Source organism: Balaenoptera physalus (genome assembly GCF_965194825.1).
Source record: "Balaenoptera physalus genome assembly, chromosome: 2".
Classification (NCBI taxonomy): Eukaryota; Metazoa; Chordata; class Mammalia; order Artiodactyla; family Balaenopteridae; genus Balaenoptera; species Balaenoptera physalus.
The window spans coordinates 26,219,267-26,362,844 of NC_138883.1; the positions used below are offsets into that span (position 1 = coordinate 26,219,267).

Below are 143,578 nucleotides of genomic sequence, written 5' to 3' on the forward strand. Positions count from 1 at the left end.
TACTGAGCCTGCACTCTAGAGCACACGAGCCACAACTCCTGAGCCTGTGTGCTACAACTACTGAAGCCCACGCACATAGAGCCCATGCTCCACAACAAGAGAAGCCCCCTCAATGAGAAGCCCGTGCACTGCAATGAAGAGTAGCCCCTGCTCGCTGCAACTAGAGAAAGCCCACGCGCACCAACGAAGACCCAATGCAGCCAAACAAACAAACAAACAAACAAAAAAACAGAAAAACAACTAAATGAAGTGGAGATAGGCAACCTTCCAGAAAAAGAATTCAGAATAATGATAGTGAAGATGATCCAGGACCTCAGAAAAAGAATGGAGGCAAAGATTGAGAAGATGCAAGAAATGTTTAACAAAGACCTAGAAGAATTAAAGAACAAACAAACAGAGATGAACAATACAATAACTGAAATGAAAAATACACTAGAAGGAATCAATAGCAGAATAACTGAGGCAGAAGAAAGAATAAATGACCTGGAAAACAGAACGGTGGATTTCACTGCTGTGGAACAGAATAAAGAAAAAAGAATGAAAAGAAATGATGACAGCCTAAGAGACCTCTGGGATAACATTAAATGCAACAACATTCTCATTATAGGGGTCCCAGAAGGAGAAGAGAGAGAGAAAGGACCCAAGAAAATATTTGAAGAGATTATAGTCGAAAATTTCCCTAACATGGGAAAGGAAATAGCCACCCAAGTCCAGGAAGCACAGAGAGTCCCGTACAGGATAAACCCAAGGAGAAACACGCCGAGACACATAGTAATCAAATTGGCAAAAATTAAAGACAAAGAAAAATTATTGAAGGCAGCAAGGGAAAAACGACAAATAACATACAAGGAAACTCCCATAAGGTTAACAGCTGATTTCTCAGCAGAAACTCTACAAGCCGGAAGGGAGTGGCATGATATACTTAAAGTGATGAAAGGGAAGAACGTACAACCAAGATTACTCTACCCGGCAAGGATCTCATTCAGATTCGATGGAGAAATCAAAAGCTTTACGGACAAGCAAAAGCTAAGAGAATTCAGCACCACCGAACCAGCTCTACAACAAATGCTAAAGGAACTTCTGTAAGTGGGAAACACAAGAGAAGAAAAGGACCTACAAAAACAAACCCAGAACAATTAACAAAATGGTAATAGGAACATACATATCGATAATTACCTTAAATGTAAATGGATTAAATGCTCCAACCAAAAGACACAGCCTTGCTGAATGGATACAAAAACAAGACCCATATATATGCTGTCTACAAGAGACCCACTTCAGAGCTAGGGACACATACAGACTGAAAGTGAGGGGATGGAAAAAGATATTCCATGCAAATGGAAATCAAAAGAAAGCTGGAGTAGCAATTCTCATATCAGACAAAATAGACTTTAAAACAAAGACTATTACAAGAGACAAAGACGGACACTACATAATGATCAAGGGATCAATCCAAGAAGAAGATATAACAATTATAAATATATATGCACCCAACATAGGAGCACCTCAATACATAAGGCAACTGCTAACAGCTATAAAAGAGGAACTTGACAGTAACACAATAATAGTGGGGGACTTTAACACCTCACTTACACCAATGGACATATCATCCAAACAGAAAATTAATAAGGAAACACAAGCTTTAAATGACACAATAGACCAGATAGATTTAATTGATATTTATAGGACACTCCATCCAAAAACAGCACATTACACTTTCTTCTCAAGTGCGCACGGAACATTCTCCAGGATAGATCACATCTTGGGTCACAAATCAAGCGGAGTTGGAGGAATCAGACTCCCTGACTTCAGACTATACTACAAAGCTACAGTAATCAAGACAATATGGTACTGGCACAAAAACAGAAACATAGATCAATGGAACAGGATAGAAAGCCCAGAGATAAACCCATGCACCTATGGTCAACTAACCTATGACAAAGGAGGCAAGGATATACAATAGAGAAAAGACAGTCTCTTCAATAGGTGGTGCTGGGAAAACTGGACAGCTACATGTAAAAGAATGAAATTAGAACACTCCTTAACACCATACACAAAAATAAACTCAAAATGGATTAGAGACCTAAATGTAAGACCGGACACTATAAAACTGTTAGAGGAAAACATAGGAAGAACACTCTTTGACATAAATCACAGCAAGATCTTTTTTGATACACCTCCTAGAGTAATGGAAATAAAAACAAAAATAAACAAATGGGACCTAATGAAACTTCAAAGCTTTTGCACAGCAAAGGAAACCATAAACAAGACGAAAACACAACCCACAGAATGGGAGAAAATATTTGCAAACGAATCAACGGACAAAGGATTAATCTCCAAAATATATAAACAGCTCATGCAGCTCAATATTAAAAAAACAAACAACCCAATCCAAAAATGAGCAGAAGACCTAAATAGACATTTCTCCAAAGAAGACATACAGACGGCCAAGAAGCACATGAAAAGCTGCTCAACATCACTAATTATTAGAGAAATGCAAATCAAAACTACAATGAGGTGTCACCTCACACCAGTTAGAATGGGCATCATCAGAAAATCTACAAACAACAAATGCTGGAGAGGGTGTGGAGAAAAGGGAACCCTCTTGCACTGTTGGTGGGAATGTAAATTGATACAGCCACTATGGAGAACAGTATGGAGGTTCCTTAAAAAACTAAAAATAGAATTACCATATGACCCAGCAATCCCACTACTGGGCATATACCCAGAGAAAACCATAATTCAAAAAGACACATGCACCCCAATATTCATTGCAGCACTATTTACAATAGCCAGGTCACGGAAGCAACCTAAATGCCCATCGACAGACGAATGGATAAAGAAGTTGTGGTACATATATACAACGGAATATTACTCAGCCATAAAAAGGAACAAAACTGGGTCATTTGTAGAGACGTGGATGGATCTAGAGACTGTCATACAGAGTGAAGTAAGTCAGAAAGAGAAAAATATCGTATATTAACACATATATGTGGAACCTAGAAAAATGGTACAGGTGAACTGGTTTGCAGGGTAGAAAGTGAGACACAGATGTAGAGAACAAACATGGACACCAAGGGGGGAAAGTGGCAGGGGGTGGGGGTGGTGGTGTGATGAATTGGGAGATTGGGATTGACATGTATACACTGATGTGTATAAAATGGATGACTAATAAGAACCTGCTCTATAAAAAAATAAATAAAATTAAATTAAAAAAAATAAAAACATTTGCAAGTGTTAAGGGAACCATCATTTTACAAAACCTAGTCTCTAGATAAGTGCCTTGATTTGGAACTTGGACTTCTGGGTACTTATTGGGACAACATGGAAGGACATACAAGGAAGGTTTATTTAAGCCATATCAAGGAAGTGATTTGACTTTGGAGCCTCCTTAGGTAAAGTTAACGTTTGTGTACTAGTTTCTAAGAGGCTTCCCAACCTTCAGATTGCCCCTGGAGCCTCTGCCTCACCTCTGGCCAGGGCAAGAGCGCTGTTGCCTGAAGGCATACACTGCCTCTATAGCTAAGGGGACAGAATGGGAAGGCCACAATACTGACTCTCTCCTTCTTCCTCCTTTCAGCCTTTCAGTGTTATGATGTACCCAGCTGGTCCCGGATCTGGTGACTCCGCAGAGGGCTTCCCCGAACAACGGAGGCTCCAGCCACAAATTGGAAATCACACAGCTCATACACTGGGTACTGAAACTGGGAATATTAAGTGGTCCCTCCTTCTTTACAGCGGCAGAAGATTGAGACTGGGAAATGAGAGGAGAGAACTAAAGAGGTCTGGGTAGCACAGAGTTGATAGAAGAACTGGCCTTCTTTTAGTGACATATATTTTGTTCAGTCAACAAAGGTTTATTTGGTCCCTACTATGTGCCTGACACTGTCATAGACACTGGAGAGAAGAGATACCTCAAGGAAAACCAACCACCAACCAGACTTGGTCCCGTTGCCCTTGTGGAGGGTTCACCTCCTCCCCTTTTTGGCTCCCTTATCAATGGGACACCCCTTTTTTCCAGATTAGGGGGAAAAGGGCCCATTTGGAACAGGATGAGGAAGGAGATAAAATCCACTTATTGAGTGTGGACTCAATGTTTGACCTAAATCTGAGCTGGGGAAGAGAGTTAGGAAGAGGAGAAAAATGGGAAAGAGTTTGCTCTCTCCAGTCTGGGCTAAGCCGGTCAAGATCATAGAAGTCAGAGCTGGGTGAGGCGTTAGACAAGGTCCAGCACCTCATTTTACAGATGAGGGAACTGAGGGGCGGAAGGGTTACGTGGTGGACCCAAGGTGGAACCGTAGTGAGGCGGCAGAAGTGGGAATAAAACTGTGGACTTTAAATAATACTATGGCGCCTCCAGGAGGGGTTTAATTTCAAATCCCGGCGCTTCTGCCTCAGCTGAGAGCCAGGCCCGGCCCGCTCCGTTGCCTTGGGAACTGGCTGCCCTGCCCAGCGGCGCCCGCTTGGTCCTGCGCTCCCAATAAAGTTGTTGTTCAAGCGCAGTGGTATCATGTGAGCCGTCCCGGGGGCGGATCCGGGGGTGGGGCGAGCCGGCCCGGGGGCGATCCGGGGGCGGGGCCGAACGGAGGGAGACCCGGCGGGCGGCCGCGAGGAAGGGAGGCGGGCACTGGAGCAGGCGCGGGAGCTGGTGCAGGCGGCCGGCCATGATCGCGTCGTGCCTGTGTTACGTGCTGCTGCCGGCCGTGCGCCTTTTCCGCGCCCTCTCAGGTACCGGCCTCGCGTCCTGACGGGCGGGTGCCAGGCCCGGGCCTGCTTCGGCGGGGCCCCGCGGGGCCTGGGGCGGCGTGCGTCGCGGCCGGCTTCACGACCACCTTCCCCCGGCAGTGCCAAGGTGTGGGGAGGCGGCCCTCGGCCCCGCCGTGCCCGTCCTGGACTAAACGAGGCCCGGGCCTGGCCGGCGAGCCTCGTGGGCGGCCCCCTCCTCTCGCCTGTGACCTGGAGGCGTCGGGCCACAGTTAACGTGGAGGGGGCTGGGGGAGGGGCCAGAGCTGCCCTTCTCTGGCCCCGGGGTTGTGGAGACGTTTCGGGTCCCGCTGAGTCACTTCCCTGGGGGTCGGGGAGGGTTGGCCGCTCGGGGCCGAGGCGAATGTCCGAATTCTCTGTGGACAGGGGCCAATCGGCCCTGAGGGCGGATCTGTGGACTGAAGACCTAGACGTACCTGTTTTCCCCTGGGTCAACTCCACACTCACCTTTCCCAGCCGCCTCTCAGCGGAGTCTGGTTGAAAAAAAGGATGCTCAGAATCCAGAGACACATTGAAACCTCAGCTTTGAAGCAATGTCCCGTGCGTTTAGAGATGTAGTGGGGTGGAGGCAATGCCCAGCGGGTACTTAGAGAAGAGTTATTGTATAACTTTGCCGTGATCTGCCTGCGCTCCCCATTCCTGGTCTTTGACGTTCCCGAGGCTCTTATGAGACCATCAGTTCCTCTGGGAGATCCCACAGAACCCCCAGACTTTTCTCTGGCATTTTAGGGGGCAGGACAGACCAAGAAGGACTTTTAGAAATAAGAGGTCCAACTGTGTGCATTCTGTGCTTTTCCTTTCTGGAACTTTACACAATATGTGTGTGTGTGTGTTTGTGTAATTTCTGTTCCTATATATTTCATATAAATCATTTAATGTATGTATGTGTATGTTTGTATCTGCCACTAGAATGTGGGCTCCAGGAGGGCAGGGCCATGTCTGTTTTGCTCACTGTATCTAGTGCTAGCATACTGCCCAGCATGCAGTAGGCACTCAATTCGGGAATGTCTTTTGTGTACATACTTCTCAGAAATGAGGAACTCCACAGAAGTCATTGTTTTCAGAGAACTAATGCATATTCTTCTAGCCATGTTGCTGTCATTTCTGGAGCTCTGCCAGTGTCCATAATGGCAGCCATAGTGACATATACTAGTCCAGAGGTTTCCAGACCAGTAGTCAGAGTTTTAGGTATCTCAGAGGAAGGGCCGCCTCCCCCCACCCGCTTGCACACACCTATTAAAGTAGTCCCATTTGTATTTGTACATTTGGTTTCTGCAGATTTTCTTTTAATAAAAGAATTCTGCTGCTGAAAAACAAACCACCACCACCAACCAAAACCTGCTGAGTTTGAAAACTAATAACCTCACACATATAAATCAAAGAACTTCTGCCATCCGCTATACACAGAGGATGTTTCAAAGGGCAGGGAATTAAGTTCCTGAGACTAAGGCCAGCAACCCAGCCCATGGGTTTAGAGCAGGGTTTCCCAGTCTGAGTACTGTTGACGTCGGGGCCTGGGTAGTTCGTGTGGAGGTGTCTCTTGCGCTGTAGGATAGTCAGCCGTATCTTCATCCTATAACCACTAGATGCCAGTAGCATCCCCACAGTTGTGACAACCACTGTGTCTCCAGACAATGCAGAAATGTTCCCTGAGGGCAAAATCACCCCTGGTTGAAAAACCACTGGTTTGAGGGACGTAAATCCACATAGACCATAAATAAGATAGTGTCTTTCAGCGTTTGAACCATTTTGAAGTTTTTCTTGCCTTTTAAAAAAAAATGGAGCTGATAAAATAAATCTCTGGTGATTGAGGGTCATCATCATACATGTCACTTGTCCTATGCTATAAATAAGTGACTTAGTGTGCGTTGGTGGGGGGAGGTTTTGTTTGCACCAAAATACTGTGCTTGGATTTTGGGGGCTCTAATTTTATAGTTTTTCCCATCTGCTTTTTGCCTGTTGGCTGTCGCTGTGGCTGCCGTAGCAGAGAGGTGGCAGCTGTCTATTGCTGTCAGTTGTTGGCACCTTCTGATTTACAGCCGCTAGAGTACTATGGAATGGGAAAGCTGATAATGAAGTCTGTGAAGATTTATAAGGAGAATAAATAGATTTGAGAAGAGGACCCAGGGCCTTTGCTAAGAGAGAGATTGTACAGATTTTGAGACACCCTTTTTGTCTACTTAAGGCCTTTTTCTTTTAGAATGTATTCATAGATTAGTGGATTTATAGAACTAGAAAAGCCCTTGGGGATTATCTAGTTCAAACTTCCCTTGTCCTCATTTTACAGTCAAGAGTGAGTCCATCTCACTAGGGGCATTGTCCAAGGTCACATAGCTTTGTTAATTTCAGTGCTAGGCCATAACCCGCAGTTCTGACTCATGGTCAAGTGCTGGTTCCAGTGTAATGTAGCTCTTAGAACCAGAGAGTTGATGTTAATAGGAGTCTTAACCTCCAGATAAAAGGAGTGTGGTTGTATGTGACCATCTCTGTCCTAGATTATGTGGGATAGCCATTCTTTCATTCACACACTGAATATTTATCAGATCCCTACCATATGAATTAGTTAATACTTGTAAAGCATTCAGAACAGTGCCTGGCACATAGTAAGCACTTCGCTCTGATGATGATGATGTTGCAGGCACTAAAATGGACAGGCTCAGTGATGGTACAGTGATGAGCAAGGTGGATATGATTCTTGCTTGTATGGGACTTATTAGAAGTTGGGAGAAGAGCGTGGGTTGGGTGATGCTGTCATCTTATAACATGGTATTTTGGCTTTCTTCTTAGATGCTTTCTTCACATGTCGAAAAAATGCCCTCCTGGCGAAGAGCTCGTCCCCCCAGGTAGACGGCGACTTTGCCATGGCCCCTCGGGGCCCCGACCAGGAAGAGTGTGAGGGCCTGCTGCAGCAGTGGCAAGAAGAAGGGTCAAGCCAGGCACTCTCGACAGCGAGCGAGGGTCTGCTTGTAGATAAGGGAGTAGCGCAGAGCAGCCTGGCGCTCCTAATGGATCATCCTGGAGAACACGATGCTGCTGCAGAAGACAAGTGGTCCAGCAGGCAGCTGAGTGACCTGCGGGCAGCAGAGAACCTGGAGGAGCCTTTCCCCGAGGTGCTAGGAGAGGAGCCACTGCCAGAGGTCGAGGGCCCAATGTGGGCAGCAGTCCCGGTGCAGACCGGCCCCCAGTATGCAGACTGTACTGTCCTCTCAGTGGGTGCCCTGGCTGCAGAGCAGTGGGAAGAGGACCCCGCAGTGGTGGCCTGGAGCATAGCACCGGAGCCTGTGCCCCAGGAAGAGGCTCCCATCTGGCCCTTTGAGGGCCTGGGGCAGTTGCAGTCTCCCCCAGTGGAAATCCCATATCATGGTGAGTCTGACAACGGGCTGAGTGAGCTGGGGCAGCAGGTTGTCTCGGATGTGCGCGCAGTCACTGCTAAAGCTCTCGTGTGTGGAGCTCTGCTGCTGCATTCTGCTTTTCTGAGACTCCTGCAGTGGCAGATCCAGAGGGGCGTTAGAGAGCATTTCATCCAGCCCCGTGGCCTTTCAGATGAAGTGATCACGGCACAGAGAGGTAGCAGGACATGCCTAAAGTCACATAGCTAGGTAGTGGCAGAACTGAAAGCAGACCATTGTTCTGATTCTCTACATTATTGGTTCTCTGGAGGTGACCTGGGGTAGGGGTGGAGAGCTCTCAGGGCTCCACTCTCTGCCTCAACCAGGATAACTCCATTTTTATCTGTGTTATATATCGGGCTTCCATTAAACTTTGGAGAATGAGTGCTGTGGCTCACATAGGTTTGAAATCCACTCTGCAGCTCCCTGCTCGAGGGCACGTGGGAGACACATTATGGTTTCTGGCTCCATAGGCATTTTCAGGTTTAGAGGTCAGAAAACACCCAAGGCTGAGATTACTCTAGAAATGTCTTTAATCTCAGATGACTAGTAAGCACATTCATCTGAGTGATTCCCCAGAGACCCATGGATTTATCAGAAGTGAGAAATTGTCGGCCATATTTAGTGAACTTGTACTAGGTGCCAGGTACTATGCTAGGTACTAGGGATACAGTGATGAACAGGCCAAGATTATCTCTGGCTTTGTGGAGCTTATTGTCTCGTCTGAGAATGTCCTTAGAATGTTGTTCAGATCACCACAGAAAGGGATGAATGACAGAGAAAATGAAAAAAGGAACTCGTCACAGTATCATGGAGTCAGGAGTGGAGATGGTGGGCCCTGTGAATAACATGGACTTACCATGGACCTCTTCTTCCCAACACCTTTGCAGAAATCTTGTGGCGAGAATGGGAGGATTTCTCCACTCAGCCAGATGCTCAGGGCCTGGAGGCAGGGGATGGCCCTCAGTTCCAGTTCACTCTGATGTCCTATAACATCCTGGCTCAGGACCTGATGCAGCAGAGCTCAGAGCTCTATCTGCATTGCCATCCAGACATCCTCAGTTGGAACTACCGCTTTGCGAATCTCATGCAGGAATTCCAGCACTGGGATCCTGATGTGAGTGAAGATGGGGAGATGTGCCATCCTGCATTTGCTCTGGACCCTGGCTGTTTCCCAATGCTCTTAGAAAATGAATTGAACCCCATAGTTGTTCATATGACTGGCATCCTGCCTAGGACTGGTGCTTGCCTGCCTGGTGTAATGAGTTTGGGGCAGATGCTAAGAAGACTCTCCGTGGGTACACGCTTTCCAGCACCTTTGTGCAGGGAGGGAGACTTGAGGGATTGAAGGAGCCGGAAAATCCAGCACATGTATCTGATCTCAGCTTAACTCTGGGCCTGTTCTTGCTGGTAGTGGCTATCAGGGAAGAGTCAGCACCCAGGGGAGGTTTCAGTGTGACCCAGCCTGAGACCCACAGCAGCTTCCCGTGTGGCTTCAGTGCCTGCTCCTGGGGTGGGAGTCGTACTCCAGCGCCCTCCATTACTCTGGAGTGATTGGATTCCTTGTCATTTTCCCAGATCTTGTGTCTCCAGGAAGTCCAGGAAGATCATTACTGGGAGCAGCTGGAGCCCTCTCTGAGAATGATGGGTAATGCCACTCCCTGGCATGTTTGTCAGTCTTTCTTCCTACAGCCCTGTCTGCTCTCTCCTGAATGCACTGTATCTTTCTTTCATCTCAGTAAACCCTCAGTCTCATCTGTGAGCTAGCTCCTTTGTGTGGGTGAGAAGGAGAGTCCTGAAGTTTTAAAGCAATTCTGACATATATTGCCACTTAATGCTTGAAGTAACCAACCCTGTGAGGCTGAATATTATTATCCCCATTTTACAATGTGGAAACTGAGGTTCAGAAAATTTGTGTGACTAGCTCAAGGTCACAAAGCTATAAATATAAAACTCATAGGTTGTGGAGCCTGGACTCCAGCTTGTCTGACCCTAGAGTCCATGCTTTTCCTGTCAGGTTATTGCTTCATACCCTTCTGTCCCTCCTTCCCCTTCTAGCCACTCAGTCGTCTGGTTACAACTGTAAGGGAGCCTCTGCAGAACCAAGGAATTGGCAAGGGCAAGGACTCCCCTTATTGAACAGCAGGAGCAATGCATTAGGCACACATGCCTGGGCTACTGCCACTGGGTAGCGGGCCCCTAACCCATCTTCCAGGACTCTGACCCATCTCCTTGGTGGGGTGTTCCTTGCAGGCTTTACCTGTTTCTACAAGAGGAGGACCGGGTGTAAGACAGATGGCTGTGCCGTCTGCTACAAGCCCATGCGATTCCGTCTGCTCTGCGCCAGCCCCGTGGAGTACTTTCGGCCTGGCTTGGAGCTCCTCAATCGGGACAATGTGGGCTTAGTGTTGCTGCTGCAGCCACTAGTCCCAGAAGGCCTGGGGCCAGTCTCAGTGGCCCCCTTATGTGTGGCAAATACTCACATCCTGTACAACCCACGTCGGGGCGATATCAAGCTAGCCCAGATGGCCATTTTCTTGGCTGAAGTGGACAAGGTGGCCAGGTTGTCAGATGGCAGCCACTGCCCCATCATCTTGTGTGGGGACCTGAATTCTGTCCCTGATTCACCTCTTTACAACTTCATCAGGGATGGAGAACTCCAGTACCATGGGATGCCGGCCTGGAAGGTGAAATGGGAGAGGCCACTGTGGGGTTGGCTTAGGGAGAGATTTTGGTGTTGGCATCTGGTGTTGCTTCTGTGGCAGGGACCTCAGTTACACCTGTTCTGGCTTCCTCTGGCTTTTTCTTGTTCTACTGATATCTGGTACCCAAGCCTGGAAGTTAGGAGCTTGTGAGTGCCTTTGGTATATTGGAATCCTTTCAGTTTTTATCATTAATTTATGTTTAGTTCACAAGTACATAAGTATATACGTAAGTGCATGTCAGTACACAAGTACATCCCTTTAAGGATTCAGACATTTTAAAATAAGACCAAAGCCGCCTTTATTACCTACATTTCCCATGTCTCCACTTAGAGTCAAGTAATAACTGTTCAAAGTTTGGTTGTGTTCTTCCAGGTCATTTTCTATGCATTTGCTGTACTATCTAAGCTGTTGTGATGATGTAATCATAATCTACATTTATTAAGCACTTACTGTGTGCCAGGTGCTATTTTAAGCACTTTACATGTATTAACTCATTAATTTTCACAGTTTCTATCATTGCTTCCATTTTATAAATGAAAAAGCTAAGGTGTAGAGAAGTTAGGTAATTTGCTTACTCTAGTTTTTGCAGGTAGTGAGTGGTGGAGCCAGGATTTGTAACCAGGTAGTCTGGCCCCAGAGCTCTTGCCCTGCAATACTATGCTGTGATTGCTTCTAACAGCTGGTATATAATGTACTGTGTGTGTTTATAAATGTGATATATTGTTTATATTTCATTTTGTAGCTTGTTTTTTTTCACTCAACAATGTACATATGTATCTATCTCATTCCTTTTAACTGCTGAATGTTTATAACCTAGGTATCTTATAGTTTTATTGTAGTTTATGTAGCCCTACTGAGGAGCATTCAGCTTGTGCTGATTTCTTTACATGTCACTTAATCTCCTTGTTCCTCTCTTTTGCCCCTGCTGATCCAATTTGTTGCTTAACTTTTGGCAAGGCACAGGGGAGAAAAGACATAAAATGACTGAATTATTGTTGAGCACTTCGGGCTTTTATTTTAATGAGGTTACTCAAGTGCCAGCGATGTCCTGGTTGCCACATGCGCAGAGAAAGGCATTATCCTGCCAGGAAGCTGCTATAATCAAGGGGCTCAGGGAATGGGAATAAGAATTTACTAAGTGCCTACCATGTGACAGCTGCCGTTAAGCATAGTGATTAAGAGCACTCATTTTGAAGCCAGATAGTCCTGCGTTCAGATCCCTGCTCTGCCACCTTGGGCAAGTTACTTCACTTCCGTAAGCCCCATTTACCTCGTCATACACTGGGGATATAATGGGACCTACTTTAGAGGGGTTTTTTTGGTGGATTACATAAAATAATGCACACAGTGTTTTCTAGTTCCTGCCTCAAAGGAAGCAGTCAGTAATTGGTAGTAGTTATTGTTACCAAGATTCTTAATTGTATGTGGTATTATTTTCCCATTCAATAGTAGAGCATATTGAACCCAAGAGAGTTAACTAACTTGCCCAAAGTCACACAGTTAGTAAATGGCCATTAAATTGAAGGTGTGTTTTACTTCTGATGGCATACTGAAAATGTATGTCCATTAGGGGCAGAGAGATTGTGTCTATCACTGCTCTCTCCCCAGCGCTTAGCTAGTGTTTTACACATAGTTGGCATTCAAATATTTGTTGTTGTTAAATGAAATAAAGGGGATTTTGCTACACACGTTGGAGATATGCAGATGACTGATGTTGCCGAATGTTTCCCCTACTACGTTCTGTCCGTTCCCAGGCTGCTCATTGGCTTTGACCGAGGATGGTGACATAGATACGGTAAAGTGCTTTGGTGAATTTCCCATTTGGTTTGACCCCGTGGTTTCCCAGTAATAGGCTTAAGATGCTAGACTTTGATCCAGAAGATCCAAAGATCAGGATAAACCTTTTCCCACTGCAAATTAAAACCCCTGAAAGTTGACATTCCCTGGGCAGAGTAGTGTAGATTTTTCTGAGCTGAAATTTAGGGGACCATATGTTCATATAGTTCTGTTCTCTTTGACTCGCATACCTCACTCTCTTAACCCCTTATTCCTGTCTCATGGACATTTCAGCGTTTCTAGTAAAAAAAATAAAATAATGGTTTTAAATAGCTCCTTATTTTTAACTTTCCCCTGAGACTTATGTGTTTTGCTTGTGTTACGTGCATAGTATGTGACTGTGTGTCTTTGTGTGTGTGTATGTTTGTCTGCATGTCCCAAAACATGGGCTATTTCCTTTTTCCATCTCAGATTCCTTATTCCCATCTGCTCTTTCATTGCAGGTATCTGGACAGGAAGACTTCTCCCATCAGCTTTATCAGAGGAAGCTGCAGGCCCCGCTATGGCCCAGCTCCCTGGGCATCACTGATTGCTGTCAGTATGTCACCTTCTGTCACCCCAAGAGATCAGGTGAGCACATGCCACATTCTTGGTTGGTTGTCCCTCCATGCCCATTTTAGGAGAAAGCTGGCACCTCAGTGACAAGAGAAAGTGTAATTCCCTCAATTCTCTTAGCACGTTCCTTTGTTTTTTTCATTGTCCTCCTCATGGTCACCCAATGAAATGGACAACTTTAAATCATAGCCATTGGAAAATCTCCTTGTCTTCAGAGTCAGACTTCCTCTGTGTCCCTACTTGTAAGCTTCTTGGTATTAAGGAAGTCTCAGCATGTGGCTCCTCTTCCTGTCTTTCACTGTATGGCTTTTCCTGGTTTACAGAGAGACGTAAGTATAGCCGAGACTTCCTGCTACGTTTCCGCTTCTGCAGCATCGCCTGTCAGCGACCTGTAGGACTGGTTCTTATGGAAGGAGTGACAGATACTAAGCCAGGTAATGTGAACTAAGCTTGTTCCCTAACTTGTTCCAACTAAGCTTGGTTTTCTTTCCTCTTCACCTCGGATATTTGTCAGTTATGTGGTTTCTTAGTCTTTTCTAGGCATAATTCTTAGAGATCAGCTTCTGGTAATAAGTATGCTTAGAAGGAAGGTCAGTGGAGTTCACTGGCCATGTGCAATGTGTTGAGAACATGGACCAGGAATCAAGACACCTGGGTTCTAACTAGCTCTGAGACCTTGAGTAAGCCACAAGCTTTTTAGTATTAAGTTGCTAATAACTAGCATGTATACAGCATGTTTAAGAGAGAAAATACACTTGATGGGGCTTTGAAAATCATAAGGTGACAGCACTTCTGGTTGTAATAACAAGTTACTCCTACTGAGAACTTCCAGATTGTAAGTAGCAGAGTATGCTTGATGTTTTCCCCTTCTTGTCTCTGAAAACACTCCAAAGCAACAAGGAGAATGAAAAAGAGAAATGCAAACTCCATCTTTGAGAAAGCTAGGAGACCTGAAGATATTTGAAATCATGAACCGCAGCACAGGTGGAATGGTTGCAGGAAGCACTGGAGGCCATGCAGGGGTGCTGGAGCAGGTATGGAGAGACAGGTCTGTGGGGCCACGTGGATCTCCGAAAGAACCAGCAGGGTGCCTCTCTCCAGGGTGAGGAGCGTACCCTGAGGCACGAAATCAGAATCCCTTGTTTCATCAACAAGAATAGGATGCACAGGTTGTGAAAGGATATTGTCTGAACCTCTTTTGGTCCAAAGAGGCAGTAGAGGAAAGACTGATCAAGGAATCAAGCCAAATTTGCATGAAGCAGTCTGTTTAAGTGGTGGGGGGAGGTGTAATACTTAAACTGCATATTTCTTTTGGCTAGGGGGAAGTAAAGATGAACAGGACTCACACACAACCCTGCGTCATAAGGAAAATGCCTGTTACTTGGAATGCACACCCAGGTCTTCGCTTATATAAGCTTTGTACCAATAGCTTGTACATAAAAACCTCAACTAATTCCAAGCTGGGGTGCCCAAAAGGAGCCAGCGTGAGATCTGTACTAAAATACTATAAGAAAAAAAGGTGGAAGAACAGGAAAAATAAAAGGCAGATAAAGAATACTTCGAAGATAAAAATTGTTGCCATGGAGCATATGAAAATTATGATTATTTTCCCATGAATAAAAAAAATTAAGCAATTGTCTTTATAACATGAGAGTGCAAAAATAAAATAATTGCTTTTATAAAATAAGTTCAAGCACATGGCAAGACATCAGTAGATGAAATGTAAACTGCAGAGCTCAGGAAAGAAGTGGAATAAAAAATTTAAGAATCACATAATGAATACAAAATTAGAAGCAGTCCAAGAGAGAATAGGCACTGCTGAAAACAAGGCAAGAGGCAGAGGCCAGGAAGGATAAAAAGCACTAGAAAGAAAATGACAGTAGTGGAAGTTAAAGAGATTCAACATACACATAGTTCGAGTTCACAAAGAAGAAACCCAGTATAATAGCACAAAGGGAATATTTAAAGGTATGATTCAAGGAAGATTTTCCCAAAATCAAGAGATCTGACTCTCCACATTGAGAAGGATATACCATTTCTCAGTAAAAAATGACATAGGAGAGTCAACAGTAAGACATCCTAGTGAAGTTAACAGAAGTCAAAGATAAAAGAATCCTTTAGGCAGAACCAAAAAAATTGGGCTATTTTTAAAGGTAAAAATAATCAGGTAGGCTTCAGATTTCTTAACATTAACATTCGACTCTGGAACACAGGAGAGCAAGGTTTCAAAGAAAGACGGTATGGTCAAAAATTTTATACTCAACCCAAAGCCTTTCATGAAGAAACTGCTAGAAGAATAACTTAAGACAACCAAGCAATGACTGAAAAAACTATAGTAAAAGGACTGGTGGTAAGCAGTGAATTCATTTTTTTCTTGAAGGAATTTAACTTGAATTGGCATTTTGCACAGAGCAGTGAACATTTCAATGGCTTGGTTTTGTTTTTTTTTTAATTGCAAAGCTAATGTATTATTATAACTGTGGTGATAGCAATAATAATAGTGGTGGCCACCATGCATAGAGCGACTGGCGTGTGCTAGGAACTGGGGTAAGTGCTTGGATCAGTTGGGCTCAGGCAGGGAAGCAGTGGCTCAATGTTTTAAGAATACAAAATCCTAAAGTTAAACAGTAGTAGGATCCCACATAGGTAATTCCATGTTAAGAATAGGTTATTTTTAGAAAATCAGTACTGTACTTGAAACATAAAATAAGCATTTCAATTTAATAACAAAATAAGAACCTTTAAAATACACTGACAATCACTTTGTAAGTAGAATCATTATATGGGGGAAAATATCCAGTTCACTCACAGTGCCCAGTAATAGCAGTATTTTCAAAATTGAGATTAAATTTGGGTAAACACACCCATCCTCCACATACTGTGAACGTACCCTTCCGTTTGTTTAGTATCCCCACCCAGGGCCGAATAGGGTCCTGATGAATCTCTTTTAAGGACTCCAAATCTAAAAACCTACCACCAGTTTTAGACCATGAGTAGAAAGACTTAAGTGTAGTACAAGGAGATCATAGTGTGTGATCTTTTTTTCTAGAGGATTTGTTTAGATGTACTAACAAATAATATTTCCAGTCCAATACCAGAGTCATCCAACTCAACTGTAGACATTCAAACTTGCCAAGTTGACTGTGACACTGACTTTAATGGGAAGCATCTGAGTTGCCAAAGGAGCTACAGTGCTAGGGAGTGATGGTCTAACTTTCCAACAAGTTGATGTTGCATTGTGCTGGAGTGTTCTACATCACACAAGTTGTATAATAAAAAAAAATTGTGATTCTCACTCTCCCCAACTCCCTTTGTGAAGGAATAATTCATAAGATGGGAATCTAAATTTTAAGTCCCCCTCTTGTAAATATTTTTAATTATTAGTGGTTTATTCTTTCCAGTGTGGTTCTTAAAGACACTGAAAGGGGTTACTCTGTTTTCTTTTTGATGAGCACTTGCACATTTCCATTTATCTCCGGAGCTTCAGGTCTTTTAACATGTAAAAATAAACCATGTGCCCAATTAAGTGCATTCTAGGAAAAAACAGTTGCTAATAAATGACTTCCGTAAACTATTATTAACAAACTGACCAGATGGCCACAGAGGAAAGGCTATCTGATCAGTTTTTGAACCAGGAAAGTTCTGAATCCAGCTCCTCCACTGGCCCATCCCTGCACAACTTATTATCCTCTTCCCAAGTACTTGCAGAAGAACTTACTTGCTTGGCTGCTGCCAGCGCTGAATGGTCCAGGAAGATGTTGCAGCTCAGGTAGAGGCAGTTGTGGCCCATGTGCTCATGTGGCCTGGTGGGACAGGCAGAGGCCTTGAGTTGCATGTAACTGCTGGAGCAGTGCCGTTTGTACATCGTGCTGCATGGGTAGAACCTGGTGTTGAGAGAAGCAGTTTTCTTTCTTTCTTTTTTGTTTTTCTTTTCATGTACTAAAAGAAGACTTGATTTTTTTTATCCTCACACTAATATGAAAATTTGCAAAGTGTAAATGTCTAGTTTGGAAATCAGTCCATTGTCTTGCAGGTTCCAGCATTGCTAATGAGAAGTCTGCTGCCATTTTGATTCTTGATCCTTTCTTTGTATATCACCTATTTTGCCTCTCTGAGACTTTCTGGTTCTTATCTCTAATCCCTTGATTTCTGAAATCTCATGATGGTTTACCCTACTCAGGGTGTTGGTTTCATTCATTGTTTTGGATACTCCAGGGCCCTTTCAAATGGAAACTAATTTATTTCGAGTCACATAATTTTGCTGGTAATATTTCTTCAATAATTTCCTTTTTTTGCTTTCTCTTTTTGGAATTACTGTTAATTGGATATTAGAATCTACCATCTGTGAGATGCTCTCAGTTTGTTCATTCCTTCTAGTGATTTTAAATTTCTGCCATTATATTTTTAATTTCCAAATCTCTTTTTAAAAGTTCCTTCTTTTTTATACCATTGTTTTTGGGGTTTTTTTTAATGAATGCAATATTGCCTTTCTACTACTGAGGATGATAATTTTTAAAATTCCATCTGTTCCTTCCAAGGTTCTTTTATTTTTTTTTTTTTAATTTTATTTATGGCTGTGTTGTGTCTTCGTTTCTGTGCGAGGGCTTTCTCCAGCTGTGGCAAGCGGGGGCCACTCTTCATCACGGTGCGCGGGCCTCTCACTATCGCGGCCTCTCCTGCTGCGGAGCACAGGCTCCAGATGCGCAGGCCCAGTAATTGTGGCTCACGGGCCCAGTCGCTCCGCGGCACGTAGGATCCTCCCAGACCAGGGCTCGAACCCGTGTCCCCTGCATTGGCAGGCAGACTCTCAACCACTGCGCCACCAGGGAAGCCCTCAAGGTTCTTTTAATTAAGAGTTAGTTTCTTCCTACCCCACTATTTGTTTGTTCCCAAAGATTCCATCAGGTGTCCATTCACATTTAGGAATGAGACATGAAAACCTAATGGCTCTGTGTAAGGGATGGCTCTAGTTGACTGGTGAGTTCATTGTGCCAGTTTTGATTTTCACCTCCCACCTCTTTTCTGGAGTAATGGTACCTCTGATTCCTGACCTCTTATATGATTCAGAAGCCTAAATTAGTTTGCCTCTTGCTGGAGAGAAAACCATTTTCAATATCCTGCTGGTCACTGTGATTTTTCTGATTCAAAATGAAGATATTAGTGTTAGGAACATTTATGTTCCAAATAACATCACATCAATCATCACAAAGTGAAACTGCAGTATTTAACAAGGAATAATAGTCAGAAAATAACTAATGGTTGAAGGTTTTAATTCATCTTTCTCAGTTCACAATAGTTCAAGTAGATAAAAAATAACTAAGAATATAGAAGACTTAAATAACATGTTGTATGGTAAATCTGATGGATACATATCAAACTCTGAACACTGAAAGCAGAGCAAAGACATCTTTTAAAATATCCACAGGAAATTCCTGAGAATTGGCCATATATTAGACTACCACAAAAAAAATCAGTAAATTTCAAACAGTAGAAATAGTATAGCCAACTTTCCGTGATCACACGTGCATTAAAAATAGAAGTTAAAAGAATGCTATCATCTGGACATTTAAAAAATTTCAAACAACTTTTGGGTCAAAGATGAAATTTAAACTGAAACTGCAGAGTGTGTAGAAAATAACAATAATGAAAATACCATATATTTGTGGTATATAGCTAAAATAGCATTCAGTGAAAAATTCATAGAATTATATAGAATATCTTGAATCAGAGAATTATACTGATAAAAGATTAAATTAAGTAAATTAAGTATCCCCCAAGTTAGAAAAGAGAACAAGCTGAGAGAAAGCAGAAGATGAAAATGAAAATAATTTAGAGAACAGAAAAACAGTAGGACTAATAAGCTCTAAAAATCAGTTGGTTTTTTGGGTAAAAAACAGCTGTCAGATTAGCTAACCTATTATCTAACCTATTTAAGGGGGCAGGGCAGGAGCAAGTAAAAGTATTCAGATGCAGAAGAATTAAGAGGATTATAAGGGGGTTCTTTTCTCAACTGAGTGCAAAAGAAATTGAAAACTTAGATGGCCTATGTTAATTTTAGAAAATGTAATTTACTAAAACTGATTGTGAAAGAGAGACATAACATAAATAGATTACCACAGGGTGAAAAAATAGCGAAAGTTCTCAGAGATACAGTCCCACAAAAACACCATGTTCATGTTGATAGGAGAACATCATCAAACCTTTAAAGAACTTGTAATTCCATTACTGTTTAAATTGTTAAAGAGCACAGCAGAAGGGGGCCAAGTTATTTTTACAAAAGAAGTATTTGACACCAACACCTGACAACAGTTACACAGGAAAAGAAAACTACAGAACTTAATATTGTCCACTTATGAATATTGATGCAAAAAATGTACATAGAACATCAGGAAACAGAATCTAACATCACAGTGAAAGAGCAATATACTATGGCCAAATGGAGTTTATCAAAAATATGAAGGTAGTTCAGTATTGGGAAATCTATTAATGTATTTATCATGCTAATAAATATATGAAATCTATTAAAATATAGAAATGCATGTCATCCTGTAGATGTCAGAGACAGTTGTTAAAATTTAACATCTATTCCAGATTCTTTTAAAAAGAACCTTCTTAAGGAAAAAATAGATAGTTCCTTATACTCTTAAAATACATTTATCTTGGGCTTCCCTGGTGGCACAGTGGTTGAGAATCTGCCTGCCAATGCAGGGGACACGGGTTCGAGCCCTGGTCTGGGAAGATCCCACATGCCGCGGAGCAACTAGGCCCGTGAGCCACAATTACTGAGCCTGCGCTCTACAGCCCGAGAGTTGCAACTACGGAGCCCACGTGCCGCAACTACTGAGCCCACGTGCCACAACTACTGAGCCTGCACTCTAGAGCCCGCGAGCCACAACTACTGAAGCCCGTGCGCCTAGATCCCCTGCTCCACAACAAGAGAAGCCACCGCAATGAGAAGCCCGTGCACCGCAACGAAGAGTAATCCCTGCTCATCGCAACTAGAGAAAGCCCACGCACAGCAATGGAGACCCTACGCAGCCAAAAATAAATAAATAAATAAATAAATTTATTTTTAAAAATTTGAGTTTGAAAGATTGCAAGATACAAGACTGATATACAAAAATTGCATCTCTATACACTAGCAATGAACAATCCAAAAATGAAATTCAGAAAATACTTCCATTTATAAAAGTAACAAAAGGAATTTTAAATAGTTACAAATAAATTTAACAAAACAAGTATAAGACGCACTGAAAGCTATAAAACATGGAAAGAAATTAAAGATCTAAATAAATGGGAAAACTTCCATGTTCACTGATCGTAAGGTAATACTGTTAAAACGGCAACACTTCCCAAACTGATCTACAGATCTGTAAATTCCTATCAAAATCCCAACTAACTTTTTTGCACAAATTGACATGGTGATCCTAAAATCCACACAGAAATATATAAGAGACCCAGAATAGCCAAAATAATCTTGAAAAACAACAATGAAGTTACAAGATTTACAATTCATTTCAAACTTATACAAAGCTAAAATAATCAAGGCAGAGTGGTACTGGCCTAAGGATAGGCATATAGATGAATGGAATAGAACCGAGAGTCCAGAAACCCATACGTCCACTGTTGATTTTTTACAAGGGGAGGGGTAAAGGGAAAATAACTGCTAATGAATATGGGATTCCTTTTGGGGGTGATGAAGATGTTGTAAAATTAGATTGTGATGATGGTTCCACAACTCTGAATATACTAAAAGCCACTGATCTGTACACTTTAAATGGGTGAATTTTATGGTATGTGAATTCCACCTCAATAAAGTTATTTTTAAAAAAAGGTAAGAGAATGTTATGGACTTCATGCCAATAAATTTGTTAATTTATATGAAATGAAATATTCCTACATTTTCCCTGTTAAATTGTTCCACGACCAGGGCTCGAACCCGTGTCCCCTGCATTGGCAGGCAGATTCTTAACCACTGCACCACCAGGGAAGTCCCTCAAACTCATTTATTAGTTCTAATAGTTTTTTAGTGCATTTCTTAGGATTTTCTATATATAAGATCATGTCATCTTGCAAATGGAAACAGTATTACTTTTTTCCATTCCAATTTGGATGCGTTTTATTTCTTCCATAATTGTCCTGGCTAGAACTCTCATTACAGTGTTGAGTGGTGACGGCGAATATTCTTGTCTTATTCCTGATCGTAGGGGTAAAGTTTTCAGTCTTTTAGCATTGAGTATGATGTTAGCCATGAGGTTTTTTGGTTTGTTTTTTGTTTGTGTTTTGTGGATTCCCTTCACCAGATTGAGGAAGTTAAATTGAGGAAGTTCTCTTTTATTCCTAGTTTTTTAAGTGGTGTGGGTTTTTTTTTTGGTCATAAAGGAGTGCTGTATTTTAGTATATTCAGTTGCCACAACTAGAGAAAAAATATCTGATTTTGTCAGATATTTTTTCTGTGACTATTCAGATAATCATGTGGTTTTTGTTCTTCAGTATTCTATTAATATGATGTATTATATTAATTGATTTTCAGATGTTAAACCAACCTTACATTTTTAGGATAAATCGTATTTGGTCATAGTATATAGTCATTTTTCTATTTTGCTGGATTTAGTTTGCCAGTATATTGTTCTGAGACTCGTTTTCCAACATGGGGGAGGAGGAGTTTCCCCCAAAGCCAACAAACAATTCAACTCAATTCTGACACTGTCTCCCCAGCGATAGCATCAGATTCCACAGGTTAAGGGCTCAGTTCTACAAGACCCACCCCTCCAACACTTAAGGTGCCTCTCAAAAGACCAGGTTGTTCCCTGTGCTTCTTCTGACCAACTGGCTATAAATCAGAGGTTCCCACTATCCCCTCCTTCCTTGGGTTAGATTAATTTGCTAGAGTGGTTCACAGAACTTAGAGAAACATTTCACTTGCTAGATCATTAGTTTATTATGAAAGGATATAACTCAGGAACAGCTGTACAGAAGAGGTGCATAGGGCAAGGTATGTAGGAAGGGATGTGGAGCTTCCATGCCCTCTCTGGGTGCACCATTCTCCCTCGAATCTCCATAAGTTCACCAACCTGGAAGCTTTCCAAACCCTGTCCTTTTTGGGTTTTATGAAGGCTTCATACATGGGCATGATTTATTAAATCCTTAGTCATTGGTGATTGATTCCACCTCCAACCTCTCTCTGCTCCCTAGAGGTCACAGGGTGGGACTGAAATTTCCTCTAATCACATGGTTGGTTCCATTGACAACCAGCCCCCAACCTTAGGTATTTTCCACAATTGCCTCATGAACATAACAAAAGGCACCTTGCTCACTCTCAACACTCAGGAAATTCTAAGGGTTTGGGGAGCTTTGAACCAGCAACTGTGGACTAAGGCTGTATATGAAAACTGACTATATATGAGAAATATATATTTGGTCATCTGAATGACCAAATATACATTTCTTATAAATCACAGAACTGTAATTGTTGAGGCATTTTGCATCTACATTCATAGGCAATATTAGTCTGTAGTTTTCATTCTTTGTGATGTTTTTGTCTAGTTTTGATATCAGAGTAATACCTCGTAGTATGAGTTGGGAAGTGTTCCCTCTTTTATATTTTGGAAGTATTTGTGAAGGATTCATATTACTTTTTTTTTTTTTTTAATGTTTAGCAGAATTCACTAGTAAAGCTATATGAGCCTGGGCTTTTCTTTGTGAGAATTTTTAAATTGCTAATTCAGTCTCTTTAATTGTTATAGAACTATTCAGATTTTCTTCTTTTTCTTGAGTCAGTTTGTGTAGTTTTTGTCTTTTTAGGAATTTGTCCATTTTACCTAAGTCATCTAATTTGTTGGTATACAATTATTTATTGTATCCCTAAAATTTTTTTATTTCTTAAGGTTGGTGTTGATGGCCCCCTCTTTCATTCCTGGTTTTAGTAATTTGAGTTTTCTCTTTTTTTCTTGGTCAGTCTAGCTAAGGGTTTGTCAATTTTGTTGATCCTTGTTATCCTTTTTCTTAGTTTGGGTTGTTATAACAAAGCACCACAGCCTGAGTAGTTTATAAACAACAGAAATTTATTTCTCACAGTTCTGGAGGCTGGAAGTTCGAGGTCAGGGCGCCAGCATGGTCCAGTTTCGGTGAGGACCGTCCTCTGGGTTGCTGATTGCCAACTTACTGTTGCATCCATACATGGCAGAAAGGACAGCCCTCTGGGATCCCTTTTATAAGGGCATTAATCCTGTTCATGAGGGCTTCACCCTCAAGGCCAAATTACCTCCTAAAGGCCCCACCTCCTAATGCCATCACACTGGGGGTTATGGTTTCAACATATTTTGGGGAGAGACAAACATTCAGTTCATAATACCTATTAATGTCAGTAAGATCTGTAATAATAGTCCCTCTTTCTCTCCTGATATTGGTAATGTGTGTCTTTTTTCTTTGTGTATGTGTGTGTACATGTATAGGTGTGTATAAGTATGGATACCTGTGTGTGCATACATATGTATACGCATACATACACAGCTACATATATGCACACAATGGATGGTGGGTGATAGAAAATCTCTGGAGGAATACACCAGGAATTTGTTAACATTGGTTGCCTCTGGAGAGAGGAATTGAGTGGCAAGGTCCCAGAGTGGGAGGGAGCCTTTTCACTGATATTTTTCTCTACATTTTGATTTGTGTACCATGTGACTGTATTACCTATTCTAAAGAATGAATTTAAATTTTTTAAAAAGTTGCTGAGCCAGGGAAGAGATGTCTGTGTTAGAGACCTCTGTCTGTCTGCTTCCTGAGGTTCTTGACTTTGGTCCATTGTTTTCTTCCTCTCCTCACCTTTTCTCTTTCCCTTTTCCCTTCTGGAACAATCCAGTCAAGGATCTGAGTGGGATTTCAGGGTGCAAGGTTCTAACCCTGCTTCACTGTCTGTGAGTGATAAAACCCTTTCTCTCCGGTCTTCTACAGAGCGACCTGCTGGCTGGGTCGAGTCTGTCGTTGAGGAAGACATATCTGAGCCTGAGCCTGACTTCCCCAGGTAATCTTCTTCCAGTTCCCTTCTGCTTGCATTCCAGCCCCATCGAGGTGTATTAGAGAGATTCCTGTTGGCTTTCCTGGGGCTGATTTGGGGGAACACATTTTGCTGAGCTCTCTCTTCCTTTTATGTGTGCTAAGATTATGGAGGCACATACTGGTGTGCAGAGGCCAGAGGTGACCCACCTAGGTTCTTGCAGATGAAAAGCCCCTGCCCTTTTCATTTGGGAGTAAGGCCTCACAGAAGAGCTTGCTGACCCATGGACAAGGGTACATTAGGTATACTTCACCAGGTAGCAAGAGGAGAGTGGGGGGTGAGGAATGTCAGCAGGACTGTGTATAAATGTGTCTGTTTCTAGGCTAATTTTAGCTAAGACTGTCAGCCTCTTAATTAGCATGGGAAGGCATTTGCTGAGGTTGAGTTATTTGGGATCATCCCTTAAAAAACTTGATAAAACCCACAGAGAAGTGACCTTGGGGAAAGTTCAGTAATGTTTGTTGACTGACATCTTCCCCTCCATCCCCGAAGGACTGTAGGCACCATCCAGCACTGCCTCCACCTGACCTCGGTGTATACTCATTTCCTGCCCCAGCATGGCCGCCCAGAGGTCACCACAATGCCCTTGGGTCTTGGAATGACAGTAGATTACATCTTCTTCTCAGCTGCTGAGTCCTGCGAGAATGGGAACAGAACTGGTAAGCTTAGTGGATCCTGGATTCCTAGAAGCCACCCCTAAGAGTCCCTGGGAACTGATGGTAGGTCAGGCATTTGATCACATGGCTTGGGCTGCTGGGACCTGACCAGCAAAGGAGCAGATCTCATACCTACCTGACACTGGTCATCCTCATCATACTTGCCTTAGGCCATTTGCCCGCCTTCTCTTTTTATCCTTGTAGCATTAGAAAGATGTGGGCAGAACAAGCCGTCCCTCCATTTTAAAAATGAAAATAGAGCACCAGGAGGTGCTCTGTTGGATTTGTTCAGTGGCAGCTGGTTAGTAAGGGACTTGGTTAGGTTAGAAACCCTATTTCCTGTCTTCTCACCCCTCACAATAGTCACAGTATAGCAGTCTATCAGCCCCATGCCTGTTTTGTTTAAAGCATGTCTTTTAAAATGTTTGGATTTTCTGTTGAGAAATCAAATTTTATATAGCAAATCTGGGCTTCGGCTTCTCTTGAAATCAGAAGATCTTGTAATGCTGGGCTTGGACGTGCACTCTAGTTTGCCGCAGTCCCACCGAAGCCACCCGACTTCGTTCATTGACATATCATGGCATATCTGAGAAAATGAGACCTCCGCCAGAGGCGGCAGGAGGTGAGGGAGGATAGGGCCGCCGAGGAGATGCAGCCTCCTAAGGTGTAGCTCCCATGGGGCCCCCCGACCCCGTGCAGTTTGGCTGTGGCTGCCTTACCCACCAGCCTCCGCTTTGTGCTCCAGATCGCAGGCTTTGTCGGGATGGAACTCTGAAGCTCCTGGGCCGGCTCTCCCTCCTCTCTGAAGAGATTCTCTGGGCTGCCAATGGCTTACCCAACCCCTTCTGCTCTTCAGACCACCTCTGCCTACTGGCCAGCTTCGGGATGGAAGTCACCGTCCCATGATGGTCTCCCAGGGGAAGAGAGCTTCTCTTCCAGAAGAGCCACCTGGATCAGAGACTGTGGAAATATCCCATGCTTCTGGAAACTTAGATCCAAGAAACTTACGTCCCCTCCCCTCCCCTCCTTGTTCCCTTTTTCCCATGGCTAGATTTCCTCCAGGCCTGTCCACATTCTCTGCCTGTGGTCCCTGCCCCGCCCCAGCCTCTTCCTAAACCTGTGCCACATACTGGGTGGCCCTGGGAGAGGCAGAAGGGGGGGTTCCCCCTTCCTTCCATGTATCCAGCGCTTCCCCTTGATTTTTAATTACCAGGGTTGCGGGAGCTATTGATCTCATTGGTTATTTGTCTTCAGGCCGTTTCTTGGTGGGGTGCCTTCTGACCTGACCTTCTCCCTGCCTGAGACCCCTGGGCCCAGCCCTCTTGCCAGACACACCCACGTGAGGTGTGTGTCGTAGGTGCATCCTCTCGGGGTGGGACTGCTTTGCGCAGCCCTGCCTGTCTCTGACTAGCCCGCTTTCCACACTGGGGCTGTCAGCCTAGGGGCAGGTGGAGGGCGTGACCGGGTAGCTGTGTGCTGCAGGCACATGGGCACCTGGCTGCCAGCGGTAGGAGCGTGGGCCCGTCTCTCCTTTTATCGTCTGTGTTTCTTTAGGTGTCCATCCTGCCAACCAGGGCATCCTCATCATCCGGGCTCTGGTAACAAGTGGGCCCCATGAGCTGGAGCAGCGGATCCAGGGATGCCCTCGACCCAGAGCTCCCCACAGGCCTGGCATGCTTCCTCTAGGGCTCATCCCTTTCCCTAGGCTGCCCTGTGGGAGGCCAAAGTTTGAAGCCCTGTGTGGGGTCAGTGGGCAGGGGTAGTGGATTGAGGTGCCAAACTCTTTAGGCATGAGGAGGAAGAACTGTCAGGGAACTCTTACCTCACTGGAGGACTGCGGCGAGGGTGGGAGTCCCAGGGGGGAGAGAGCCGGCAGGTTCTGCAGCTGCCTCAGCCAGGACGCAAGACCTCAGGGACTTGTTCCCTTCCCTCTGCACAGCTAAGCTGCAGTTCTCTGTTCCTCTCCTCCCACTGCTTTCTACTCTTTGCTGCCTCCCCCATCCCCTTCCTTTTTTCCCCTAGAAAAGCCTGGTATTTAGCTCAGGCCAGACCTTCTCAGCAGAAAGGTGGCCCTGGGCAAAACTGGCCCAAGAACTGGAGGTGGCGGTGCTCCACTTCCGGCAAGGCCTTGGCTGCTCATGGCCTCTGCTTTCCCTCTCCTGGTGCAGGAGCACCCTGGCCCCTTCAGGGGGCGCTCCCTTGCCCACATGAGTCACCTGCATGCCCGAATCCTGCATTGCTGGGTGTAGCTGCTGGCCCTGCAGACTTGACTTGCTGTTGGCCCACTTGGCCTCCAGAATGGGACTGAAGGATATAGCTGAGAGGCTGGAGTTAGGGACAGTTAGCTAGAGGTTAATGTTTTCTCCTTTTTTTTTTTGAGAGCCAAAGACCCAGCTTGAATAATTCTGCTGCTCCGTTCATGGTTATAAGCTTTCCATGCCTAGGTTCTTGGGAATTTATCTATTCATGTATATTTTTAAACATTGTTTCCTGGGTACTGGGCATGTGCCTGTCTGAGCCCCAGGCCTATCTGTCCACACTCCACCATCCACTCCATTTGTCTCTCCCTGGGCATCTCCTGAGATGGTCTCAAGACAGTGCCCTATTGGTTTGTAGGACTAGGGCCCATCACTTTTTTTCTGCCAGGAAATGTAGTTTAAAAATGGCTAAAGATGGCAGAGGGCAGAAGCTTGATAGATGATCTTCTCCTTGTTTTCTTATTTGTTTCTGTTTTGGAAATGAAAAGCGGTTTTAAATGGTCATTTGAACTCTCTTTTCCAAATAAAGGTTTGCCTTTCCCCCCTACTGTTGGTTATTTTATTAGGATCCTGAAAGGTATGGGGGAGGGAAGGCCTGGGGAATGAGGTGGGCAGAGAGGAAGAGACTGATCCTGGGGTGGGGCCTCAAACCTGAGATCTAGACCAGAGAAAAGGGTTATCATCTCCCTCTGGTAACTGAGCAGTTGCCCACTACTCTGAGGCCTGGGAGGAACGGCTTGAGTGCAGCCTCCTGCCCCGACTTTCGTGGGGTGCAGCTCTCTTCTCCATCCTCGCCAAGCTAGAGGAGAATACTGCTTTCAGCTGCTCTCGTTCTTATTCCAACTGCTGCCCCTGTACCTCCCGTACCTCCGCCTAGTCCAAGCAGAGGAGGGTCTGTGGCGAAAGCAGGATGAGAAGTTTTCCTGGTCAAAGCTATGGCAGCTGCATGAGGCATGATGCACATGGCAGATGCCTCTTGCCGCGCTTCTATTTTTGATCATCTCTTCTGTATTCGGGAGCCAGGGCTGAGCTGTGAGCCACCTGTTGCTGGCAAGGTTTCTCATCTTTCCCGGGCCTCACTGTGCTGGGACTTCGTCTTCCTCCGGCCTCCCTGTGCAGCAGGTCCACCAGCCCCTGTGCCCGTGGGAAGAAGCCCTGAGACAGGTGTGGTTTTCTGCCTTACCTGAACAGAATCCCAGACCCCACACCTCTGAATCAGTACCTGAGAATCTGGGTTATTTAAAGCTACCTGGGTACCAGTTGAACCACCTGGGTTGGGATTTAGCCACGGATTAGGAACACCACTTGTCATCTTGGCCTGGTCACTTGGTGATTGTGGGTAAGTTAACCCCTCCCTATGTTGCATGTATCTTGGTGAAATAGAAATTAAAGTAATATTCTTTTCCGTGTGTGAGGAATTTTCAGATCTGAAATTACGTTATTTGAAGGGATGCTAAGAATCCCAGAGTATTATTGGTAATTACAGTAATTGGTAATTACTGGTAACAGTTGGAATTGAGGGTGGGTAGTTCTCCCTAGTCAGCCTGGACAGTTGGCCCTGGGGGCTTGTAATTACTTTAGAGCTCCTAAGCTTTGAGGTACGTCCCCAGAGACCCCTTTCCTGGCCTGGAGGGCTTCCCCCCCCCCCCCATAAGGTGAGTCACGTAGCATCTGCACGGCACTTTGATTCACAGTTTCCAGAGTGCTTCCACTTCCATGATCAGTAGACAGTTGCACTACAAGGTGGCAGTTCAGGTGTGCATATCTTACCTTTATATCCAAGGAAATAGAGATCCCAAAGAGGTAAACTGAGAATCTCCTTTATTTCTTGCCACCCAACTCCTCAGAACACAGCCTTTCCTGGGAGTAGAAGAGACAGGTTGTCTTGTAAGGCAGATACATGGGGCTGGGCCTGGGAGAAGGGAAATGACCAACCAGCCCTCTGCTGGCTTGTTTTTAAACCCTGTTTTTTCTCCCCAGTTCTTGCCGTGGTGTAGCTACTGGACTAGAGGATTGTTTTCTGATTGGTTACATAAGGCAAAGCATGGCTTCCCGTCTTCTGGGAGCAGGAGGGGCCCACCTCCTCTAGTTTCCACCCGGGGAGAGAGGGCAAAACAAAACTGTCCCAGGCAAGGGCCAGCCAGACGAGAACGTGGTAGGGTGATCTCTGCCAGGTTAGGAGAATGTGACCTTAATTGGGAACTCTGCCTTCTGCCCCATCCCTAGTCAGTTCCTGTGCCCATAAGGCCAGAGGCCTCACACAGCTGCGGAGAGACGAGTGGAGTCTCCACACTCAACATTCTTGGAGGTTTTGTCTTTCCCATGACCAAGTCCTTTCTGGCTGGGGGTTGGAGGGAGTGCACATTCCCATGTGGGCTGCTCAGAGTGCTGTCCCTCAGCCCACCTGAGGTGGCCCATCTCCAACCACCCGCCAGGCCTCAGCGGGTCCCTCACCCCCTTGGCAAACACTATAAGGGTTACCAGGCAGCCTGCATGTGGCCCAGTCGGCTTGGTCTTTGGTATGACCAGCACTTCCTGTCACCACTGCCCTCCACAGTCGTGGTCAGGATGTCAGATCCTGGCAGATGTGGGTGCAGAGCTTCAATCTCTTCATGTCCAGGCCTCTGAGAAGTGCCACCTGCATTTAAAGGTCCGACCCACTTTAGTCATGTGCCTAAACTAGACAGGCACATGCTGTGAGCTTGCAAGAAAGGGAGCAGAAGGAAACGCGGTAATCCACACAGCAAGTTGGGTTCTGGTTCTCTTGGGCGTCCACAATTGGCACTTACCTCTGCGTCAATTCTAAGAAAGTGGCCAAGCAGTGTCCACGGTGAGCCTGGTTGACTCATACAGACTCACCACAGTACTTAACCCAGCCCTCCTTTCACGAGAGCACTCCAGGGCCCTACTGTGTATGAGCCCAGCTCATTGAAGTCCATCCACAAGGCCCTTTACTTGGTACTTTAGCTGAACTTGAATGTGTAAATTTCAACACTGCCTTTGTGTAAAGGTGTATAATCCAAGTTACTCACAAACTCTGGTTTATTGAAAGGCTCTTTTTTGTTATCGTTTAAGCTGGATTTAAATGAACCTGTAATTAACATAACTGCCTCTTTTTAATGGCGTACAGTCTAAGATGTTCATGGATTCCAACAGACCACCCCTCCTCTTCCCAGTGGCCACGCCTCACCACCACGCTACTGAAAGTGAGGGACTCCTGCTGTGCTAAACGACACTTCTAGTTAGGACCTTATGGGGATTGGCTGGGATAAGAAGTAGGAAATATACTCCCTCCTCTTATAAGTCTAGGTTTTACTCTCAAACTGAATGAAAGGAGACCAGAGAAACAGAGAGGAAGGGTTAAAGGTGAAAAATGCTGTGGGGTCTAAAAGATATTTCTGTGCAGGTCTGGTTGTAATTGTTTGGACTTGCCTTAAAGCATTGGGAAGAGGTCCAGAGCTGGAGGGACAATGTAGAGGAAGAAGGGTGGAACCAGCGGTGTTTTCCAAAGCTGTGGCTTTAACCACCATAGATTCTGCACTGGCAACTGTGATGAGAAGGGACTGCAGATCCCTGTTGCTATGGTTTCCTGAAATAGCCTCAGCTCCCAGGAGAACACCCCGCCTTCCTCTTCTGTTCCCGATGGACTGCTGGGGACTAGGGTAGGAAGAGCAGGGCTCTGGAACACATCCTGCGCCTCTGGGGGCTGAACTGGCTGTGTGAGGGAGAAGGGGTTCATTTACAGCCAGCAGGAAAGACCTCCCAGATTAGGATTAACACGAGCTGAGTGGCTTCAGCAGGCTGAGGGTGACTGTCTGGGACCCCAGAAGTTTTATCATGACTGCAGGGGCTGCAAAGTGTCCTGTTGCCTTGTCTGGGGCTCTCCTCACCTCCGGGCAGGTTCTCTCCGGAGCTGCCGAGGCTGACCCTGGTGGGTGGGGCAGCTCCAGCCTCAGCTCCCAGAGGGAAGAAGACAAGGTTTACAAACTGGGGCTTCCTCCCAGCCCACACAGCTGAGCTGGGGAGACTTTATTCATTTCAAGGAAAAAGTGAGAACAGGAATGAGACGAAGTGTAAAAGTCAGAGGGGGAGGGGCAACACTGATATGAGAAGAAGAGGGGGAACAAAGTCCAGTACAACATGGCAGCCAACACAGAGCTCGAGGGAGGGGCCTTCCACCATCACTAGGCCCCAGGCCAAGCGCACCCGATTTCTTCTCTCATCAGACTTGAAGAAAAAGGGAAACTTGGAACTCTGGAGCGCCAAGATGGGGCGAGCGGGGTCAATACTGATGGACTTGGAGCTAGCACCGCGGCAGCCCTGCCTGGCCGGGGTCAGACCTCCCCTCCCACCCTACGCTCCCCCAGAGGACCTCCCTGCCCTTCACACTGGTTTCTCAGTGGAACAAGGGAAGTGGGGATTTCAACACGGCCCGCTTCTGGCACACAGAACGCGGTCGATATGCCGGGCCCAGCTCACACCTCCCTGTACTCGGAGGCTGGGGGGCGGTGCCTGGGGAAGCCGCTGTAGCTAAGCCGAAAACCACCCAGGCAGGAGACCCAGGCGCGCACGGGCACACAGGCCTCTGGGCGCCACCAGCCAGAATTAGACCCCGTCCCTGGGCCGGTAAGTCCAGTCGAAGCTGGAAGCGGTGGGGGGCAAAAGATGACAGAGTGGGCCAGAAACCAGACATGGCCAACCTCCAGGCTCTTTCTGCTGCTCAGAACCCTGGCCCTAGGCTTCATCATCGCACCTGGGGGCTGGGGGCGCCGCTCTCCCCACTTGGCCACGCCCAGGAAGGATGGGGTGGCTGGCGAGATGGGCGAGGGGACCATGACTACTGAGGCCACGGGAGGGAGAGGACTGGCAGGTCGGTGGGTGGGGAGGCTTGAAACCCAATTTCCCAGTGTTCTGACCCGGCACCCAGCACAGAGCACAGGCAGCCAGGCCTTGGGGAGCAATCACTGCCCCCCCTTGCCGACACCCCCATCATCAAGCAGCTTTCTCTGCTCTCCCCTTGACCCCTCCCCAGCCAGCAGCCCCTACCCCTGAGGAACCCACGCTGAGAGCTGGAAGGCAGTCCTGAGTCGGGAGGAGCGAGGCCTGGTCCCTCACAGGAATTGAGATGAGGTGATACTGAGGATGGTGACTAAGGCCCTAAAGTCCCTGCCTCTGCCTCCCCAGAAACTCTGCAGCCAGGCCAGCCCTGGGGAGCAGAGCCTGTGTAAACACGCCCAGGAGGGGAGGAGGGGTTGCTACATATGTGAAACAGTTAAATTAAAAAGCACCGCTGTATCCTGTGGGTGTCCACAGGCCCGAGGTCTGAGCGAGGAAGGGGGAGTGCTAGGGGGTTATCAGCTGTGGGTGGTCGGCTCCCTCCCTGGAAGACAGCAGTAGGGGTTGGGGCTTCGTCCTGATTCCTTCTCCCCAAAGGGCTCGGGAAGGAGCCAGAGGGTCAGAGCACCCTGCTGGGCTCCCATACCAGGAGCGGCTCCCTCACGTCTCACCCTCAAGCCCTGTGGTCCACAGGGGCATCTGGGGTGTCTGCCAATGAGCGGCCTGCACGAGGCACCCACATCCAGACCCACAAAAGTCCTCACTTTCAGCCTCACGCCTCCCAAACGGATCCATCTCTGCCTCAGGTGAATGTGTGAACGTGGGGACCCACCACCCCTCTCCCTGAAAACTGGGATGGGATGGGATGGTGAGTTAGAGCTCATAGTGGTCCTCGGATTGGTCTGGCTGGGGTGTAGCCCGGGGGACAGGTTAGGCACCTTCCCAGGGCCCAGTGACCCATGAGAAACCCAGGGGACTGAGCAGCCGTCTTCCCTGTTGGGCCTGGCTCTGGGCCAAGAGCTGCTGGTGTGAAGAGCTGCCAGCCTGGTGCCTTCCCTGGCGGGCACTTGCATCAGCAAACGCATCCTGTCTCCCTCTCTCCCTTTCTTTGCTTCTCAGGCACAATCCATCTCCCTGGCAGGCTGAGAATTGCACTATTTCTATTCCACTCCACCCCCTCTGGTGTCTCAGCAACCGCAGGGAGTTACTGGTGTGTCTCTGGTCTGCAGCGAGAGCGAACATGAACGTGGGGTAGCTGCCCACTCTGAGCAGCCTCTGCAGCGAGGACGCTGCCCTGGCCCGGCCTGCTCTGGGAGGCCTACAACTTTTCATGCTTTCCACCTCAAAGTACCCTGGTGGACCTCTCCACAGCCCAAGCCCTCTCTACTTCAGAGATTACAAACCAGCATTCTTTTTCACGTTGGGCTTTACAATTTTCTGAACTGACTGCCAACATTTAAAAATCAGCATATTTCACATAAAAATTCAGAGTTCTGGCCTCTCAACAAAAAAAATCAGGCAATCTGATACTGCAGGGCCTGCGCTCAGAATGGCTGAGCAACAGTGGCTGCTTTAATGGGGTATGTTTTCTTTAATTTGCCACAATCCCCACCCAGCCCTGCAGCCCTCCTTTTAGTCATCTGCCTGGCCCCACAGGCATTTGAGTTTACAACTCTGGCTCTGGTCCTCCCTCTTCCAGGCCCCCAGCCCTGCTGCAGCCTTACTGCCAGCTGCCCCTGGCTGAATCATAGCCTCTCAGTATTAAGAAACCTTAATGGTCATCTCATCCAGTTATCCTTCCGTAACCTAAATCCTTTCTATAGCTTTCAAGATGACAAGCAGCCATCTAGTCTTTGCTTGAATACCTCCAGCAATAGGGAACTCACTACTCCCCAAGGCCGTCTGATTCTAAACTCTCCCCCACATTCTTTTCTCACTTACATTCCCCAGTTCTCGGGCCCTGCCTCTCCTTAGTGGCCGCACTGCCCCCTTGACCTACACCTCTTTGTTACTTGGGCCTCCAGAACCTTCCCGCAGGCCCTCCAACCTCTCTCCACAACCTCTCACTTGCCCGCCAGGTATCTCACACCTGCCAGGCAGGCTGTGCAGACTCCAGCAGCTCAGGTTCTTCCCTGATGAGCGGCCTCACGCAACAGGCCTGATCATCACTGGGCCCTCCACACCTACCCAGGCTGCTGAATGAGGGGAGGTAGGGCTGGGACACAGGCAGCCTGATCTGGTCTTCATTTCCCCAGCAAGGGCTAAGGTAATAGGAAGGGGGAGCAGTCCCTGGGGACTACCTACCAGGGGGACAGACCTGGGCCTGAGTGTCCCACCCCACCGCCAGCCATGGTTCCTGGACCCACCAGGTCTATTCAGTCCCCACAGTCATGCTGAGCCCAGTGCATCTCTGGGCCCTTGGCAGAGCCCAGCCCCTCTGCAGGGAGGCCCCGGCTTCAGCAACAGGCAGAGCTGGGCTGAGCAAGCAGGCCAGGTAGGGGTCCGGGAACCCTTCCCCCAGCGGTTCTCTCCTGGGCTCTCGTCCAGCCCTTCCCAGCACGGGCCCTGCCACGAGGCAATGTCAGCCCGCACAGCACTGTCCATGGGGCTGCAGGGGCCTGAGGACCCGCCTAAGCCACAGGCTCTGGCTCTTGGGGCAGATGTGTCCTGTGCTAAGCTCCTGATATGGGCCATACAGCCCTTTCTCAGGGTGGTTCCTACCCTGCTTTCCTTTCCCTGGGTGAAGATTCTGCCAGGGCAGACAGGACTGGAGAAACATCCCTCCCCCCGTCCTGCCAGAGGCCTAGCAGAGCTGGGAGGTTTCCCATAGATGGAATGGACCCAAATCCCAGAGAGACCTTGGGGCAGGGGTACCAGCAGAGCCAGCAACCCCTCCTCACCCAGCCCTGTGGCACTTAGATCCTCTAAGCACTGGCCTTCCAGCCACTGGCAGATCCATTCGTTTTAAGTTTTTTCCCAAATACCTTAAATTTCAGTTGCCGAGTTAAAAACTCAAAATTAAACTCTTCACTGCCTCGTGGTCCAAAGTCAGGGGGCTTGGCCCAGCGGGAGGGGCAGCATCTTGGGTGGCTGAGCTGGGACACGCTCTTCCTGCTGCCCCTCACTCTGCCCCCATCATCAGCCCCAACTTCCCCAGGAGCGAGGCCGGTTCTGGCAGGCAGATCCTGGCCCCCAGAAGTGGGTGCGGCTGGGGCACTGCCGCCTGCCTCACACCCGGATCTGGTACCCATTGAGGTCTGGCATGGCTTTGGGCTCCGAAGGCTTCTTCTCACCAGAAGGCCTGCAGGGAGGAGAGAGCAGAGGAGGGGGAAGGGGTGAGTGGCCCATCAGGGAGGTGCGGGAGCAGGGAGCAAGGGGTGGCTGCACCTGCTGGCTCCCCACCTCCCCAGTCCCCAAGGTGTCCCAAAGGAATCGGTAGAGCCCCTGCGGAAGTGTGTTTCTGGAGCGCCCACACGCCTTGCTGTCCTGAGTGTGGTCCCTGCACTCTCTTGCGGGGTACTGCTTTTCACAGAGGTCAGCAGTTAAGTAAGAAAGTAATAGTGTAATGCGTCAGTCTCTGTGAGGGGGATCTGTTCTCTCTGAAAGCCTCCTAGGTCAAAGTGAAGGATGCTGGATATTGGAGGCCAGCTTGGCGCCCCTTACACCAGAGAGGTGCTTCCAGAATGACAACGACATTTAAAGCAAGAGCCAGGCTGACGTGTAGGAGACAAATCTGATGAGGCAGCCTGGTGTCTTAACGGGATGTTTCTGCCGTCTAGTTACAGGCAGAAACCACAGACTCACAGGGGCAAAAGTTACGTTCAAAGCCAGCCACCAGCCGCCATCTGACGTCAAACATTTTCCAGTGATATTCCTGGAAGGACTCACCGTAGGCAGGGACCCGCCCCTTCTACCCTCCCTCCCATAGAGCCCATTCTGCTGCTGGCCTCCAGCCTTCCCTGTGGGTCTCCGGCTTGGCATCTGGGCCCTGCATAGGATGACCAGTGGGCCAGTGATGTCATCTTCTCTCGAGAAATGGGATTGCATTGCTGCCATATCAACACACAAACACACCATCCCGAGTTCCCTCCAGCAGAGGCAAAAAAGTGAAAGGTGAGAAAGAGAAGAGGTGGGGGAAGAACAGAGGGATCTGGAAGATGAGAGGGAAGGAAAACGCCTTTTGCTGCCTCCCCAGCCCCCCACCCAAGGCGAAACCCTTTTCTCACCGCCTTTCACTGCGGCTGTTCCTGCGATGGGGGCTACACTGGCCCCGCTGTGGGGAGGACACATCCTTCTTGCGGTCCTTGGTGGGGGAGGGAGGGCCGGTCCCTTTGCCAATCTTGGTGGGGAGGAAGAAACAAAGACTCATTCCAGGACTGCCCCAGAGCCCGTCCTGCCCGGCAGGAGCCACAAGCCCCAAAGCTGCCCCGGGCAGGGCCCAGGAATCCTCGAGTCACGCTCTGCCCTGTCTCAGGGCCTTCCCGAACCTGTTTCCCAGGCACTAAAACTGCCAGGGCAGTGGTTCCACAGCAGGGCTGCCTAATCTCCGTTGGCCCCCGAAATTGCAAGGATATGGGTGGAAGTTACTGAGGGTTCATGGTGGCCCTTGAGAAAAGGGCCATTTACCCATGCCCGGTAGATGTGCCGGCTGGGGAAACAGCCCATGTCTGAGCTTTGGGCTGGGATCCTACCAGACCCAAGGGTGACACTGGTTATCTCGAGTCAATCAGAAGTTCAGACTAGCAGCTATATCTGATTAAGAAAAAAATAAGAAAAGCAAGCGAATTTACGCAGCACTGTCCGTTTGAACTGAATCTTCAAAACTTGGGGTATACTGGAGGGGTACTGGAAGGGGGCAAATAACATGGGAAGTGCATAGCACCAAACAGATTGGGAAACAGCACTAAAAACTAAGTAATAGTACCTCCAACTCTAAATCCAACCTGCTCCCCTGAAGATGCAGTAACCCTCCAGCACCTGGGTACCCAGAGCTCTGCAGGGGAAGAACAGGGGAGGACCAGCTCAGGAGGGGAAGAGGGCAGCCCCTGAAAGCGGCAGGGTCAACTATAGCCCACCTTCCGCCCTGGGGAAGGCACTGTTGCCCCACGGTCTTGGCCTAGGGGCTGGCTGGCGGGACAGGGCAGCCTTAGCTCTGCCGCATCCCCGCCGGGACACCTGAAAGCACCTGTGATGTGCCTGGGTTCCCCATCTGGAGACTGAGCCCCAGTTCCATCTGCCTCCCACGGCCCGCGAGCAAGTCTCTGGGCTGCCCGCACCTCAGTTCCTTACCCTGAAAAGGGAGTACCCACCGCCGCCCGCTGCCCTGCCGGCGTTTTGGGGAGCAGCAGTGGATGTGAAAGTGCCACAGTCATGGCTGCGGCCCCAGGCTACCCGGAGGAGCAGAGCACAGGACTGCATGACTGGGCAATGGGGAGGGGCTGGCAGGCCCCAGAGGAGGCACCCCCATACAGGGGAAACCAGGGAGAGGCCAAGATTTCGCTCACCTGTAAGGCTCTGGGGGCCAACCCCTCAGCAGCTCAGCCCAACTACTTCTGGGTCCAGCAGCCCCTCCCCCTCCTCCAAGACCCCTGCTCAGTGGGTGTGGGAAGTGGGAGGAGGAACCACCCCCCCTCGTCTCCCCGCAGTCTGCATCTCCTCCTTTTTCTGACTTCCTCCTGGTCCTTCACTGGGGCTAGGGGTCAAGAGTCAGGATGCACAGAGGTGATCGCAGCTGCTGCCCAGCCCACACTACCATTCCCTCCAGACAGGCCCTGATTTCCCTCGTCCTTACTCACAGCCCCCTCCACCTGGCCTGTGGCACCCCTGCCCTCCTCCACGTGCCCAAACCCGGCTCGTCTGCTGCCCCCTCCAGAGCCTCCCCTGGCCTGCTCACCTGAGGGGACTGCCTCATCGATAACGACCTTTGTGCAAAGCCCGGAAACTTCTCCCCCTCATCTCCCTTAATCCTGGCACCACCTCTGCTGGGACGGGGGCGGGGGGACAGGGGAGGAGGGAGGGGGCTTCCCTGGAAGAGCGACCCCCTAGGAAGCAGCAGCCCTTCCGTCTCCACCCCTGCCGACCCCTGGACGCTCACGCCCCTGGACGCTCGCGGGCGGGGCGGCCGCACACACGGACCTTGAGCCGCATGTCGCGGGCGTGCCGCTCCAGCTCCTTGCGGAAGTCCTCGCGGCCCAGCCTCTCCACGTCCAGGACCGAGTGCTTCCACTCGATCTGCTCCACGCTGTGCGGGTCGTGGGACACGCACTGGCCCAGCTTCACCTTCTTCAACACGTGCCAGCAGCGGCTGTAGGCGGCCTCGTAGTCCAGCACGAGCTCGCTGAGCGTGCGGAAGGCCGGCGGCTTGTACATCAGGTCCTCGCGCCGGCTCATGCCCAGCGCCCCGTAGCGGCCGCCGAAGTTCACCCCCAGCACGATGTGGCGGAAGTAGTTCCCTGAGAAGTAGGTCTTGAAGCTGATGGGGAAGCGTTCCAGGGTAGGCATGCTGTTGGTGAGGTAACTGGCCGCGCCGCCCCAGCTAAGGAAAGAGCCAGGGAGAGGCCCGAGGGCCAGCGCGCAGGGGCGGAACGGGGACGGCCTCCACCCCAACCTGGGAGAGGCTAAGTGAGCGGCCCTGCACCCCAGCTCCTGAGTGCAGGCAACAGGTCTTGCTCATCTCCACTTCCTGTCGTCAGGGTTGGGCCTGGCATAAGTAGGTGCTCAATAAACTCAATCTCTATGGGTCAGGGCACTCAGTGATTACCGGCTGCTGCTATGACGTCAAGCAGGGCTCACCAAATAACACCTTAAGAGTGAGGCCGGCACTCCAAACTGCAGGGCCCTCCAGAGTCCTGGGCTGAAGGAAGGGTAAGAGGGCCCTCTGCCCACCACCCCATCTCCCTCTCTCCTCCTGTCAGTCACACAGCCCTCCTCACCTCTGCCTTGCCTCTCACATGGTCTTTCTCTCACACACACTTCCTCACAGATGCACTGACAATCCTGTTCTCTCTCTCTCCACCCCCCACGCACAGACATACTGCCTGTTGCTCTTCAAATAAAACCAAGCTTGCCCCCGTGGCCTGGGAGGCCGAGAGCCTGGTCCAGCGGCCCACTGCAACCTCCACAGGGGACCTTCTGCACCAGCTCTTTCCTCTAGCTGTTCCCCTCCACCCCCCGCTGCAGCTGCCAGCTCCTCCAACCTCCCTTTCTAAAGCAAGTCTGCTCTACGTATTTTCCCCACGGCCCATCACCACAATCTGTAACTATTTTTCTTATTTCTTGGTTTACTTGTTTATTTTTTGTCTCCCCGGCTAGAATGTAATCTTCTGAGAATGGGGACCTTGTCTGTCATGTTCTTTGCTGTATCTCTGGGGCCCAGCACAGAGGTGGGCACATAAGAGTCACACAAAACTCTTCTTGAACAAAGGGTAGAATGAGATAAACAGGATAAAAGCTTGGAGGAGAGACCACGGAGACACTGCATCCAGTGTCCTACGTGCACCCGCTCATTCAACTGTCCTAACAAACTTGCAGGATGGGATTGCCATCGTCCCCTTCTGCAGAGAAGGACTCCAAGGCTCAGAGATGTTAAGGAACTTGTTCAGCGTCACACAATGAGGATGCGGCAGAGCTAGGATTCAGGTCCAGGTTGGCCTGACCCCGAAGTCTGTTCTCTCAGTCACCACGATGCTTACGGAGCCCGACTCCTTGCAAGCAAGTGACTGGGGACACAGATGAGCAAGGTGCAGGCTCAGTGTGCAGCGAGGATGAGGCCCAGGGACAAACCCAATACAGCGCTCACCATGTGTGTAGGAGGGACCCGTGGTGGTCCTGTGGGGACAACGGGGAGGGGTCCCCCCAGATGTGGGCTGCTCCTGTTTTCTTCCCGCCTACGTACGAGCCAGCAGGTAACCCCTGAAAAGCCTGCAGGACCACGTGATCCCGTCTGGACCAGCTTCTCTGTGTGCTCAGGGGGAGGGGAGCCGCGTCTCCCTCTTACGACGGGGTGGGAACCTCCACTTTCGTGTGTGGCTCTGAAGGGGTTGCTGGCAGCAGCCTGGAGTTCTTGGGCTGGCCTCACACTCGTCCCAGCAAAGAACCCTTTGGACAGGGCCATGCTCGTGGGGCTCTTTGGTCCACAGAGGACTGCCACAGTAGGGTTAGCCCTGAGGACCCCTCAGGGAGGGGGACCGGGGGGCACCCCTTCAGTCTCTTCACATAGTTTAAGGCAGGTGTGCCTACGGGGGTGGGGAGCGTCCCCCTCAGATCACAGTAGTCCTCCTCAAAGAAGCTGTGCTCCTGGCCTTTGACCGTCATCTTCGCGTCCGTGACCCGCCCTAGCGAGTGGACTCCTCCGAACCATTAGGCACCTGCCGCCTTGCCCTGCTCGGCACAGAGCCAGGTGCCTGCACCAGGGGTGGCAAACAGAATATTTAAAAGCCTTGGTAGGTACAGGAAAGAGGGTGATGTGAGGGGTGGGCAGAGATAATGGATTGAGATTGGCCTTCAATTGGTAAAACTGAGTGATGGGCACATGGGTTCCATTATATTAATCTATGTTTATACAAGGTTAAGATTTTCTGTAACAAAACAAAACAGGGTAGGGCTCAGGCAGGGTCCACTTATGACAGAGAACTGGCCATAAACACCTGTCTCCTTACTTTGCTCTAACTGGGGATATTAGGGGGCTTATACATCCCACTTAGCTACTCTGGTAACCCAGCTATAGGTCCCAGTTCTACCCTTTGGGTGGGGGAGACTGAGAAACCCTGTTTGCTTTTTTTTTTAAATAGGCAGTTTTATATCAAAGATCCCATCCATCATCTCCACAAATTAACATGTCCTGGAAATGCCAACATTTGGGCATCCAACCTGCTTCTTCCAGACTCTGGTTCTGGGAAATAGCACAACAGCCTTATGAAACAATGTGCCCTGATTTGTGGTTCGGAGAACAGGGTCACTGCGTCCACGACTCAAAAAAGCTGCCCAGTAAGCCTCGGAAGTTAGCAACTGAGGTACAAGGGACTGAGTCCCCCTCAAGCTCGTTCACTCTGGACCAAGTTCATGACTGCTGGGAGAGGGAGCTGGGAGGGCCCTGGAGCTCACTCAGCCCTCCCTTTCCAGAGGACGAAGCTGTCCCAGAGGTGCTGAGCACGTGCCTACCCCCACCTAGGGCTCTCAGAGGAAGGATACATTCCCAGGATCACGGCTTCCAGGCATTTGATTGGCAGAGCCTCTTTGGTCATTTCCTTGGCCAGGTCCATCAGCCTGGGGGGAAGGGAGGCAGAGTCATAAGGACAGAGGCTCCTTCCAGTGAAGGAGTAACACGAGGTAGACTAGAGATGCTAGATGGACAAAGACTCCCCTCCCTTCCAAGCTGCCTCAGCTCAGGCCCAGCACCTCCCTCTCCTTCCCCTCACATCCTTCCTGAGCCTAAGGGGGTGGGAGAAGAGGCAACCACTGAAGATAAGGAAAGAGGCCTCTTCCCCCTCCCCTCAGGCTCTGCTCCAAGACCTCTGGAGGGGAGCATGAATGGGGGGCATGCAGTGGTAGGCAGATCTTTGACAGCCGCTGGGCTAGGGGCCCTCTGTGAAGATGGTGCTTGGGGGGCCCATGGGAAAGCATGCCAAGGATGCTGGAGATCTTGGCCTTGATCTTGATCTTGTCTCTTCCACAGCACAGTGGACACCCCTGACCCAACTATGACTTCTCTGAAGAGTTTGTAATTGATTGTAACTGCTACCCCGCAGCTGGCCAGCTGCCTGGGGCCTGGACATGGGATCTCAAGAAGTTAGCTGCCCAGTGACTCCCCTGCCTGCTCTTGAACTTGGAATTCAGGCCACTTTAACATAGACTATTCCTGAAGACGGGTTCCTCCCTCCTCACCGAATGCTGCCCCCTGGGCCTGGGAATGCAGCCTGGCCACTGGCTTTGCTGGGGAGGGTGCTGGACTCCTCCATCCCATGAGGCTGGAGCTGGGCCCACACACACAGCGGCCACAGGACAACAAGAGCAAAGCTTTGGGGTTAGGAAGGCTGCACTCCCCCCAGGGGTTTGGAGAGGGGGTAATTAATGAGCTAATAAACCATTTAAAGCATTTTTTACAAGGCAGTGAACATGGGCAGATTATATGTGGAGCAAGACGTAAAATTCACATTAATTTTAAAAGCACAGGGTTTTAGACGCCTGGACAGCTTTGGGCTGGGCCCCCAGACCCAGCTGTGGCATTCAGTCTCCACTCTGCTCTGCCCTAAGGGTTTCTTCGGGGTGGATCCAGTCAGGGGTCAACACTTGGGGTGTAGAATGGGAAGTGAGAGATGCAGCGTTCTCCCCAGTGGGGTCCCTGTTGCTCAGACACTGGGCCTTGTACTAAATGATCAGAAGAGAGTCCAGTAAGGCCACTGGGGTGATACGCAGGTCCCTGCCCGGGGGGGAGTGCACAGGCAGCTCCAGGGAATGGAGAGAAGGCGGAGGGCTCTCCCCTGCGAGGCCCACCTCTCTCAAAAAGAAGACAAGGCTCACACCCAGACATCTACCTGGGACTGCCCTCTGTCATCACCAGGCTGGGGGGCTGCCATCACCCTCCTGGCTCAGCATGGATGTCAGGGTTCCTCATCCTCAAGGGAGCCCCGGCTGCCCGTCTCGGCCAGAGTCCCCTCTTTAGGATGTCCTAAGGAGGGCCCCACAGTGGTACTTGCCCTGCTGGCGGGCTCCCCTGGGAAGAGTCCCTGCCTGCCTCAGAAGCTTCCACCCACAGGTGCCCGAGGGGCTCCAACTGGACCAGGCGCTGTTACTTTGGTGCAGAGGGAGGAGGCACTCCCCACACTTACCCTGTCAGAGGTCTGCTCTTCTTAATTTCAAAGAACTGCGTCCCTGTGTGATTGTACCTGTGGGTGCTGGTTAAGGGTTTCCTGGCTTGACCTGGAAGAGGCGTGTCCCTCTGCCCTCATCCAGACCCTGGGGATCCAGCACTCCCAGGGGTGCAGGCTGGGTAAGGACCCCACAAAATGCTTCTGTAAGGCACCTGGGAGGATGCCCAAGACCTGACTGTCTGAAGGGAGAAGGGGACGCAGCACGCTGCTTCTCCTTGCCCCACAGGGCCCCTCTGCGTCCTTCTCTCTCATCCTCTGCTCCCACCCTTGCTCTCCTAGGGAGGGAGCCGTGGGGCAGGCAGCCAGGCAGGCCAGCGCTGGGAAAGAGGCTGAGCCCTGGGCAGCTCTCTGCAGTGCCTCATATTCCAACCAGTGAGAAGCAGCACGAACTGAGAGAAGGCTGGGGTGGGATTCCTGCACGACTAAGTTGCTGAGTACTGCTCCCAAGCCAACCGCCTCCTTCTCCGGGCCCCAACTGCCCCCGGACCCCCCACGGCAAAGGAAGGGCTGGACCCAGTTTTCAGTCACCAGCCTGGCTTTTCTTCTGCTCAGGACCCGCAACTGGTGCTTGGTCCTGCCATCTCTGACCGGCTCTGCAGCTAGGAGGGCGGGGGAGAGCCTAGGTCGCATAGCTCCAGGCAGGGCACAGGGGTGGAGGGGCCCAACTCAGGGACACTGAGGAATCCTGGGCTCAGGGGAGGCTCTTCCCATGCTGGGCAAGTGGCCTCCTGCCAGGGAAGAAAAAGGTGAAGAAATGGGAGACACTGCCAAGATGTGGAAGTGACCTCCCGAAGCATAAAATCCTTTTTCTCCTCCATCTACCGGCTGCCCTCCCACCACACACCCATTTTAGACCAGTTTTTAAACAGCCCCAAGGGAAATTCCCCTCTCTCCCTCTGCTGGCGCTGGATGGCCAGCAGAGGAGGTCTGGCCTGGTGGACCTGGACTAGGCTTCCACCAGCAGGTCGCTGAGGAGACATTCAGCCCGTCACACAGAGGAGGAAGCAGGCGGCAGAGAGGCTGGAGTGGGTTGGCATTCATCAAACTACCTCCAACACCCGGGCGGACACAGGCTGTGCTTACACGGCTCCGGGGCACAGAGGTGCCGTGGGAACGGCGCCCCTGGAGTCGTGGAGTGAGGCTGCTCTGCCAAGCCCTCTCTGGCCCCATCCAAAAACAAGCCCCACTTGGCCTTTGGACCAGCCAGACGGTGGCCATGGCCCTGACCAGGGAGGATACTGCAGCTCCCTGATGTAGCGCTGCACAGCTTCCAGGCGCTCAGGGACAGGAGTAGACGGCTGGAACGTAGGCACACTCGGTATGGGAATCTGGGGATAGAGAAAGAGCTCTGGTCACAGAGGGACGCTCACCGTGGAGCTTCCAGCCCACCCAACACTCAGATGAGCCCCCAGAGAAGCCACATCCCATGGAGGGCCACCCCAGCTCCCTCCTCGGCCGAGCCTCTCTCCTCGGCAGCCCCTTCCAGAGGCTCCCGTCAGGCCCCCACCACAGCCCTTCCTCTCCCTCCTGGCACTGGACAGCATTTCTAATTTGGAGCTTACGTCGATGTGCCAATTTTATGCTTCTTTAATGATTTCAGAAAAACACAGGTTGACTCACCAGACTCACAGGTTTTTGAATTTTAAATTTCATTAACTTCAAGGCTTCACAGGAATGTCAGTATTGGGGTGGCGTTCACTCTGATCAAAATCGGTTTATCAGGTGTCCCTGCCCTGGGCTGGGGGAGCGCTCCGTGAGAGGTGAACACACCCTCGGCAGGTGGTGTCACCCACCCCACCCCCATATCACAGCACATCGACCAGGCCTTCCAGCTCCAAGCTGAGCTGTCCAGGAGTAAGTGCAGGGGGACGTGGTTTGGGACAGGTCTTGCCATGGACTAGCCACTTTGAAGGGGTTTCACGGCGGCACAGGGACTCCGGTTCCCCTTCAACAGCCCCCTGTCCTACCAGCTCCACACCTGTAACCAGCACAGGTGGCCAGGGAACTGGACAGTCCTCCTCACCAGAAGAGACTTTCCAGAGCCAGACCCAGGAAGGGGAGAGGTGGGGTGTCGGGCAGGGGCCTCCTGGGGGCTGGGAACCGCCAGCCTGGGCTGCCCGGATGCTGGGAGTCAGGTTAGGAGCTGTGGACCCCCAGGGCTGTCCCTCAGCAACCAAGCCAGGAAAGAGGACACCACCAGGTGTGCACCCCCAGGCCACCCTCTCCGGCCAGGGGAGCCTGAAGGCTGGCGGTTTGGCTGCAACAAGTCAGTGAGGCCTCGGAAGCCAAGGGAAGCATCAACTGGGTCCTCGGGGTTACAGAACGGCCTTCACTGGGTAGAAGAACCAGATTTCCAGGGCCAAGGCCCACCCCTCTGGGGTCCCCCTTGGCTACCAGCACTGCCAGCTGTGAGGTGGCCTCGGGCTCCTCACACGAAAAGGTCCCACGCTCTTCCCCCCAGGCCTCTGCCCAGCCCCCCAGCAGGCAGGGGCTGCTGAGAGTGTCGATCTGCGCAGGTAGGGAAGGGAAGGGGTAAAGCAGGAGCCCACAGGTAGGGCTGGGCTGGGGGAGGTGCTCCCTGTGGTGTGGTGAAGGCACAGTCTTTCAAATAACGTGGCTACAGCGGCTGGGTCTCTGACATGAAGGGAAGTGACACACCAGTGATCACAGATGGCAGGGGGACACAGCACAGCCTCTAACAGACACTGACTTGCCCCTAAGGGCCGAGCCACAGAGGGAAGGCCCAGTCCAGGAGACAGCTCTGCGTGAACTTCCTCCCCCTCCCTGCCAGTCCCTCCTTCCGGTCTGGGCAGTCGCAAGCCGCTGACACCTCATCTGGAGGAAGCTACTTTCCCTTTCACACCACCCCCTGCTGCCCAAACTGTCGCCACCACTTACAATCAGCAGAGGGATAAAAGCCCCGGACAAACGGTGGGCTCTCCCCCTGCCTGCCTGACCACCCCGTGCCAGATGGGCTCCAGAACTCTCTGAGGGCCTGGCTGGCCTCCCCGTGTCAAGGATATGGGGTGGGAGAGGAATGAGAGGAATTACTACACAATTTACTATAAACAGCATGGCACGTGGCTTCTTCAGGTGGAAGATCGATCCCAGGCATGTCATTCCCACTTCCTGTGAGGGCATCCCGTGACTTCTAGGAGCTTGGGGAGGGACTGTAAGTACACCCTCCCGTGAGACACTCCAAACAAGGAGGGCACTGCGGTCCAAGAGTCCTTTGACTAAGCTCACAAGAGCCAGCCCTGGGCCAGGGCCGGGCGGTACCCACGAGGGCATCCCCTGCCATCCAGACAGAGGACCCAGGAACTGGCGGCTCTGCAAAAACTAAACGGCTCCAAAAAAGTTAAAAAAGACCTGGGATCCATGAGCAGGGGCTTAAAGGCCACCATCACTGAGGCTTAGCTGGAGGGAGCTGTCCAGCGGCTCAGTGACACATTAACTCACGTTAACCATTGCCAACAGGCCAGCACCTTTCTTCTCAATGTTCACACGAGCATACACTCATTCACTCAAAACAAACAGACAAGATTCTGTACATCCAAATGATCAGGCCTAGTGGAGGGCTGGCAGCCTGGGTTTGCCCACAGCCCCCAACCCCAAACCAGAAGCCAGGAAATGTGCCCTCACTGTTGAGCAGTGGGGTTAAGTGGGGTCACAGTGGAGGTAAGTGATACTGGCCCAGATCAATTCAGGGATGACTCCTCCTCCACTACCAAGGCCAAGGGTTACCTTTGCTCCAGGAACCCCCTAAAGTCCTGAGTTCTATTAAGACATTCTCCCTGGCGGAGTCCATCTCAGTCTAGAACAGAAAGGAGGCTTGGGGGAGGTGGGGCAGCCCGTAGCTGAGTGTGTGGACAGGAAGTAAGATAGCCTAGAGGCTGACAGAGCTGGATCTAGAACCAGTCCATCTCTGTCTAAATCCCAGCCCTGCCGTTCACTGCCTGGCAGCAAGATCCTAGTGGGTGCCATAACAGAACCAACTTCGGAGCCTAGATGAGACACTGCATGTCCAGGCCTTAGGACAGGGCCTAAGGCCCTGCACACAGTCCTCTGTACACAGCAGAGGCTCGGTTCCTGCCAACTGTCACTGTTATTCCTGTGCGTGCCAAAGACACTGGTCAGCCCATGAGGACCCCGGCAATGCTGGCTTTTTGGGGGAGATGTCCAAATTCGCATTTTGCAGGAGCTCAGTGTCCAGAGCCCCACCAGTGGCCGCTGAGCTTTCACAAAGGTGGTGGCAGGGGCTTCCCTGGTGGTGCAGTGGTTAAGAATCAGCCTGCCAATGCAGGGGACACGGGTTCGAGCCCTGGTCCGGGAAGATCCCACACGCCATGGAGCAACTAAGCCCGTGCGCCACAACTACTAAGCCTGCGCTCTAGAGCCCGCGAGCCACGACTCCTGAAGCCCGTGTGCCTAGAGCCCGTGCTCCGCAACAAGAGAAGCCACGGCAATGAGAAGCCCATGCACCACAACAAAGAGTAGCCCCTGCTCACAACCACAGAAAGCCCACGCGCAGCAATGAAGACCCAACGCAGCCAAAGATAAATAAATGAAATAAACAAATTTATTAAAAAAAAAAAAAAGGCAGTGGCAGCTTGAAACATCAAGGAGACATTCATACAAAGGGGCACAAACTGCTCCTGGATCTGTGATCCTTTTAGAAACTGCTGCCCTTTAACATACTGGCATCATCCTTTTAAAGGACGTTTCCCCAAAGCGCCTGTGGGGTGGTCTGCTGCACCCTCACCTCCTTGCTCCATTTGCTGGGTACGTATTACATGCTCACCCATTTCACATGCTTTACTTCATCAGTCCCTCCCAATAACCCCTTGAAAGTGGGTATTGTTATTATGCCCATTTTATATTTCACAGCTGAGGAAACTGAGGCACAAGGAGTTTGCATACCTTCCACCTACAAGTAGTTAAGGGAGAACCAGGATTTGAACATGGTGGATGTGATGTTTTATCACACTACACTGCAGGGGCCATACAGGTAACCACAGGGAAAGCAGGCTGAGAGTGAGTGGTGGGGACTGTGGCCGCCTGGGGGAGTGGAACCAGCCCTCACCCCCAGCTGCCTGCTGCCATGTGGGATCACAGATTCTCTGTTCCCAGATCTTCTCATTTTCTGAAAAGATGCCAAAAATCTGGACCTTGATGTGAAATCTCCCTAGTTTAAATTTTGGCTCAAGTGGTCTTTTAAAACATTATGCCAGGGCTTCCCTGGTGGCACAGTGGTTGAGAATCCGCCTGCCAATGCAGGGGACACGGGTTTGATCCCTGGTCTGGGAAGATCCCACATGCCGCAGAGCAACTAAGCCCATGCGCCACAACTACTAAGCCTGCACTCTAGAGCCTGCGAGCCACAACTACTGAGCCTGCGTGCTGCAACTACTGAAGCCCACGCAGAGCCCATGCTCTGCAACAAGAGAAGCCACTGCGATGAGAAGCCTGCGCACCACAACGAAGAGTAGCCCCTGCTCACCGCAACTAGAGAAAGCCCGAGCGCAGCAACGAAGACCCAACGCAGCCAAAAAAAAAAAAACCAAAACACACCAAAAAAACCCATTATGCCGTCCCCAAACTCTTAGTCTCACCACAGTGTAACCTCTTCTGTGAATGCCTCTGTGTCAACTCCAAGGGCATGACCACTCAGGGAGGGGCCAGCCCAGCACTGGGTGCATACTGCTGGCACTCTGGGATCTGACCCTGATGCCTCCTGGCCTCCTCCACCCTGCCCAGACTCTGGGGCTCCTTCCTACTCTGGGCCGAGGTGGAGGAGGAACCCCACACACACTTTTCCTGTGGTTTGAGGAGGGGAAGTTTCAATTTTCCCAATCCTCTCACAAAATTCCTTCAGGACCTGCACACTCCTGTCAGTCATGACATCCCCCCACAGACAATAGCTTCATTCCTTCATCAGTATCTTTCCTATGCACGAAGCTTGAAGATGACAAGATGACATTACCAAACCAGTTGCTAATGAGGTTGTCAATTTTTTTTTTTTTCAGCCCCCAGGAGTTGTGACAGTTCTGCAGGGGACCATTCACACTCTCTCGTAGCCTGATTTAGACATCAGCAGGATGGCTGGATAGCCATCTGCTAATCCCCAACTTGCTCACGTGGGAGAAGCATGTGGCTCTAGCTTCACTGGAACAAATGCTGAGTGAGATCTAGCCTTCTCTCCTGATGAAGGATGTGAACAGAGGTAATGAACATCCAGTAACCAGTACTGGTTTGAGGCTTTACAGTTTCTTAAATGCTTTAAAACATATTCTCTCATTTAAGCTTCACTACAGTCAACCCCATTCTACAGATGAGAAAACTGTGGCTCAAACAGGTTGAAGGGGCCTGCTTGAGTTCATAGCCAGGTGGGTGATCAGAACAGATGTCCATATCCTTTGACGCCACACTTCCTTTTCCAGGCATTTATCCCAAGGAAATAATCAGAGATGGACCCCCAAATTCATGTTTTAGAATGTACAACACAGTGTTCACTTTAAGAATAAATTATCAGGGGCTTCCCTGGTGGTGCAGTGGTTGAGAGTCTGCCTGCCAGTGCAGGGGATGCGGGTTCGAGCCCTGGTCTGGGAGGATCCCACGTGCCGTGGAGCGACTGGGCCCGTGAGCCACAATTGCTGAGCCTGCGCGTCTGGAACCTGTGCTCCGCAACAAGAGGGGCCGCGATGGTGAGAGGCCCGCGCACCGCGATGAAGAGTGGCCCCCACTTGCCGCAACTAGAGAAAGCCCTTGCACAGAAACGAAGACCCAACACAGCCATAAATAAATAAAATTCTTTAAAAAAAAAAAAAAAAAGAATAAATTATCAGAAACAATGTCCAGACACAGGGAATTAGCTAAATTCTAATTTAGTACAGAAGGCGATTAGGTAGCCATTCAAAATCAAACCACATTTGATTTCCCCTGGAAATATAAGGCAGTTGCCCAACTTTCAACCTCTGAATTCAGCCTGTCCCAGAAGATAGTCTCTGATGGTTCTACCAATAACTTGGTAAAAAGAAAACAAAATAGGCCACCTGTCTCCATGTCTAATCCACATTAACTGCTGCTCTCCCTGGCCCCCTCCTTCTCACCTGAGCAGGCAGGACCTGAGCCTGGGGCTCTGACCTCTGTCCAGTTGGCTTTTCTTGGGGGACTTCAGGACTCTGCATTTGGGAGAGTGCTTCCTTAGTCTTAACCATAACGTTGGGAAAAAAAAAAAAAAATCAGGCACGTTTTTCCACCTAGCACTATAGGGCACAGAAAGTCTCAAGAACCCTTTCATTCAGCAAACACTTACAAGTGCCTGTTCTGTACCAAGCACACAGGAGGCCTTGGAAAGACAAAGATGAATGAGACAGCCTCAGCCTCCATGGTGACACAACTGAAGGAGCGCCGTCATGGAGAAGTTCCAGCCGTACACAGATAAATGACTGAGCTTTGCCCCTCTCCACAGGCCCTCTTCTAACTGCCCTTGAACCTCGTGTCCCCCCAAGCAGAGGCCCTGGAACCGGAACACCTGGGGGTGAGACCCAAGCTCTGCCACTTACTGGCTGTGGGACCCCTAGTTCCTACTTGAGTTTTCAGCATTCTTGTCTGTAAAATGGGTCCCCAAACTGCACTTAATGCACAAGGCTGTTGAAGAATTCAGCGAAACAACACATGAAAATATTTTCTCAACATCTTAAGCCCTGGAGCCTCCTTAGTCATTCATTCTCTCTCTGCCCACAGTTCTCTGGCTTAGCAAATAAGATGTCAGGCCACTTTAGTGTACTTGTTAGTTAATCTGCTGCTCTGCCCACAAAACATGGGCTTTTTAGAAGAGATAGAGGAGGGCCTCCTGGAAACAGGGCATGTGGACCTCACAGAACAACCTCAACGGCAATTGAGAGAAAGTTCTTCTGGACAGGTTCAACCTACCTATATTTTTAACATATTACCATGCCAGTAGTTCCCTACCCCAACACAGAAAGTGTCCCTTTGTTCTGGAAGCCCCAAGGTCACTAAGATCTTAGCTCTCCGCTCCCCTCCCACACACAAACCCCTCACCTTGGGCAGGTCCATGGCCCCACGGATCCGCTGAGCCACCTTCTCTCCATCGGGGTGGATCTTAGCCACGTGCTTCCACATCCTCTCCCAGGTGGCCTCGTCCACAGGCAGCCCACCCCGGTTGATAAAGAAGGGGATGCCTCCATCTCGCAGGTCCTCTTCCCCTTCTTCTTCTGGCTCATCATCTCTCTGGGCTGAGGCTCCTTCGCTGGTCTCCAAACGCCTGGCCCCAGAGGGGACAGCAGCGGCAGTGGGGGCAGCACCGCTGCCGCCGCCCCCGACCACCTTCTTCCCCCCTGGCATCCCCAAATCCTTGACGGGGGTGGGAGGATGTCTCAGCGGGTAGGGGTAAGAAAGGTGGCTCACAGGAGGCCTCCCACACACCAGCTGCAGAGATAACACATGGCCAAACAGAGTGCAACGCGCCTTTAAGAAACCAGGGCGTGGCTCCCGTACAATAAAATACTACTTGATGGGGTGGGGGGGCGGAAATCAGTGCCTCAACGTGAAGTGCGGGGCAGAGGGGGTTGGTTGTCCCGGATGAGCCTTAGAGGCCTTGTTCTTTTTGAAAAACGGGATCTAGAGAATACATCCCAACTTGGCAGTTTTCACAAAGCAACCCCATTTGACGGCGAGAACAATAACGGACAGCAGTCTGGGCTGGCCGAGGAAAGTCGGACGGAAACTGAGGCCAGGCAGCTCAGATCTGCGGCCACGAAAGGGTCAAGGCACGAGTGCCCACGCCGACTGGGCGCCTCAGCTCCCAGTTTTGAAGGCAAGCAAATTCCTCTACAAAATATCGCACTCTCACACCTGCGCACGCTCCGGGGTGGGGGACCGACCCGACTCCAGGCCGCGTCAGCTCCGAGGCGGGACCCCCGGACCGGAGGGCGGTGAGGGGGTGCGATTTCTCCGACGCGACGAGTCTGGGAGCCAAGACTCGCAGCTGGCGGGGCGCGGGGAGGGGGCGCGCGCCGACGCGCACATTCCACGCCCGCAGCCAACTCCCCGCACAAAGTGGGCTTTGTCTCGGCCCCCTGTGCCCTCGCCCCCGGGAAGGAGCGGCGGAGCCCCCAGAAGGGGGAAGGGCGCGGCGGGGAGGAGAAGCGGGGAGCGCCAAGGCCCCTCCGGTACCCAGCCGGGCGCGTCTCAGCGGGCGGATGGCGGGCACCCGGCGCCAACCTGCGCCAGCCGAGCCATCGCGGGGCGCGGGTTCCGCTCCCGGGCCCGGGGCTCAGCGGGGAAGGCTCGGGCGGGGCGCAGGGTCACCGAGCGGCGGGCTGCGGCCACAGGGTCGCCGCCCTGGACTGGCTGCAGCATGGGCGGTGGCGCGGCCGGGACGGGCGAAGGATGCTCCGCGGCTGTTCGCTCGGGCTCCAGCTGCGTACCCCACGCCCCCAGCTAAGGGCTGGAGGCAGGACAGCTGGGCGGGGAGAGCAAGCCCGGAGGCTCGCGCAGCCACGGCCGCGGATGAAGCTGGAGGCGAGTGACAAAGCCTCGGCGAACGCGGGCTGCGCTAGTCCCCGGAGAGCAGCCCGCCGAGCGCGGGGTCCACGCGCAGGTCGCTGCTCCGAGGCTCGGCGAAGATCAGGCCACCACCACCCCCGCCGCCTCGGGACCCAGCAGCTGCCGGCGGGGTCCACTGCCGGCCCGCCGCCCACCCGGCTCGACTCCGGCCCGCGCCGCGCATGCGCTCCGTCCCCCCCTTAAAGGGCCAGTGTGTTCCCGCCGGGGCCTCCGTCTCCCGCAGCCATTCCTCTGACCCCAGTTACCTCTTGGATGTTGGTGGGCTTGCGCTGCCCTCTCACCCCTCTCTCAGGACGCCGCGAAGCCGGTGCAGAGCTGCGGGCGAAGTTCGCAACGTGCCAAACGGAGCGCAAACTCCACGGAGATTCCGGGCTCGGAAGGCCCGCGGTCGGGAATTTCCTGAGGGACAGCCTGCCTGAATTTCCCTCAGGGTGTAGAAACCAGACTATGGTTTTGAAAATACAGGGTTCTAGATCGTGTGGGACATGCAACAGATCACTGCCTTCTATGGGCCTCGGTTTCCCCATCTGTCAGCCGAGGTCTTCACACTGGGTGAGCACAGAGATCTCCCGGCGCGCGTGTTCCTTAAAGGAAGCTATCAAGGGGTCAGGGTTACTACCACTTGAAAATGAAAGGGTTAAAAGTCACCCTCTTCCACCCCATGACCTGCACTAGTGATAGCGGGGTGTGCTGGCTTCGCCCCTGTGGGCCTCCCTGGACCGGCTCTGGGCGCCTGGCGCACACGGCAGAGGGATGCTCCGCCCATCTTAGGACCATGACCCACGCGAGGCGATGGCTGGGGAGGGTCAGCCGGCCCAGAAAAAGGCGAAAGTACGGCTCACTATTGTTTGCGGGGCCCAGGACTGCGGAGACCCAAGGCACCCTCCCCCTCCCCCTTTCACAGAGTGGTGGTGTGGAAAAGCCTCGAACTGGGAGCAAAAGCAAGGAACTTGACTAAAATGAGACAGCTGGGGTATGTGCTTTAAGACTCCTCCCCTCCCCCCAGCAGCAGTTAGTGTGAAAAAGTAAATGCAGATCCCTGGGCCCCGGCAGGCAGATTCAGATTCCTCAGGTCTGTGACTGCTGCGTTTCTCACCTCTCCTGGGCTGGGACTGAGAAGACCTTGGAGAATCCCGAGGTCCTCAGTGGTTCAACATCTGTTCCTTAAAGTTGCCCCTGGTGTCTGAATCCTAGGTCCCCTAGCTCCAGCAGCAAACTCTTGCTGCCTCCACTGTCAGAAACCAAGGGTGATCAATGATGGGAAGGGTCAGTGGATGTCAAGAAAGTTAACGGGGAATCCTTTTAAGATGACTGAGGCAAGAAGACTCCAAGCATGTAAATACCACCAGGGACCAATAACTGCAACCTACTGATTGTTTAGATGGGGAAACCCAGTCTCAGAGAGTCATTTCCTCATGTTCACACAGCTAATAATTTGACCTGAATTCCTACTTCTTCAGACACTTAGCTTTCACCATGCATTTTGTCGCTTGTGTTAGCTAAATGGCTGTAATGGTTTTAAAATATGTTTGCAAGTTCTTTACCCCTTCTCTCAAAAGATGGAGTCTAATCCCCTTCCTTTTTAATGTGGGCTGGACTTAGTGGCTGGCTTCTAATGAATAGAAGGTGGTGGAAGCAATGGGATGTACCTCTCAAGCCTAGGTCATAAAAAGGAGACATTCCTCCTGTCTCTTTCTTACTCTCTCAGGACACCCACCCTTGGAACGCAGCCACCATGTTGTGAGGAAGCCCAAGCCACATGGGAGAGGTGACATGAAGTGGTCTGGCCGATATCTCCAGCTAGGCTCTCAGGCAACAGCTGGCCTCAATCACCAGCTAGGTGGTGAACTGAGACAATTCCGGCCTCCAGCCTTTGAGTCTTTCAGCCAACGTTCCAGATATGGAGCAGAGACAAGCCAACCCCACTGTGCCCTGTCTGAATCTCTCTCCCACAGAAATTGGGAGATAAGAAGTGATCGTTGTTGTTTTTAACCCGGTAGGTTCTGAGATACTTTGTTACACAGCATTAGATAATGAATACTGTGGGTTTCCTGAAATGATAAATAATAAAATAGATTTGGGGTATTCATTCAAACAGTAAGTACTTATTGAACACCTTTTATGTGCCTGACCCTGTACTAGGCACTGGGGATACAGTGGTGAATAAGAGGGACATGGTCTTTGCTCTAGTAGGGCTGTGGTCTACTAGTAGAGGAGATGTTTAAACATGTTTTGAGTAAAGTGCTTTGCCAGACGCTTAGTACAGGAAGGTACGGGAGTGCTTACCCCGGGCAACTTTCTGGTCAGGTGGGTTGTCGGGGAAAGAAGAAATGAGTTGGCCACAAGGCCAGCATGGTCTTGGCTAGAGAGTTTTCTGGGAGGTGTTCTTAGAAGTGGGAAGAGATAGGTGTCAGTCCAGGTGGGAGGGGCATGCAAATAAGCTAGAAAATGGAGAAACTGGAAAGGGAGGTGTCCAACTCAATCTCATTTTAACTGAAAGCCCAGAAAGGACAAGTGTCTTGCCTGGTGTCACACAGCTTGTGAACTGGGCCTAGATACTGTGTCCTGCATCAAATTCTCTCATGATCCCCCCACACCAATACCCAGAGAGCAAAACCTTGGGTAACTCCTTATTTGGCTCAAAGCTCTGATGGACATGATCTGTCTTCACAAAAACGCTGGAAGAGGTTAGGAGGAGTTAATTCCCATTTTACAGATGAAGAGATGATGCACAGGGAAGGTAGGCAACTTAAGTACTTAGTTCAGAAGCTGGCACATCAGAGCTTCTAGGTACCAGGGACTTTGATGATGACAAGGATGATGATGATAATGATGCCTAGCCCGTCTCATATATCACTGTTGTGATCATCACACTCTGGCCTAATGTTCTGGAAACTAATACACGGATGCCTAGCTCACATCATATATCATTGTTGTGATCGTCAAACTCTGGACTGATGTTCTGGAAACCGATACACAGTGTCTTAATGCCACTACTAACATAGGTATTTATCTACTCCAACTCATTTTCTATTCTTGTGACACTGAAGCTAGAGTAAAATTTGTGGAGAGGTTGATGTAGCTTGTGTCCTGGGCTCACCCCTTGGCTGGAGAAGGGCAGGGCAACTTCATTAGCTGTCCCCAAAAGACTGCAGGTGGTGGTGGCAGGGGGCTGCCCTAAATGAAAATGGGGTGCTGTTGGTAAAAGAGGGACGTGGAAGTACACAGCTATAGATGTGTTCATTAAAGGTACATACTCTTTGCTTGCACTGTCCAATATGGTAGCCAGAAGTCATGTGGCTATTTAATCAGCATTAAATAAAATTTAAAATTCAGTTCCTCAGTCACACTAGCCACATTTCAAGTACTCAGTAGCCACATACCGTTTATGGCTACTGTACTGAGCAGCACAGATTATAGAACATTTCCATCATTGCTGAAATTTCTTTTTTTTTTTTAGTTTTTATTTATTTATTTATTTATTAGTTTTGGCTGTGTTGGGTCTTCGTTTTCTGTGCGAGGGCTTTCTCTAGCTGCGGCGAGTGGGGGCCGCTCTTCATCGCGGTGCGCGGGCCTCTCACTGTCGCGGCCTCTCTTGTTGCGGAGCACAGGCTCCAGACGCGCAGGCTCAGTAACTGTGGCTCACGGGCCTAGTTGCTCTGCGGCATGTGGGATCTTCCCAGACCAGGGCTCGAACCCGTGTCCCTTGCATTGGCAGGCAGATTGTCAACCACTGCGCCACCAGGGAAGCCCTGAAATTTCTATTAGACAGTACTGCTCTAGGATTCTTACTTGGAATTCAACTCTTTTTCTTTTCTTCTTTTTTTTGTGAATATGGAAATAGCAAAAAAGGTGAGTCAGAATCTTCATCCATTTATTCAATAAACATATACTAAATGTCTACTCTGAATCGTACATTACTGTACGCACCAGCATGCCTGGGAGGGATCACGGAGATCTCTTGGTCCAGTGCATCTCACATGAGAATCATCCAGGGAGCTCTTTAAAGTACTGATACCTCACCCTACCTGGCAGAGATTCTGGTGAAATTGCTTTGGGATGGGGCTTGCACACCCATAGGCCGGAACAGCTCCCGGGCTGATGCTAACGTGTAGCTGGGCTTGAGAACCATAGCAATCTGGTCAGACCAGGGAAGTGAGCTGCTTGAGATAACCTGAAAACCTGAATCAGCAGGGGTCTGACCTCCATTCCGGGCTTCTTACAACGGAATCAAAGTTCATGCATTTGGCATCTGTCTGAATTGAATGAACAATTCTTAGAGAAGACCAAGTCTGCTCTTCCTTAGTCCGAAGGGAATCCGATTCACTTCCAATAAAGTGCCAATAGAACTCTGGTTTTAAAATGCTTCTTTTACAAATTGTTTGAGTGTTTTGTGCCTGGAACTGTATTACTCAGCCAAGTTGGTGAAACCCCTATAAAAATAGCACCCTTTCCCGAGCACCTAGTGTAGGTCAGTTCATTTAATCCCCAGGACACTCTTGTAAGGTAGGTTTTGCTAATGTCAGTTTATAGATCTGCAAACTAAGATGCAAAAAGACTGAAGATTATAAATTGTCCTACTTGGCACAGCTGGGATTCCAACTCCGGAGTTGGTGTTCTTTCCCCTTCCCCACCCTGAGCCTACCCCATAGCCAAGAGTGCAGGGCAGCTGGCAGACAGTTGTGTACTGCTCTGGATCCGCATAGGAAAGAAAGCTTTGTGCAGGTGAGATGCAGTCCTTTGTGTGTCAGGGGAAGCCCCTGAGCTAATGTGACCCAGACACTGTACTCAGAGAGGGTACTGGGGCCTGGAGGGAAGAAGATTCAGGAATAGGACAGGAGAGGGGATTTGGAGTGGAGTTCTCATTTTTGTTGATGGTTGTGCCTAGATTCCTTTTATCAAGGGATTTGGAGAAAGCAGCTAAGAGCAATGTTGTGCCTGGCGCAGTTAGCTCGTAGACACCTAGCAATTATGGTGCATGCTTGGTGTAAGCGTTATCTATTCTTGGCCTGGATTCTTGGAGGCTGGCGGAGTGTCTGTGTCACCGTGTAGCTTTGCAATCTGAGTCCCTTCCTGATACTTCCTGGGCAGACTGGCCTGGCCTCGGGGCTGGGGGTGGGGTGCTGAGGAGGGGCAGGACTGTTGTGTCCATTCCAAAGAACTCTAACAGAGGGGGAGATAGGGCTCCCCTGCCATTCGCTGGGGGCCACCTGGTAAAGCAATAGGAGATCCAGGCCTTGGAGAGCAGCAAGGGCTAGACTTGGAATGGATCAGCGTTTGTCTGCGTGGCATTCAGCAGGTCTATGTGGGAGCGAAGCCACGACTGGCCATAGAAAGAGCATAGGCTATCACAGCCGGAAGGGCCCTTCTTGTCCAGGTTTCATTTCATAGTTGGGAAACTGAGGCTCAGAGAGGTGACAGGACTTGCTTAAAATGACACAGCATGTTATTGGCAGGGATCACACTTGCATTCAGGTCTCCCTCCTGGTCCAATATGCCTTCCCTGATGTCTTCTCTAGCAGAGGAGAAGCTGGTAGTAGATGAACCCTTGAAAGCTTTTCAGTGGAAAGGGATAGAGATGGTCTTCTCACATTTGCTTCACGCTCTGGCCTAGCTGTGTGTGTCAGTGGGTGGGTGTGGGCAGGGTGTGTATTTAGGAAGGCTCTGTTCAATCTGGAGGACTGGGTGATGGCCCCTCTCATTTTCCAAGCAAATCATACTCATCCAGACTTGCATCCCTCCTTTGTTAGGAAATTGGCATTTCCTTTGACTTTTTTCTCCAGGTACTGAGGCAGGTATTTGGCTACTGGCAGGATATCGAGTTGATCAGCTGGGAATGGCTGGACTGTGGTAGTTTCTCCCAAGCAGTGGCCAAGGCTCTGGCTGTCCCTGAAAGAATCAAAGGCCAAGCTCAGCCTCCCTGCTCACTGGAAAGACCCAGGACTTGGTGACAGGGAGGAATAGATCCTGTTCTGAGATACGGGTGCATCCTGAGGACTGAATTAAAACCATTTTCAAGTGGCAGGACTATAGGTCCATGAGGTGGGCTAGGTTTATTTCTTGAGCCTTGGCTTCCAGGCAAGACTTCACTTTAGTTCAACAATTTCTGAGCACCTACTATGTGCATGGCATAGCCTAAGATGCTGTAGGCAATGTAAAGATATGCAAGACATCACTGTGGCCCTCTGGGTTGTATCTAGGAAGATGTGACCCTATAACTTACTGAGTACTTACCATGTGCCAGGTGCTCTACACAGAGTATTTTATATAATCTTGACCATAACCTTGCAAATTAGGATTCTAAGTTCCATTTTCAGATGAGGAAAGGGCCTCAGAGAAGCTAAATGACTGTTTCTGGGTCCTAGCCAGTGGGTGGCTGAGCCAGGTTTCAGAGCCTCTGCCCTTTCTGCTGTTCCAGGAGGCCACCAGCTAACCACCACACCTGGCAGAGTCAGGCCAGTGCCCCAGCACAGGCTCAAGCGAGGTGTCTGAAGAGCATAGAGGAGAGAGAGATTCGCTCTAGTATGGGCAACCGTGTTTGGTTTTAGGCACTGCTGGCGCTGGGGGCCGCACCATTCTTTATTGTGAAGAGTGTCCTGTGCACTGTAGGATGTTTAGCAACATCCAAGGCCTCTACCCGCTAGAAGCTAGTAGCAAGTTCCCACTGGTGACAATCACTCCCAGTTGGGAACCACCGGTTTTAGGTAAGCAGTGGCCTTCCACCTGGACCTAGGAGGATCTTGTTAAGACAAGTATTTTGGCAATGAAGAAAGGAGGAAAAAAATCATTTAATTAGTGTTTTCCTGCTTGACAGAGAGCATCCACTCAGATTTCCCTCTTCCCACTGGCCCTGTGGCTCACTCTTGTCGCATACAAAGCAGAGGACAGTCACAAGATGTTGCCACGGGACCTCAGTGCAGGCTGGGGGCTTCTCATTGAGGGAGCGGGTCCTCTATAACCAGCTCCTTCCTGGCCTCAGTTAGTTCAGCCTGCACTTAATGCCTGTTTTTCTTCCTATGGCCCCTACTCCCCTTCCAAGGGGCTTTTAGGGAATCTATTTCATCATCAACCACCCCACCACCAAGTACAGACACCCACACTTATCTGGGGAGTGGCTCTGTGTTAAGGGCTTTATAATCATCAGTTCATTTAGTCCTCACAGCACCCCTAGAGGAAGGTGTTTTTATTATTCGCATTCTACCAGGGGAACAGAGGCTAGAAGAGGGGAAAAAGCGTGTCCAAGTTCACACCTCTGCTAAGTGGCAGAATTGGGGCTGTGGTAGTGAGGAGTGTCTAGAATGCCCTTCCCACCCCATCAGTTGTGCAGAGGAAGGGGATCCTCCCCCCACTGAAGGGCAGTTATCGGGCTTGTCTGGCATTCGGCTGTCAGGGAGGGCTGCCTGTGAACAGGGCAGAGCGCCCGGTCAGGCTGCAAGACAAATGGGTGGCATATGTGCTCCAGATCAGCACACAACGGGCTTGTTAGTTTGCATCTGTCAGCAATGAAATAACACTCTATTATTATTGCAGGAGGCAGAGAATAAATAAACACAACATTTGGGGCTGGGTTCTGAGGTAGTTTTTTCCTTCATGCTCATCCCTTCTCTTTGGGGTAGTGGTCCCAGCTTTGGGACCATTAGTCCCGAAGCTTGAGGATTTTAGTCCCACAGAGTCAGACCAGCAGGTGCCAACAGGCCCTAAACGAATCCTCTCAAGGAATCTTGTATTTTATGTTCTGTCCAGCTCACAAAGGACCCTTGTTCCATCTCTTGGTGCTGCAAGGAGACAGGGAGTGAGTGACGGGATAGCTGAGGCATCCCTGGAGATGACAGAGAAGGATGGCCTGGCCTGTTCTCATCTGTCACAGGCAGAGCTATGTTAGAGACCATGTAGACTGTCAAGTTCCAAGGTTTCAGCTGAGTCAGGACTAAGGTAGCATCTTGGTAGCGTTTGATGGAAGTGCTAAAGCAGTGCTTCTCACACTTGAGTGTGCATTAGAACCTGAGGGCTCCTAATAGCACAAATGGCTGGCCCCCACCCCCAGAGTTTCTGACTCAGCAGGTCTGGGTGAGGTCTGAGAATCTGCATCTAGTTCCCAGGTGATGTTGCGGTGGTCCAGGACTTCACTTTGAGAATCACTATGCTAAAGCATACTTTTCAAAAAGGTACAAATAGCTCTCATACATATGTAAAATGAATTTGTGTTAAAGATTTATTTATTTAATTAATGAGAGAACTAGGAAGTTGTTAAAACCAGTTAAGGGGAAAATTTGAACAGACCTATATAATCAGTAATACTGAAACAAATTTGCCAATGGATGTAAATCTAGTTAATATTCCATAGGGCAGTGAACTGGAATGAGGTTATTTTTTTCTAAAAACTACTGGAAAAATTAATTTGCATTTCTATGGCCAAGAAACATTTGCATTACTCTCAGTTTTTCTAGGACTAAACGTCTGTCCTTACAGGGTTGTAAAATAGCCAAGGCCATAGAAAGACAACCGTAAGTGTGCACCCTTGTGGAATTAGACAATCTCCAGAGAGCCCCTCAATCATTTGGAGGGCTTGTAGAAACATAGCTTGCTGGGGGCCACCCCCAGAGTTTCTGCCAGGGTTGAGGAGGGGTTTGAAGCTCTGACTTCTTAAAAAGATTTTCAGCCAATCTTCCTGTTCTTTGCCCCACCTTCACCCTCACTGCTAGAGGTGTCTGGTGCCTAATGTTTGGGGCAAGCTACGTTCCTTCTTTCCCTATGCAGCAGTATTTTAGTATTTAACTTTCTCTTCTAGCTAAGCCATTTGCTAATTGGCCGTTTACTTTCTGGCTTCCAAAGTTTTGTTGCTATCATTTCCTCTCCTGTTGCTGTGTCATCATGCGTTTATGATCCCCCCCCTTTAAAAATCCACATCCCTTTTTGTCATTTTTGTAGAGTTTCAGAAGGAAGTGGCGCACGCTACATCCATTATCTTGCCTCATGAGCCCCATCACAGCACTCTGAGACGTGTCGTGGCCTGATTATCATTGTGCCTGTTTTATAACTGAGGAAACACACACAGAATTGACTTGACCAAGAATCTACTTTTTCAGACCACATTCCATATTCCAGGCTTTTTCCACAAGAAAGATAGTTCTAGCATGTTCTGGCGTTCCAAAGCACTTTCACTGCGTTTCTTTTATTGGCGTCTCATCACAGTCCAATGAGGCAGGCAAGGAAGTTGTTAGAGTCTCCTTTTTATGGCTGTGAAGATTGAGATTGGAAAGGGTTAGGGACTTGCCCAAGGTCATATAGCTTAATGTGCTTTGAGCCCACTATTTACAAGTTCAAGTTCAGGGCCCTTTCTCCTGCTGACTCTGGAACAGCTTTAAAGGCATCTTCAGGTGATAAAACATCCAATTACTCCACATCTATTTATTGAGTGCCTGCTGTGCACCTGAAACCACACTAGGTGCTGGGCATATAATGCAACAAGATGACTGGGAGTAGCGGATGCCAACGGTGCCAACCACATCCCTGGAGCCCATCTCAGAGGTGACCTGCAGACAGCTCCTGTACATGCTCGTGGCCTCCTGCCTCTCTCTGCCCGAGATGCCAGGGAGTTAAGATCCTAGGAGTGACCCTCAACTAATCAAGGGTGGGAGTTGGTGGATAAACCCCTGAGCTTCCTTGTCCTGCAGAGGGATACTTTTGAGGCACATTTTATATCATCTCTATGAGGGACACCCAGGACTGAGCCTCAGTTGCCCACAGCTTTACCCCCCTCATTAACAAACTACGGCTTTCCTCCTTTCCTGTCACTTCCCCATTTGCTCACCTATACTTCCTGGGATCACTCCCTCAATAAGCAACCTGCTCGCAAATCCTTATCTTAGCGTCTGCTTTGGGGGGAACCCAAACTAAGACCCCGGGCTTCTAAAATCCTTTCGATTTGCAACTGATGGTCCTGTTCCCTGCCCCTCTCCTCCTTCTCTGGGGACATGGTCACCGCTCCCCGCAGTGGTATAAGCTGCACGAAGGAAAGAACTTTTGTTGTGCTGTTCACTGCTGCATCTCGGTTGCTTAAAATACTGCCTGGCATATGGCACATGCTCAAAAAATATTTGTTGATTCAATGAATAATGATTATTGCCACACTGATGAAGGGAGAGAGGAGTCCGAGAAACTGGAATGGAATGATTTGGGGGTAAATAACAGCAAAGTCTGTCTCCTTTTTGTATTTTATAAGTACTCTTAATATCCTGAAGATTTCATTCTTGGCCACTGTCTCCTCCAGACTGGTGGAAGGAGGAAGGAGGTGAGAACCCGAGCTGTGTCTGTGGCAGGCAGCGCTTGGCAGGAGGGGGAGGGTGCCTGTGAGGCTGGGCTCAGAGAAGCGGCTGTGAGTCACTAGTTCAGACTCAGAGGCAGCTGAAAGTGAGAGCATCAGCATTGCCAGGGACTGTTCCCAGGAAGAAGCTAGATCTGCCCTTCGTTGGTTCTGCACAGGAGAATTCCTGTGAAGATGGGCGGGGGGCAGAGAAGCTGAAGCAGGACCTCAGCTCCCACTGAGGGCTGGTCTATGCTAATTTTCAGCAACAGTGTCAGGAACTCATAGACTGAATAAGATCTTGTATCAAGTCCCTGAGTTTTGAATGAAGGATGTGCTTTTTGAGCTCTTTTCCCCCCTGAGGACATCTGATGGCTGTTGGGTAAAATTCAGACTCAGACTGAGAAGTTGGTTTTTTTTCTAAGAGTTTATTCCAGGCCAGTAATTCTCTTCTTTGGCCTCTGATGTCACTTTTTGGCAGTTCCTGGTTCTAGAGCCTTAGCATCTTGGTTAATCCATAGCTACTGGGAAAGATGCCTTACGGGTGTGTCGACTGGCTTTCCAAAATGATGTGATCAGCAGTGTTGGTGAGAAAGAATATCTTGGATTGTATAAAGTTTTACATCTTGCAAAGTACTTTCCCCAGACATTACTTCCTTTAATTAGCATCTCTAATATTTTCCCATTACAATCACCTAAAACACCGCCTATCTAGGAATAGATCTAACAAAACATATGCAAGACCTCATCACTGGAAACAGCATATCATTATTGAAAGAAATTACAGAAAACCTAAATAAATGGAGGGCTAGACCATGTTCATAGATTGGAAGACTTAATACTGCAAAGAGGTCAGTTCTTTCCAAATTCATCTTTAGATTCAATGCAATCCCAATCGATACGCTAGCAGGTTTTACATTGTGGAAATGGACACGCTGATTCTAAAATTCATATGGAAATTCAAATGGCCAAGAAGAGTAAAGATAATCTTGAAGAAGAAAAAGAAAGCTGGAAGATGTACGCCAGCAGGATCAAGAGGTATTATAAACCTATAGTACTTAGGACAGTGTGGTATTCCTGCCTCTACTCCATTTTGTTTTAAGATGTCCTTGTTTGTACGGTTCTGAAAGCTGTGATGGGGAGTGTGGGAAGCATAGAAGTCCCAGTGGGCATCTCTGCTTTCTTTCATTTGTCTAAACCAGGCTGAAGTAAGCCTTTCTGTAGGGTTTATGCTACACAACAACCGTCACTCATGACTCAGGGCCACTACTGGAGATTTAGGCAATCCATTCTCCACCCAGGAGCAAAGCACCCCTTTGCTTAAAACTCTGTGATGGTTTCCCATTGGAGTAAGGACAGTCTCAGTTTCTTAACTGGACTTAAAATAACCCTTCACATTCTGGCCCCTGACTGCCTTTCCAGCTTGACTTTCGTCCATACTCACCAACCCTTTCGGACGCCTTCAGTTCCTTAGCTACTCACAGACTGCAGTCTTAGGTTCTGGCCATTAGCACTCCTTCTGCCTGATGCATTCTTCTTCCTCCTGATCCTCCCCCCGCCCTGTTTGGCCCACTCCTACTTACCTTCCGTGTTTGGGTTTAAACTTTGATCCTTAGGGGAGCGTGGATCCTTGCCTCCTTAGACTGGGTACAGTCTCCTTGTCACACACACAATGCAGCCATTGCTTCTCCCTCTTCAAGGCCCTCTGCACCCTTGTTCAGTGTCTCTCCTTCCAGCAACATGAGAACAGGGACAGTGTCTGTCTTGTTCACCACCATGTCTCCTGCTCCTAGAACAGTGCCTGGCACTGAGGAGATGCTTAATCAATATATATCAAACACAGAAATAAATACGTGAATGTATAAATTAAAAATCCATACTTGAGAGGCTGACTTTGTAAAATCGAACCTCTTAAGTCTTGACAAACTTCACAGTTGGGCAGACATCACCGGTTTATGACACGTTGGTGCCACGAGTGAAACTCTAAAAGTGCTGGTTAGTTCCTTTCCAGAGTTACCAAAGCCTGCCCTCTTTGTGTATATGCTTGTCAGACGGGGTCAGAGAGTGTGGCTAGAACGTGGCTAACCATCTCCACCCCTGGGGAAATAAAGCCAGTGCACATTGGTGGTGTCATCTTTGTGGGTGAAGGACAGGGCGTGGACCCGTTCTCTTTGGTAGGCAGGAGAGTGACGTCTTCTGAAAACCAGAGGTTTTGTCTTGTTGCTTGGCTATAGCAGGAAGCCGTCCTGCTGGGCTAGACCAGCAGTGCCGTGGATGCCCGGCTGTGTCCAATGGGGATGCTTTAAAGTCCCTGGAAGGTATTGTCTCCAGAGGCTGCATTTGCTGTTTTGTGTATCGGCATTGCATAAAACAGGCCATTTATTTATGTTTACCAATTTCTTTGTTTGCATAGCTTTTCATTATGATGAAAGAATAAGTCTTCAGTATGGAAAATTTAGAAAACGCAGTCAGACAAAAAGAAGGAAATAAAAATCAAGTAATTCCATGTCTCATAGCCCTAGGAAGCATAAAGCCTAGGGCCCACGAATGTTTTAATTTTAATTTCTCTTAAAATAAGAAGAAAAAAAAAGAACATAGTAATAATGAACATGTAACAATGAATCTAGCCTGGCTTGTATTCATCTTTATGCCAATGCCATCATAAAATATAACTTTCAACTTTTTTGTGTGTGTGTGGAAGAAGAGGTCCATGAAGGCAAAAGTTCCTAAGGCCCATGAAAGTCATAATGTGATGCTGGTAGAAATAGTAACTTTTAATATTTTGTTGTATAACCTCCTGGTGCACCTGTATCCTATTCGCACAACACACGTGTTTACACAGATGTATATTTATATCGGTTTTACAAAAATTTTAAAAAATGCATTTGCTCAGATTTTTATATATATATATTTAATAACAATATATTGTTGTTAAACATGCCTTTCCATGTTATCAAATGTTCTTCTAAAGTATTTTTCTTCAATTCTTTATTTTTAATTATAAAAATAACATTTACAACATCCTTCATAATGCCTGCATAGTATTCCAGTGAGTGGAAACTATTTTTGCTGTTTCCAGGGTTTTGCTATTAAAAATGACAGTAAGATAATCATTCTTTCAGCAAAATCATTGTATTCATCCATGATTATTTCCTTGGAGTAAATTCCTACATGTATCATTTTTTTATATAAATTTATTTATTTATTTATATTTGGCTGCTTTGGGTCTTCGTTGCTGCCTACAGGCTTTCTTTAGTTGTGGCAAGCGGGGGCTACTCTTCATTGCAGTGCGCGGGCTTCTCATTGTGGTGGCTTCTCCTGTTACGGAGCACGGGCTCTAGGCACGCGGGCTTCAGTAGTTGTGGCACGTGGGCTCAGTAGTTGTGGCTCACGGGCTCTAGAGTGCAGGCTCAGGTGTTGTGGCGCATGGGCTTAGTTGCTCTGCGGCATGTGTGATCTTCCTGGACCAGGGCTGGAACCCGTGTCCCTTGCCTTGGCAGGTGGATTCTTAACCACTGCACCACCAGGGAAGCCCCTCTACATGTATCATTTTGAAACTTCATACATTATATGTAATTTAACGATGGGTAAGTATGAGTGCAACATGGACCATTTATGATAACACCTGTAAGACACCCCAGGACTTTATCTTACCGTTAGTGACCCTGTAGCAGCCTCTCCTTGCTTTAGGATGGACACGTCTGACTGTGTGATCACGGGGAGCCTGGAGAACCACCATGTCCTCAGGTCCCATCTCAGTGTATGATGTATTTTTCAGATGAACAAATGTATAGTTGAATGTATGTATAGATGTATAAATGAATGTATAGTTGGTGTGAACGTCAGCTCACAAACTCAGATGTTCGAGAATATTAAACTTCTTTGTATTAAGTCATCTTGGGTTTATCCCACATGTTGAACTGGTGGGAAGTTAAGTTTCAGTGATTACTGGGTCTTCCCCACAGTGCCCCACCTTCTCCAGGTTACACGAAGACCTTGAAACCTTAAGCTCTAAAGCCTCATCTGAAATACTCTGCTTGTCCTGAGTCCCACTGGCTACTCTGGGACCCCTATGTCTCTGTTGCATGTTCCTTTAGGCCCCTGCTGTGTCTATGCCACATTTGGGGCAAGGGACTCTTGAGAAGACTTGAAGGCTTGGTGTCTGGGGCTCAGCACCCCTAGGTGCACCAGATAGCCATCTATCCCTTCAGATCTTGCTGGAAAGCAATGCATGGCTCCCCAGTGCAGGCTGGAAGATTCTCTCCTGCTACTCTTTACTCTCCACTCTGAGGACACACCTCTTCACTACATTTCCTTAGCTCTTGTCTCTCCCCTCCCAACCCCCCACCTCCCAAAAATGTAAAGGACTCATTGATTTGAAGCTTCCTTGCTTTCTGCTCTGCAAAATCCAGAAGGTAAGCCATTCCAAAGGGCCTGGCTACTGGCTCGAAATCAGAGGAAGGATGAATATAGCAGAGAGCAAACCCAAGCTATAATCTGTTGTAGACGGAATCATGAGATGTTACTGTTAACAGCGATACCTTAAAAAAGAGATTCCTCTTTATAGTAACGGAACTGCCTTTGGGACGTGCTCAGTAGTGCTGCCTCTCAGCGCTGGAGAAGGGAGAAGTGGAACTCTGGGGTCATTGAAGTCACTTCTGCATTTTGGTAACAAGTACAAATTCCACAGATGCATAGTTAAGCAAGAAAGGTATTTTTCCGTGTTCAGTTTTTTTTTTTTGATTTCCCCTCGCTCCCGTTTTGGGATTGATATTCTCCTATGCAAAGCAGATCAACATACCTCTATTCTTGCAGATTTCCTTTGGCTTTGAGTTATGCCGGGGTGAGACAGTTGGAAACGGTATGATTTTGAGAGGAAGCTGGCTTTTCCGAAGGCTTCGGTTTTGGGTGAGCCTTAACTGCACCTGCATTTCTTGCAGTTTCTTACAAAGAAACTTCCTTTTGAGAGCCAAAATGTTTCAACCAAAGTTATTTTCAGCCAGAGGGAACTGTTTGAGAGCTCAGCCTTTGTTAGCCCAAAGAACATTGTTTCATACATAGTGATTGAAATAGTAATTTCCTTTGGGAAGCCTTTGCCATTGAAACAAACTTTGATTTTGGAAGCAAATGTTTTGACTTTAAAGATGGCATCCAAGAGTTACAACTTCTTCTAATAGCTCCCCAGCCGTTTATTGTAGTGCCGTGATAGTAAGATTCTTTGAGTTTGAACAAGGAAACTTGCTTGGCTGATGTTAAGAGGAGGTGTAGTTCAGTGGTGGGGAGCAGACCCTTCACAGCCAGGCTGCCTGGGTCTGCAGTCCTCACTGTGCCACTTGCAAGCTGGAATCTTGTGCAAGTTATGTAATTGTTCTGAAACTCAGTTTCTGCATCTATAAAATGGGGGGTGATGGCAGTATTGGGTTGGCCAAAAAGTTAGTTTGGGATTTTCCATAACATCTTAGGGAAAAATCCAAATGAACCTTTTGGCCAACCCAATATTTACTTCCCAAGATTGTTATAATTACTAAAGAATTAATGTAATAAAAAGCCCTTAGAGAAATCCAATAAGGGCCATAGCTTAGTATTGCATCCATGTTAATTTCTTGGTTTTGATCATTGTACTGTGATTACATAGGGTACTGTCATTGAAGCAAGCTGAGCAAAGGGTACACAGGAATCCTACAGTATTTCTATGTGAATCTAAAATTATTTCAGAATAAGAAGTTAAGAAAAAAGCACTTAGGGAACTATATTTGATTGTGTGATTCTTTGAATAAGGTTTGTCTTTGACATGAGGCAGTAAGCTCTCTGAAGTTAAGCTACATGACTGCGCCTCCCCCAGCACCTAGCACAGTGCCTGGCACATAGCAGGCCTTCAATAAATATTTATTGACTGACTGAATAAAGAAGTTGAGATGCTGAAGGCCCTGGCCAGTAAGCAACAAAAGAGAGACAAACCACTTCCTGTATCTGGGGGGTGGGGGGAAAGAGGGGGCAAGAGGGCCATGCACTGATTTTTAGTAGAGCCTTCAACACACACACACACCCCAAACTGGGAAAGTAGTTTGAATATGTGGGAGGGGGAAATTTCCCCCTTACCCCTCTTGCGTGCTTTGGGCTGGTCATATAATTAAATTGACACAAGACAGATTAACAGGAGAAAAAAACAATTTAATTTGTATGCATGGAGGTCTCATAGAAATAGGACCCTTGAAGCTACCGAAGCAGGCTTTTTCTATATCACTTTTCGACAAGGAAATAATTTTTTGTGTGAAGATTTAACAAAGGGCCTTGTGCTTGGGATAGCAGACTAATGAAGAAGTAACAAAGTTTGTTTATACAGTTTTCTCAGCCTTGAATTCCCTAACTCTGGTGATGAGGATACTTTCTACCCTCCTGGTGTAGGGAGGTTACTTTTACATGGGAGATTTATTTCCTACTTTCAAGGGGAAAGAGGGGGTGTCATTGTGTTTTTTTATATCATTTTTCCCACTGGCTGTTTCTTAAGTAACTTTAACTCAAAATAAGCAATGTGGCATATCTTGGGGCAGCCTGTTATGAGTCCCAGCAAGTCCAGTGCCTGGGTCAGTGGTATGCAGGGCAATGGCAATATGAACGGGACAGCCAGATTATTCCGAAAGTCAAGTAATACAGCTGAAGCATCCCAGAGGCGAGTGACCACAAGAACGTGGGATGGATGAATATTATCTAAATCTTGGGTGGCTCGGTTTGGTAAATAAACGTAGATCATTGTAGGGGAGGCATAACTTTATCTCTACCCTTTTAGGGTCTCTGCTAGTCCTGAGAATTAAATTGACATAAGACAGAATAAGAGGAGACAAGCATATAGATTTTTGCATGTACATGGGAGCCGCCAGAGGAAAAGGAAGAGCCAAAAAAGCTGATAGGCCCAAGTGCTCATATACTAGGTTGAACAAAGAGTAGCAATTGTGGAAAAGTTTACTAAAATATATGGGGATACTAAAAGGAGATAAGAGTAATCCTAACAAGGTCTGTTTGTATGGATTTCTCTCTGCTTCGACTCCCCATCTCTGGTGATGATAATATTTATTTCCTCCTGGTATAGGGAGTGTTACCAAGTCCAAACTCATACTGCTTGCTGCAAGACAGGCCAATAAATTGAGAGATGAGTTGGTGGGGCGAGGAATAGTGACTTTATTCAGAAAGCCAGCAGACTGAGAAGATGGTGGACTAGTGTCCCAACAGCTTATCTTACCCAAGTTAGAATTCAGACTTCTTTTACACTAAAAGGGGCAGGAGTGTGGCTGATTGTTGCAAACTTCTTGGTGCTGAATCCTTCCTTCTTGCAGCTGTCTGTGTAGGTCTGGTCACAATGTTCCTATAAACCTCCAATAAGACACATATTATTCTCTGTTCTGCAACTTTTTCTCTCTCTGTGAATGGAAAAGTGTTATACCTTTAAAGGTCAGAGCCTTGAGAATGGGCTATCCTGTGTATTTCCGGCTATAGGCAACATTCTTTTACAAAAGTTGGAGAGCCAGCGTGACTAAGCATAGGCAACAGAGCACAAAGGTTAGAGCTAAAGGAATAGATCCAATATGGAGGCAGGTTTATTCTTTTCTGTTACAGGAGGGCATCTTTCACACGGGAGTATTAACTCCTGCCTTCAGGGAAAAAAGGGAGGTCAGAATGACATTCTTGCATCTGCTGTTCTTTAGCTCAAAATAGCCCTTATGCCAAGGTGGCATATTTTGAGGTGACACATTCTGCCACCTTTCACCATCTTTTTCTGCACTCAAATGTTAAATGCAATCACAATTATTTTAACACTGTCTAAGGAGTGATGGAATGCTACCTATTTTGCTAGAATATACTGGGAAACAGGGAAAGAAGGTCAACCTCCAGAATTAAGTTGTGCCACTGGCAGCATCAGAGTCACACCAAGTGAGCAATAAGCCTATCAGAATATCACAGAGTTTCAACTGATAACACTATTTATGATTTGAAAGTATTTTAGAAATCGAGAGAGCCTTTGATGTATTTGTGCCTCTAAGAAATACAAAGGGTTTTGGTGTGAATTAGGTTTCTATTTTATAGATGGAATGTTAAATCAGACTTTTCAAACAATTCCTAGGCAAAAGCCTAGAAAAGAGCCTGAAAGCATTTCCTAGAAGTTATTCACAGTGCCTGAATTACATACTCTGTCTATACCATGTACAATACAAAAAGTTTTGTTTAGAGTTATTTTCCATAATGCCAAATAGTTACAACTCAGTGTTTTGCTTCAGTATACATCCTATCATTGGGGAGGGTGAGATATGTGATGAATATTCTACAGCTCTTAGAACTGGACAGAACCATTTCAGAAACTGTCTATGAAACCATATACAATCCCATGTCCCTGTCTTTTGAAGTAAAAGGCTTTAGTCTCCCAGGCCTCCCATGAGTCTCAAAAGGGTGACTCAAGAGTTAATAATTAGGAAATGTGAAGATGTAGAAACAAAGAATAGCTCCTGGGCTGGGAAACTGGTATTTAGACTATAAATCTGCCACACAGCAGAATCACTGAACTCCCAGTTCCCTGAAGGATATAGATACAGGCCTGACACACACTCCTAAGTTGTTTGTACAGGAAGCCGACCCCTACCATATGAAAATTGCTGACTGCAAGCACATAGACCCTAGACCAGCTGAAGCCAGAAGGTTGATGATACTTGGAACCACATTGATGCCAACCAGTCAGAGAACTGTTCATGAGCTGATCCCGCACCCTGCAACCCCTCCCTCACACTGCCTTTAAAATCCCTTCCCTGAAAGCCATTGGGGAGTTCTGGTCTTTTGAGCATGAGCTGCCCGTTCTCCTTATTTGGAGCCCTGCAATAAATACTCTACTTTTCTTTACCACCACCTGGTGTCAGTAGATTGGCTTTACTGCGTATGGGTGAGCGAACCCAAGGTTGGGTCCTTAGTGCCCCCAAGTAGGGACCTGGTTCTTTAAAGCCATGAACTGTGTCTGGGACTGTGGATCATCTTTGTTATTCTAAACCTCCCTCCTCATATACCATATTGTTCTGCAAATTGTTAGTAGATTTTGTAAAGCTCTCCATGGTGTTCTATTAGTATATAGAGACTTACTAATCAGTTGCATTTCTAAACATTCTGAGTGGACTTATTATAAAATAAATATGTGTTTATTGCAATGAATGCAAAAGGTACAGAAAGGCATAAAGAAAATAAAACTCAATCATAATTGCACTATATAACAATAAGCACTGTTGACAGCTTCACATTTAACCTAGACTCAGAGATACTTTTCTGCACAAGAGTGGATTTATTTAATGCACAGTTAATAACCTGTTTTTTTTTTTTTACCCAATTTTTGTCTAGAGAATGCCTATAATTAAGTATAGATCAACATCATCATCTTTAATGATATTATGTATGGGCTGTAATTTCAACCCCTATTGTTGAACATTTAGGGTATGTCCACATTTTCTCTATTATATGTTAAAGTTCAGTGGATATCTTTGAATATACTTTTGGGGGAAAAATTCCTGGGAGTGGAATTGCTGTGACTTCAGTTTAAAACTTGATTATATTCTAAATTGTTTAATTTTTAAGGACATTGTACACGTGTACATATGTCTAGTTTCCCCACCTTGACCGTAAACTTCTAGAATAGAAGGAAGAGACTGATGCTTGGATGTCTCTGTGTCCTTTACAAATCCTAGCACAGTGCTGGGGGTTGGCAATGCTTTTGGCTGCAAGTTATAGAACACCAGCATAAGAGTAGCTTAAATCAAAAAGCTGCTTAGTTATCTCACATAATTAGAAGTCTGGGCATAGACAGTTAGGGGTTGGTGCAGCAGCTCAGCAATGTCACCAAGGACCCAGGCTCCTTTTTCCCTCTATCTTCAGCACGCTCCAAGGACACTACGTCCTTGGGCTTGCATCTCACCATGGGGGATGCTTGCCTCAGCACCGGGCGTGTTATCTTCCCACCCCCTCATTCAGAGAGGAAAATATTTCCTAAAAGCCACACAGGAGAATTTCCCTTCTCCCTTTTTGCCCAGAACTGGGTTGCAAGGCTCCTTCTAGCTACCGAGGAGTCTGGGAAAGTGAGTCTTTGGTGTTTTCAACTCCTCCTATGAGAGGAGGGAGTCAGGGAAAGGCTGTTGTGTGGGTTACCAACACATGGGGGCACTTTGCCAGGGCTCAAATCTTCCCTGAGTTGGTATCCCAGAGAATGTCTTTTCTCCCCTCCTCTTAGTCTCTCATGAAGAACTAATTCATGTGGTGTCACAATAGCTGTGGGACCCTCTGGGATAAAGAGGCTGTGACTGACAAAGACTCTCTCCTTGACCAAAGTTGAGTCAGGCTCCTCTGAGCCCACTTCACAACTATGCCTCGACCTCAGCCTGTCCTTGCTGGGCCTGCAGATCCCAGCTGCAGTAGCAAGAATCCTGCTAAGTCAGTTTAGAGAGAATACCGCCACCCTTGAGAGCTGATCACCCTGGCTGCCTTGAGCAAGAATCCTATTCGGTTGGTTTAGCAAGAATTCCTGATGTCTCCTGATCAGCACCCGATGTCTCCTCTTAGTAATTCTCCATCCACTGATACCCCCACCCCCTCCCGGCTCCTCGGCTATAAATCCCCACTTGTTCTTGTTGTATTAGGAGTTGAGCCCAATCTCTCTTCCCTATTGCAATAGTCTTGACACCTACTGTGATAGTCCTAAATAAAATATTCCTTCCCATTTAACAGGTGTCAGAATAATTTTTTCTTCAACAGTTATGGTGCCCTGACTGCTTCCTTCCTGAGCGTTTGGAGGGGCTTTCCTTGTTCTTGTGGGCGTCCTCCAGGGGAAACTCAGGCCCCATAGAGGCTTCAGGCTGTGAGAGGTGGCACCACAGCCTCTCAGGGATTGAGGGAGACTTGGATCACTTCCGGTTTTAAAGGCTCCCTGTAAATTAAAAAACAAAGCAGAACCCTAACAGCGTTATAAAATTTGTGATTTATTTTAAATGTTTGCCTTCAACAGATTAGTCCATTAAATACAAAGAAAACATTGCAGTGAAACTGGAGAGGATGATCGTTGTATTGGTAAGCAATACTGACTCATGGCACGCTGCACCTGGGGTGACGAGGATGAAGACAAGCTTCAGGCTGAAGGTTGAGCAGCATCTTCTTAAAACGCAGGTCTGTGCTTCTCAGTATTTCATTTGGAGGCCTTTGCAAATCTAAATTTGAGCTACTGCATGAATGAGAGACCCCAGAAACAGCCCCCCTGAGCCCCCTGTGATAGGACCCTGGGCAAGAGTTGACCAAAAGGGCCCAAGGCCTCAGGTGCCACAGTTTCACAATTAGTTACTCATTTTGTTTCCTCCTGTCTGATTTTCCCTTCCCCACCAATGCCTGCCTTCCTCCTCTCCTAAGCCCTCCATTCTCTTATGATCCCTTCTTCCCCTCCCCTTCTTTCCTTCCTTCCTTCCCCCTTTTGAAAGTTGGGTCCTCTTGGGCATTGGAAAGGACTGGAATCTGGGATCTGGCTGGAGGCCAGCAGGGGAGAGGGGAGCACCTGTGGGGTCACACCAGGGTCCCATCCGCTGCTGCGTGGGAAGAGAGGAAGTGAGGCTGTGTGCGCTTCCTTGCGCCTGCAGGCAGACCTCCCCCCCCCATCCCCTCTGGTCCCAATTCCTGGCTGTGGTTAACAGTCAGCAAACGCTGACATGATAAAAGCATCAACAGTGTCCACCATCCCAGCATCGTTTTGCCCAGGATTTCTCTTTGTTGAGGAGTTCCTTACAGCCTCAACTCAGGAAGAATTTTTTTCTTTCTCCTATGACCAGAGTGTGTTGGAGGGTGGGTGGCCCCCATTTCGGGAGTGGCCACCCCCAGTGCTGGTTGGGAGTTTGATTAGTCTGGGTGGAGAGTGAGGAATCACTGTCCTCTTGACCCGGATCTGGGGAGAAATCCTGGAGCCTCCTTGGCTCTGAGTGCCCGTCCCTCTGTCCGCAGCACCAACTCCCCCTCCCCCCATTTTTTTTTTTAAATTTCAGAGTCTTAATGGAGCCAAGACCCTAATGGTGCCAGGTCATCCAGTCCTGGTATTGGTTCCCCAGGTCACTCCTGAGCTGTCCCTCAGTCTTGTTTGCATGGCCTTGGGGAGGGTGGGGCTCTTCACCGCTTTGCATTGCAGAGACTCGGAGCCCTCCTTGGGGCCCTGTCCACACAGGCACTCCCTCCTGCGGCTCTGCTGTGGGCATCCCCGGGGCTTTGCCCCAGACCAGGGCCCAGCCACCCATTTCTTCTCCCCTCTGACACCAGCTCAGGGAAAGCCTTTCCTGGACTTTTCAGTCGTTACCTATAGGCTTCTCTGTTCTTCCCAAGTGCTTAGACTTCGGGGATTGGAAGCTGAATGTTCTCACAGGCAGTTCTCAGCTTCCTCCCCTCTCACTACTTTCTTGAGAAAAAGAACATGGAGTCCAACATTTGCCTAAAAGGGACAGAGGGCAATGGTTGGTGGCAGATATCTCAAAAATGTGACCCCACTTCTGAGCATTCATCAGATGGCACAGTGCCCAGCCTTCAGGAAATAGTGGTTGAAAAACGAACGAGTGAGAGAATAAATGAATGCAGGGCACCTGGCCTGGAGCTGCAGGGTCGAATTCATGTCCCAGCCCCGAGCTGACCTATTTCTGTGGGTCCCAGTGACCTCATCCATAAAGGAAGGAAGGAAGGGATTAGATCATCCCCTGGATTCCTTCCAGCCCCCTAAACTCTAGATTTTGTATCCACATAGGGAAAAAAAATGCCATCATCCCACTGAACTTGACCGGGGCAGAAACCCTCCTGAGTGATTTAGGCTCACGTACACAATTGCCTCCACATATTTTTTCCCTTCTCTCAAATGCCATCTCCCCAAAATCACCGAAACAAACTGTTGATAGGGAAAGGCTGAGTTTATTGCTCACGGTGATGGGGAGAACCACAGCCATAGAGGGAGGGCCAGGTTGTAGGATTTACTGAGACTTTGAAGACTGGCTTTAGGTGGCTCTTTCAATGTGGAGGTTACACATTTGATCAGGATTGGTAAGAATTGTGATATAACATTAGAAAATTTTCAAAATATGGTAATTTTCAAATAAAGCTAAAAATCATGACACTCATACAAATATAAATGAACACATGTTAAAGTCTTTATTTATCTTGTTATTAATGAGAGCTGGTGAGATGTTACAACCAGTTCAAATGAGAAGTTAAAGAAGCATAACTGTATATGGAGTAAAGGAATGTTGAAATACATTTACAAATGGATGAAAACTGGCTTTTCCCTTGGGGGATTGGGAGGGAAGTCAATTGCATTTCCATAGGACAGAATTTATTTGTATGTCTATAAACAAGAATTATTTGCATTGCTATCACTTATCTACAATTTACAGAGTTGTAAAATAGCTCAAAGACAGTGAAAGAGTCCCTGTAGCAACACATTCAGGTAACCTGGGAGTGCATGCTCTAAATGATGCGTAGTTTTCCACTGAAGCACATTTTTTTCCCTACACAATATTTGTAAAGCACTTAATATTTGCAAGGAGTGATTGAATACATTGGAACTGATAGTCTATCTGGGGATTTAAGGCACAAAGACTTGAGCTATTTCCCTTCATCATTCTGATTTGTGACGTATTGACTATAGTTCCTCCAAGTGACACAGGATATTTACAAATTGAGTTCCATCATAAAGGTTTCCTCAGGGGAAAAACAAAAGGTTCCACTGCTTTAAAAAAGTTTGAAAACACGGATCCTTGTCCAACGGCTGCATTTTTGTAGAAGACAAAATTAAGGCTCGAAGGGGGAAGTGACCTGCTCTAGGGCACATAGCTTGTTAATTCACCTCTGGCTGGAAGATGGGGTTTGAGGGCCAAGAAGCGTTCCTTTCGGCATTATGAGGTGACACAAAGAACTCTCCTGGAAGGAAGGACTTAGGAAGCAGGCTGCAACAGATGGTTTTCATCTCCTGTGCTCTGGGAAATCTGCTCCCATCCCTCTAATTGGATGTTGGGAGCTTCAAACTTGCCATCTATGTTATATCATTGCTTAGAATCCCTAATTATACCTTGGAATTTGGCTTAAGTGCAGCTTAGAGGATGTTCATTAATAGTGCTGACAGGGACACTCAGCATTTATAAAATTCTCTACAGTAATCTAAGTCCCAACATTGTTCAGGTGCGTTAAGGAAGCATGTTCGCTCCCAGCTGAAAGATGACTTAAATTCAGAGGATGGAGACTGGCTGACCGTGAGTTGTTCTTCTAATGTCCCAGTTTGAATTCAAAGCTTTACAGTCCTTGCTTTCATCAGCCCAAGGAAGCTCCTTGCTGAATTACATCCAGGGCTTAATTCACCAAAGTTGGAGGGATCTGTCCTTGGCATTTCATAACCAGTCTCAGTTTCCTATCTCTTGGCCATCGTGTTGTCAAAAACCTCATATTCTTGTTTGCATGACCAGTTTATAGAGAAGCTTTGTTTCCACAGACAGACTGTGGTTCCATCTGGCCCTGCCACCAAGAGCCTTGTGATTCCAGATGGAAAAATCCCCATCCCTCCCCCTATTTCCAAAGCGGCCCCTACCCTGATTGTTTTATCTACAGCCAGCAACACAAACCCTCCACAAACAGTGTCTGTAGGGGTGGAAAGAGCCACTAATGAGGGAAACAGCTCATTCCTTCCTCCATCCTTAAACCCTGTGCTGAGTGAATGGAAAAAGTCACACGTCTGCCTGGATTGGTTGAAAGGAAGGGCTTTAGGGCAAAGAAGTGGGGTAGGGCTTGCTTTTATCAAAGAAGATGTTAGGAAAAGCGCTGTTTGTAAGAATAGCAGTAACGCCAAGGAAAATGATAACTTTCCATCGTGGCTGTAGCTATTCAACCATGTAAACTTTTTTTTTTTCTTCAGAAGACATCCTTAAGGAACCCTAAGTATTTAGCTGGAATCTGGTGCTGGTGGCCAATTCTCTCCATGTGTGTGCTTGGGAGAATAAAAGGAAACGAACTGGTTTTCTTTCAACACTGTCCTCACTCACCTGCCACCTGAGAAAGAAAGAGGGAGAGAGGAACAAGAGGGGAGAAGGAGAAGCTTTCTGAATTTGAGGAGCAAAATTTCAGCCGCCCAGAGACTGTCTAGAGGGGTGTCCGCTTCTCCTGCCCTTCCTTCTCCCCCCTCACCACCTCCCCGGAGGCATCTGGGACCTCACTCACACCACTTACTTCCTCCCCTTTCTGCTACAAGGGAGTCCAGATGTTTAGTAATCTGTTGACCATGTTGAAGTTTATCTGAGCCCCGTGCTCCCAGAGAGCTGGGGAGCTGGGACAGTGGAGAAACTGCAAAGGACAACCCTGCCTTCACATATTCAGCTTATTCCCATCCCACTCTTCAGATGAGCCCCACCCCACTACAGATGAGATCCATTCCATCCTTCAAATGAGACCTGTTGTCTACTCTCCTCCCCGCTCTCTTGCTTCTGTAAAACCCCTCCTGCCTTTTCTCAGAGATACTCTGCATTAATGAATGACCTCCCTCTTGCTAGATCCTGAATAAGATCATCTCTTTAATTATCCAATGTATTTCTTTCACACTGTGCTGCCCATCCTGGGAGTCTGAAATAGAGCCATAAGCACATTTGGAGTTAAGAAGGGGAATAACCCCAGCTGGTCTTGGGAAAGATGTGAACAGCACCCAGTTAATGGACTGGAGGTAAGGGTTTCTTGAAGCATGCATCCTCCTAATGGCCGTGTTTTTCACTTCAAAACCTCAGAAGCAGTTGGCTTAAGAGGGAGTTTACAGTATGCCTGTGAAGCAAAACATAAATTCACACTGTGAGTGTGTGTGCGGTGGCAGCGCAGGAGAGGAGGGGTGCCGGAGACCCTCTTGGTGAGGGGCAGATGCAGTTTTGTTCCCTTCACAAAGACTCCCGTTTGCTTGCTGACCCGCTGAACGCCAGACCACTTCCCATTCAGTACTGGTTCTCTTCAAGTGTTGCCACGGCCAGGGCAGTTGTGTGTTTGTACAGATTTGCCATTCGTCAGAGGTTGTTCCCAGAGGCCTGCGAGACAAGGACTTTTGTTGGGGGTCTGCTGGAGGAAGTTGGCTTTTCAAAATCAGGAACCTTTTTGGCTTGTTAAATGGAAAGAGGCGATGGCCTCTTTGGCCCTAGTGTGAGAGACCTGGGGAAGCCAGGTCTTAAAATGCTCACTTAAAAATGCTGTTTTAAAAAATATACAGTGAAATGCTAATAGCCAATAGTTTAATTGAAGAAAAACAGCACCTATAGTCTCAACATTCAAACATAATATAATAGGTGTTTACTGTTTTCATTTTATATATCAGATTTCAATCTCATATTTTTACAGTTAGTGGCAGTACCGATTTATGTTTTTACACTCTTAACATTATGTCATATAATCATTTTATTATTATGTAATACTATATGATATAATTCCATTGCGTTAATGGAGCATATTTTATCATAATTAAACCTTTCCCCTGATATTAGACATTCAGCTTGTCTTTCTTCTTTTTCTTTGCTAGTGTTGGTAATGCTGAAATTAACATTGTTGGATATATAACTTTCTGCTTTTGAAGAATGAAAGATAAATAACAGAGAGCTAATAATGGGATTAATTAAGCTCCTACAACAGCAGTTCTCAAATCTTTTGTTCTCAGGGCCCCTTTACACTCTTAAAAGCAATTGAGAACCCCAAACAGCTTTTGTTTCTGTATTCTGATATTTTCCATACTTTATTATAAATTATAACTGAGAATAATCTAAATACTTATTAATATATTTTAAAATAACAAAGACTCCATTGCATGTTAACATAAATTACATAATTTTTATGAACAATAACTATATTTTTCCAAATTAAAGAAATTTATAATAATGACATTGTTTTACATTTTTGCAAATCTCTTTAATGTTTAGTTTATACATTCTCACATCCACTTCTACATTGAATGTCTTGTGATAGATATATTGTTTTGATGGAAGTATATGAAGAAAACCATCCTTCCACCCTGATTGTTTTATCTACAGCCAGCAGCACAAATCCATGAGGATCTGTGAGGACAGTGTTGAAAGAAAACCAGTTCATTTCCTTTTATTCTCCCAAACACACACAGGGAGAAAATTGGCCACCAGCCCAAGATTCCAGCTAAATACTTAGGATTCCTTAAGGATGTCTTTTGAAGAGAAAAAAAAAAAAAAAAAGTTTACATGGTTGAATAGCTACAGCCACGATGGAAAGTTATCATTTTCCTTGGCGTTACTGCTATTCTTACAAACAGCCCTTTTCCTAAAGGGTTGGGAAAGGGAAGGGGAACCCTTAGGGGTCCTTGGACCACACTTTGAGAAACACTGTCTTACAACATTTGCAGCACTCTACTAGGTATTTCTCTAATATATTTTGCACTCAGAGATTAGATGATAGTGTAATTCAGGACTGAATTTTTGAAATTGAGGTCCCGAGGAGCAAGTCCCTTGGCTAAAGTCACCCAGCTGGTTGCAGTCACTTTAATTTATTCCAAACAATTCAGATGCCTCATCTGTCCTTTTGTCAGTTGTTGCATAAGGCTTGTGGGAGCACAGAGCTGCATAAAGGATCCCAGACTTCAAGTTGCTCACCAGCCAAGGGCTAGCCAAGCTCACAGATAAACAAGACCAAATCTAGGCAAACATCCCACTCCATTTGTGGAAGAGTTACTCTCTCTCTCTCTCTGTCAGTATTACATACACACAGAAAAGTGCACAAATCATAACACGGCTCTACGAATTTTTCAGAAACTGAGCATATCCGTATCATATCTCTTTTTAAGTCAATTTTTGGATGGCTTTTGTCAAGAGGCAGGGTGGCCCGGGAGAATTTGTAAACCTGGGATCTACTGATCTCTTGGGCTCTCTCTTTCTTCTTCTGTTTATGTAACGTCTGGCTAAAAAAAACTCACCAAATTGTTGTCCACCCTTAACATTCTATGAGTCTCTATGAGGATACTTTGAAGGATTGTTTTGTGGGAGGGCTTGGTTGGGGATCATTTCTCAATTTAATTGGACTAGCTGGGGAATAAAGCAGGAAGCCTGCCATCTAGTGGTGAAAATAAATATGGCTCTCTTTCTCAACACTTGGGCTGAGCTTTCAGAACCAGTCTTTGTCTTCTCACCCCCACCTTCCTTAATTACATGAGTTTTAATTGTGCCACAGTCACCGTACTTAACTGTCTTAGCTACATTATAATGAGTGAAGGGAATACACTTGCGGTTTGGCTGACCACATGGGAGGGGAGGTCTCTTGCATTCATAGTTAAGTGCTCCAAAACTCTGCCTTCAGGCTCTGACATGCCCTCAGGGTGCACTTGCAGCAGACCAACAGGAAGCTGAAATTATAAGTATCCATAAGATTCTGTCTGTGCCGCAAGGCTTCAGCTTCCAGGGAGGGACTCCAGCTGGAGTTCTTTCCTACAGCCTATCTTTAAAAGTGGGACTGTCGGAGCTCTCCCCCTGCCCATCCACATAACAAAGAACAAAACTCTGGGCAGAGGCCCTGGGCATGCAAGAGGTCTGAGCTGGGGAGCAGCACTGAGGGCTGGGTTTCAGTGGAAGAAGGGGCCGGGTTCCGGAGGTGAGTGTGTGCAGTGACTGCGGAACAAACACATTCTGTGGGTTCTTGAGAGTTATACCTCCTTCACGTGTCCCTGCTTGGAGCCTTGTGGTGAATCACGGAGGGATGAAATCTGAACAGATAATCCATTCCTGGCTGGTAACACGGAGGGATGAAATCTGAACAGATAATCCATTCCTGGCTGGTAAAGAAACTGCACGGCATGACCAAGGTTTGGCAGGGGAAACTGGAGTTGTGGCACCCAGCCTTGAGACTCGAAAGAAACCAGCCTATATAACATCATGTGCCTGGCCCCCAATTTTTTTTTTTTTTACCACGCTGCCTGGTTCGTGGGATCTTAGTTCCCCCACCAGGGATTGAACCCGGGCCACGGCAGTGAAAGCACTGAGTCCCAACCAGTGGACTGCCAGGGAATTCCCAAAAACTATTTTTTAAATAAGGATAAAAGATGCTTTTATGTCTACCTATCTCTTAGGGGGATAAAACAGGAATCGGTGGGTTATGAAATATGAAAGGCTAATAACCAATGGCCTACTAATTATTAATTTAAAATAATTATTGGACATTTCCTAGGGGCCAGGCCCTGTACTGGGTGCTGGGGTTAAGGGTGGCAGAAATGCACAGTCTCTATTGTGGTGGAATTATAGTCTAGAGGTGAAGACATTGAATGGATAATTGTATGTATACATCTGTGGAGCTGATGACACTGGTGTTATGTGTGAGTTAGGGAGTGTGTGTGTGTGTGTGTGTGTGTGTGTGTGTGTGAGTGGTACAGGAAGTAATAAAAGCAGGTGTAAGGTGGTGACACAGGAAGGGGCAGGGTGCATTCAGGGAACTGAAAGACAGTAGGTTCTTCCTGAGAGGGTGGGAGAGTGGAGGAGATGAAGCTGGAGAGGGGGCGGTGCTCACACTGGCTTGTACCACCTTTATTCTCAGAAGAATGGGATGAAGAAGAGGGGCATGATCAGATTTGCATTCTGAAAGCTCACGCTGGCTGTAGTGTGCTGGACAGACTGCAGGAGGGCGCAGGAGGGGAAGGAGGAGAGGAAGGGAAGCCAATTGGGAGGCCACTGTAATAGCTTGGGAACAAGGTCATGGGGGCCTGAGCTAGGGACATAGAAGAGAAAGGAGTGGAGAGAGGCCTCGCCAGGGACCGCAGCTCCAGGCTATTGTAGGCTCCTGGAGTGAAGGGTTATGATGGTCAGCGTTACTGAGTCTAAGCTGGTACTGCTCGCTGCCTGATGGGCCAATAAGTTGAGAGATGAGTTGTCGGGGCAAGAAATAGTGACTTTATTTGGAAAGCCAGCAGACTGAGAAGATGGAGTACTAGTGTCCCAAAGAACCATCTTACCCGAGTTAAGAATTCAGGCTTTTGGGGCTTCTCTGGTGGTGCAGTGGTTGAGAATCTGCCTGCCAATGCAGGGGACACGGGTTCGGGCCCTGGTCTGGGAAGATCCCACATGCCGTGGAGCAACTAGGCCCGTGAGCCACAACTCCTGAGCCTGCACGTCTGGAGCCTGTGCTCCGCAACAAGAGAGGCCACGATAGTGAGAGGCCCGCGCACCGCGATGAAGAGTGGCCCCCGCTTGCCGCAACTAGAGAAAGCCCTCGCACAGAAACGAAGACCCAACACAGCCAAAAATAAATAAATAAATAAATTACTTTAAAAAAAAAAAGAAGAAATTGAAGCTAAATCGACTTAAAAAAAAAAGAATTCAGGCTTTTTATGAATGGATAAAGAAGATGTGGCACATATATACAATGGAATATTACTCAGCCATAAAAAGAAACGAAATTGAGTTGTTTGTAGGAAAAATAAATAGCATATGCTAACACATATATATGGAATCTAAAAAAAAAAAAAAAGGTTCTGAAAAACCTAGGGGCAGGACAGGAATAAAGACACAGACGTAGAGAATGGACTTGAGGACAAGGGGAGGGGGAAGGGTAAGCTGGGACAAAGTGAGAGAGTGGCATGGACATATATACACTACCAAATGTAAAATAGATAGCTAGTGGGAAGCAGCCACATAGCACAGGGAGATCAGCTCGGTGCTTTGTGACCACCTAGAGGGGTGCGATAGGAAGGGTGGGAGGGAGATGCAAGAGGGAGGAGATATGGGGATATATGTATATGTATAGCTGATTCACTTTGTTATAAAGCAGAAACTAACACACCATTGTAAAGCAATTATACTCCAATAAAGATGTTAAAAAAAAAAAAGAATTCAAACTTCTTTTATACTAAAAGGGGAGGGGGTGCCGTTGATTGTTGCAAGCTTCTTGGTGCTGAATCCTTCCTTCTTGCAGCTGTCTATGTAGGTCTGGTCACAATGTTCCTATAAACTTTCAACAAGACAACTATTATTCTCTGTTCTGTAACTTTTTATCTCTGTGTGAATGGAAAAGTGTTATACCTTTATAGGTCAGAGTCTTGAGAATGGGCTACCCTATATATTTCAGGCTACAGGCAATTCTTAACTTGTAGCAAAAGCAATAGAATACAAAGGTTAAAGTAAAAGAAACATCCAGTATGAAGTCAGATTTGTCCTTCTCTATTACATCAGGACCTTGGTAACCTCCTGGGTAGGGGGCTACAGGACACAGGCTCCTTTTGATTCTGAGCAGTGCCTGAGAGAGTCGTTCATGTAATATCAGTAACAGGACAAGGTTGTCTGTTATCACTGCTAATGATGAACAGTTTTAGAGATTTTCACTAATGAAATAAGACAGGAAATGAAATAGTCCATATGAACATTATTAAAGAAGGGAAAATTATCTTTTTGTCAGGCCAGATTGCAAACCTAGTCTCATAGCAAATGATTAAAATTAATAACTATTAAAATTACCAATAGAATTTTGAAAGGGGGCTATATACAAGATAAATATACAAAAATCAGTAGCTTTTCTCTACATTAACAAATGGAGAGATTCACTCCATACTCATAGATGAAACAACTTATTATAAAAATATAACTCCTTCTAAAATTAATATATAAGTTTAATGCCCTTCTAATCAGAATGCCAATATGTGTGTGTTTGTGTGCACATGTGTGTGTGCTTAAATCAGGATTAAATGGTTTTAAAGGCCTACCTTGTTTATTAGGTTGTTTAGATTTCTATGTCTTTGCTCAATTTTTGTCCATTTGATCTGTCTTATACTGAGAATGGTGTGTTAAATTATCCCTACAATGTATTTCTCTCCATTTTTCTTTTCTGCTTTACATAGGAGGAACATTCACTATCCCCATCCAAGAATAACTGCTATCTTTACTTTTGACACCATAGATTAATAATTTTCCTTGTTCTGTTCTTAAATAAATGGACTCATATAGCATGTGAGCCTTTTGGTTTCTGTTTTTTTTTTAACTTGGAATTATGTTTGTAAGATTCATCTATATTTTTGCCCATAGTTATAGATTGTTCATTCTCATTGAGGCATTTTATCCCATTATGTTTACATGCCACAACTTATTTATCCTTTCTACTCTTGGTGGACTTCTGGGTAGTTTCAGATTTTGGGCTATTGCAAATAGAATTGGTATGGACATTCTTATGTGTATCTTTTGGTGCATGTTTGTGTGCAGGTCTGTGGAGTGGAATTTCTAGGTTGCGGGGTACTAACTGACTTTTAATATCTTCCTCCTAAATGGGAACAGACAGCCAAGGTCACCAAACATTTGAGGAAAGCCTCCTGTGTAAGGAAGACACAAGCAAACACACATGCAGCAAACCAACCAATAAATACAAATGTGTCTAGTTTTCCTATCTCCAGCCCCAAAGGTTTTATCCTCTGGAATGGCGTGACCCTCCTGTTGTCTTCCTCACACATGATAAAAATCAACATGGTAGTGGGTCCAGTAGCCATCACTGCCCATGTACAGTTTTTGGGCAGTTGGGCCATAGTGCAGGTTGGTCACATTTCACCACTTCTTTTGGAACTGGAGGTGATGTACTGTTCCTTTTGGGTTTTGGTGGCATATACTTAGAATATTTCTTCAGTTTTGGTGGACACCATCCTGGTCATAGACAGCACACCGCATGCCATGAAGGCATTGCTGGCCGCAGGTTGTTTTCCCAGAACAGGGATGGTTAGAAAATGGTCTCATTGATTTTGGCTGGGCTGGTGTCACCTCTGGCTTCTTCAGTTGCATGTATGACCCAGAGGCTTGACTTATCGACAGAGATGTTCAGTTCTGGATAGCAGGAAGAATCATAGGCAAAGTGATTGTTATAAAACTGCATTTGGCAGTAGGCTGGCTTGGACCTTGTTAGAAGTGACATTCGCCGGCACATACAGTTATAGTGAAGCTGGTTCTTGTTATGACCATTCCGGAGCCATGCCCTTGAGAACAGGAAGTTTATCTGCAGCTTTTGTAAACATTGCTTTTCTACCACCTAATGTAAAACTCAACCCCTAGCAATTATGCAATACATATTGCTGACTGAAAGACCGGGGGTTACATGTTAGGAAAAAATGATGTAGGAAGTGAGCACCTGGCAAAAAAGGTCAGCCTCATTATGCTGTATTTAAAGATAAGTAAGTTAGAATAGGTGTCCCTATATACTTATTAAATTTGCAAATATAAAGTAGTAAAATCCAATGCTGGAAAGCTGTGAGGAAATAGGTTTACTCACAATACTGACACATTACTGTTGTATCGTATATGTGCTGGCTATATGTATGTATATAACTGTTCATATTGTAAATCAGTGTTATCCTTGAGGAGAACAATTTAACAATGTTTAGCACATGCTATAAGAATGTTAACAGACTGTGACCTCTATCTTATTTTTCTGTCAAATTGTGAGTTACTTTGTAGGGACAAACAAGCAAAAGCAAAACTACAGTTTGCCAGCTGTCTCTCTTACCGACGTTGGCTCTCCCGGCCCCGGGGGCGGGGTGTGAAGGGGGTGAGGGGTGTTTTTGCAGTTTCTGTTGCAGTTTGGTTCGTTCATTTTGGAGGTCCAAGACATGCTTGCTGTCAGAGTATTCTGGTGCTTCTTGCCTCTGAGTGAAGGACAGTTCTGGGGGGAATCTCAGGGCCTGGGCAGAGGAAACCAGAACCCTCTCCATGCCCTGCTTCATCACTGGCCCCCAGGCCTGCCTGGACCCAAGCTAAAGATTCAGAAAAATGACACTGGGCTATTTGTACTGAGCAAAAACCAAGGGATCTTGAGTTAGTCTTGGGACCTCTTGGACTTCAGTTGTTTCTGGTCCAGCTGCCTCAACAACCAACATGGAAACAGCAGCAGCAGATAACTTACTGAATGCCAGGTGTGGTCCTAGGGACTTTATATATATTGATTTATTGATTGAATGATTTAATTCTCTGAACATTATGAGGTTAGTAATATTATCTTCCATATTTTATAGATGTTGAAACTGAGGCTAAGAGAGGTGAAATAACTTGCCCCCAAATCACACAGCTAGCAAGTGGCTGAGCCCAATTCAAACTGAGGCCATCTGACTCCACACCCTTCACCCTTAGCCACTAGGCCAGGGGCTTTCAGACTTTTCTGAGCATGGTGCACAATGAGAAATCATTTTAACGTGATCACCTTCTATGAATATAAGTTTCTTCAAACATGCGATGCACATTGTTTTTTTTTCTTATTATTAAAGTGTAGTAGATGTACAACAGTAGCATGTTGTTTAGTCTCCATATAATTGTTTTTTTCTCATTTCTCTTTCTGTGGTTGATTTCTAGTTTTATGCTGTTGTGGTCAGAAAAGATGCTTGAAGTAATTTCTATCCTCTTAAATTTGTTGAGGCTTGTTTTGTGTCCTAGTATGTGGTTAATCCTAGAGAATATTCCATGTGCACCTGAAAAGAATGTGTATTATGCTTTTTTTTTTTGATGTAATGTCCATGATCATCTCAATAGATGCAGAAAAGGCATTTGATAAAATTCAACATCAATTCATGATCAAAAGTCTTACCAAAGTGGGTATAGAGGGAACATATCTCAATATAATAAAAACTACTTATGACAAACCCACAGCCAACATAATACTCAATGGTGAAAAGCTGAAAACCTTCCCACTAAAATCTGGAACAAGGCAAGGATACCCACTCTCACCACTTCTATTCAACATAATATTGGAAGTACTAGCCACAGCAATCAGACAAGAAAAAGAAATAAAAGATATCCAAATTGGAAGAGAAGAGGTAAAATTGTCATTATATGCAGATGACATGATGCTATATATAGGAAACCCTAAAGACTCCACACAAAAACTACGAGAACTGATAAACAAATTCAGCAAGGTAGCAGGATACAAGATTAACATACAGAAATCAGTTTTGGGTTTTTTTTGGTGTTTTGTTTTGTTTTTTAATTGAAGTATACTTGATTTACAATTATTTTTCTTTTTGGCCACACTGCGCAGCATGCGGGATCTTACTTCCCTGACCAGGGATCGAACCCGCACCCCCTGCAATGGAAGTGCAGAGTCTTAACCACTGGACCATCAGGGAAGTCCTGCACTTCTTTACACTAACAATGAAGTATGAGAAAGGGAAAATAAAAAACAATCCCTTTTAAAATAGCATCAAAAAATACTTACGAATAAACCTGACCAAGGATGTGAAAGACTTATATGCTGAGAACTATAAAAAATTGATAAAGGAAGTTGTAGGGAATTCCCTGGCGGTCCAGTGGTTAGGACTCCATGCTCTCACTGCCAAGGGCCCAGGTTCAATCCCTGGTTGGGGAACTAAAATCCCACAAGCTGTGTGGTGAGGCCAAAAAAAAAACAAAACAAAAAAAAAAAAAGCAGGAAGTTGTAGATGATTCAAGGAAATGGAAAGATATCCCAATGCTCTTGGATTGGAAGAATTAATATTGTTAAAATGGCCATACTACCCAAAGCAATCTATAGATTTAATGTTATCCCTATCAAATTACCCATGACATTTTTCACAGAACTGGAACAAATAATCCTAAAATGTATATGGAACCATAAAAGACCCAGAATTGCCAAAGCAATCCTGAGGAAAAAGAACAAAGCTGGAGGCATAACCTTCCAGACTTCAGACAGTACTACAGAGTTACAGTAATCAAAACAGTGTGGTATTGGCACAAAAACAGAAATATGGATCAATGGAACAGAATAGTGAGCCCAGAAACAAACCCACATGCCTATGGTCAATTAATTTTCAACAAAGGAGACAAGAATATATAATGAGGGAAAGACAGGTTCTTCAATAAATGGTGTTGGTAAAGCTGGACAGCCACATGTAAATCAATGAAGTTAGAACACACACACCATACACAAGAATAAACTAAAAATGGCTTAAAGACTTAAATATAAGACATGACACCATAAAACTCCCAGAAGAAAACATAGGGAAAACATTCTCTGACATAAATCATACCAACGTATTCTTAGGTCAGTCTCTCAAGGCAATAGAAATAAAAGCAAAAATAAACAAATGGACCTAACCAAACATAAGCTTTTGCACAGCAAAGGAAACCATAAACAGAACAAAAAGACAACCTACGGACTGGGAGAAAATATTTGCAAACAATGCAACTGATGAGGGCTTAACTTCCAAAATATACAAACAGGTCATATAACTCAATAACAAATAAACAAACAACCCAATCAAAAAATGGGCAGAAGACCTAAATAGACATTTCTGCAAAGAAGACATACAGATTGCCAATAGGGACATTTGTTTTATTTTTAGATTCCACATATAAGTGGTATCATACAGAACTTGTCTTTGTCTGACATTTCACTTAGCGTAATACCCTCCAAGTCCATCCATGTTGCAGGAAATGGCAAAATTTCATTTTTTTTAATGGTTGAGCAGTATTCCATTGTATATATACACCACATCTTCTTTATCCATTTATCTGTTGATGGACACTTAGGTTGCTTCCATATCTTGGCAATTGTAAGTAATGCTGCTATGAACATTGGGGTGCATGTATCTTTTCGAATTAGTGTTTTTGTTTTTTTTGGATATATACCCAGGAGTGGAATTGCTGGGTCATATGGTAGTTCTATTTTTAGTTTTTGAGAAACCTTCATACTGTTTTCCACAGTGGCTGCACCAATTTGCATTTCCACCAACAGTGTACTAGGGTTCCCTTTTTCCACATCCTTGCCAACGTTTGTTATTTATGTTCTTTTGGATGACAGCCATTCTGACAGGTATGAGGTGATATCTCATTGTGATTTTGATTTGCATTTCCCTGATGATTAACATTGTTGAGCATCTTTTCATGTGCCCATTGGCCACCTGCGTGTCATCTTTGGGCATGTTGAGTTTTTGATGCTATTCCATTTCATATCATTCTAAGAAGTCCTGGTCTTGATGCAGTATATTGATCTCAACTGGTTTGAGGGCGCCACACGATGTGAGGAAGTCACTGTACTGTCCTATACTACTATTCAGAGACCACAAGTCTTGTCATGAATTGTTCAAAGTCACATACCCAGAAATGGCAGAGCTAGGTCAAGAACTCTGGTCACCAGGATCAAAGGCCAGGGTGCTTTCCCTGCATCATTTTGGAAGGCCTGTGAGTGCATCTTGTGCATGTGAAATAACCTCTTCCTGGGAGGTCACTGGGTCAGAGTGCATATGGCAGAGGTCAAGGCTCTGCAGAAACAAGCAGTGTATGAAGGGCCCCCATTACCTCACTGAAGGCCTTGTAGGGGCACCTGCTCCCAGCCCCCACTGCTTTGCTCAGGGTCAGTCTCAGGTGCTGCAGCAGCAACAGGTCTGCTCTGCAACCTGGTGTTCACAGCCGGGAGGGTGTCTGGCTTCATTTCAAGCTCGTCCACATGCTTAGTTAGGCTAGTGATCTTTTGCACACATTGAACAATTATTTTCTCATCACTTTCCAGCTGTTAGAGAAACGTGCATCAGACCCTTTAGTTGGCTAAGTTGCCCTGAGTCAGCTGAGGTCTTTGCCTGGGGGTTCTGGACCTCATGGATTCATGCACTGTTATTTTTGCCATCCTTCTGCCCTCCTCCATCCTTCAAAGTCCAGCCAAAGCCCCACTTCTGCCATAATTTCTTCCCTGCCCATTCTGGCCTCACAAATCCTTCCCTTCTCTGAAGAACTTACTGTTCCCACTATGCGTGTGATATGTTTCAGAAACTGTCTTGTTTCATGTTACATTTTATTTTATGAAGGTTGAGACCTGGGCTTGTATCCAGGACCCACCACCTACTGTGTGCCTTAACAAGTCACCTAACCTCTCTTTCCCCATCATAAATTACCACCTTTTCGGGCTTTTATGAGGACTGTAGGAGCTAATGTCTAAATGTCCAGCATGCTGTATGATCCTTATTATTCATCCAACAAACATTTATCAAGTCCTTACAGTGTGCAGATACTGTGCTTTCCTAATTGAAAAATTAGGGTGCTAGGGTTGTGTTAAGGACTGTGGAAACACAGTAAAAGAGATCCTGGTCTCTGCTCCCCTGGGGTTTATAATCGAGTTGGCATTACCGAGCTTCGTACTGCTCGCCTCACGACAGGCCAGTAAATGGAGAGATGAGTGGGTGGGGCAAGGAATAGCGACTTTATTCGGAAAGCCAGCAGCCTGAGAAGATGGTGGACTCGTGCCCCAAAGGACCATCTTGCCTGAGTTAGAATCCAGGCTTCTTCTATACTAAAAGGAAAGGGAGTAAAGTCAAACATTTCCTGGTTCCGGTCAGCCTCCAGAGGCCATGTATTAATTTCTTCCTCCCTGCAGTCATTCACAGGTGGGCCTGGTCTGAATGTTTCCTGTGAACTGAACAAAGGTATTTTAGCTTAATGCTCATTACCTGAAAGGCAGGGTTTCCAGAGATGGGCCATTATGTATAATTTAAGCTTATAGGCAACATCCCTTTAGTGATTAACTTGTAATAGAATACAAAAGGTTCTTCCATATTACATTGGCAGATCAGTTAAACTCACATGACAGGCGGTGTGTGCTTACGTGCAGAAAGCAGCCCTGTCTGTAACAGGTGTTAGAGAAGGTCAGAGCTCTACATGTTTGGGAAGAAGGTGAAATGCCAAGAAAACGGGCATTTTGCTTCATTCAATGCTGTCCCCAGTGCCTGGAGCCATGCCTGGCCCCTGTGGGTGCTCAATAAGTAAAAGTGAATAAATGAATAACTTGGAGAGACCTTTGATATGCCTGGGCCATGCTCCTCGTCTTACAGGTCAAGAAATTCAGTCCGGAGGGGAGGGATGGGAGCTGACCCCTTACAAGGTCCCAGGGAATCGGGACAGCAGGGGTGAGAGCCTCCTGGCCATTTTCTTCAGGGCACTCTCCCCTCTGCCACAGGCTGGAGTGGACGGGTCAAGCCAGATGTGCCCTGGAATCGTAGTACATGGGTTCCATGAATCTGTGATAACTTAGGTAAGGGTTAAGCTGCTTTCCCTTTTAAACTATCAAAGGATTTCCCCAAATGGTAAGGAATATGAACAGGATTACATGGAAAATGTTTAGTCCATTTGAAAGTAGTTCCAGAATTTTAGAAGCACTCTTTTTAAAACAATCAACTTGGTAATCATAAATTATTCGTATCTACTTTATCACTATTAATTAATTGGCAGCTACAATAGCCCAGTAAGTTCCACACGGCTTTCTCTATAAACACATTGAATACTCACCTTCAAGACTTTAAAAATATTCTATGTTCATATTGATATTTTCCTGAGCTGGAAATTTGAGAAAGACACCTTCTGTTCAATCCTCTCCACCCCATCACACACAGAGAAAATTTGGAAAATGTAAAAATCATAAAAATAGCCCAAATCCCACATCCCCACATTCTCCACAGTCTCATTTTCCTGTGACTACTATTGTTAACCTTTTGGCCTAATTCTTTCTAGTCTTTCCTTTTTCCTATGCTTTCCCCCGCAAGTTTAGTTGAGTTTACCCTGCATATTTAATTTTGTCACCTGTTGCTTTAACTAGCGTTAAAACATAAGTTTTTCTCCCTTCACGTCAACCTCTTTGTAAGCCTCATGCTAAACAGTGGCACAATACATTGCATGCGGCCAATGCAGGGATTTTAAAGCCATGGGAAGACGGTCTCATCTTTGCTGGAGAGACGGCTTCTCTTACCTCGTGAGTGGGGGCCCAGAAGAGTTTTGAGGATGCTTCCCTTGGTCCGTGGGGGAAGCTGATCCTGGGAGGGCAGCTTTGCTCAAGGAGTGCCTCTGGCCCCCAGCATCCCCTTCACAGGGCTGGCATGCCCTTCATCTCCCACAGCCTGAAAGGACAATGCAGCGACTAGGACAAGGCGGGTATAACACAAGCCCTCGCTGGAGAAGGTGTGGAGAAAAGGGAGCCCTTGTACACTGTTAGTGGGAATGTAAATTAGTGCAGCCACTGTGGAGAATGGTATGGAGGTTCCTTAAAAAACTAAAAATAAAGCTACCATATGATCCAGCAATCCCACTCCTGGGCACATATCTGGAGAAAACCGTAATTCGTAAGGATACATGCACCCCAATGTTCATTGCAGCGCTGTTTACAATACCCAAGACAAGGAAACAACCTAAATGTCCATCGACAGAGGAATGGATAAAGAAGATGTGGTACATATATACAATGGAATATTACTCAGCCATAAAAAAGAATGAAATAATGCCATTTGCAGCAACATGGATGGACCTGGAGATTATCATACTAAGTGAAGTAAGTCAGACAGAGAAAGACAAATATCATATGATATTGCTTATATGCAGAATCTGAAAAAATGATACAAATGAACTTATTTACAAAACAGAAACAGACTCACAGACTTAGGGAATGAACTTATGGGGGGAAGGGTTGGGGGGAGGCATAGATTGGGAGTTTGGGATTGACATGTACACACTACTGTATTTAAAACAGACAACCAACAAGGACCTACTGTATAGCACAGGGAACTCTGCTCAATATTCTGTAATAACCTGAATGGGAAAATAATTAAAAAAGAATAGATACATGTATATGTATAACTGAATCACTTTGCTGTACACCTGAAACTAACACAACATTGTTAATCAACTATGCTCCAATATAAAATAAAGAGTTTTAAAAAAAGAAAAGAAAATCTCAAAAAAAAAAAATAGTACCAACGAACTTATTTACAAAACAGAAATAGAGTCACAGATGTAGAAAACAAACTTATGGTTACCAGGGAGGAAAGGGGAGAGGGATAAATTGGAAGCTTGGGATTGACATGTACAACTACTGTATATAAGATAGATAACTAATAAGGAACTACTGTATAGCACAGGGAACTCTACTCAATACTCTGTAATGACCTATATGGGAAAAGAATCTAAAAAAGAGTGGATATATGTATATGTGTAACTGATCCACTTTGCTGTACACCTGAAGCTAACACAACATCGTAAGTCAACTGTACTCCAATTAAAATTAAAAAAGAAATAAAACAAGCCCTCAAAATATATTCGAATGAGCAGGAAACAGCTGCTCATTAGAATCCTAATATTCAGAAAGCACAAGACACCAGCACTTTATGTTTCTCCAACAACTTGGATGAACTTGGGGAAATCACCTCATCCTATCCTTCTGGGCTTTTGTTCTCTCATCTGCCAAGTGATTGGTGTTTCTCAAACTGGGGTACCTGATGGCATGCCAGGGGATCCGTAAGGCCACAGAGCACATACATGGCCAACCTTTTGGAGCATTCATTTTATTTGATTATTCGGAACATCATTTTAAACATAAAAGCAAATATGGTTATCTCGGGGAGTTGAATGCAAAATCTGCTTTTATTTCAAAGCTAGAACACACATCTTCAAAAAGCAAAATTTAGTCAAAACTTCTAGAAACTCTGGGGATATGCTGTTATTCTCCTTTGTCAGAGAGAGTTCCTGAGTTTGAGACACACTGGACCAGAGGGTGGCTGAAGACCCTGTCACCTGTGACATGGGAAGTCCCTCTAGGCATAGGTGATAAAGATCTTTCGGAATCACTACTGTTGACAAGTTCAGCCATCGTCAGTGCACACGAAGCGTACTTTATTGTTATCTAGTACTCTCGATTTTGTCCCCTCTTCTCCTCACTCACCATGCTCCAGCTGGCCTTCTTCCATTTCACTAGGTCCTGCCTCATGATCTCCACTTGTGCCTTTGCCTGAAATACTCTTCCTCTCTGTCTTTACAAGGTGGGTGGGTCCTTCTCATCACTCAGGTCTCAGGTGACATGACCCCTCCTTTCCTGACTACCCACTAACACACTGCCTGGCATAGCATTTCCCAGTAGCATTTATCAATATCTGATATTTTCTTGTGCATTTTGGGTCTATTTGTTTGCTCTCTGTCTCCTTCTACTGAAAAGTAAGTTCCATGAGAACAGGCAACTCTCTCTCTCTTTCACTGCTGTCTCCCAGCACCTAGAACAGCGCATGGAGTCAGGCATGTAGCAGGCATCCCGTAACTGTTGAGTGGGTAAGTGAACAAGGCACCTTCAGTAATGGTGGCCATTCTACGCATAAGGGTCTGCAACATATCAGGACACTGCATTCCTTGAGCATTCTGAAGAATTGGGACATGCTTGTATTGGCCTTGAATGGTGGGATATGCTGACCACAAAGGACACTGGGCAGATTCTAGTTTCTGAAGGCTCGAGAAACAGAGAGCATCCTCTTCCCTATTCAGCTCTCACTTTTCTTCAATTTCTGCTATTCTGTCCCTTGTGGTCTAAGAAATACTCACATCTGAGAGGTGGGCTGACGAGAGAAGACCCAAGATCAGGCAGAGGAGCTGCAGTTTCTCTTCCTGTCTAACCCCTTCTTTGTGTTTCCCCATAGATCAAGCCTCTTTATCCTGTGAACCCAGCAACTGCTCCACAGCCCTCTGGCAAGCAGACTCCCAATCATGACAAATGGGAAGGGAAGACAGAGGTCACACTTGGGTGCATCTCTTTCTTTGGCAACCCCTGCCAAGGTCATGGGGCCTTAGGAATAGAAGGGCCTACAGGTCAGTGACCCAGCCAACTCCCTTGTTTCTGCATTTAGGAGATCCAAGGGCCCTTCACTTCACACAGGCAATTGCAGCATACAACTCAGTTTAATTCCCAATTATTTATGCGAAGCACTGGGCAAGGTATTGTGGGTTGGTGGGAGCCACAGATGAACAGAATATAGTTACAAAATGAGTATGAGGAAATCCAAACTCACAAATGACTATAATTCAAGACAGAATACAATGAAAATAAGTTGTAAAAACAAGTTATTCTTTTTGGGCCTCTCTTTAACCACAGAAAGAGTGGTTAAAGACAAGATCTTTATGCAATTTGGGGGTAATGACAGTGTGGTGAGCTCAGAATGGGACACCCGAATCTTAGCAGACCTCAGACCCACTTTGTGACTTTGAAAGAGTTATTTCTCCTGTCTGGGTTTAATTTTGGGGGAAAATGCTGGATCCCTAACAGTCTTCACACTCAAAATAGTTTATAAAATTCTAGAAGAAAGTAAGTAGTAGGGGAGCCATTCTCAGTAGGGCATAAAACCCCAAAGCCATAAAGGAAAGACATTAATAGTATATGATTACATAAAAATTAAAAAACATCACTATGGGAAAAAAATACCATAAACATACCTCAAAGACCAGGGGCAAACTGAGGAAATACACTTGCAAATATATCGTAGGCAAAGAGCTAGTTTCCTTCTTTCACAAAGAGCACACACAAATCCACTAGGATGGGACTCAGTTTCCTCATCTGTAACGTGGGGAATTGGACCAGTGTTCACCAAGGCCTCTGCCTTCACTCTCTGAGTCTTCTTGGGAGCCCCATGTTGCTCACACATGGCTGGGAAAAGTAGGAATCCCTTTGGGGTCTCCTGGGGATAGTCTTCCAGTTGACCCCTGCCACCTGGTTATCCCCAAGCCAGAGTGGCTTCTCATGGGAAGGTAAAGTGGGGCAGTGTGGCGTGAACAAGATGAGGGCTGTACCCGGGTGACTGTCTCTGACCTGACCTCCCACCCTGCCCAGGGCCCCTGAAGATGATTTTCCAGCTGAGCCTGAAGCTAAAGAAAATTGTTCTGGCTTGTTGATAAGTTCTAGACACATGACACACGTCTCTCCATTTATCAAGCTCCTACTCTGAGCCAGACACTGCTGGGTACCAAAGTGATAGAGGGTGAGTAACACGTGGTTCTCAGCCACAGGGAGCCCACAGTCCTTGAGAGGAGACTGATGGGCCCAACTTACCTTCCTAGTGGGTGGCCAACTTGTCCCAGTTTGCCCAGGACTTTCCCACATCCTGGGAAGCCTCTTAGTGCCAGACAAATCAGGATGGTTGGTCACCCTACTCCTAAGCCTGGCTGAGCACCTGTACCACCTGGACAGCTTTTTAAAAATGACAGACTCCTGGGCCCTACCCCAACACATTCCAGTTCATTAGGCTAAGAGTAAGTTATCCTGAGGATAGCCAGGTTTGGGAGCTCCTGGTGTAGACACACAATTAGAATACAATATGGGAAGTGCTTCGAGACACATAAAGTGATGGTTAAGAGGCCAGGGCTTTAATGTCAGAACCACTACTCACTAGCTACATACCCTTGGGCAAGGCATGTAACCTCTCTGGGCCTCAGTGTCCTCATCCACGGATGAGCTAACAGTAGGACTGAGCTCCCAGGGTTGTAGGGTCAGTGAGCTAATACAGTAAAGTATTTAGCAGAAGTTCTGGTGTGTAATAGGTACTCGGAGACTTAACTTGTTTTTACAAGAATCCATGTAGGTTTGATGTGCTTTGAGAGCCCAGAGAAGGGGGTGCATAAATCTGTCAGAGCAACCTAGGAGTCAGGATGGCATTTCAGGTGGGGAAGGGCACGTGTCAGAGCGTGGAGGTTGGAGCGTGCGTGCGTGGTGAAACAGAGGCTCTGTGCACAGGGAAGAAGGGACAAGGATGGAAACTTGGACGGGACAATGTCTCCAGCCTTTGCATGCACAGGAGAGGGCTGGCAAGTGGGAGCCATCAAAGGTTATAATCCAGAAGAAATGCATCAGACCTGTGACTTAGAGAGATCACACTGGTGGCTGGGGACGGGACAGGTGAGAGGCTGCTGGGAATTTCCAGGTGGGAAGGGATGGAGGCATGAGCTTACTCTGGTCAGTGTAGCCAAAAGAGGCACAAAGAGTGTCATCCTGCCAACCAGCCCAGTTGGTGAGCCAGAGTGCTGCCTTCCCCTGGACCACATCACGGAGAGTGACCATCCCTCTGCCAGTGAGTGCCCTGGGCCTCTGTGATCTGGGCTTGGCTGGCCCTCTCCCTCCATCTTGGTGCTCAACCAGCATCCATCTCAAGGCTGTTCTCACCATTTCATTTCTCATCCGTTGGCTCCAATCCAAGTGCACCTGTGGGGTGTGTATATTTCCCTGAAGGAAGAAGGCTTGCATCACATTCCTCGTGCTAAAACTCATGAAATCTCCTTTTAAACATCTCCATTCCTTCTTCAGTTTCCTTCCAGGTGCCAGGCACCTGTTTCCTCTATTTCTCTCTTTATGCTTTTATGGCCTCTAAAATCTTTTTTCTTATCCTGAGCAATTGAACTCTGGCTCTCAGCTTGGGTACTGTTGGGTACCCTTTGACTGTCCTTGTACACTCAGTCATGTGTCATATTAAATGATTTCCAAAACACACAGAAAGCAGATGAACAGCAATAGTGATGACAAAACCCTCATGCTCTTCCAGGGGTGGGATGGAGAGTAGCGACATACTGTCATATATCTATGCATGCTCCCAGCTGGGCCTTGCACTCCAACTTGCAAGATCTTTCTTACCATATGGGGTAGGTTTGCCAGAAGTGTGTCAATTTAGAGGAGAACTTACTGTACTTATGGGAATGTTTTACAAAGCTGGTTTTTAGACCTTGTAAATCTTGAGAATGAACCATATGTGTACCAAAGAAAGATTAATCATAAAATGAAGGTGAAGGCCAGTCCAAAGAGCAATTTGCATTTTTGTCTCCAAAAGAACATTGTCACATTTCAGTTCTGTGTTTTGTGAGGCTGAATCAAGACCTCTGGAGTGCTGACCCTCTCCTCACAATAGGCCCACTGTCAGGCATGGAGGTAACTCCAGAGGCAAAACCAGAACTCTTTCAGCTAAAAAGTTCACATTTGGGGTCCCCTTTGGGGGGTATTCATTTCCTGTGACCCTTGTAACAAATTACCACAAACTTGGTGGCCTCTCATAATTCTGGATGCCACAAGTCTGAAATCAGTATCACAAACAGAATAAAAAGGTAGATGGCAAACCAGAAAAAAACTATTTGCCACAAACATGACAATTTGGTTACCAATTCATGAAAAAACCCTAATAATCTAAGGGCAAAAATGGCAAAGGACGTGAAAAAAATTCATAGAAGAAATAAAGTTGATTGCTGAGATTAAAAAAAGATTCACTCTAATAATCAGAAAAATACATATTTAAAAAAGACATAATTTTTATCCATCAACTTGACAGAAATTTAAAATAAAATGTAGACGGGCTTCCCAGGTAGCGCAGTGGTTAAGAATCCGCCTGCCAATGCAGGGGACATGGGTTTGAGCCCTGGTCCGGGAAGATCCCACATGCCACAGAGCAACTAAGCCCGTGCACCACAACTACTAAGCCTGTGCTCTAGAGCCTGCGAGCCACAACTACTGAGTCTGTGTGCCACAACTACTGAAGCCCACGCGTCTGAGGCTCGTGCTCTGCAACAAGAGAAGCCACCGCAATGAGAAGCCTGCACACAGCAACAAAGAGTAGCCCCTGATCGCCGCAACTAGAGAAAGCCCGCGTGCAGCAACGAAGACCCAACGCAGCCAAAAATAATAAATAAATTAACTAAATAAATTTAAAAAAATAAAAAATGAAATGTAGAGAAAGACGCTGTGAAACAATTTTGTAGGAGTGTGAACTGCTGTTCTTTCTGGAGAGACTCCTGGCAGTATTCATCCAGAACCATTTAAAAAATGGTTTCCAACCTAGTAACTCCATTTCTCGGCAGTTTTTCTAAGGAAGCAATTAGTCATTCCAGTGAAGATGTTCATCATATTGTTTGTGAGAGTAAAAAGAATTTAAAACAATATTAGAGAATGACTAAACATACCATAGCATATTCAGATAAAGGAATATTTCAATATAAGAGTCTTGCTTTAGGAGAATGCTTAATTACATGGGCAATGCTAATTACATATATAAAATCAAGTGAAGAAAGTGAGATAATAAAACTGCATATAGCAATAGCGAAAATGTGCATAGGAAAATAATGGAAGGCAATAAAGCATTGTCATAGTTTCCCTCAGAGCAGTTTATATTTGCTTGTTTACTTGTTTCTTTTTCTTTCATCAGACTATGAGGCCCCAGTGGTTAGAAATCAGGCCAGTTTTGTTCCTGTTAACCAGCACCTTGTTCTATGTTAGGCATTCATTAATAGTTGAATGATTGAATGGGGTGGGATTTAATTTTCTTCTTTATATCTGTTATTTCCCTAATTTTACACAATCAACATTATGTTACAACTCTTTCTGCAGCAAATAACAGAAATGGAATTCAAGCTGGTTAACACCCCATAATGGGCTGAATAATGGCCACCCAAAGATATCAGGTCCTAATCCCTGGAATCTGTAAACATTACTTATTTGGGAAAAGGGCCTTTGCAGGTGCTAGTGAATTAAGGATCTTGTGATGGGGAGATTATCCTGGATTATCCAGCTGGGTTCTAATTGTTATCACAAGTGTCATTCTAAGAGGAAGGCAGGGGGAGATTTGATGCAGGCTGAAGAGGGGGCAATGTGAGCACAGAGGCTGAGATTGGAGTGATGTTACCACCAGCCAAGGAATGCCAGCAGCCATCAGAAGCTAGAAGCAGCAAGGAACAGATTCTCCCCTGGAGCCTCTGGTGGGAGCACTGCCCTGTTGACAGCCTGATTTTGGTCCAGTGATACTGATTTCAAACTCTGGGACTCCCGAATTATGAGAGAATAAATTTCAGTTGTTTTAAACCATTAAGTTTGTGGTAAGTTGTTATAGCAGCCATAGGAAGCTGATACCCCCAAATATGTAGACTTTGGGGGTTCCCATGCTAAGAAGCCTTGAGTGGAGCTAACTTTAAGGTCCTCAAGCAATGTGGTCCCACAGTGCCTGTTCTCCCTTCCTCCCATTATCTCCTGCCTCTGCTTCTCTTCTGCCCTAGATAAGCTTCCTCAGTGAGGTGGAAAAGTGAGGAAATATCTATATGGAAGGGTGGTGGTGGTAGGGATGAGGGTGATGAGAGAATATTTCCAGTATATATTTATCAGTCCTACAACCCCAGGAGTCAGTTCGTTTTTTTCCCCCTGTATCCACCCATAAACATTCAGGGAAAGATTCTGATTGGTCTTCTTGAGTCATGTGCCCAACCTTTGGGCCAATCACTTAGGCCAGGGGTAGGGTCAGTACTGTGACGGGCAGCCCCATCAGAATTCCATGGAATGTGGGAAGGATAATGCATCAAAGGAAAGACAGGGAGGTAGGAGCAGGGTGCTAAACTCAGGATGCAAGGGGTGTTGGTAACGCAACAGAAATCCAGAGAAATATATATGTGCTCTGTAAATGGAAAACTATAGTCTTTCTTAGGCTTCACGAGCTTTCCTAGAATCCCTCTATGAATTTTTGAATCCTAGCCAGGATCATAGACTTTGAATATGAAGCAATGGCAAAGGTCACTTGGACCCGTCTCCTCATTTCACTAGGAAACTGAGGCCCAGAACAGGAGATTAACTTTCCCGAGGTCACACAGCTAGTAGGCAGTGTTGGGGCAGGCTCTAAAGCTGATTTCCAGGGCACTTTTGGTTTCTCTGTCTCTGCCAGCAGTTAGCACACTACCTACCTCCAGTACCTGCTACCCTGAATCTGGCCCAGGGTCTAGGCTGGTTCTTCTGGGGTCTTTGTCTCTTTCCTCATCTCCCCACCTAGGAAGGTAGCTGTGGGAAAAATGCACTAGGACCATGCCACTCCTATCACTTGACTTTCGGACCCAGTTTCTTTACCTGCAGATTAAGGGATAAGAATTTTTACTGGAAAACATTGTTGTGAGTGGAATATGTCTGCAATTGCCAGCACTGCAAACATAATAATAATAATCCATACATGTTTGTTGAGTTTGCAGTTGCTGGCAGTGACTTCACTTAGTTTCCTAAGATTCATGTCTACAGGACCTCAGCTCATTCAAATGAATTTTCTTAGCTTCTGACCTAGCTTCAAGCTGTCTGCAACTTTGTCCTTCCTTTCTCCAAGTCCCTGTGTTAACTCTACTTTTCTGCACCTTATCATTTTTTTTGATATGGATCAAGCTCAAACCAGATCAAAATGTTATTTCATATTTTTTTCCTATCATCTGCTACTCATTCCTCTCTCTCCCCATCTAATAAAGAAGCAACATTTTCCTTTATTCTCCTCTTTCTTGCACTATCTTTGAAGACTGTTTTTCTGTGCTTTTTATGTACTCAAGTTCATAAATCGTGTAATTTTTTGCTTCGGTTTTCTGGATTTTGTCTTCCCAAGTCGTCACCCATGTACCTTTTTTTTTCTTCTGAAAAAGAAGGTTACACTTAAAAAAAAAAGTCATTTCTAGGGTAATGCATTGCCTACAACAATGCGCAGTTCATGGAAAGCAACTGTTAATTGGTGATGATGACAGTTAATTTAGGGTTTCTGGTTTTCATGAATTCACTTACTCAGCCCTGAATTTACATCGAAGTTTTCTTGGTCTGATTTAGGGAAGAAATGTATTCTCATCTGAGGTTTTAGTTGCAAGCTACAGGAAGTGGCTCTTTTGGAAGGGATGTTGGGAAACCCCTGGCTGTCTGGGAAGGCTGGGCAGTCAGTTTGGGCCTATATGGAGACCAGGCACCCAGAAGTGCAGAGATGGCACCATGGACAAGCCCAATGATGACAGAGCTGTCACCACGACTGTTAAACACTGGACGCCCCGTTTACCTGGCCTCATTGCCAGACACGGGTGTGGGGTCGTGGGCACGGCCATCTGCTGGCCCTGGAAACTGGATGTTGCCACCAAGGCAGGATGTCCATGGTTCTGACTTCTCTGTATCCTCACGGGCCCCGAGATTAGGTCACACATCCTTGTTCCAGCTTCCATGGTGGGAGGTGAGCCTGGCTTCCTCCAAGAATAACTATCAGATACCCATGGCAGAAGCCCCATTATTCAGTGGCGAGTGGTGCATTACGTGTTACCTCTGTGTGTCTGTGTGTTGGGTCGGGGAGCAGTGGATGTGTAAATTGGTCATCTCTCAGAAGGGCCAGTTAAAACTTTCTGCTCTGTTACTGAGGGGGTAGTTCAATGGAAACATTTTCACAAGTGTGACGTAATAGGAACACTTCTTCCAAAAAATTTTTTAGTTTTTGAAATTGGAGAGCTGATCTCTAAAATTTGCTAGCAGTCTTCTGTTGCTGGACGGTAGCTGTCAGTTCCTGAGGTCCAGCTGTGCAGGTGTGGGTCCCTATGGCCACTCCCATATATGCATTGGTGGGTGGAGCTTCGCAGTTGCTGCCTGAGACGTGGCAAAGTTGGAAAGGAAGGGATCAAGAGTCAGCCCTCTTTACTTTGAGATTTTGACACGGTTGGAATGGACTGGGGCAGCTATGATCAATGAGGTGGCGAGAAATGGAAATGGGAAAAGGTTTTTTTTTTTTTTAATTAATTAATTTATTTATTTTGGCTGTGCTGGGTCTTCGTTTCTGTGCGAGGGCTTTCTCCAGTTGCGGCAAGCGGGGGCCACTCTTCATCGCGGTGCGCGGGCCTCTCACTATCGCGGCCTCTCTTGTTGCGGAGCACAGGCTCCAGACGCGCAGGCTCAGTAATTGTGGCGCATGGGCCTAGCTGCTCTGCGGCATGTGGGATCTTCCCAGACCAGGGCTCGAACCCGTGTCCCCTGCATTGGCAGGCAGACTCTCAACCACTGCGCCACCAGGGAAGCCCTGGGAAAAGGTTTTAAAAGGTCTTATGATAATAATTCACTGTGCTATTATCTATTGATGCATAACAAATTGTATCCAAAACTTAGTGACTGAAGACAGCAAATATTTATTATCTTAGATTCTGTGGGTGAGGAACCACCCACTTAGCTGGGTGGTTTTGGCTTATGGTCTCTCATGAGGCTGTGGTCAAGATGTCAAGTGGGGCTGTATTGTCTGAAGGCCTGAATGGGGAGGGAAGAGCTGCTTCCAAGATGGTTCACTCAGGGCCATTGACTGGAAGTCTCTGTTCCTTGCTGGCTCTTGGTAGGGTACTTCAGTTCCTGGCCATGTGGGCCTCTCCTCACGGCCACCTGATGTATCTCCACAACATGGTAGCTGGTTTCTCTCAGAGTGAGTGATCTGAGAGAGAAAACAAGAAGGGAATCCCAATGTCTTTTAAGACCCCAGTTTCAGAATCACACTGTTCACTGGTGATTGGCTCAGTTACCATTACACCTTGTTCCTCCCTGCAATAATTCTAGTCATAACTGCATACTTTAAATTTTTTTGAGGTTTTATGAGTATATCTGGCATTCATTTGAGCCTCTCTCTGAGCCTCAGTGGGCTTATCTGTAAAACAGGGATTTTAGAATGGATGATCTCTTAAGGGGTGGTGAATGTGCACCTCACACCACATATCCATGTATTATAGCTAACATTTGTACAAGGCATTGATATTTCTAAGTATTTCCTTGAATTGATCTTGGGCCCGCAAGCTCTGTGATCTATTACTCTGCTCTTTACACTGGGAGCTGATTCCTGCTATGTTTCCCAGGCTCCCCCAGATGTCAATGGAAGCAGAGTGAGAAATCCAAACTTCCACTCCCACCTGGCAGTATGGAGGTAGTACCCCTTTTTCCCCACTGGAGCATTGTCTTCAAAAAGAGAGGAGTTAAATATGATTTAAAGTCTCTCTTTTCTCTTTAAATTTATTTTATTGAAGTATAGTTGATTTACAATTAATGTTAGTTTAGTTAGTGTTAGTTTCTGGTGCACAGCAAAGTGATTCAGTTATACATGTACATATTTTTTCATATCTTTTCCATTATGACTTATTACAGGATATTGAATATAGTTCCCTGTGCTATACAGTAGAACCTTGTTGTTTATCCATTCTATATATAATAGTGTTCAAGATTCAGAGTCTCTTAACATTAAAAAAAAAAAATGATGCTGGAGCAATTGGACATCCATAGGCCAAAAAATGAAGCTCACCTTGTTTCATAACTTACATAATTAATTCAAAATGGATCATATATTTAAATGTAAAGTCACAAAACTTTTAGAAGATAACATGGGAGAAAATCTTTGGGCTTGGTCAGGGTTCTTAGATATGACACCAAAAGCATAATCCATAAAAGAAATAGTCAATAAGTTAGACTTCATGAGGATAAAAATATACATATATATATTTCAAAACTCAACAGTAGAAAAGCCAACAATTCAATTAGAAAATGGGCTAAAGACACAAAGAGACGTTCCACTGATAATTATATACAGATGGAAAATAAGTACATGAAAAGATATACAATAGCACTAACCACAAGGAACTGTAAATTAAAACCACAATGAGAAACTATTGCACATGTATCAGAACAGCTAAAATACAAATTAGTGACAATATCAAATGCTGGTGAGGATGCAGAGAAACTGGACTTTGATAAGATGATTTCCAGGCAGAATGTGGAAAGTCTCGATTAGTTTCTTTTGGTTGCCTATGATAAGGTATGGGAAGAGAGAGATGAGCTGAAGAAAGAATTATTCAGTTTGCAAGAAGAGTTTAGAGTGACTATAGAGAAGCCAGGACTTAACGGGCTGGGAACCAAAACTACATCTTAATTCCAGTCCCTGAAGCCAGTAAATTATTTTCAAAGTAATGGCCTCAGGGTAAAGATTGAGTCAAGAGTGTGGCTATAGGACCCTTAGATAAGACTTCTGAAGTTTATGGTGATTTTATTAGACCTGCTCAGCTAGACAAAAAGGTTTTAATTTTCCAAAAATAGGGAGAGCCCTATCTAAAAAAGAATTGTGAATGTAGCTGTATGGCATGAAGCAAACCAGAATCAAATAAACTGGAAACCCACAAAGTCTTTATGAGAGTTTTATTGGCAAAAGCACTGCCAGCTAGGACTAAAAGGCACTAAGTTCACAATACTCTACATTAATAAAAACTGATTAATTGTAGTTACATACATTAACATAGATAATAACTACTGGGTTTTTCCTATGAATGCAAGGTTGGTTTAATGTTAGACAACTGAATAAGGTAATTCACCTTAAGGAATTAACAGATTCAAGGTGAAAAAATCATACAACTTTTTTTTTAAGCAGAGGAACTTTTGGCAAATTAAAAATTCAATCATGATAAAAAAAACCTCTTAGCAAATTATGAATAGAAGAAATATTCTTTAACCTAATAAAGGAATCTTAATAATGTATTCTTTAAAACCTGCAATAGCATAATTAATTGTAAAATGTTGAAAGCATTCTCTTTAAGATCAGGAGCTAGACATAGATGTCAGCTATCATCACTTCCATACAAGTTCATATTAGAAGTCTTAACAATTGTAGTAAAATAAGAAAGAATATATATAAGGATTTGAAAGAAAGAAACATCATTTTCAGATGATATAGTTGTCTATAAAAAAATACCAAATAATTTACAGGTAAAATTCTCCAATTAATGAGAGCATCTAGCAGTTATTGGACACAAAATCAATGTTTAAGCCAACTGCATTCCTACATACCCGTGACAACTAATAGTTCCTCTTGCAGGGGACATATGTACCAGGGACTTATAGAAGAATGTTCATAGTGTCCTTGTTTATAATAGCAAAAAACTGGAAACAACCAAATATCAATAGTTACTAATGGTGAAATAGATCAATAAATTAGGGTATGTTCATACAGCAGACTACTATACGTCAATAAAAACTAATTAACTGTAGGTACATATATGAATGTAGATAATTCTCAAAAAAACCACAAAAGGTTGAATTAAAAAACTCATAATACTGCATCACTTCATTTATATAAAATTCAAAACCAAGCAAACCAAAAAAGTATATAGTTTAGTGAGATATACACGTGGTAAAATTATAAGTAAAAACAAAGGACTGATTAATAAAACATAAGGATTATATCAGAAAGAGACATGCAGAGGGACTTCAAAGGTATGGAAGCTGTTCTATTTCTTAGGCTGGGTCATGGGTTCACAGATGTTCATTTATTATTTTTAAAAGGAATGTGTGCATCATTTATATTCATTTCTCTATGATGCATCACACAGTAAAAAAAAAAGTTTTAGGAACGATCTATTTTATGGGACACTCCCATTATGATGCCTTCCCCAAACCAACTTCCCCAGTGGAACAGGTGGGGACCCTTCTTATCTATGTTCCTATAGATTTACCTCTGTTAAAATGTGTGGCGATTTTTCTGTCATGATGTGCTCGTTGACGTTGCTACCTAAATGGTGAGCTCCTTGATGACAAGGATTATTACTTATTTGTCATAGTATCTTTGGCACTTAGCATGAGGTCTAGTTCATAGTGTGAGCTAATAGAGGTTTGTTTTTGGAGAATGAGAGGATTAGTTGTTGCTGAAAGTTGTAAACAATACACATCACATGCATACATGTACACAAAATGTTTTTCCTTTCAAATTTGTCCTGTATTTGAATCTAGTGGTTTTTCAAATCTTGTTTACATCCTAACCTTTTCTTTTTTTCTTTTTGCTTTTTTTAATTCGGAGGTTTAGAAGCTTTGAGGTGTGTGTGTGTGTGTGTGTGTGTTTTGGGGAGAGGAGATCGGACAGGGTTGGGAAGTGAGAAGATATAGGGAGGGAAAGGAGAAGGTGTAGATATTCAAAAGCAAATAATCCCCTCTCCAAGACTAAGGGCCAGTCTCAGCAAAGCGGGGGTGTGGGTAATGTTAAACAGACTCTCAGGATCCCCCACTTTGTCTTTTATCCCTTTCCTCTTCCTCTCCCACTCTATCCCTGCTCCCCACTCCCCCTCTTGGCTTTGATTTCACTCTCAAAAGACTGACTTGTAAATCTCTTTTTAGTTGTTAGTTGAGACCAAATGCACTCATGAATATTTGTTTTTCAATAGGGGACACCTTAAGTTGAAAACCCTGCAAGAACCCCAAAAATGCACCTCCAAAGTGCTATTTTAGGCACTATAACAGACAGATAGAGATTAAAACATGGAAAGATTTCACCTAAGGGTATCTACCTTTCTGATCTTCCCACCTTCCTACAAGGCTACTACTGCAGGGCGCTGAGAAGTAACCACTCCTCTAGACAGGTGGTCCACCTGAGGCCCTCTTGGTCCCTGTGCATGACCTGTCTGCTGGAGCCACTGAGGCCCGGCTCTACAGCATCCATACAATGTAGGAGAGAGGAGAAAGTTCTCCTGAGAAAGTGCACCCAGAGAGCTTTAAGCCCTGCAAGAAACTCTTATCGTCTCTTTTAAGGAGACTTTGGTTTTGTTTGTTTGTTTCTAATCTTCAGTGATTCAATAATTACTGTAGACTGTGTTGGAAGGGATCGTAACTTATTGCTAGTTGATGTGATGAAGAGGATGAGGATGATCATGAGGATGAGGATGAAAGCTCCATCCAGTGCCAGGCTCTGGGACGGGCACTTTAAATGCTTTATCTCTAGTCATTAGAACAACCTACAAGGTTACAGATGAGAAAACTGAGGATCCAGGAGGTTAAGTACTTGCCAAGAGTCCCACACTTGGGTGTTCTCCAGACTTTTATGGTTGCCTACCCTACCAGTAAGAATGTTTTTGAACTTGCATGCACCTCCACTGATGTCTATTTATTTATCCATAAAGCATAAATTAGTCCCATTTATGGGACTAATTAGTTAATATCTCAAGGCACAGAATATGCCCAGGGCAAAGTTTACCGTGAATAATAGTGGATGTAAATCCACATTTCAAATAGTCTTCTTGATAATTTTTCACACATTTTTTTTTGGCCAATTGCTTGTCAAATGTGATTAGGGCAACATTATTTTTACCTCATAATATGGTTGACAAAGAGCTTGTACCAGGACCGGGAGACGTTTCAGCTCTGTCATTTTTCATCTCAACTTGCAGTTTAAGCTACAGTTTCTCATTGTGGTTTTTGTGAGAGTAATTCCGTTAAACCTGGATAATATTCCCGTAAATTCACTGAACGAGGCAAAGGTAAACTGAGCGGACAACACACAGAAAGCCGAGTGGACACGGCTGCTGACTTTCCTCCCTCACCCCTTACTCTGAGTCACAGGGGCCCTTGGACACGCAGACCAAGGCAGAGTGAAGGTGTGAAACTTTCACTACACATTAGCAAAGCTTAATTTCCTATTTTTTGGGTTAGATTTTAGAAATGTGTAAATAATTCTAAAAGCTTCCAACATTTCAGTGCTTCATCCTATACCCTCTCCTTTGAACCCCACGCGCAAGGCAAAAGGTACTAAGACCCAAACGTAGTTCTCTCTCTCTCTCCCCTGTGCTCCTTCCCTGGGAGATTACCTGGGTGTGAGTTTTGCTTTTCATTTGATTTTAGAGCAAAACTCTTTGGAACCAGGAGTCAAGGCCAATCTGAAGTATGTGTCTTTCTTTCTCTTCCCTCCCATATTTTGTTTCCTGCCCCCCAAAAATGATGGACTTGAACTTGTGAGTAAAGCCCTTCAGTGGGATGGAGAATGCAAAGCGTTTAAGTCTTTTTTCCTAGAAAGTATCTGTGTCTCGCTTGACTTCATCCCAAAATATTTCCTTGATTCTGAGGGACTCAATAACTGTTGTTGAATAAATGAAGAGAGGCAGGAAGTAATGAATGGGTGTTTGGGGGATGCCTGAGATGGTTGGAGGAAAGAGGCAAGTTGAGAAATGATTGGGTGGCAGGACTTGGGGGCCTCAGAAGTCCTTGGGCACCCACCTTTGAGAATTACATGACATCTAACCTTGGTCAGCATTTGGAAGGACACTTTTTGTTCAAAAAAGAAAAGCATTACAGTACACGGTGATAAGACCATTTCCTTTCTCACAGCGTCTCCTTTAATGTCAGGTCTGAAATATGAAGTCATTAGGGGCTATTAAAACAGTGCTGACAAACTAATTAACAAAAGACATTACGCCGGATGGGCTCAATTTATCCTTTTTAATGGTTCTTATAAATGGGTGCCGCCAATTAAAATTAATAAAGATTTACCAGCGATTGCCGGGTGTACATTGCTAAGAAGCGCTGCTGAAGGTCGGCTTAAAGTCAGCTTTGTCGGAGCTGCAAGTTTGGCTCTGCAGCGGCAAGCCCCATGGAGTCCCCCCTGCTTTTTTGTTTCCCCCTGGCTGTTTCTTCTCCTGCTCCTTTCTCTGGCCTTTCTACCTTCTGCTCTGGGCCGTTAGTCCATCTCCCCGTAACCCTGCTCCGCTCCAGCCCACCCAGCGCTGACTGAGATGCCCCAAAATTAAGCACATAAAGGGGAGAATAATACGCTGTGCCTAGTCTTACACTCGCTAGTCTGATTTTTCACAATTTGCATTGTGGCATTTCTGCCATCACCTCCGGAAAGCGCCTTCTGGGTTTGTTTAGCAGAGCTCGTGTCTTGAAATCCACCCAGCCTGGTTTGCCCTGAAACCTTCTGGGTGTCTTCGGATTCCTGGGAGCCCCAGCAGTGTGGGTGCACCAATGCCATAGGTGTGGGCCTGGAAACAAGGCTGAGAGAACTGACCCCAAACTTGAGTTCGCTTTCACTGGAAGCAGGTCTGGAAAGAGTGCGGGTAGTCGCTACTCAGAGAACCCTATGGTCACTCTTTCCTTTTTTTTTCTTTTATCAAGTGCAGTTTCTTTTTATTATGAGTAAGACAGCCCCTAATTGATCTCTCTGAAAGCACGGGCTAGCTGCAACGTCCAGGGGGACTGTGCCTCTGTTCTGAAGCCCTGCCCCCTCCTTCTGACCACTTCTCCAGCCCAGGTCTGAGTGGCTGCTCGGCTGGAATTCTTTTTACCCCCAGATCCAAGCCTCTTTCATCCTGCAAGTGGGCTGGGCTTGGCTTTGCTCAAAATCAGCCCTCCTCAGGGATGGGCCCCCTTTACAACCCAGCGTTCAAGGATTGGGGCCAGATGAGCTCCTGAAGAAGACCTTCCTTGGCTGGGAGGGCAGGAGATGGGCAGGGCTGAGTCTGCACCCCCTTTCCCCGGGGCTGGATATGGTTGGGAGTAGCAAGGGCTGTGGATGAGAGAGAAGGGGAGCCCACAGAAGAGAGAGAATCTTGGAGGTGATTGCCCCAGCATCCTGCACAGCTGTCGCTGGCTGTCGGTGGAGGTAGGGACCCCAGCATTCTGTTCAAACCTCAGAGGAGCCTGTGTCAGAGGCTGAGAGACAGTAAGGGAATTCCTTAGGGCACAAGCCGACAGGTAGGAGTCACAGGAGCCGGAAGTGGCATTCCCTGAGCTGCCAGGATGTGATGTGAAGGGTGCCAAAGAGCCCCTTCTCCCTGTGGGCTGGTTTCCATCCCCCTTGTCTTGAAGTTCCCAAGTAGGGGTCAGTGAGGGTGCATGCCAGGTGCTGATCTCAGCTCCAGAAGGCCCCAGTTAACGCTGCTTCCCTGGCTCTCCTGCTGACCCCCAGGAACTCAGGTAAGTTTATCAGATGGACTATGTGGTACCTGGTGTCCTGAGGATCAGGACAGGTGTGTCAACAGGGTACACGTGAGGCAGGAGGCCGCATGAGACAACCAGCCTCGAGAGAACAAAAGAACTAAAAACCAACTTTCTATTCACAGTTTACCCAGTACCTGATTTTTCCTTATGTGCCCTTGACTTGGGATTCTGTGTATGGGCTCCTCCAAGAGTGAGGTCAGGGACACCTGGGCAGGTACTTAGATGCAGCTTCTTGAGTAAGATCTAGTTTCCCGATTACAGTCTCCAGCAGGGCTGTGTCACACGCTCCTATTGCCAGTGGTGCTGTTGGACTTTCTCTTACCTGATGGGTCTCCTCAGAGAAGGCCACTTAGGATCGTCCAAGGGCAGGTACAGTGGAAAGAAAACTGCTTTAGAGTCAGCCGGAAGAGGGCTCCACCACCCATCTGTCTGGGTGAGGTTGGAGATAGCCATATAAATGCCCAGCACGTGATTATATGCAATGCATGCTGGTTCCCTTCTTATAGCTTTTTCCTGGGTCCCTGCCACCCCCATCTCTTGACAATAGGGGGGTAACATTGCCCTAATATCTGGGACTGTGTGGTTGGAGGGAAGCGACATTCTTGTTAAGTCAGTTGTGTTTGTTAAAAGAATCCGAGAAGACCCGAATCCTTTAGTCTCTCCAAAAAAGGAAAGAACCAGGAAGACTTGGACTTACTTAAAAAATCAGATCAATAATATCACAGTGGGATCTATTTTTTCTAGGTCATTTGAGTCATAAAAGCCAGAGCTTGCCTCTTTGAAGCAAGGGTTGAACTCAAGGATGAGGAGGAACAACCCCACGGAAAGGGTGAGACAGGTCCATTCTCACCTTGGAGGGTCACTGGGTGGAGTGGGTCCCTCTACCTTCTCTATTCCCCCCTCCCCACTTTCCACCTAACCCCCAACACCATATGGAAAAGAGAAAAAAAGGGCAAGATAGGCACCCCACAGCAGAGCCCCTCTGAAGGCCACGGGGAAACTGTCCATGGACAATGAATTCATGGGGAAATGTGACCTCCAGAGAGTCTGACTCCCTGGGAGGCATTAGCCACACTCTTAATCGTGCATTTTATTGTTTCTAGCATTGCACAGCAAGTCACTTGTGTGACAGTACATTAGAGGCGACAGAGCAAGTTAGAATAAATAGACTCTGTCCCCTCACAGAGCCTCCTCTCTCAGAAACCAGGATGCAAATGCCTTCTGAAGGCCAGAGGGGCAAAGTGTCCACGAAATAGACTTGAAGAGAGGATTTCAAGAGAGTTCCCAGGAATGCCTTCAGCCCAACCAGTCTTAGACAGCAAGATGTAGGCACGCAGGAGTTGAATATTCAAATGCTTCCAATTATAATTTAGTAATAAATGTAAGGGACCAACTTAATTTTAGCTGTGACCCCGCCATACTCCCAAGCCATGTCAAAGGCAGTTTTAGGGTTTCACGTGAGAGCGCCCTCTTCTGGAGGAGGCACTAGGGAGTAGTTAAAAGGCCACTGGACTTCGAACCCAAAGATGCCCTTGAGATCTGTAGCTCTCCAACTGTTGCCAGGGTGACCTTGGATAAGTGGCTTGACTTCTCTGCATTCTGATTGCCTCAACTATCTCTCAGTTGGGAATTATAACCGCCAGCCACCTCACAAGAGCCACACGCTGTTGCGGGACTCAAATAGGACCTGAAGGTGGTGTGTACATAAACATGAGAGGTAATTAGATCCCCCTTAAGGATTTCAGATCAGGTAGGAAAAAGAAGTGAGGACTGGCAGTTGTGTCCTTACCTGGAGAAATTAGCTAGCATTTATTATACTTTAGTAGTTAACACTCTTGTGGGTTGGGCACTTTTATCCTCTTTTTATAAATGAGAAAATCAAGGTTCAGTAAAGGTGTGAATTCCATGTGGTCATACACCCAGGGAGTACAAGGGCTTAGACTTACTTGAACACGTATTCTAACTCCATAGCTCACACCCTTTCTATCATACAAGTTGGCTTTGATCAGTGTCCCAGAATCCTCTGGCCAGTGCTCCAGAGCTCAGTGGTTCTTCCCAGAACCATGCTAAGGAGACAGTAATGACAAACAAGGTTAGGGACCCAGTTTCTGTTATGCATCCACAGCCTTGTGGACCTATGTGGGGGAAACTGTCATTCACTTTGTCCATCTGTCCATCCATCCATCCATCCATCCATGTGTCTATCCATCCTTCCAGGGGACCTTAGGATGATAGAAAAAGAACAGAATTTAGAGTCAGAAGAAGTGTGTTTCAGTCCCTAAGGCAGAATTTCTTTCACCTGCATCAGAAACATCTGTTAAATGTGTGGATGCCAAGCCCTACTGAATTAGATTTTCTGGGGCTATAGCCCACTAATCTGTATATTTAACAAGCTCTCTGGGTGACACCGATGCACATGTAAGTTTGAGAATTGCTGCTCTACAGCATTAACTTCCAGTATGTTCCAAGCTGCTCAAAGAATAAAAAATCAAACATTACTCCGGTTTAGATTGGGGGACTACCCTATGGGCTCTGTTCTGGAGGTCGGATTATCTCTGACTCCCTGTGAAGTGGGGCTCTCTGCTATGCCCTCCTCTTTCAACACTGTTGCCCCCAGTCATATCTTTTCCCCTCAGCAAAGGAACAATCCTACCTGATTTATGACACTCAGAATTGCTCCTGCTCTAGGGTACCCTTCTCTCCTTCCTTACACTGCAAGTTGACACATTCTGGAATCCTAGAGCAGGGAGGAGCCTTGGAGATGCAAACCGGGCTCTTCTGACAGCAGAGTCTATGCTCTTGTTGCCACACAAAGCTTCCTTGCATACAGCTGGAGCTTAAGAAGTGCTTGAATAATGAGTCAATTACTGAATATTTCTCCTAAGCTATTCTTGGCCCAAAAGATTTGCCTAGGACAAGCTCCTCATGGTCATTGGGAAACCAGACCTCTCTAACGAGCATTATAATAATTCTTATTGGTTATAACAGTAACTATTGCTACCAGCACCATTTATTGAGCACCTATGTGCCAGGTGCTATATTAGATGCCTTACGTACATTATCTCAAAAAAAGTCTGGGAAAGTCTGTGTTATTATTTTCATTGTACAAATGAAAAAATTGAGGCTCAGAAATTGAGCTGGCTTGTTCAAGGTCACAGCTAGGAAGTGGCAGAATCAGGATTTAAAGCCGTATCTGTTAGTCTCGGAAGCCCATATTCTTTGCAATATTCCCTCTTTATGGCTTAATAAATGTTAATCTGGCAGATCTCCCAGGAATTGTATGAACAGCTTGGCTTCCCCTCACACTGAGGCTGCCTAGTCTTAGTAAGTCCACATGGGACCATGGGAAACAGTGACAAGGATCGTGTCCAAGGAGGAGCAGCTGAGGGTGCAGCTGCTATCATTTCAGTGTGACTGTGCTCTAGCCTCACGCCAAAAGGGAAATAGGGTGGTGTCCTCTTGGCCCATAGAGCATTGGAATTACTTGAAAAAATGCATACAGTGGAAAGAAATGAAATGTTACATTTATCTGGCACCTAATACATTACAAAACACTTCTACGTACATGCTCCAATAATCCTCATAAGAGACTGGAGAAGGGCATTATAATTGTTTTTAGTTGTTTAGCTGAGGATGCTGAAGCTCAGATATAAGTAAATTTTCCAAGGTGATGCAGCTAGTAAGTGGCTGAGCTGGGATGCAAACCCAGTTCTCCAGACCTCAACCCCACCACTGTATCTATTAGAGCAGTGTTTCTCAAATTTTTATAGTATGAATGAATCACCTGGGCTTCTTGTTAAAATGCAGATTCTGATTCAGTAGATTTGGGGTGGGGCCTGGGATTTTACATTTCTAATGACCTTTCAGAAGATGTCCATGCTGCTGGGAATGGGGTCTACATGGCCTCAGGGCACACCTCCCCTCCACAGCCCCATGCCTCAGATGAACCAGATGTGGGATTACGTGGTCTTCCTGGCAGCTGAGGAGGGGCCCAGATGCACTAGGACTCCAGTTTCTGAGTGGTGGGAGAGCAGTTGCACCATCATGTTCTCCACCACCCTATTAGCAAAAATATGTATGTGAAATTACAAACTTTAAAGTGCTGTGTATGTGTTCGTTGATTATCATTTTTAGTGAGCAGCTTCAACATTTGTGTGGTCAATGGCTGTGGGATCCTGCTCCTGGCATGTGAGTCATCCTCAGTGAGGGTGGGGCCCACGTGGACCTCTGAGTTTTGGAATCTGTTGTTACTCTTTAAGACCCATATGACTTGTTCTTTCCTTCTGCGAAAGAACAAACTGAGACTGTTAATTAAGTTTATTGCTTATCCAATGACAAAGTAAGCTCACGGAAGACAGGGCTATTTTGTCCTTGGGCACAGGTAATGTTCAAAGACTTAACATCTGGCAGGCATGGGAATTGGCCAATTAGAAGTGTACCAGAGGTAAACAACAGTACAGCTGTACTGGAGTCACCAGGTGAATAGCTGCCCTGCCTTTGGAGCCTGAGTTTCGCGAAGTCCTATGAAAATGTTTGAGACTTAACAATAACAACAATGACAACACACCCAAATGTTAAAGTTAATAATGTTTTAATTAAATGTCTATAAATCATATGTCAATAACTAATTGCACATCAACTCAAATAGTCAGGTATAAATTTTGAGTAGGCTATGGGAGCATTTGAATATGTTTGGTAAGCAGTGGGATGGGGTCTCTGGAGGTGAGAGTACCTAGGGTTTACAGAGACCCTAAAATCCCTATGGAGGAGGGAAGGATGATTGGAGCTAATGATCACTCACAGGTCAAATCTTTCCTTTCAAATCCTGTTTAGCTTCTTATGTTTTTCTCCTGCATACTTCCCCTGTGGTCATCAACAGGGTAAACAAATTCTCTGTTTTCCAAAGAGGGGTGAGGGTAGGATGTCAGTGGGGTAACAAAATGCACACTGACCTGTACAGCAAGACGTCTGTTTCCTTCCCCAGAGCAACTGTTTACTCATTCATGGTACATGTATTTACTGAGCCAGGCTCTGTGCTAGACCCTGCAGATATTACTGAGCAGTGGTGTGGCTAGGCAAGTCACTCAACCCATCTGAGTCTTAGTTTCTCCATCTGTAAGATGAGGGGTTGGACTAGATGGCATTTCTGGGTCTTAGTAGCTGACATTGCCCGGAACTAGAATACGTCCAAAGGCTGTGGTGGAAACCACTGCATGGTCTTCACGTATACCGGGGGACATGGAAGCATCATTTTTTATATGGCCAGCTGGGCCCAGGTCTTTAGGAGCTGTGGCCCCTAGAACCTAGGCTTCAGGATTTTCATCTGAGGCTGGTGGACTAGCAGGAAGTGCAAAACTTCGGCCCTGGCGCATTTCTCATGGTGAAAGGTCCCTGGCCACATCCAGAGGCTTAGTGCTCTGTGTCTGCCAAGAGGCTGTGACATCTTCCTAGTGCCTGATCAGGGGCCTTCTCCCTTAGGAAGGTCCCTACCTGTTCCCAAGCCTCCTTTCAGCCCTGGGCGAGGCTGATGAGGAAGGAAGGGAAAGGGTAGAGGTATGACCTGGGGAGCCCTGCCTAGCACAGCCACCTTGATGACATCAGGAAACGGGGCAGTAGGGAATATGGTGGGGCAGAAGCTAAAGCAAATATCTGTAATTTGGGAATCCAGAATCTCCTAAGGCTGTGAAACAGGTGAAATTAATTTTAATAATGTATTTTATTTAACTTAATATATCAAAATATCATTTCAATTTGCAATCATATAAAATTATTAATGAGATAATTTACATTCTTTTTTTCATTCTAAGTCTTTGACTATCAGTATGCGTTTTATACTCCGGTGTATCTCAATTCCAACTAGCCACACTTCAAGGGCTTAGTAGCCACATGGGGCTTGTGGCTACCATCTTGGGTGGTGCAGCTCTAGAGCATTCATGGGTAAGCTTTAGGGAAGTTGTGAATCCCTTGAAAATGGTTACAAATGTTTGTTTCTGTGTACATCGTATATTTTTTATGAGGGGGTGTGTAGCTTTATCAGATTTTCAGAAGCATTAGTGACCTCCAAAGGATGAAGATCCACCAATCCAATAGAAAAATGTAAAATTTCTCAGAGTTCAACCTTGTGATACCCAAAACTCGGCATTGCAGTGCTGGGTGGGATACCCTGCCTACCCTGCCCATGGACTTCCAACACCTCTGGCTGCCTCTGATTTTGGATAGTTTATCCCAGTGTACATGGATCAGAAAATGTGGTTGCCAGATATATGGGAGGGGCAACCCAGGGCTTGCTGAAAGGCAAGGAAGACCATAATCGGAGAGAGGGGACATTTCTTGCTGTTTGCAGACCAATATTGTTCTGAGGATCTATGTTTTAGAGTGAACTTCCAAATCACCAAGGAAAGGGAAATACTGTTAGATTCTCCAGATCATGAGACAGATGTAAAGAAAATACAGTAGCTGGTTGAGAACTGTATGCAGGTGTGTTTTAAATGTCACCCTTCACTCTCTCTCAGACCCCTTCCCTTCAAACAAAGATATCAGCTTTCGAATCACATGAGATGATTCAAAAATAAAGTGACTTCTGTGTGGCTGTGACTTTTTCCTTAGCCCTTAAGTCTGATTTATTCCTGGAGCAAGTCCAATCAGAAGGTTCACCCTCTACACCAGGGATTCTTAGCCTGGTGACTATGGATGGGCTTTACAGCATGCCAGCAGCTGTGTACACACCTGTGAGAATTTTTCTAGGGAGAGCATTCTAAGATTTAATCAAATTGTCAAAGAGGTCCATGGCCCTCCATAAGGTTCAGACTCTCCAAACTGTGAAGATTAGAGCTGAGAATCTGGGTCTCCCTCTGGTCCTGGAGTGTCTCATGAAACTGGAACCCTCAGCCTATGGAGAGGCAGGCAGAATAGCCATCTGCCCATCACGGGTATGCTCAGAGAAACCATAAGGGCTTCTGTGTCCTCAGAACCAGGCTGGACTCAAGTGACTAGCCTGCAGAGTCATCTCCAAACCCTGAGCTCAGTCTCCTGGGCCACTGGCCTTGTGTGACAGCTAACTCGTGATGTAGTTCTAATCTAGGGTTCTGTGTCTCTACTGTTTTAAGCTGTGAGGAATCCTTGGTGCCAGCTGGGCCTCTGGTCCTGGCAAAAGTGTGTGTTTTTATTTCAGTCCCTCATTCTGGATGCAGAAAATATAAGAGTTAGATGGGATGTTGATTTCATCTGGTTCCACCCCTTCATGTAACAGATGGGGACACTGAGGTTGGAGTGATAAAGTGACTTACTCAAGAACGCACTGGCTGTAAGCAGAGCAACCAGGACCAGAACATAGCTCTGCCCACTGCCCAATACCGCCTTTCTCCCTCTTTCAGTGCCCGCAACCTAACGGTGCCCAGTGTCCTCAGACGACTCAGGCAGAGTCATGACTGATTAAGAACACTAGAGTGTGACAGACAGTTCAAATTTTAGCTCAGCCATTTACTAGCTGTGAGACCCTAGACAAACCATTTTAACTCTGAGCCTCTGTTTTCTCAATCTGTAAAGTGGGGATAATCAGACCCACATCCTGGGTTTATTACAAGGACTAGATTAGAGAGTGTATTAGAGCATTTGGCACAGGGCTCAATGCATAAGTGCTGAGTAGATTGTAGTTAATATTGGGGTTTCCCTTCTTTCCTCCCCCCTCAAAATCAGTCGTCCTGACCCATCAAAATGTGCCCGTCCTGGGTTCTATTCAGGCAAGACTTAGGTGACTGACTAGCTGAGTGGCACTGAGGGTCTATGGGCTTGCTTGTTGTGCTGTATCTTTCACTAGGGTGCGGGTTCAAGGAGGACATTCATCAGCTTCGTTTACCACTGTCTGTCCCCAGAGACCAGCTCAGCTCTGTATCCTCTGTATTGACAAAAGCAGAAGGCGGGGGTGGGAGAGGCATGATAATTAACTTAAGGAAGCTGTGCTTCATGAATTCATTTATCCATTCAACAGATATTTATTGAGTGCCTACTATGTGTCAGGAGCTGTTTTGGGCACTGAGGAGGCAGCAGTGAACAAGATAACGAAAAACCACCCCTGGTTATTGTGGGGCTTACATCTTAGTTGGGGGAGACAGGCACACACAAACAGAATGAATGTCCACCTCTAATGGAGGTGCTCAGGTGGGTAATCGGGGTAGCAGCAATTCTCCCTCTGACATTTACTTCTGACTCCACTGATGGTCAGTGGTCTCTTTAAATGGCTCTGTTTCTCAGCACACTGCTTGGCCCACCAGGGCTCTGAAGGCATCCTCCTACACATAAACACCCCAATCCTCCCTCCCCTCCCCTCTCCTCTTTTCCCTTCCCTCTCTCTTTCTCTCTCCCTCTTTTCCCCTGCCTCGTTAGACTTATTGTTTTTAAACTTGTTTCTAGAACCTCTAATGTAGTGAGGGGAAACTAAAGCAAAGAAAACATAGTCTAACTTTTTAAAGGATCCCTCATAAAGTGAGGGGCAGAAAAAAGAAGATTTTTAGGTTTGAAGTATTTCTTTCCCAATGGGCATTTCAGAATTTGTGATACGTTTAGTACATCTGAAGCTATCAGAAAAGACATCCAGAAAGAGGGGCTCTGGTTTTGTGTTTCTAGAAACTGATCTGAAAAATGTGAAGGGATGCTGTATGGGACAGGATGCTCAATGTCAGAATTGAGACCAAGAAGGTAGAGTCCAGTTCATTGAGAAGGAACTTTCTGGTTGTCAGAGCAGACCAATAGTGGAGTGGGCTTCCTGGGCTGGGGGAGAGGACATGCTCCCCAACACAGGGACCATTCAGACATGGCTGAATGGCCACTTGGGGGAATGTTAGAAAGAGCAGTCAAGTTTCTGAAGGAGGAATGAACTAAATGACCTTTAAGCTCTCTTCCAACCCTGAGAATCTATGACTTCTAAGCATCCAAGAGAAGAAGAATATACTTCTTAAACTGAATGCAATATATTTGAAACTTTATGTGCCAAACAATATAGCATTAAAATATAGTAAAAAATTGACAGACACAGTATCAGTAGGAAACTTTACCACGTTTCCTTCTATAAAAGTAAATAAGTAAAAAGCCATAATTGAGAAAATTTCTATAAATTGCTAAAGACAGAAATAAGACAGAATATATTTTCTGTCCACAATGTAGTAAACCCAGAAATAAATAAGAAAATAAACAGTAGTGAATACCTTTTTGTGTGTCTAATCTGGTCACAACTACTCTTCCCCCATTTCCCAAAACTATGTCTCCCAGCTTTGGGCTTCCAACAACCATTTATTGCAATTTAATCCTACCTCACAGGCTTTGATTGATTGATTGATTTTTGGACACCTGAGCCACATGGGCCAGAGTTCTTGAGAATTTGTAATTGAGGCATAGAGAGGGGAATATCATCTCTCAGGTGGCTGGACCTGTAATAAACAAATTTGAGAATTTGAGTGATCATAAGCTGCCATGTGAATTTAAGACAGAAGAAATAGGTTGGCAAAAAAGAGAATGAAATAGATGCATAGGAGGGAGTAGAGATTAGACATGGAGAGAGGCTCCTGATGACTTCCCACTCACTGGTTTGTGTCTGTTAAAACGTTTCACTTGCACTCTTGCCCTTGGAGTACACCAAGCCTTATATCCTTAGAAAAAATTTTCTTTTACTAAGTTAGCTGGAGGTTTTCCCTTGCAATCAGAGACTTCTAACTCATAAGAGCAAACAAAAAGAAAAAAACCTTAAATCACTTGAAAAACTTAAAACTCTTTTCTAAACAACTGTTAGGTTAACAATAAAGTCAAAACTGAAGTTTTATAACATTTAGAAAATTATTACAATGAAAAATGTACAAACTGAGGTGAGGTATATAGCTAAAGCTGAAATAAGAAGAAAATTCATAGCCTTAAAAACGTAAGAGTATGCAGCTATAGAGCCAGATGGCTTGTTGAAAATCCCTTTTCTACCACTTAGTAGCTGCAGAATCTTGTGCAAATTAATCATTTTGTGCCTCAATTTCCACACCTGAAAATGGATGTAATAATACTGCTTATCTCATAGGGCCTTGTGAGAATTAAATTAATTAATACAAGTAATATACTTAAAACAGTGCCTAGCATATAATATTATTAATGCTAGCCATTGATTAAAATAATAATAATAATATGTAATAAAGCATGAATACTGAAGCCATCTTTAAGCAGAATTGGGCAGCTCCAAGGGCATTTTAGGGTACTCGGGTCACCCTGTAGAGTAAAAGCAGTCTCTTCACATACAGAGATGTTCCCAGCTTGGGCCAAGGGCAGGAAAAAAACTGGGCTGCCACTGAGCATCTCAATGAGAGTGTAAGAAGGGAAAACGTGAGGCCACCTTGGTGTGGTGACTCCCTCCTCACTTGACTGAGGGGTTCATGAGATAGGAGAAGGATTTCTGTGGCTCCCAGTGGTTCATGGTGTCACAGGTCACAGAAAGGGACCGCTGGGCCTGAAGATACCCCCCTACCCGCACTTAACGCTGATATTCCAAATTCCATGATCAGAGGCAGATCGTTCTTCTCTGCTGACTCCTGGGTTAACCAGGCCCCTCACCTAAAGGTGCCAGTTACCTTCTTATCTTTGCAGATGGAAGACGGAGTGACCATCAATGATATGCATTTCTAAGGGCAGCCATGTGGTCTGGTGGGGCATGGGGCCCTAGTGAGGGGTGGGGTCCCAGGCAGTGGGCATCTCATCATGGAGAGAATCTGTTATCTGGTAAAAGTAGGGTGCAGGAAACAGCACCTTAATCCTGCCTGGGCTGCTTGAAGTTCTGGCCGCGTTCCTGTGTTTTAGCTCATTGACCTGGCGTTGGAGGAGACGTGGTCCTGCTCTGTGGAGGTTCCTCCCCGCTCAGGAGCCAGATGTGCTGTGCTCTGCAGAGTGTTGGAACCTCGGTACACTCAGGAAAGCACTGCCGTGCTCCTGCATCTCACGGCAGCCACCTGGCTGCCTGCCATCCTATGCTTGGTGCTATATTTTGGTTCTAAAGACTACTAATCAATAATATAGTAATAACAGACAAATTCATTATCTATTGATCATCTACTGAGTGCCAGATGCTGGGGATACAGTAAGGCAAAGTCCCTGCATTCACGGAATTCACATTTCTGTGTGGGAGGCGGACAAAAACAAGAGAACAAGCACAGACGATGTTTCAGAGAGTAATCAATCAGTGCTCTGAAAAACGGAGAGAGGGGTAGGAGGCATAGGAAGCGATAGGAAAGAAGGGACAAGTCTAGGTAAGATGGGACTTTAGAGCAGAGACCTGAGTGATCTGAGGAGCTATGCAAAGAGCTGGGAAGAGTATTGCGTCTGAGGGGACCATCAATCAGGTCCCCGGGGCAGGAGCTGACTTTGCACAATAGTAAGAAAAGTGAGCCTGAAAAGTGAGGCAGAGAGGCAGGAGGTGGGGTCTGACCCTAATGGACAGATCCAACAGAACTCAGCTTTCAGTAAGGTGGGGAATGGGATGTAACTGCTTCATTCAATTATGTGGTCCTTAAGCCCATGGATCAATTTAACCAAATGGCATGCCGGGATGGGAACTGGACTGAGAATCGTGAGACTGAGAGTTAGGCTGGCTCAGCTCAGCTACTTGTTTGCTGTGTGACCTTAGGCAACTCCCTTAACCTCTCTGTGCCTTAACTCCTCATCTATAATATTAGAGCAGTAGGGCTTTCAGTTCCAAGTCCTTGGAGTTTACAACTAGGCACTATTTTTCAGATGCAGGAAACTAAGCTCTTATTTGAGAAAGAAGTAGAAGGAAATGAGGAAGAGGCAGAGTCCCTTCCAGATGCTAAATTCCTTGCCTCTAGAGACACCCAGCAGAATGGGAGCATGTGAGAAGAGCTGCCAGGGCACCAAAGGAGAACTCGCACAGGAAAGAGATGAGGGCACATTCCGTTCCTGATCACGGTGCCACACAGCAGTGCCAGCAAGTCATTCGGAAAGTGAATGGGCTCTGAAATTCCAATCCTCCTGAGAGCATTCAGGAATAAATGAAGGAAACAGTAAAAGAGCCAACCAGGAGAAACAAGCATGCTCATGGAGGACTGTCTTGGAACTACATGTCCTTGAGGGCTTGGGATATTTTTGCCAAACAATGAAAAAGTGGAGAGAAGCAAATATGAAGATGGGCAAAACTCCTGAGAGTGAGAGGGAAGCCACAGGCAAGGCCCAGCCAGTGGGCCAAGCCAACAGACATGGTGGGTCAGCAAGGCCTACCTCGGGAAGCCGGTCTGGCAAGTCCGGGTCAGGGTCACCTGGGGAGAGAATCCTAATGGTCCTCTTTTCTTTCCTCTCATGAGACTGAAAATCCATTTTTCTGCTAGTGATGGGGGGCACAGAAACCTTCCACTGAGGGGTACAGCATAGGTAAGAGCCATTCTTTGGAGTCAAAAACACCCGAGTCTGAATCCTAGCTCATCTAGATGTGTGACCTTGGGCAAGTGACTTAACCCCTCTATTAAAAAAAAAAAAAAAAAGGATAATGTTACCTGCATCTACATCACGGGGTTGGTGCAGGGATTATGTTAAGGTTGAACAGAGAGTCTCCACATGGGTCTGAACCAACTCCTGAATAAAACAAAAGAGTCCTTATAGGGAGGCCCCAAATCACCTTTATTACTAATAAAGGCCAGGTAACATGTAGCTTGTATTTACAAGGCCAGAGCATTTCCTAACACTGAGCCCGAGAACTGACAGCTTTATCTGGCCACCAGCATCCATGGACCTGTTCAGCCCCAGTTAAACTCAAAGGATGGAACAGCAAAGGAGCGAGCCCCCCAAATGGACGGAGGTTGGTGGGAAGAGGCTCTTTGGCGCATGCCCAGTTTCTCCTTCCAACTCGCCAATCAGATGAGACGCGCCCTAAAGGAGTGAGGGGATGGAGAGAGCCTCAGTGTTTCTGTGCGTGGAGCTCGCTCCACCCGGACGGAAACCTCAGAAATAGGGAAAAATATAAACGGAACAAATTAGGAAATCTGTATGACGTGCTCAGCACAGGAACTGGAATCTGATAAGTGCTCAATAAACAACAGCTTTAAACAGTATCTTTGGTCTGGCTTGGTTTACTGGTTATTTCATGCAAATATTTATTGAGCATGCGCTATGTGAAGAGCTTTGTGCAGCTGCTAGGGAAGTGCAGGCAGCGTTGGAGCCCAAGCTGTTCACCACCCACTGCTCTCCTGCTGTAACTACTGTTTCCGATTCCTGGCTGATAGTTATTAATTGGATGCTGCTTACCAGGAACTCGTGTCGGCTCCTTACATGCGTGATCTCATTTAATCCTCACATCGCGGCTCTGAAGTGGTTATTGCTATAACTACTTTGCAGTTGTGGAATCTGAGACAGACAGCCCAAGTGCCTTACTCATGGACACACAGAGGCAAGACTAAAGCCCCCAGGGGTTAAATAGCAAAATATGTCAGTGCAGGATGCCAGCTTTGTCCCTCAGCAACCACCCTCCGTGGCCTGTCACAGAGGCAACAAGGGCTGAGAGGTCCCCGGGGGTGGCGTTGGAGTGATGAGGCCTTGCCATCAGCATGAGAGAAATGCAGGTGACATGGAAAATATGTATTTCTTCTGGACATTTTCCAAACCTTTTGGATGTGACTTCTCTTCCCCATAAGGGACATCAACTCGGAAGAAATAGAATGGTCCTGGGGCGGGAATGAAAGCAAGGTAGGCGTAAATTCAAGGGACGAAGGACCAGCTGCAAAACCAGCCCTTCTTTACTGCAGCTTGTGCTACCCGCTTTGAACTCACCGAGAGCTGGTGGCTTTGGGATTGCATTGTTGCTTGGTGTCCCTTTGGCCTGAGTTTTGTCTCCTTTCCTGAGGGCAGGGTCGCTCACCTTCCTCCCATGTGTCCCCTCGGCCAGCCTCTAGCACTGCCGTGTTCCGGAGGGACTGCTTGGCCAGCGCAGGCTGTCGTGAATGCGGGGGCAGTGGATGCCTCCTCAGACACAGCCCTTGCAGGTGCCCCGGCCGTGCACGGGGTCTCACTGTTGTCCCACAAGAGCCCGTTCTTCTCCTGGCTGGGGGGTTCTCAGTCCCAAAGCAGAAATTAGTCCCGAAGCAGTGCTCACATTGTCTGGGAAAGAATTATTTTCAGTGTGTGGGGTTTAATGGGCCACCCTCCCCACTCGATTTTTAATAATGTTGCTAATGAGCCAGAGAGAGGAACTAACATAATTCACAGGACACAGTTATTAGTGTGAACAGGACCCACGCAAGAAGACACGCACCCTCTCAAGATGGGAGCTTTAGGGACTAACATTTAACTATTTGGTGTGTGTCTTAGATAGGGTTTCCCCAAGGAGCAACCAGAGACAAGGATTTGAGAGCAAATGGATTAGTTGGGAGGTGGTCTCAGGAAGCCTGGGGGTGGAGTAAGACAGGGGAGGAAAGGATGCCGTCACCACTGCAGGGAACCAGATGTTAGTCCTACTGGAGAACTCCGGAAACAGTGCAGAGCTCCAGCCTCAGACTTCTCCCTCTGAGGGGTGAGGTAGCCGGGGCACTTAAACACCAGCTTCTGCCGGTCACTGGTTGAGGGCATGGTGTGCCTCAAGCTTGCCTTGTCCAGGAAGGGTAGAAGGTGCTTTCACGGTCCTCCTAAAAAAAGATGCAGATGCTGGCAGGTGGAGGTGAAGCCAGCCAGCTCAGAAATGGGACGTAGCCCAAGGGTGTGGTTGGAGCTCTGACAGCGTCTGCTGCACTGTGGGACCTGGTGCCTTCCAGATGTCATGGTCATTTAATCCTCCTTGTAACGTGATAATGCAGGTGATATTGTTTACACTATAGAGGTGGGGGAGCTGAGGGTCAGAAAGTTCCAGTGTTTCTCAACCAGTGTCTTGTCTTTACAATGTAGGGTGTTTAGCATTTTTGGCTTGCCCAGTAAATACCAGAGGGGTTCCCCACCCCCAGTCATCCAAGTGTAAGAAAAAAACTGTCTTCCGCATCCTCTCCCCCATCACACACATACACACACACAAGTGCCTGGTGGGGAGGATTTCCTGTAAGGCAGGTCTTCCTTTGAAGCCACTTCACATTCTACCCCAGGGTCATATTTATTGATTAGACCGGGATTGAGCTGATCTGAGGCAACGTAATTTTCAGAGCACACTTTACTAGACTTCTGTAAAATGGGCATCCTTAAACTGAACTCACAGGAGTGTTGGAGGATTGAACAATGAACATGCACACAGTGCTTGGTATAAAGTAAGTGCTCAGGAAATGGTAGCTATTATTAACCACTGAGGAGCTCTGTTCTCTCTCGGCAATCCTATTACCTAATTCTTATTTTATTTTTCTCTTATTTTATCCATACCTATTCCTTATTTCTTCCCCATTCTCTCTCTTTCCGTGTTCCTGTCCAAACTCCTATCCCCTATCCCGCACCCTTCCATCTTTCATGAGATCTTCAGGGCAGAGGAAAGAATTGATGCTTGAGTCTCTGTCCTCAGGTGAGGTCATTCGGGCCAGAGTCACCTGTAAACCACAGTGAAGCAGGCAGAGAAAGGGCGGCCGGGATCTGCACTCTGAGTGTTAGGGAGGCTATGTGAGTGTGTTCAGGGAAGCAGGAAGGTCCATGTATGTAGCTCACACGCCAGGCCAGCTACCTGCATACTCATTAATAGCAACGTGTAGCTAACGTGCGGTCTTCCCGAGAATTTACACAGATTTCTTTTTTTACCATGGAGACAGGTCTTTTATGTTTTTAGTCATGTTTGGCAATTTCTGTGGTATGCAAGTCATGCCTCTTCCAGAAGCTGCTCTATTGGGCAGACTGTCGAGATGGGGAACTCAGTCTGGCTAACTTTTGCCTGGGTCAGGCCTGGGTCAAGGTTACAAGCTGGTCATGAGCTGACTGTAGAGAGAGGAGCCTCAGCTTGTTTTCGCTCTGGTGGCAAGTCTGGGGTCATTTGGGCTCTGCACTGCTTTTCTCGTCCTCAGTGCCGATGGAGGGAGGAACCAGACCAGTATGAGCATGACTGCTCTCTGTGTAAATGGTGGGGGCTCAGAGTGAGTGAATTTGACCTTCAAAGTGACACGGATCAAGCTCTATAAGCAGGATTCGGCCTCAGTCATTCACCCAAGAGAGGAGCCTTTATCTGTGTTATGCATCCCTTTGCGTGAGAGTAATTACTAATCACAGCGGTACTGATAGATTCAACACAGCCCTGCTGTGTGCCAGGGGCTGTGAACACACCGTTCTGTTCCTCATCACAACCCTCAGTTGGTATTAATGTTCCCATTTTACAGATAAGGAAGTGAACTCAGAGAGATCAAGGATTTGACTGATAAAGCTACAGAGCTAGTGAGAAACACATTTGGGATCAGAATCATCTCTTAGACTCCTAAATCTAGCCGAGGGTTTCTCAACATCTGCACTGTCGACATTTGGGGGCAGGTAACTCTTCGTTGTGGGGTTGTCCCATGCATTGCAGGACGTTTAACAGCATCCTGGACCTCTATCCACTGGATGCCAGTCACACTTTCCCCACTCCCACCAATTTCAAAAATCAAAAATGTCTCCTTCTAGACATTACCCCTGTTGAGAACCACTAATCTAGTCCTTTCCAGGGAAAAACCTCCATGTTACACGTCTAAAAAGAGCACAGTTAGAGGGTGGCCTTCAGCCCCTAAATCTGGGCAACAACTGAGCCCAGCCTTCTGGTTTCCCTTTCAAACTCTCCCTCAAGCAGATCCTCTGTTCACCAGTCCTGTGGCAATTATTTCCTTCATTCATTTATTCACTCACTTATTCAGTGACTATTGAATGCCTATTCCACACCAGGGGACAGAAATAAATGCAAACTCCTGACCTCATGGAGGTTTATATTCCAGGGAACAGAAAGCACTGAATAGATGTTATAACCCAGGTACCTGCACAGACTCTTTGCATTCTCACAGCAGCCACTGTATTTCCATTTTATAGGTGCCCTGTCTGAGACACTGAGAAGTTCAATAGCCTGCTGGGATCGCAGCTAGGAAGTAGTGGACTTGAGAGTTAAAACTAGGATGTTGGCTCCAGACCTGTGCACCTGACCCCTGCATTCTCCTGCCTTTCCAAATCTGTATCATCATTTTGCATCTCTTTCCAACTGCTTTGGGTATTGCCACGTAGCGTCCTGGTGTCTTTTCAGACTCGTAAGTAAATCTGAAGTTGTCATCTTCTCCCCTAAATCAGCTGTCAGCTTTTATCTCTCCCGGTGGCATCGCCATTATCCCTGTGCACCAAGCTCAGCATCATGGCTCCATCATGGAATCGTGACCTTCTCCATTCCTGTAACATCTCCATTCTCAAGTCCTGTTGGCTTTTCAAACAGATCTCGCATCTTCATCCCAGTGATCCAGAAAGGCAAGCCCATTTTTATCCTCTTTTTATAGATAAGGACACTAAGAATCCAAGAGGTCAAGTGCCGTGCTCAAGGCCACACAACTAATAGAGGTTAAAACTTACCCTTATCTTCTGATCACAGACTTTGCTCTATGAACAAATTGTTTCAGGTAGAAAGTTATGTCTCTGAATCTGCCTCAAGAGCTCCTAGAAGGTAAGGATCACAGCTTAAGCCATGTCTGGATCTCTTACACAGAGTCTAGCATTCGTGTTGACTCAAAGAACTGGAGCTATGAAGTCCAAATTGCAAGCATGTAACCCAGACTTAGTGTCCTAAAAATTAATGCTCTAAAATTCCACCAGATGGCAGTGTTTTCCCCTTGAAAGGGGACATCCCAAAGCCAAAGTGGTGTGTTAACTCAGGGGTTAGGTTGAAGTGACCAAAGAATTTGAATTTGAAGTGATTTCCAGCCACACACACACACACACAATGTTTAGAATCTTGCTGAGCATTCAAATGCTGATGAAATCTTGAGAACAATTAATAGGCAGTGGTAGAGCATAAACATGATTTGTGCTCTAGTCTGACTTTTGGCATTCCCTAGCTATATGACCCCAAGGAAGTCTCTTAATGTCTCTTAGCTTTTATTTTTCTCGTCTGTAAAACGGTTGTAAGAATATCTGCTTGGTCTCCCTTACAGACAGGACTATCACGAGGCTGAAATTGGACACGTGTGAAACTATGGATGGCTTTACGGATATAGGCTATTATAATTATGGATGTCATGAAATTAATTTAACTGTTAGTTCAGTAGTTAATTTTGTAGAAACACTTTACCTAAAATCTTGCTACTCCATAGACCAGCAGAACTGGCATCACCTGAGAGTTGGTTAGAACTATGTAACTCATCCTGGACAACTGAATTTTAATACTGTATTTTAACAAGATCCTGAGGTGACTCATGTACACAGTCAAGTTTGATACTGGCTAGAAAATTCCTAGTTTTAGAGAATTAAGAAAATAGCAAGAAAAACAAGCTCTGGAGTTTGTTCAGGAGTTAATACTGAGTTAGTTCAGTTCAGTGTCCCCCAAAATACGAGAAGTATTCACTATGATGAGCCTGAGGCATGTTAAGCAAATTGTTCCCAAAGCTCAAAAAATGTATCTGTATCCAAGTTATGCCTTAGGGTGAGTGACTTGAAGTTGAAATTAAACATTCCCATGTTGAGATCAGTCAGGGAAGGCCAGGCTATGCTGCAGTGACAAACAACCTGACGTTTCAGTGGCTTTAAAACCCGAGAGGTACGTTGGCGTTACACGTAGGCAGGGGCCCTCTGCTCAGCCACGCAGGGGCCCAGCTGATGGAGCTGCCCCCGTTCCAAACACTGCAGGAAAAGAGCTCCACAGGGTCTTACACTGGCAGTGAAATGTTCAGCCTGGAAGTGACTCATGGGGGTGGTGTGGGGGGCAGGAAATGCAATGCTGTCCTGTGTTTGGAAGGTAAAGAGCTAGAAATATTCAGTGAACAGCGCTAATAACGACCACAAAGGTTATCCCTGAGTTATTCAGAGCAGCAGCTCCCAGAACAGGTTGTGCAAGAGGATTGACTGGGGACCGCTTGTTAAATGTACAGATTCCAGAGCCTCCACCCCAGGGATCTAACCAGAACCAGGAATCTGTTTTATTTTATCTTATTTATTTATTTATTTATTTATTTTTGGCTGTGTTGGGTCTTCGTTTCTGTGCGAGGGCTTTCTCCAGTTGCGGCAAGCGGGGGCCACTCTTCATCTCAGTGTGCGGGCCTCTCACTATTGCAGCCTCTCTTGTTGTGAAGCACAGGCTCCAGACGCGCAGGCTCAGTAGTTGTGGCTCACGGGCCTAGTCGCTCCGCGGCATGTGGGATCTTCCCAGACCAGGGCTCGAACCCGTGTTCCCTGCATTGGCAGGCAGATTCTCAACCACTGCGCCACCAGGGAAGCCCCCAGGAATCTGTTTTAACGAGAGCCCTGGGTGGTTCTGATGCACTGTCTCCAAAACCCAGCATTTGGAAACCACCGACTCTGAGCCCTCCTAACCCTCAACCCCATCTTGAACATAAAAGGCACTGTATTCATGTCCCAGGACTGCTATAACAAATTACTCCACACTTGGTGGCTTCAAACAACAGAAATTTATTCCCTCGCAGTTCTGGAAGTCAGAAGTCTGAAATTAAGGTTGGTTCTTTCTGGAGGCTCTGGGTGAGACTCTGCTCCCTGCCTCTCTCCCAGCTTCTGGTGGCTGCTGGCCATGCTTGGTGTTCCTTGGCTCAAAGCCGTGTAACCCAATCTCTGGCTCCATCTTCACACGGCCAACTCCTCTGTGTGCCTGTGTCTTCTATAAGGACACTTGTCATTGGATTTAAGGCACAGCCCAGGTCATCCAAGATGCTCTCATCTTAAAATCTCTAATCCATCTGAAAAGACCCTTTTTCCAAATACGGTCACACTGGGGGAACGTATCTTTGGGGGGTCCACTATTCAACCCACTGCAGGCCTGCGTTCACACTGAACCCAGTCTTCTGCCCGTTCTCTCTGGACAGCCAAGAGCGGGCTTTGAGAGCCACACACCACAAGGGGTCAGGCAAACCTTATTTTCCCGCTGCTGTTTCCTGCAGCACCCGGCGTTTCCTCTACATTTTAGGAAACATTTCACACTCCACTGTGAGGGTCAACCAGGGCAAGCTTCCGGGCTGGGATCCTGGACCCAGTAGCCAGTTCTCTCCTCACTGTCCCATGCAAGACAGAGGGATTGCACGCAATGAGTGCCTGTGACGGGCAGCTCTCGGATGGCACAGCTCCCTCTGCCAACCCCCTGGAGAAGGTCACCTAACGTTTCAGTAGCCTCGGACCATTCCAGGCCCTGGATGTTAACTCCTCAGCCTGAGGGCTATGCTCTTGAAAACTCAAGGTTGGAGAATTCCAGGAGGATGGTCGTGAGACATTATGAGGGAAATAGGTGTGGGCCTCCAGGTCATCAGATGAACGCTCATTTTTACATTCTCTAAAAGATGAGAGTAATGACAGGACATTAACTGGAACACCTCAATGTCATTTGACACATCTTGGATTAGTAATAATGGCCCCTCAACAATTATTTTCTATTTAAGAAGTTCTTTTGCTCTCCAGAAGCATTCAAGCACATTCAGGGAGGTATTAGACATTTTGAGATCATGCCTGGGAAGGGGCACATTCCTTTCTGTGTGTGGCTTTCCATCCAGGAGCAATGATTTTGGAATGTGGCAACACCAAGCACCCCCACCCCCACCCCCACCCCCACCCACCCCCCCCCCCCCCCCCCCCCCGTCACTCTCCTTAAGTCACAATCTGGAGAGAGACTTGTGGTTTCTCACTTGGGTGAGAAAGGGCATGTGGAAATGTGTCAGGGGCACTAGAATTTGCCTCAAGCGGACTCACAGCAAAAGGACAGAATTACTAGGAGCTTGAAAGGTTTGACCCTGGTCTTCCTGTCAAACTGGCCCCAGGGCCTCAAGCTGTCAGCTCTGTGGTCACCTCCTCAGAGCTCTGCCTGGCAGGCAACCGCTGCCTGTCCTCCGTTTTATTGCACTTACTGTGATTTCAATCTGTGGTCAAGGATGATTTTATTGTTTAATTGGTTTTGTACTTGGCATCTTCCACCCCAGAATGTAAGCTCCCTGAAGGCAGGGGCCTTGCTTGTCTCTCCCTCTGTGGTTGCTTTGGAGCCTGGCACATACCAGGCACTGAGTCTTTGGTAAATGTTTTTTGGAAGAACGAATGTCTACTTGGTTTGTGCCTGGAGCTGACCTTCAAGGGGCCCTGCTTTCAGGACCTGTGGACTGGTCATGTGCAGAAATGTTTCTCTCTGCTTGTTGTTAACCATTTCTTTGTGATCTGGGGAATTTTCAGAGCCTTCGGTATGCAGACGTGAATTATAATCTCCAAGAAGGGAATTTAGTGTGAACTATTCTCCAAAATACTGACCTTCTGTCTTGACTGCCTGGAGCTATTTTTCCAGAAAGGGCCTCAGGCAGGCCCGGGTACCATCCCCCTGTCTGGTTGTGCTGGGTGGCTACGGTCTGCTTGCTGGGGTGCCATTGTCACTGCTCTGCCGAAGAGAAGGGGAATGAATTCTGGGCAGAATCTCGAGGTTTGTGTTCCTAGCTCAGTGCTGTCGTCTCCAGGCTGTCTCACTGTGAGCAAGTCACTTCTGTTCTTTGGGCCTTGGTTTCCTCACTTCATTTATTCATTCAACAAATGTTTATTGAGAGCCTGTTAGGTGCTTGCACACCGCTCAGCATTGGGGATAAAATAGTGAGCACTGAAGATGTGCTGCCCTCCTGGAGCTGACACTATAGTCAAGAAGAAAGATGCTACCGGAACCCCTGGACCGGTAAAAAAATGCAACTGTGACACGTGCCATGGAGGGGACGGCTTGATGGTCCTACACTGAGGGGATCCTCACCCCGTGAAGGGTGGAGAGCCGCGTCAGAGGAGAGCTGAAGGATGAGCGAGGAGGGCTGAAGGAGAAAGGGGGGACCGTTCTGAGCACGGCAATCTTCTTGGGCTCAGGCCCTGTGCTGGGAGCCACTGGGGCAAATGGGTGGAGCTGAAGGGAGGCCAGCGAGGCTGGAGCAGGGAGAGGGAGGAGGGAGGGGAGCAAAGAGGCCGGGAGCAGGCCACGCAGGGGGGACCGTGTCAGGGGGATTGGACTTCAGCCCAAGAGCTGTGGGAAGCCATTGATGTGTCTGAAGCCTGTGCATGCAGGTGGCAGCAGCACAGAGCAGGCACGTGATCAGCTTTGCATCTTGAGAAGACGCCACTCTGGGGGATGCCTGGAAATGGACCAGAGTGGGCAGCGGTGGGCCCAACGGGAGCCTAGTGTAGTTGTTCAGACAGGAGATGGTGGCCATGGAGAAGCAGTCCATGAATATTTTCTGAGCACCTACTCTGTGCCAGGTTCTTTTCAGTGAACAAAACAGGCAGAGATCCCTATACTCATAGAGCTGACATTTTAGTGAGGGAGAGACAGACAGTAAACATAATAACACGTAAGCTAGTATGCTGGGGAGCATTATGTGCAATGGGAAAACAAAAACAAATCGAACAGAGTAGGTGAGATTGGGGCTGGGGGTAGTTGACAGCAGAGATTCTTGGGAGATAAAAATGGTGGCGTTGGGCTTCCCTGGTGGCACAGTGGTTAAGAATCCACCTGCCAGTGCAGGGGACATGGGTTCGAGCCCTGGTCTGGGAAGATCCCACATGCCACAGAGCAACTAAGCCCGTGCGCCACAACTGCTGAGCCTGCGCTCTAGAGCCCGTGCTCCGAAACAAGAGAAGCCACCTCAGTGAGAAGCCCACGCACCACAACAAAGAGTAGCCCCCGCTCTCCGCAACTAGAGAAAGCCCGCGCACAGCAACAAAGACTCAGTGCAGCGGAAGGAAAAAAAATGGTGGTGTTCTATGATGGAGGGTCAGGTTGGGGGGGTTAAAGGAGAGAGAGCTGTCAAGGTCAACTCCTAGGTTTCTGGTTCATGCAACTGAAGAATGGCTTAAAAAGAGTGTTTAGGCCAAACACTACTCAAGTCTTTCTGATTCTATAGCCCTGTGGGCTCTAAGACGGGCTGCCTGTCACCTGTAATCTGGTCTCTGCATCCCCAGAGGTCATCCTGGATTTGCCACATAAGGATGTGCCACGTTGCTCTCTGTGCATGGCAGGTCCACGCTGTGGGCACCTGCGGCATCTACATCAAACCCTCTCCCTGGGGCTGCTGGCATCTGCCCGGTGTCTGCTCATGGACAAGGGCTCAACAAAAGTGCAGTGCTGTCCATTGCTGCCCTGGATGCCTGCTGCCAGCATCCTCTGTGTGTCCCAGCCCTTGCCACTTTCTCCACCCACTGTGTCCTCTGTCTCCTGAAACAACTGCCGTAACCTTCCAGGGAATGGGATGGTTGCGGGATGGATTTTTTTTTTTTTAATTGAAGTATAGTTGATTGACAATGTTGTGTTAATTTCTGCTGTACAGCAAAGTGATTCAGTTATACACATATATACATTCTTTTTTTATATTCTTTTCCATTATGGTTTATCCCAGGAGATTGACTACAGTTCCCTGTGCTATACAGTAGGACCTTGTTGTTTATCCATTCTATATATAATAGTTTGCATCTACTAACCCCAAACTCCCCATCTATCCCTCCCCACTCCCCTTTGGCAACCACAAGTCTGTTCTCTATGTCTGTGAGTCTATTTCTGTTTCGTAGATAGGTTCATTTGTGGCATAGTTTAGATTCCACATATAAGTGATATAATATGGTATTTGTCTTTCTCTTTCTGACTTACTTCACTTAGTATGATAATCTCTAGTTGCATCCTTTGGGATGGATTTCTTGAGTTGGCCTGGGAGCTGGGGCCCTGAGCTTTAGGAGTTCCAGGGTCTGCCTCTTCCTAGGGTACTGGGTCACTTGACAGGGCTTCCTTGGTTGGTGATTTCCTGTGGGATTCCAGTGACAACCCTGAGAGTCAAGTCTGAACAGTCCCCGCTGTTCCCTCCCTAGTCGAAGGCCGAGGCTTCCTGTCTCCTTGGGCACTTGCCTGTTGTGGACAAAGGAAGATGATGGAATAGCAACCATAATTAACAGGTATTGAATGCTTCCGACGTGCTGAAGAGCTTTCCGTGGATTATTTCATTTAAGCCTCAGAGCAACTCTATGAGGTAAGTGTTACTAGTGTCATCTTTCTCATTTTAGAGATGATGTAACGAAGCTCGGAGAGCTTGCACAAGTTGCCCAAGGTCGCAGAGCTAGCAAGTTATGGATCTGAATTCTCACCCAGGCCAGCCCTTGCTCTGAACCACTCTGTTCTCAAAGCTTATGGATGGGCAAGAAGGTCACCCGGCCAGGTGTCTGGGGTTGGGACTCCAGTCCTGACTTTGCACTGCGTCATGTGGCAATTTGGAGCAAGTCCATCTGTTCATTCATTGACTCATCGAATACTGATCAAGTGACTTCTCTGCCGCAGCTGGGGGCACAGTGAAGTGGTGCCTTCCATGAAGAGCTCACGTGTGGCTACTGAGACGGACATGCATGCACATCATCTGTGTGGTAGAGGGGCAGGTGCTTCATGGAGCAGGACAGAGAAGGGGGTGACTCCTCTTGTCTGGTGTAGGGGTCGGGGGTCTGGAAGATGTGGCCTTCATGCAGAGCCTTGAGAGAGAAAGCATTCGTCAAGGCTCCCCAGGCAGACAGAAATGTGAGAGCAGAGGCACGGCGATGTCTGGAGTGTCTCAGGAACTTCAGGTTCGCCCCATAGCTATTAGAGCAGAATTTCATAAGGCGTGGGCCTTGACCTACAATTAGAACCTACATGAGAACCCCTGGGCTGTGTGCAGTGGATGTTTGTTAGAATGCAGATTCCAGGCTCGATCCCAGATCCACTGAACCAGAATGTTTAGCTAGTGGGGTCCAGAAATCTGCATACCCATTGTATAACCATTAAAAAATATAAGAGCAGGTGATGGGTGGGCCGGGCCCACCTTGGTCTGACTGCTGTCTGCTGGCTCCTGTTTTAGAGAGTGACCAGCAGCCCCGGGGAGCAGGACCGGGAAGGGTAAAAGCGGAGAGAGTGAAGCTGAGGCCAAGTCCAGGGGAGCGATGAGAAGGTCTGGGTGAGGGCCGTGGGGCTCCCAGAGGGGCCGGGAATGTTAGGAGGCGCTTCAGGGGAAGAAAGGATGGGACTGGATAGGAAGGGTTGGGCAGAGCAAGGAGTCGAGGATAACGGAACTGTTTGGCTCGCGCTCTTGGGTGGGTGGGATGCCATCAGCTTACAATATGTAATCACATATGTAAAGGTGGTCGGGTGCTGAGCAGAGGTCCTGACGACTGAGGACTGAAAGGGGGTCTTTGCCTTTGGCCATTTGAAGGTAATTGATGACCTCTGTGGGATTAGTTTTAGGAAAGTAATGGGAGTCACGTGTCATTGGGTTCAAGGGGACTAGGAAGACAGGCAATGGAACAGGTCAACCCACTGTGTCCCCTGAGTTCTGACCAGCATGTCCAGTGAGTGCTGGTCTCAGGGGCAGAGCTCGGGGAACATGCAGTCTGTCCTCAACCCAGAGTCCCAACTCCGTGGGCTACTGCCCCGTGCTGGGACAACTCCTGGGGCTCCTGGGTGGGGCATTTGTTCTTCTCACCATGTAGGTCCTCAGCACCTTCAAGATCTGGTGATTGTTCATGCATGTTTGTGGAAGTGGAGGGGGGGGGTGTCTCTTTTCCCAGGAAGTGTGTCCTTCCAGGACCTTGGAGAAGGTAAACCACCATACCCCACCTTTACAGGTAGATGCCCTCATAGATAGAGTATAGCATCCTTTCTGCAGAGCTTTGTCCTGTGGCAGGTACCAGTGATGTGGTAGAAAATGTACTGGTTGGGAGGATGGAGACCAGAGTTAGAATTCTGGCTTTACGACTGGCAGCCTCATGGTTCTGTGAAACCGTTTAACTTCTCTGAGACGGAATTTCTTTCTCAGCAACGTCAGGGGTTGGGCAGCATGATCTCACAGGTACATTCTAGGTTTGAAATCCTATTTCTCTAGGATGCCTGGGCAGATGCCTTGTGTGGATACAAGCATCTGACATCTCCGGTATCTTGTTTGGAGGCCTCCCCAGGTTCTGAGTGCTGGCCCAGGTGTGTACTGGGGGCGGGGGCTTGGGGCTCTCCACGGCAGGCATGCCCACCTCTGCCCCCCACCGAAGGTTTGCTCAGTACTCCTGAGTTCCTTTCCTTGTAGTTTAAAGTAGGGGCTCCCTAAACCCATCCTACCCCATTTCATGTTAAATATTTCTTTGATTGCTGGGGAAATGAGGAAATTAAGGACAACGTGATGGTTTCTTTTAAAGCTAACTTTTTTTTTAACATAAAGCAGTGTTCTTAAAAAAAAAATTGTTCTTTATTCAGAGGCTCTTTCCTCTCAACCTTTTTTTAATTGTTAACATGTCCATTCTTTTATGAAATAAGGGTGACGGTAGACGGTAGTTTTGCCTACTGACCTTACCGAGGAAAATAGATTGCAACACCTATATGGGTGCCCTCCCTGATTTGGGGGATATCTTATTGACCCATGAAATCCCAAAGTCTCTAAGCCTGACTTTCATCACCAAACGGGGATAATAACAATATGTACTTGGACAGAATTGTTATATAGATTAATTGAGATACTGCAGGCAGGCACTAGGTCTGGGATATACTAATCACTCTTATTAGACACTAGCTCCACCCCCGACCTCCACCGCCCCACTTCCTTCAGTCAGTCGGTGAACCTGCTCTGGAGAGCTCAGAGAGGACAGGCAGCCAGAACGTCACAAACATCCTCTCCCCAGGGTGGGCTGAATCCCTCACTCTCTCTCCCACTTCCTGTCTGGAATCCCTCTCAGTTAGTTGTTAAAAAGAACAGGGAAATAAACGCTACCATTCCTGCATCCTTGCATCCCTTCATTCCTTTGTTTGTTAATTTCACACCCCCTTCTGCCTGTCTGACAAGAGCTATTGAAGAATTGAGTATACAGACAGGATGAGATACAAAGTTCCCATTTTGCTTGGAAGACAGACATATTGAGCTAACAGAAACTATATGGTGTGGTCAATGCTCTCATAAAGGTAGATGCAAAAGAGTAAGATGAGATAGGTTACAGAACCCTGGATATTACTGCAGATGGGCATTACCTTTAATCCTGAGCTTCCCAGCCACCATGGTAAAAAGGAAAACATTTTGTTCCTATTGTCCAATATGGTATCTCCCAAACTTCTTTCATTCTTGAACTGCCATCACTTTTTTCTTGTAGATCTACCCAAATTGTTACTTACTTGACATTTAAAAAATCAATACAATTGTTTTATTTAATTAAATTAAAAAGAAAGTTTGATATTTTCATAAATGGAAAACCACCATCACTGACCACAAATAGAGGGTAAACACATAAATAAATGCATAATCATTAAAATAAAGAATTGTCTGGGAATATCATTTTAAATGATCTACAATATTTCTGTCTGCCACTTAATATGCCAGCTACACTGGGGTAATATAATGACGTATTTCAGGCCAATTGAAGACAAACTTCTTCCCTGGCATAAAATTCAAGAAAATATTTATTGCAAAAGACGCAGAAATTCCATTCAAATGGATGTTTCTTATGAACCCTACAAAAGCTCAGGGTATAACATTAAATCTCAACACACTGAATACTTTTCTGTGGGGAGCTGAGCAAGTAGCAAGACAAGCAGGTTGTTTCTAAAGATCTAACTCAGGAGTCTGCAAAATTTTTCTGTGAAAAGGACAAGTAGTAAAAAGGTTTTGCTGGCCGTGTGCTCAGAATTGCAGTTACTCTGTTCCGACTTTGTATCTTGAAGCAGACAAGCTTAATGACTGGACAATGAAATTTGAATTTTATATCATTTTCACATGTCACACCATATTATTCTTTTTTTTACACTTTTTCAACCATTTAAACTGTAAACACCATTTCTAGCTCGTGGGCTGTACAGAAAGAGGCAGTGGGCTGGATTTGGCCCGTGGGCTGTCGTTTGCTGACTCCTGATCTAACTGAATCCTCCACCAGGGCTTGGAGAACTTGGCGGAGTGAACTGATAGGATCTGTCCATTGTTCTTCCCTCTCCAGCCGGTGCGGAAGGGTTTCACAGACCAGCAGCAAGATCTTGGAAGGGGCTGGCGGCAGTTAGGACTAGAGCCCGGTTTCGAATTCCGGGCCCTTCCCCTTTCTAGATGCTGTCTCCCTGGGTGGAGAAATCATTTACTCCGTACCGGGCCTGATGTATGTCTCTTTATAAAGAGACTCTCACTTAATCTTCCCTGCGTTCTTTTTATTTATTTATTTATTTTTGGCTGTGTTGGGTCTTCGTTTCTGTGCGCGGGCTTTAATTGCGGCGAGCGGGGGTCGCTCTTCATCACGGTGCTCGGGCCTCTCATTATCGCAGCCTCTCTTGTTGCGGAGCACACACTCCAGACGCGCAGGCTCAGTAGTTGTGGCTCACGGGCCCAGTTGCTCCGCGCAAGTGGAATCTTCCCAGACCAGGGCTCGAACCCGTGTCCCCTGCATTGGCAGGCAGATTCTCAACCACTGCGCCACCCCGGAAGCCCTTCCCTGCGTTCTTTGTGTGGTATTATGATCCCGTTTTGCAGGTAAAGAAGCAGAGGTTTGGAGAGGTTAGGGATTAAAACACTGCTAAGTCACGGAGCCAGAATTTACACCCAGGTCCTTTGGATTCCAGAGGCTTTGCTAAGGAATTGGCTTGACTTTGATGAAGAAACCTTTGCCCGTCTTCTTCCTCTCCCCACCCAGGCTTACCCTGCACAAGACTGCTCTTTAATTATAATTAATTATAAGTGATTGGCAGTGGGGGCAGAAAACGTGGCTCCCACTTTTCAGTCGCAAGTAAGCTCTGTGATGGATGGGGAGAGTGACAGCACACAGGGGAGAAAGGCCCTGTATGGTTTTGTTTTTTCCTGGATTCTTCTTTTTAAAATTAATTTTATGTTACTTTATTTTACTTTTTTCAAATTGAAGTTTAGTTGATTTACAATATTAGTTTCAGGTGTACAACATAGTGATTCAATATTTTTATAGATTATACTCTATTAAAAGTCACTATAAAATATTGGCTATATTCCCTGTGCTGTACAATACATCCTTGTAGCTTGTTTACTTTATACATAGCAGTTTGTACCTCTTCATCTCCTACCCCTACCTTGTCCCTCCCCACTTCCTTCTTCCCACTGGTAACCAGTAGTCTGTCCTCTATATCTGTGAGTCTGTTTCTGTTTCGTTACAGTCATTCATTTGTTGTAATTTTTAGATTCCGCATGCAAGTCAGACAAAGACAAATAAAAATAATTTTATTGAGGTATAAAAAAGGACACATGCTTAAAGTGTGCAATTTGATGTTTCATCATGAATCCATCACCACAGACAAGATAATGAGCATATCCACTGTCCACTCTACCAAACTTTCCTTATGCCCTTTTGTAATCACCCGCTCCTGCCCCTCTCCTCCTCACTCCATCTCCAGGCAAACACAGATCTGCTTTTTTTTTTTTTTTTTAAGATGTCTGAGCATCCAATTTATTTATTTATTTATTTATTTTAATCTGTCATCAATTTTATACACATCACTGTATACATGTCAATCCCAATCACCCAATTCAGCACACCACCATCCCCACCCCACCGCAGTTTTCCCCCCTTGGTGTCCATACGTTTGTTCTCTCAGATCTGCTTTTTGTTACTACAGATTAGTTTGCATTTTCCAGAATTCTACGTAAACGGAAACATACAGTACATATTCTTTTTTGCACTCTTTCACTCAGCATAATTATTTTGTGATTCATTGAAATACGCATGAAAAGTCCATTTCTTTTCCTGCTGGGGAGTAGTCCATTGTATAGATGTACCAGAATTTGTTTATCCATTCACATGTTGATGACATTGGGTTGTTTCATAAATAAAGATTCTATGAACCTTCATGTACGAGTCTTTGTGTAAACGTATGTCTTCATCTCTCTTGTTTTTGTTTGGTTGGTTTTTGTTTTAGAAACTGCCAAGCTGTTTTCCAAACTGGTTGAGAGTTCCATTTGCTACACATTCTTGCCAACATTTGATATGGTCATTCCTTTCAGTTTAAATTTAGATATTCTAATAGGTGTGTGATTTTAACTTGCATTTTCCTAATGACTAATGATGGTTTAGACTTCATTAATTATCCTTAGTGACTAATGATAGTTTACTTTTCAACTAGAGATAGTTGAAAATCTTTTCATGTGCTTATTTGCCATCTGTATATCTTCTTTGCCAAAGTGTCTGCTCAAATCTTTTGCTAATTTTTTTTATTGTGTTTTTTGTTTTCCTATTATTGAGTTTTGAAAGGTCTTTATCCTGGACACATTTCCTTTATCAGACATATGAATACAAATGTTTTCTCCTAGTTTGTGGCTTGCCTTTTCTTTCTCTTAACAGTGTCTTTCAAAGACCAGAAGTCTTTTATTTTGACAAAGTCTAACGTATCTTTTGTTTTTCGGTAGTATCTTATCTAAAAAAAACCTTTGCCAACTCAAAATTGCAAAGGTTTTTCTCATATTTTTTCTTTTAGAAGTTTTATAGATTTAGGTTTTACGTTTAGGTCTATGATCTATTTTGAGTTAATTTTTGGATGTGATGTGAGGTATAGACTGAAGTTCAGTTTTTTTCCATGTGAATATTCAATTGTTCCAGCATCATTTGTTGAAAATACTATATTCTCTTCACTGAATTACATTTATACCCTTTTCAAAAATCAGTTGTTCTTGTGTGTGGATCTATTTATGGATTCTCTCTTCTGTTTCATTGATCTATTTTGTATATTGATGCCAATATCACACTGTCCTGGTTACTGTAGCTTTGTGATGAGTCTTGAAATCAGATGGTGTTAGTCCTCTAACTTCATTCTTCTGAAAGACTTTCCTTCCCTCTCATCAGAAAACAAAGCTAGAGTGGGTGTGGAGAGTTCTGGTTCTTGTTCTTTGCCTGGTCAGGGACTTGAGAGAATCTCTAAAAGCAACTGTCCTCCATCCTCGGCCATCTCTGCTTAGTTCCAGTGGCTGTCCTGGAGACACCTGAAACCCTAGGTCCCAATCAGTCTGAATCAAGTGGCCATGTCTTGTCCTGCTCCTTGAGAGCAGGAACCAGTGCCCAAGGAAAAGATGGTCCTTGGGGTACAGCAATCACAGGGGAGGCCATGAGTCGCCTGGCATATGACTGCCCCTGGAAGCTCTGTGTTGGATTGTGATAAACTGACCCAATCATAATATCTTTTGGGGAGTAAGGATATGAAATGTAGACAGAGCTGGGGTTTGGGAGCAATGGATGGCCACTTGTGAGAGGAAGCTGGGCCCCCTGGTTCATAATTTCCACAGGGATCTTTTGAAAATGCAGATCTGGGCAGGTCACACCCCATCCTCCGGGCTCAACTTAAGGTCAGCAAGGCTTCCTCTAGATGTGTTGGAGCCCCTGCTTTGTACTCTTCCTTTCCAAACACCCATAGTTTGGGTAAATAGTTCATCAATGTTGTCTTACTTTCCAGATGGGAAAGGGACCCTGTCTTTCTTGTTCAACTTTTAAATTTCTGGAGCTGAGCACTTGGCACATAGAAGATATTTAGTGAATGTATGAATGAATGAAACAATGATGTAAGGTATCTAGCATAGCAAATTACACCTGGGAGATGTTCAAGGTATGGCTGATGGAAGGAAGGAAGGAAGGAAGGAAGGAAGGAAGAGTTCAGTACTCTGTAGCTTTGGGAACTCTGAGACTGAAAATAATGATATGGCCACAGAGATGCCACCCATTGCCCTCCATAAACTCCCATCCCTAATAGCTTTGAGTCTTAAACTTGGCTGTGCATCTCAATCACTTAGGGAGACTTAAGATAAAAATTCCCAGCTCCTACTTTTGGTCTACTGATAATCAGAACATCTGAGATTGGAGTAAATTTGGAAATCTGGATTAAAAACAAACAAACAGGGCTTCCCTGGTGGCGCAGCGGTTGAGAGTCTGCCTGCCAATGCAGGGGACACGGATTCGAGCCCTGGTCTGGGAGGATCCCGCATGCCGCGGAGCAGCTGGGCCCGTGAGCCACAACTGCTGAGCCTGCACGTCTGGAGCCTGTGCCCCGCAAGGGGAGGGGCCGCGAGAGTGAAAGGCCCGCGCACCGCGATGAAGAGTGGCCCCCGCTTGCCACGACTGGGGGGGAGCCCTCGCACAGAAACGAAGACCCAACACAGCCATAAATATAAATTAATTAATTAATTTAAAACAAACAAACAAACACCTAGGCTATTCTTAAGCAACCCATCCTCGAAGGGCTTTTGAGAACTTCGTATTTACAGTAACCAGGGTGTACATATTCCTTGTGAGTTAATAGCTGTATGTGGCTAGAGACTTCCATATAGGACAGTGTGGAATTCCAGCCCTTCTCTCTCCTACAGCTGTGCTGTCCAATACAGTAGCCACTTGATACATGTTGCTA

At 46.5% G+C, this 143,578-nt stretch overlaps 2 protein-coding genes and 1 long non-coding RNA gene across 7 annotated transcripts; 2 read left to right on the forward strand and 1 right to left on the reverse strand.

The window, feature by feature from the left end:
* Nucleotides 1–4,577: 4,577 nt before the first annotated feature.
* On the forward strand, nt 4,578–27,769 carry ANGEL1 (angel homolog 1). Of its 2 annotated transcripts, none has more exons than XM_082451645.1 (10): nt 4,578–4,728; nt 7,552–8,127; nt 9,044–9,270; nt 9,732–9,801; nt 10,407–10,840; nt 13,138–13,264; nt 13,573–13,683; nt 24,206–24,275; nt 24,801–24,967; nt 25,710–27,769. In XM_082451645.1, exons 1-10 carry the CDS (start codon nt 4,665–4,667, stop codon nt 25,868–25,870), a joined length of 2,007 nt encoding a protein of 668 aa, XP_082307771.1. In that variant the 5' UTR covers nt 4,578–4,664; the 3' UTR covers nt 25,871–27,769. The 2 variants fall into 2 exon arrangements, with proteins under 2 accessions (XP_082307771.1, XP_082307772.1); XM_082451646.1 differs by having other exon boundaries at nt 25,821–27,769.
* On the reverse strand, nt 27,323–51,310 carry VASH1 (vasohibin 1). The gene is made up of 7 exons (XM_082451825.1): nt 50,991–51,310; nt 44,166–44,254; nt 42,885–42,941; nt 41,248–41,322; nt 38,194–38,575; nt 36,285–36,397; nt 27,323–35,359 (listed from the first exon to the last, which is right to left on the reverse strand). Exons 1-7 carry the CDS (start codon nt 51,291–51,293, stop codon nt 35,287–35,289), a joined length of 1,092 nt encoding a protein of 363 aa, XP_082307951.1. The 5' UTR covers nt 51,294–51,310; the 3' UTR covers nt 27,323–35,286.
* Nucleotides 51,311–52,804: 1,494 nt separating this feature from the next.
* LOC309655961 lies at nt 52,805–81,599 on the forward strand. Of its 4 annotated transcripts, XR_014261076.1 has the most exons (4): nt 52,937–53,069; nt 54,226–54,513; nt 73,073–74,001; nt 77,756–81,596. It is a non-coding gene; the product is annotated as an uncharacterized lncRNA (long non-coding RNA). The 4 variants fall into 4 exon arrangements; XR_014261074.1 differs by having other exon boundaries at nt 73,073–81,599; XR_014261075.1 differs by having other exon boundaries at nt 73,844–81,598.
* The last annotated feature ends 61,979 nt before the right edge of the window (nt 81,600–143,578 follow it).

Bases quoted from the DNA above. Each gene is read 5' to 3' on its own strand.
- VASH1 (XM_082451825.1), bottom strand. From the start codon at position 51,293: ATGCCAGGGGGGAAGAAGGTGGTCGGGGGCGGCGGCAGCGGTGCTGCC. The intron at 36,398-38,193 runs GTCCGTGTGTGC...CTCCCCACCAAG, and splicing joins CCCGCGACATGCGGCTCAAG to ATTGGCAAAGGGACCGGCCC. The intron at 35,360-36,284 runs GTGAGAAAAGGG...TCCTCCCTGCAG, and splicing joins AACAGCCGCAGTGAAAGGCG to GCCTTCTGGTGAGAAGAAGC.
- ANGEL1 (XM_082451645.1), top strand. From the start codon at position 4,665: ATGATCGCGTCGTGCCTGTGTTACGTGCTGCTGCCGGCCGTGCGCCTT. The intron at 13,265-13,572 runs GTGAGCACATGC...CCTGGTTTACAG, and splicing joins CTGTCACCCCAAGAGATCAG to AGAGACGTAAGTATAGCCGA. The intron at 13,684-24,205 runs GTAATGTGAACT...GGTCTTCTACAG, and splicing joins AGTGACAGATACTAAGCCAG to AGCGACCTGCTGGCTGGGTC.